General features: G+C 49.6%; 2 protein-coding genes and 1 long non-coding RNA gene across 5 annotated transcripts in view; 2 read left to right on the forward strand and 1 right to left on the reverse strand.

The window, feature by feature from the left end:
- The first annotated feature begins 3,550 nt into the window (after nucleotides 1-3,550).
- On the forward strand, nucleotides 3,551-92,562 carry HDLBP (high density lipoprotein binding protein). 2 transcript variants are annotated; one of them, XM_020988999.2, is made up of 28 exons: nucleotides 3,551-3,674; nucleotides 55,716-55,776; nucleotides 60,071-60,183; nucleotides 60,972-61,129; nucleotides 61,635-61,850; nucleotides 63,491-63,697; nucleotides 67,050-67,265; nucleotides 67,728-67,934; nucleotides 68,024-68,131; nucleotides 69,466-69,570; nucleotides 72,772-72,850; nucleotides 74,347-74,486; nucleotides 75,371-75,475; nucleotides 75,687-75,800; nucleotides 76,713-76,799; nucleotides 76,922-77,053; nucleotides 77,716-77,934; nucleotides 79,123-79,344; nucleotides 79,841-80,059; nucleotides 80,931-81,069; nucleotides 85,324-85,478; nucleotides 85,999-86,103; nucleotides 86,722-86,856; nucleotides 88,052-88,195; nucleotides 89,968-90,153; nucleotides 90,672-90,788; nucleotides 91,471-91,599; nucleotides 92,021-92,562. In XM_020988999.2, the coding sequence occupies exons 3-28, from the start codon at nucleotides 60,108-60,110 to the stop codon at nucleotides 92,105-92,107; spliced, it is 3,807 nt and encodes a 1,268-aa protein (XP_020844658.1). In that variant the 5' UTR covers nucleotides 3,551-3,674; nucleotides 55,716-55,776; nucleotides 60,071-60,107; the 3' UTR covers nucleotides 92,108-92,562. The 2 variants fall into 2 exon arrangements, with proteins under 2 accessions (XP_020844658.1, XP_020844657.1); XM_020988998.2 differs by lacking the exon at nucleotides 3,551-3,674 and adding an exon at nucleotides 50,616-50,777.
- Nucleotides 92,563-96,426: 3,864 nt separating this feature from the next.
- On the reverse strand, nucleotides 96,427-131,772 carry ANO7 (anoctamin 7). The gene is given in 23 exon segments (XM_078147648.1): nucleotides 96,427-96,852; nucleotides 97,723-97,798; nucleotides 98,909-98,990; nucleotides 100,096-100,141; nucleotides 101,293-101,457; nucleotides 101,698-101,785; nucleotides 103,444-103,586; nucleotides 105,163-105,385; nucleotides 106,128-106,281; nucleotides 110,731-110,883; nucleotides 114,032-114,117; nucleotides 115,265-115,377; nucleotides 116,315-116,536; nucleotides 117,186-117,259; nucleotides 118,564-118,795; nucleotides 124,939-125,049; nucleotides 126,014-126,071; nucleotides 126,650-126,707; nucleotides 126,710-126,787; nucleotides 128,471-128,527; nucleotides 128,530-128,686; nucleotides 130,697-130,818; nucleotides 131,748-131,772. Coding segments are annotated over 23 exon segments (2,949 nt in total).
- Nucleotides 131,773-132,589: 817 nt separating this feature from the next.
- The window catches only part of LOC110210166 (uncharacterized), a 23,689-nt gene continuing 15,543 nt past the window's right edge, over nucleotides 132,590-140,735 (forward strand). Inside the window, exons 1-3 of one of the 2 annotated variants that reach the window (XR_013483262.1) lie at nucleotides 132,590-133,331; nucleotides 135,351-135,510; nucleotides 138,015-138,097. This is a non-coding gene — a long non-coding RNA (uncharacterized LOC110210166). The remainder of the gene's footprint in view (nucleotides 133,332-135,350; nucleotides 135,511-138,014; nucleotides 138,098-140,735) is intronic. The other variant, XR_002325042.2, reaches the window with a different exon arrangement.

The following is a 140,735-nucleotide window of genomic DNA, read 5'->3' on the forward strand; positions in this document are numbered from 1 at the left end:
CCCTTAATACGTGTTTCCTGAAGTTAAATCAGTCATTACAGGGCAGCCTGGAGTGATTTTAGTACAGGGGCAAACAGTTTATCACAAGCCAAGAGGAACCGCTCTGTATTGCAGGACAGAACCAGAAAGGTCTTGGAAGGCCCCAAACTTCTGCCTCACAAGGCTGGTGAGAGGCTAGTCCATGCAATGCCCTTTGCAAGCCACACATGCTGTATAAAGGCAAGCTAATTCTAATATTACTAGGAGGGGGAAGGAGTGCCTTCCCCCAAACATTCTCTCCATTTTGGGGCTAGTACATTCATACCCAGGAGAATGAAACTCAAAGTGACTGGGCATCTATACAGCCCCCTTCTGATTTCTCAGATCTGCCTTAAGGTCTGTTGGTCACCCCTTACCCCAACTTGCCATCCCAAAGAGGCCCAGGACACAGAGAACAGTACTGACTTAAATGTTTAGTATTATACGCCATATACCTGACTACTCAGTACTCCACACTTGTATGAAAAACCCAGCCCTTTGACATCTGTCAGTAGAAGCTGTTTCTTCTTCTGTTGTCGACATGATCTGTGACAGGGAAAAAACCCCTACCCACGAGTCAGAAAGATTTGTTTTTTTATGGTTAGAAATAAGCTAAAGCTTTTGATAACTGTTTCAATCCCAGAGCCCCTGAAAATTTTTAAAATCCAAAAATAAAAAAGCTTTGAAGTCTTAATATAAGGAGAAAAGGGGTCTTATACCTTTTAATACAGAGAACTTAAGACAAATTTTAGTAAAACAGAAAAATAAAGATGTGGCACATTTCTTGATCCAGAAAGCTGGTGGCTGTGTTGCCGCGTTCCCTCAGCACTGCGTCCTACTTTGAGGGTCACCCCACCCATTTTTATAACTTCCAATCCTGGTAATTCCTCTCCCACCCCCAAGTTCACTAGCTGGTTCACAGCACTCCTCTTTAAATCACTTTTTGGCCTTATGGGGACTTCAATAGATGTGGTGGTGTCCCTTTGACCCTATGACCTCTGCACAATCACAGATGGTTATAACCTTGATCTGCCCATCACCAATAATTATTTTACCTTCATGTATTTAAAACTCACAAATTCCTGTCCCTTCATCCCTCCTCCACTCCTCAATCAAACGTTCCTACTTACTATGCAATGCATTCCCTTTCCACCTCATTCTGTTCACCAAGAACATTACCCCTACCTCTAGCCTCACTTCCTGCCCCCTCCCCCCAAATCTTAATTCTCTGATTGACCAATCAGATATCCTCAGACCCCCTGCCTCCCTGACCTTTAGGCAGATGTGTCTTTGCCCGATCTGATCCCCGTCATCCTTACACCTGCCCTGAGACTACTCATCGGCTGATGCAGTGCTGGTAGGGCTAAGTTCTGAAACAAAGCAGACTAGGTCCACCACAAACTTACATCATCCAATCTCAAGACTTCATGGTTGCTGGCAATCCTCTTACTGTTCTTTGATTAACTGCCAATCACAATGGGATAATCTCATTTTTTCTCTCTTTCTATCCTACCACTCACTGCCAGATTTAATGATGTCCAACTTATCTTCCCCATCAGCCTGTGAGCTTGGTAAGAGCAGGTACTGTTACAGTAGGTACTTAATAAATGTTCCCTCCTTCATTTGTGAGGCTACCTCCCTAGTTCACCTATTGCCTGGACTCACGTAATAGCTTCTTCACTTATCTTCCTACTTGTTTCTCCCTTCTCCAATCTACCCTCTGCACAGGGTAGCCGTTCCTAAAGCTCAGCTCTAATCATGGATAATCAGGAAGTAATAGAGGGCTCCCTCCTGTCTGAAAGACCAAATACAAACGTCCCTGGTTTGGTGGCTCCAATGCGGCCTAGTGGAGATGCCTAGATCCTTCTTTGGTCTCTGACTATAGAGGCTGCCTCAGCCTCCATGGCTTTCTTCAAAATTCAATTCAAGAGCCGCCTCCTACAAAGGCAAGGCAATCTCATCATCCTGGTTACTAGCTCTTCCTTCGTATTCTCATTAGCTCCCCCGAATTCAATTATGCCCTGGATGCGAATGACCCTCTAGTGTTATCTAGCCAGCACTAACCTCTGCTGAATTCTAGTCTGGCAATACCAACTTCTAACCAGACATCCGTCTGTCTTGCTTCCAGTCTGGCCTTCACCGCCATCTTGTAAGGAGTTAGAGGCTCACAGATTTAAAAGGGCAAGAGTCCTTCAAGGACAAGGAGTCCAATCCCTTCATTTTACAGATAAGGAAACCTCTGAATCACATTTGGGTTAGAAAGGGTAAGCAGGCAGCTACGTCTGCTGATGGTCTTCTTAGGCTCTTTAGATCTTCTACACTAAGAAGACCCAGAAAATTAGTTCTTGCCACCTAGTCCTTGGTTCTGTCAAATGGGTCAACACTAGGCACAGCTGAGTGGTGCAGTGGATAGAGCACTGGGCCTGGCAGGAAGACTCATCTTCCTCAGTTCAAATCCAGCCTCAGACACGTACCAGCTAAGTGACCCTGGGCAAGTCACTTCACCCTGTTTGCCTCAGTTTCCTCATCTATTAAAATGGCTGGAGAAGGAAAGGACAAACCGCTCCCGGATCTCCGCCCAGAAAACCCCCGTGGAGTCACGGAGAGCCGAACACTGACCAGCAGCACCAGGAACACAGAGCCCTTTGTGAAGACGACCACAATGGAGATGTATTCGGGCCGTCCCAAGCCAGCTTTTCTACGTGCCTCCGGCCCGAGCGGCTCATCGGGGAAACCAAGGCCCGGGGGGAGGCGGGGGTCTCCTCCGAGACCTCGTGGGCCCGCAAAGCCCACGCGGGAGAAGAAGAACGAAGAAACATGAGCCCTCGGGGGCCGGCGTCCGCGGGGGCGCTTCCCACCCAGACTCGGGGCCCGCAGGCCCCGCCCCCGCCGCCCCTTCTCTTTTCGGCCCAGACCGGCGGCGGAGAGCGACCCCAGGGACCCCTCCCCACCTACGGAGGGGATCACTCACCCAGGCCTCGATGGGCCAAGAAAGAGAGGGGAGCGGCCGGAAGTCGTTCCCTGCCGCCCCATCCCCCCGCCCCCCTAGGTCCGAGGGCCCCCCTCCTCGCTTCCTGGACTACGGGGCAGGGTCGGGCCGCTCCGGCCGTAGCCCGCGGCCCCTCTGGGGAGGAGGAGGAGCCGGTGCGCAGGGGCCCCCGGCGGCCCGAGGGTCTCCCTTACCGCGCGGGGACGAAGAGAAGGAAGGGCCGAGGGAGCCACACGCAGAGATACCGAGACTCCGATCTGACCCAGCCCAGCTGTGGGCGCGAGCGCGCAGCCTCACGCACGTCCTGCGTACAGACGCACTCACGCGCGCGCAGCCCGTCTTGGTTCAAGCCCCGCCCACAGGTTCCTCCCTTCTCTCTCTCTCTCTCTCCCATCCCCGCCCCATCCCCTTCACCTCCCAGGGTGAGCTAGATGGCCCAGTACGCAGGCGCGGCCCACGCGGTTTGCCTCCGCCTGTCCTCCCCCTCCCCGCTTTGCTTCCCGCCCCCCCCGCGCAGGCGCCGTGTCCCTCCCGAGGTGGCTGGCCATATAGAGGCTTGGGGGTCAAGCGTAGCCTCTTCTCCTTTACCAAGATGGCGGCTCGCTCCTGTTTCGACACAGCCTCCACCGTATGAGCTGGGTCTCCCTGCGCTGAGAGAGCAGAGAAGGTAATGTGAGGGGAGCGGAAGAGAGAGGAAACCGGAGCCTCCGCTCGGGGGTCCCTTAAGACTGCTTTCCGGAGGGGAAGGTGAAGGAGGAGAGGGGACGGCCGGATCGGGGCGCCCCGGTTGGCTGCTGCCTCCTCCAGGGACATGGCGGCGACAGCGAGCCGGCTGAGCGCTCGGGGGGCGGGGGCGCCGAGCGAGGCCGCTCTATCCCCGGCTCCGGCGCGCTCTATGCCCGGCGGCCGGCTGCCATTGGCCGGGACCGGTCACGTGGGGGCGGCGGGGCCGCTCGGGCACCATAGAGTCGGCCTGGGTCTGTCCCAGGGGACGCGGGGGCCGACGAACAAGGCCCGAGGCCCGGCCGGGCCGGGCCTGTTGCCCTCCCCTGCGCTACCCCGCGCGGCCCTGCCCTGTTCTTCCCGGGCCCGCGAGTGCCCGTCCCCTGCTCCGGGAAGGCCTCCGGGCTCCGAACCCTCCGCCCCTCCTGGCCTCAGTTTCCCATCCGTGCATTGAGAGACCGGAGCGCGGCCAAGGCCCCTCGAGCTCCGGATGGGAAAACTGAGGACAAGGTCACGGACTCTTCTGAATGTCTTTGAGCCCGGCTGAGGCCTGAACTTGGACTCGGGAGAGGTCTGGCCCCGTGGGCGGGCACCTCCCCTCTCTTAGCCTCCGTGTCCTCATCCGGAAAATGGGGCGGTGGTTGCGTGGCTCCGAGCAGACGGTGGGCCAGTTAGACCACACCGGTCGTGTGGGGAGGGGGCGGGCCCCCACGACGAGCCGCAGAGAATACCGGGGGGGGGTGTTCAGCGTAGCGGGGGGCGGGGCAGAGGAGAGCTGGGGAGCCCCGGAAGGTGAGGGAGCGGCAGAGGGGCATGGGACAGCCCTTCCTTTACCGTATTCTCTCATTTGATCTTCAAAACAACCCGGAGATGGAGGCGCTGTTCTTATAGAGCCCGTTTTACAGCTGAGGAAACTGAGGCAGGCTAAGCCGCTTTTCCAGCTCACCCGGCTCGGGGCACCCGAGGTTCTGCTACCTGGATGGGGGGTGGAGTAGATGGGAGGGATATGAAGTAGGCTTATGTCCCCGATGTGCTGTCAAGTGCTTTGCCAGCCCTCAGGCTTTGACGGATGTCATTTGCTCTAGCACACTGCAGAGGTGAGAGCACCGCTCTGCTCACTCCTTCATACCACGAAGTGGAGCCATTTAATGAATGTTCAGGTGGTGATCAGCTGCCTGCCTTCCTTTAAATCAAACCTTGTCATTCTCCCCACCCCCCTTTTCTGTTTCCTTATTAAAAATGTTCCACTAACAAGCATTTATTCACTCTCCCAACTACCCCCTTGTGATGAACAAAAGAACAAAGCCCCTGGCCCAGGTTCCTGCATCCACCCCTTCCTGCTTGCCTCAGTCTGTGCCAGGAGTCCCTCACCTTTCTGCCCAGGGGAGGTGGGTACAGCTTTGTCTGCAATTCCTGTGGTCTCTGGAGGTTGCCTTGGCTGTGGTGGTGTTTGAAGTCTTACCAAGGGCATCTTCCTAGGTTTCCACCAGCGAGCTGGCCTTGTCCCGCTGGTGATTGACTTGCTTCTCCCAAGGCAGCTTGTCCCCCACTGGGTTCCCCAGGCCTAGAGAGACAAGCAGGTGGGAGCTACCATGCCTTACTGTGTCTTGTGGGCTGTAAGACTGTGATTAGAACGTTCATTACAGAGTCATCCTTTCTTCACTCTGTGGGCACCCTGTTAGTTTCCAGTTCTTTGTCCTTATAAAAAGAGCTCCTGTAAATATTTTGGTAAGTGTGGGTGTATTTCCTCTTTCTTTGGTCTCTCTGAGGTATTGGCCTAGTACTGGTCAGTTAGCAAGTATTTATTAAGCACTTCTCATGTGCTAGGCACTGTGTTCAACATGGGAATCAGTCCGTAGACGTGTTTAGTGCCTTCACTGTGCTGTGTGCTGGCTGAAGACAGCTCTTACCCTCAAGAAGCGTCCAGTCTGACATGCAGACAAATAGATTCTAAGATAGCTCTATTCAGGATAACTAGGAAATGATGAACAGACAGAGGTTCCAGAATTAGGGAGTGGGAAAGGCTTCCTGTAAAAGGCTTCCTGTAAAAGAGGAGGTCAGTAGGCAGAACAGCCAGGAGGCCCGTGTACCCATGTGGTGGGGAGGAGGATAGTAGGAGAGGGGCCAGATTATGGAGGGCTTTGTATTTGTTCCTGGAACCCCTGGAGTTCACTGAGTAGGTGGTGACAGGATCAGACTTTGGGGGTTGAGTGGAGGATGGACTGGAGTGGGAGGAGACTCCAGGCAGGCCGGCCCCTCCCCCCAGAAGCTATAGCAGTCATCCAGGTGGGAGGTGATGAGGGGATGCACCTAGGGGGTGGCAGTGTTGGGGAGATGCTGCCCAGGTGAAGTCCACAGACCTTGGCAACAACTGGAATGTTGGAGGGGAGATAGTGAGGAGTCTGCGATGACTCCTAGGTAGGGGGCCTGTGCCCTCTATGGTAATAGGGAGGGGGGTGGTGTTTAGAGGGAAAGAGAATGAATTCTGTTTTGGACATACTGTGGGACATCCAGGCCGAGATGTCCAGTAGGCAGTTGGAGATGCAGGTTTGGACGTCAACAGAAAGACTGGGGCAGTATAAGTAGGTTTGAGAGTTATCAGCATAAAGATGATACTTGAATTCAGGGAGCTGATGAGATTACCAAGTGAAGTGGTACAGACAGGGGAGAGAAGAGGGGGCAGGACAGAACCCCAGGGACACCCGAGGTCAGAGGGCATGATCTGGAGCGGTCAGAGAGGGTGGAGGGGAGCCAGGAGAGAGCTCGAGGAGTGTCAGAGAGAAAAGGGTATGAAGGAGCGAATGAACCACAGCAGTAAAAGCTGCGGAGGCCAAGGAGATGGGGACAGAGAAAAGACCTTGGGTTCTGCAGCTAAAGATCACTGATAACTTTGGAGAGGTTTGGGGGGATAACGAGATGCAGTCAGAGGTGGGCATTCCTGGGACCTTCCAGGGAGAAGAGGTTTCAAGAAGGCCCATGATGGCGAGTCGAGAGATGGGAGTGAGGGGAGAAGTGAAGGCCATGTCTGGGTCTGAGGACATGTGCTGGTAGTGATGTGGGTGGCAGAGTAAGACCTCTGATTTTGAATGACTGGGGTCTTGACCTGCCTGAAGCCTGGACCAGCTGCCCTTGTGAGGCGAATTTGATCTCAGGTTATCATTGAAAAGTCCTTCAGCCCCTGCTTTTCTGCCTCTTTATCTGGGTCATGTTAGATTTAGTTTGATCCTGAATTAGACGATTTTTTTCAGCATATACTTTGGAGCGTGGGCCTGTGGTTGCATCATCTAGTATCGGTGTGTGCAGAGGGAAGAGCTCTTGCCATGCTCTGACCTGTTACCTCCTTCACACAGGAAGGAGCCCATTTTACTGAGCTTTCCCATCCCCCTTGTGGCTGGTGCCCTTCCCTTTGTTGGTGTTTGTGTGTTGTTCCCTCCTGGGAAGGTGAGCTCCTCCAGGGCAGGGGCCCCTCACCCTCGCCTCTCTTTGTCTCCCCAGCCCCCAGCATAGAGTCTGGCACGTACCAGGCTCCTATTAAAATGCTGGGTGACCGCCTGGGGTCTGATTGGGCTCGGTCACTTGTGAGGTGAACAGACTCATCCTTCATGCTTCTGATTATTGAATACTTACTCTCCTTTAGCTGATCACTAATTTCTCTTTCATAAAAATACAGTGGAACCCCAGAATGTTATTTTATCGCATGATAACAAATCCAGGAGCCCTGTAAAGGGACCTTTCGGAGGTATTTTCACAAAAGGTAGAGCCCTCCAGGCGCTGCTCCTGGGCACGATTTTCCCTGCTGCCCTTCGCAGAATGTCTGCTGCAGAATCCTGCAGGCAGATTTGCCGTCTTGGATCAGATTCGATTGGTATACCCCGTTTTGAGATAATTTTTTGTTTACGGAGTTTAATAAGACCTTACACATCAAAGCTCTGTCTAATTTCAGACAGGCTGCCAAATTTGTGTGTCCTCTTTCTTCCCCCCTTCCCCATCTCCTCTCAGTGTCACTCTATCTTTATTTCTCTCTCTTTCCCCCCTCTCTCCCTTTCTCCTCCTGTGTCACTCTACCTTTATGTCTCTTTCTTTTCTCTATCACTTTCCTGCCTCTCCTCCCCTCGCTATCCCTCCTCCTTTTTCTCCCCCCACCTGTTTCCCCCTTCCTCTCTCTCCCTCCCTCTGTCACTCTGTCTCTCTTCCCCTCATCACTGTGTCCCCCCCCCCCAGTACCATGTGACTGGTCTCAACAGAAAGGGCCTCTCTGAGGCTATTACCACCCTTAAGATTTTCTCAGCCATGTGACATGGCATCTTCTTTCTGCTCTGACTAAGCCCTTGGGCTTAGTTCTTAGAAGGTTCCCATGAGTGCTTGCTCCTGTTCTGCTCGCAGGATCCAGGGGAGTGCCAGGCTTGGACCACCACCTCCGGATCATCTCCTGGCCAGGACCAGGCTCCCCCTGAGCCCCAGTTTTCCTTTCTTGCCTGCTCTGACCATCCTTCTTGGGGCCTCTGCTATCCCCGGTGCTGAACAGGCCTCCTGATTCTTTAACTTCTGGGAGTCAAGTGATACCTGTGTCAGCCAGGCTGTGGTGTAGCCATTGAGGCAGCCTCGTTGTCTTTGGAATTTCCTAGTGTGGCCAGAGCCTCTCATCCTTCCAGGATCTCTTGCCCTCTACGACCTCTGGCTTCATCTCTTGCCTTTTTTCCAGTGATGCTTATTATTTTAAAAGTGGGTATTAGCACAGGCCCAGGGAGCCTTTTCCTTAATTCATTTTGGACACTGTTGTTTTCTCACATCCACAGAAGGCTGTCCTACAACACCGACCCCATCACAAAGCTGCCCTCCTCCCTCTGGACCTCCTCATACCACCGCTGGGGGCTGGCTTCATCGGAGCGCCAAAGCGCAGCAATCACCTTGTCAGTGGTTCTCCTGGTTCTGTTCATCTCGGTCTTCACATGTAGCTCACCCATGGCCTCCCAAGTGTCTATGCCTAACTCCTTTGTCACTCCTTCTGATTGCCCCGTTCCCTGAACCTAGCCAGGGAATGTCTGTCTTCCTCAACCTGACTTCATATGCATCCATGCCTAATTGTGCATGGGCTGCTGCCAATGACTAACCTAGGGTCTCACCCCACCCCCTTCCCCAATTCCTGCCACCTCCCAGTGCCTCTGGGTTCAGTTTTCATCTCTAGGCCCCCAACATCTCCAACCCTGTGCTCTCTTCTGAGCTGAACATCTTGAACTGGGTGTCCCATAAGCATTTCAGACTCATCATGTCCAAAACAACTTATGATCCTTCTCTCCAAACATTCCTCTCCTGTACTTCCTCCCTGTCAACCAGATCTGTGACCTACATGTTGTCCCAGCCTTCTCGCTCACAGTCAGTCTGTGTGGTCATTTCTACTTGTACCACATCTTTCCTAGACACCCCTTTCCCCCAGCCCTCCATGTCCCCTGGTGCAGGCCTTTGTCACCTCCTGCCTGGACCATTGCCGTACTGCTGAGAGCTCTGCCAGCCTCACTGCAGGCCATTCCACACTTGCCTGCTGAAGTCTGACCATGCCACCCTGCTACCAAGAATTGTCATCGCCTCTAGGAGGTAACTGAGGCCCTGCTGCAAACCCTCCTTGGGGCAAGCAGGGTGAGGCCACTCTTCTGAGATCTGAGAATGCTAGCTCTAGTATTCCCAGAAGCCCCTGGGGGCTTTCTAGTAGCACTAGACTACTGCTGTTCATCTGCTATTATAGGGGTGGGGAGACCAGCAAGGATCCCTTTGGTTTGAAGGCTGCTCTTTTTTAGAGAAGCTAAATAAATTTAGGTTTAATCAGTAACTCCTTTTGGTAGTAGTGATTACTGTGTTTTGTTTGCTTATCTAAAGGCAAGAGCACATTTTAGAGAGATCTCATTGAAAAGATCCTCCTGCCTCTTCTCACCTCACAGTTCTCTGCCAGTGCTGGGCCGGGTCTTCTGTTGGAGGAACAGCTTAGCCAGGTTTAAAGAGGTTTATGTCCTGAGTTTTGGCCCCAGGTGAGGGGTTAATGCTTCTGACCACAGCCACTCAAGACCTTGCCTGCTATGATATTGAGGGGGTTGTCGTCTTCGTTGGTGGAGGGGATGGAGACGCACTAAGGCTTCAGTAACAGACCAAGATCCCTCGTCCACCTGGTGCGTGGCAGAGGCCAGGTTGGGAGCCAAGAACTGCCATGTCTGGGCAGGGCCCTTAATGCAATGCCAGCTAGTTGCTAGGTCAGAGGAGTGTCCCACAGAGACTGGGGTCTCTTGGTCTTGGTTTTTGAGACTGGATCTTGCTGTCTGACCAGGCAGGACCTACAGCTGCTGGTGGGGGCCCATCCCAGTGCTCATGGGCCCAGAAGCTGTAGGCTGCTTTTTCCCAGTCTGGGATGGTGTGTCCTGCTGACTCTTGTTGAGGGGCTTACCATCCTGCTGCTGACCCTAGTGTGAACACCCAGGCCCCTTTGGCTCTGCTGCTGCTCAGAACTCCTGACCTCAAGCAAGCCACCTGCCTTCATTTTCCTCAGTATTGGAGACCCCTGGCCTTGAGACCAGGGTCTGAGGTTTTTTTATGTCCCAGACTTTATCCATGTCTGGTAAAGTCTATGGGATGCCTCAAAAATCATGGTTTTTTTTCTTACATTTAATTTTAATTTTATTTTTGCTCAATTATATATAAAGAGAAATTTTTAGTATTTGTTTCTTAAAAGAGTTCCCACATTCTGGTCTCCCTGTGAGTAACCCTCACTGAGAAGGCAGGTAATTGAATATAAGTTATGTATTTTCAGTCATGCAAAACATATTTCCATATTAGTCATGTTGTAAAAGAAAACACAGACAAAAAAAATAAAGTAGAAAATAGTATGCTCCAATCTGCATTTAGACTCCATCATCTGTCTCTGGAGGTGGATAGCATTTTTCATTGAGAGTCCTTTGGGATTGTCTTGAATCGTTGTGTAGGTGAGAATAGCTAAGTCACTCACACTACATCATCCTACAGTATTGCTGTCACTGTGTACAATGTTCTGATTCTGCTTGTTTCATTTTGCATCGGTTCACGGAGGTTTTTCCAGGTTTTTCTCAGAGCCTTGTGTGTGCCGTTTCTTATAGCACAGTAGTATTCCATCACAACTTGATTCCCTGTGGATGGGCATCTCCTTATTTCCAATTCTTAGCTATCACAGGAAGATGCTCTAAATATTTTTTTACATACAGTTGAACCATGTTTTTAAATATATAGGATTATAATGGAAACAAATTATACTGAAATACAATTATGTGATGCATAAAAAGTTGGAGAGAGATTGTCTGGGTAACTAGTCATTTTGGTAATCATGGTAGCATGTAACTAGTAAAGGGTGTCAGTGACAATGTTAAAGACTCCTCGTGGAACCCACACTATGCTTCTCTGTCCTTGGAAGGGTAGGTCTTCCTGAGGCTGGCCCTTGACTCTGATTGGTTAACAGGTAAGGAGAGAGAATCAATATTATAATGAGAGGTGGACCTATTCTAATGAGGGGCTGGGGAACCTGGCTTGGATCATGTCGTTTACTTCCAAATCACCCCCAACCTTGGGCAATCTAATCCAAGAATGTATCCCCCTCAAACAGGAGTAGAACCCCCCCCAACCTGGGTAGGCTCTGAACAAGATCGAAGAGAAAGTTAATCCTGTCTCACTATCTGCATGCCTTTCAGATGCTGGCACGGCCTCGTAGAAAATAAGGTTTCAGTAGGGGATATTAACAATTGGTTATTTAATAATCATTTCTCTCAGTTATCAAGATAGTAAAAATATAATAACAGCAACTCCCCAAGTTCCTAGACCCCTGGCCTCGGCAGTCTGTCTGGATTTCAGGAAGGTCTGTCCTCGAGGAAAGCTGGTGAGATGGGGTGTGTGGTTTTATGCAACTGCTAGCCAGCGTGTCTGCAGTGCTTTACATAAGTTGTCTCATTCAAGCCTTACCACAGCCCTGTGAGGAGGTGCCAATATTATCTCCACTTTTTGGAGGAGGGGACTGAGGCACAGGCTCACAGAGCTGAGGAGTGGCTGAGGCTGGGTTTGAACTGGGTCTCTCTTGAGTCCAAGCCCAGCGCTCACTCTGCTCGGATGCAGAGTTAAGGGTTTGTTTGTAAGTGGATTCCTAACTTGAGTGACTGGACTGACCCATGGCAGTTATTTTCTGTGTGTTGTCCTGGCAGATGGCAGAGGACAGAGGGAGACCAGTACCTGCCCTGGCCCTCTTTGAGTGGGGTCTCAGGCCTACAAGGCCTTGGCCTCCACACATGGTGAGGGATCGTTCATGGTCTGGGTGACAGCGGAGTGCTGGGCTCCATCCAAGAAGGTCGCATTGAATAATAGATACGGTAGAACAAAGCCCAGCGGACCCTGTCTAGGCCAGTGGAGGAGGCACAGCAGCCAGATACTCACCTGGGTGGAGAGGGGCCTGCAGGCTCCCCCAAGTCAGCACCATTGAGATGGATGCCATCTTAGGCAGACTGCAACAAAAAGTAGCCCAGAGTCTGGCCGGGGTGCCCAGGAGCACGTGGGCTGGGTGGACAGTGGGGCTGGGGTGGGAGGAGCCTTGGTTCAACGCCTGCCTCTGACCTTGCTGCTGCCACCCTGTGACTGGGCGTTGACTCCCTCCTCTGGAAGATCTGGCCCCAGGAGCACCCGCCGGCCCTACACCTGCGGCATGGCTGATGGGGAGGGGCTTCAGGTCAGGACTGGGGCTGGCCCTGAGCCTTGGTTCAACGCCTGCCTCTGACCTTGCTGCTGCCACCCTGTGACTGGGCGTTGACTCCCTCCTCTGGAAGATCTGGCCCCAGGAGCACCCGCCGGCCCTACACCTGCAGCATGGCTGATGGGGAGGGGCTTCAGGTCAGGACTGGGGCTGGCTCTGCGCCAGGGCCGGTCAGTTTGTAGTGTCCCAGTGGCTGGGAGCACTGAGAGGTTACTCAGACCTTACCGTTTATAGAGTGCTGTGGAGCGGCTATGTTTGATCCTCTACAACCCCGAGAGCTGGGGCTGCTGTTATCCCCATTTTACAGCTGAGGAGCCTGAGGCCAGAAGCAGGGAAGTGATTTGCCTAGGATGAGGGTTTGAGCTTAGATTCTTTTTTAAAAATAACATTTTATTTTTTCCAATGTGAGGACAACTTTTAACATTCATTATTCTTGCTGACTCCAGGCCCAGTACTGTGCTGTGTCTCCCTCTCCTAGGCCTGCATTCTTAACTCGATTTTCTCAGAAATTCCCTAAGAAAGGTCTACGCTTAAAGAGGTTGGAGGCCATCTTCATTTACTGTTCACTTCAAGCATTTGTTGAACACCTACCGTGTGCAAGGTACCGGGTTCAGAGCTCAGACACAAAACTGTCCCGTTCCTTTTTTGGGGCGGAGAGGGCTAGCAGTGTGCCCGGCTGCTGTGGTCTCCTCTTGACCCCCTGACCGCCCCTCCTCCTCTTCTCCTTATCCCTGTTCTCAGGAAGGACTGTTTTTAATGCCATTTCTTGTGTGCTCAGTATCTTATGGAAGCCTGCTGTGGGTCTTCTACTGCCTTTGGGATTACTTGTAATTCTTCTAAAAGTGTGGGGTGAGGTGCTCGTCCCCGTGGAGTGTTGGCTTTGGCTGGGCCTTTTTGGGATCACTGACACCATGATGCGGTTTTCCAGACAGCATCTCACCCTATTTTTTTCTGTCCCATGCGAGGCTCCCACCTTGTCCATCGAAGATGTGCGTATTGTTGGTGTCATTCAGCAAGTCTGCCTGTCAGCTGCTGCTCATATTCCAGCTTGGATGTTACTGGAGCTTTTTTTAAAAAATGAATTCTTATTGTTATCTTTTGTACTTAATATACATTTCCCACTGTGTCCCTCCCCATCTCTCCTCCCAGGAAGTTGCCTCTGATAATAAAGAATTAAAAAATGAGAGAGAGGGGCAGCTAGGTGGCACAGTGGATAGAGCACCGGCCCTGGAGTCAGGAGGACCTGAGTTCAAATCCAGCCTCAGACACTTGACACTTACTAGCTGTGTGACCCTGGCAAGTCACTTAACCTCGATTGCCTCACCAAAAAAAAAAAGAGAGAGTGAAAAAGTTAAGTGAAACTCCCCTATCCGAAGAAGTCTGTTGTGTGCAGCATTCTACCCCCGTGGATCCGCACTTCTGCAGAGGAGGGGTCTTTGCCTGTCTGTCCTTTGACTGTTCCTTCTGATTGGCGGCCTTTTGTTGTTTCTGTTCAGGTCGCGGAGTCATCGTGTAGGTCGTCTTCTGGCTTTATTTATCCCGTCGATAGCTTATTGTCATCCTTAGTATTATATCCTTGTCATTATTATCCTTATAGCTTTTTGTCTCCCTGAGGAGTGGTTTTTGGCCTCCTCAGCAGTTAGCCCTGCTCACTGAGTTCAGTTGGGGGTCCCTCGTTAGCCCATCTCTCTGCATAATTCTGTGGCTTTCTGTGAAGGATGGACTGTGAGCAGTCCTCTTTCCCTCTTTTGTCATCCTGGCCCCTTTGCTAGGTGGGCGGTGACTGCTTGCGGTTGATGAGACGCTCTTTTCTTGTTTTGATCTACATCTCTCATAGTTAATAACTGGCCATTGTTCTTCTGAGCACTGCTCGTGAGCGTCCTCTGGCCACTTCTTGGTCACTGGACTGCAGGCCTTGGGTCCACTTGGGTTCAGTAGCATGGACATGGCATTTAGCGAACCTCGCAGTCTGTAAGTAATCTTTGTTTGCAAGTTAGTTCAGCAAGCATTCGTAAAGCACCTACCTGTGTGTGAGGCACTGTGCTGGGTGTGGAGTATACAAAGACAGAAGAAGAAATAGTCCCTGCCTTCAGGGAGCTTCCATTCTATGGGAAGGGTACTGCGGACCAAAGAAAGAAGGCTGAGCTGCCCACCTCTAGGGCATCTTGGTGGGGGGTGGTGATAGCGTCTGTGGCAGTTCACCCTCCAAGCAATGGAGCTTAGCACCAGTTACCAAGAAGAGTTAGGTAGAATAGGAAGCCTTGACATGGTGCTCACTTCTGGGCCCGGAGCCCCAGTGTGCCAGGTGGGGGATGGGGAGGGGAAACACAAGATGTTGCCTGAGGTGCTGGCTGGTGGCTGTCTCTCCTTTGTACCTCTGCTGGTGTCTCCCTTGAATGCGCCAGTGAGCTGTGCAGGCTGCTGTGCAGGGTACAAGCCTGGGCTGATTTTCCTAAGTCAGAATAGTTTGACTGCCCAGCTGAGCTCAGGACCACCACACTGGTCACTAGTCATCTATTGTTTTACCTGTGGCCACTTGTGAAATAGAGCTACCAAAGAGGCCCCCTCTTCTTCCTCCTCCTCCTCCTCCTCTTCCTCCTTCATCAAGAGTTGTGGCAAATGTCAGAGAGCATGCTAAGAATCCACACAGTTCTTAAATACAAAAAAGGGAAAATATATTTGATTGCCATATTTCCTGACGTGGGAAGCTGGGTGGCGCTGTGGAGAAGAGCACCTCAGTTTCCTCTTCTGTAAAATGAGCTGGAGAAGGAAATGGCAAACTGCTGCAGTGTCTTTGCCAAGAAAACCCCAAATGGGGTCATGAAGAGTCGGACATGAATGAAAACAACTAGACTCGTTTTCTGAACCACAGATGGGAATGCGTTGACACCTTGCTAAACGTCATCAAATGGTCTTTCTTTCCTGCAACAGGGGACTACCCACTGAGGATTCAGGAAATGTGGTTACCATAGTGACAAATGCAAATGGCAAACACCCAGGAGAAGGTGGTACAGGCAAAGGGCCACGTCGGAGGTTCTGAGACTGGTGGGTTTCCCAGGGGAGGGGTGCATTAGCTGGTTCTTGGGTAGGGGAGATTTTGATAAGCAGAAATGGAAGGAAAAGCTTCCAGATGTGGAAGAAGATGGGAAGGGGCCTGACGAGTTCAGTACCTACTTAGATGAGCTAGAGCCAGAGCATTGGGCTGAGGCGGAGTGTGGGGGAAGGCCTCAGGATGGGAAGGGCCTGCCACGGTTGGCTGAGGAGGCCTCTCCGCGTCCTGAGGTGCAGCTGGGTGGTGCGGTGGGTGGCGCAGCGGGTAGTGCACGAAGCTCAGAGTCAGGAAGACTGGAATTCAGATCCTAGCTGGATGGCCCTGAGCGGGTCACTGAACCTCAGCCTCAGTTTCCTCATCTGTAAAATGGGGATAACAATGGCACTGGCTTTACACGGTTGTTGTGAGGATTAACTGAAGTGTTATTTATAACAGCACTTTGCAAACCTTGAAGCCCGACATAACTGAAGGAAATGGACAGTTGCATTTTGAGGCTGTGGTTGGGGAGCTGAGGCATCATCAGAGCTGGGCCTTAGGAAGACTACTTGAGGCAGGGCTCCTGCTCGGTGAGCTGTCACAGGGTGTGCTTCCCTCATAACACTGGCCAAGTGTGTCTGCTTGTGACCTGGTGTGGCTTGTTGGTGACTGGTCTAGGGAGAGGGGCCACAGTCCTGCAGTAGAAGAAGGATCTGTCCTTAGGAGCTGGTAATTGGTGGACTGAAGGGTCTGACGATATCAGATGATATCAGTACAGGTCAGAGACAGGCAGGGAGACCAGGGTTCCAGGCCTCCCTCTTTCATGTCCCGGCTCTGTGGTCCTCTGAGAGGAAGGGCTTTGCGTCTGTTCCGGAGTTCCCCAGGCTCATGAAATCCCCACTGGCTGCATTCTCCCAGACTTAGAGGGAAGGACCAGGCAGTCTGATGTGTCATTGGCGAGTTGGTCTTTTCCTTAGGAAAGGCGCTTTGATGGTGTGGTGTTTGTGTGGGACTGAGAACAAGAAGAGACTTTCAGGGTCTGGTCCAGACCTTCCCCCCACCTCCCCAGCTCCACCCACCCTGTTTGTGCCCCAGTCCAGCCTGTACCCTTCCTCTTGTCCTGAAGACAAGCACCAGCGGACATAGTGCATTATAAAGAGAGTCCCTCTGTCATAGGTAATTTTGGGGACTTGGGTCTGTTTCCTCTGCTCCATCAGGGCACTGCCTGCCTTGCAGATTCATGTCTGCTTTCTTCAGTGGGCTCAAATGATGGCTGGGGACAGTCATTGTCTGAAGGATTTTCTTGCCTTGGGAAATCTGGTGATCTCCATCCTGTGAGCACCGGGCTGGCCAGGTGCGCTGCCTCTGCTGACTAATTCTGACTTCACGTCTGGAGCAGGGAGAACCCTTCATGGAGTGTGACATTTAGCAGGCTTCATTTAGTGTGTGCCCATCTCATTGGGTCAGTGTTCTAAGGATGGTGGCTTTCTTTCTTCAGGGGTCCTCACGTTCACAGGAGAGCTGGTGAAGGTTCACATTCAGCTCAGTTAAAGTCTTGGGGTAGCAAGAGGTAGAGGCAGAGATGTGAGCAGCAGACTGGAGCAGGAGCCAGTGATGCCCTTAACTTCTCAGGCCTTGTGAGGCCCATCTTGTGTTTGTAATGCGACTTTAGCCTTAGGAAAAACTGGGGATTTTGAGGAGAAAGGGACCCTGGTGATACATTTTGCCAAGTGCCTACGCATCCTTCTCCTGTTCCTCCTCCTCCTCCTCCTCCTTGGCTTTGTTGTCCCTCCTCAAGCGGAGGCAGTTGAAACTTGTCTGTTTATCCCCTTGGCCTTTACATGGTACATATGTACTACATGGTAACTGAGGAAGGGCCCAGACCAGCTGTCCATCACTGCCCAGATTTTGCCCTCTGCCCCAGCCCATGTTCCTCCTTCCTCCCCCCCCCTTCCCATTTGAAGTGTGAGCTCCTAGGGAGTGGGGGGAGAGGGCAGGGGCTGTACCTGTATCACATAGTAGGTGCTGAATAAATGTTTGTTGACTTGAATGGTTATTTACCAATGAGAAAGCTTTCCCTTCCTTCTCTGGCTGCATGAGCAGCCTGGGCCTTCAGAGTCCTGAGCCTGGGCAGTGGTCTGCAAACCCATTTCAGGGACCAGAGAGTGAATCCTTTGAAGTCCTAATGAAGTGGTAGAAAGCACGAATGAATGACTGCTGCTGCCCAGGAAGGCCTCTCTTGGCTATCTCAGGCATGCTAGTTTGTGTATCACTGGTGTAGAAGCTGACATTTAGGACCTGCCCGTATCCTTTGCCAGTCCAGAATCGGACACTGATGACCTTCTGTCGTAGGAGCGTCCTGACACTGAGGAAGGATCTGCTTGATCCTCGACACTAGATGGAGGTCATTAGGATCTGAGCGGAGAGGGCTAAGGTGCCAGGACATGATGGAACATCCCCAAGCCCAGTTTGGGGAATGAAATGAGTGGCACTGCCTGTGTCCAGCCACTTAGGCCCTGGGGGTGACGTACCAGTGGGCCACTTCCTGCTCTGCAGCTCTCCTTGCCTTCCAAGAACCTGGCACAGAATGAATTGTGTGGTTTTTGAGGTCCCAGGCTTGGGGGTCTGGGAGGGACACCACTGTCTGTTGTCAGAGGCAGCTTTAGAACTGGGGAGTTGGGACAGAGAGGAAGAATTAGGGTTGGGTGGTCCGTTAGGAAAGCAGAACTGCCTGGCCTGGGGTGTACAGCACACAGCCCCCAAATACTGGGAAGAGCTGCCGGGGCTGCAGGGCTGTGCCCACAGCCTGCAGGTTCTTGTCGGGCCCTAGACTGGCATGCCAGCTCGTCTGGGCCTGCTGATGGACTGTATCGGCTTCCTGAGGACCAGCCTAACCAGGGCCAAGCCAGACCCTGGGAAGAAGTCTTTGCTATGGCAGGTCCTAAAACAGAAGACAGAACTACATGGAGAGCCCGAAGCTCGGGTGGAGAGGCGCTGAGGTCACACGTATGGAAGGGAGCTTCTGTCAGCTCGGTGGTGCTGCTGTTCGTTTGTGCTGCCTTTTCCTCTGTGATGCCTCTTTCTATTGTCTCATGGACCCCTGGTGGACACCAGGGGTCTTTCTCTTGGTCTTTTTGATGCTTGGCAGGTTCCGGGCCGCCCAGGGCTCTTCATCATCTCCTTTGCGTCTTCGTTGTGGACTGCCCACCTGGGTCTTGGCATGTGCCGTTTCTTGTGTGTTATTGGTCGTCACTGGGATCCCGTTGCTGAGTTTTTTCCCCATTTGTTGATTGTTCTAAGATTCCACTGGTCTTAGGGCTCACCTCCACCGTTATGTGTTGTCTTTTCCTAAGGGGTGATGCCCTCTAAACCAAGTAGTCTTCAGTATTGGGTCCCTAACATAGCTTGTTTCTATCATCTTCTCTAAGATGAGCTCCCCAAAGCGATCAGCAGACATTTGTTAAGTACCTGGTGTGTGTAAAGCACGGTGCCAAACCTTGGGGCTATAGGGACAGAAGAGAGACACTGACCAGCTTTGGGCATGTCTGTGGCTAGCGGAGCCCGGGTGATGTGATGAAGATGGTTTGTCAGCTCTAACAGGTGAGTGGAGAAGGGGTGGAGGCGGACGACTACACGCAGAGCTAGTGCGCTGGAGGGAGGGGAGAGCGCCTTGGGCCGAAGGGCAGAGCCCGCTTTGTGCTTGAGTCCGAACTTGGCTTGGCACTGCAGTTACTGCTGTGTCGACCAGTGACAGTCATGATAACCACAACTCCACAGTGCTTAAAGCTTTGCAAAGCACATGCTAACTCATCTGATCCTTGACAGTGGTCAAGTCACTTAATTTCTTAGAATCTGTCTTCTTCTCTGTGTGAGACTTTAGATTTTCAAGGAATGGTCATTTTGTCCACATGGACGTTCCCTTGCCTGACAGATTGCAGTCTTGCCACTGGAATTTGGTAGACAGTCTTCAGCAGTTGCTGTGGCTGAGAAATACATTGTCTGGTGGTAGGCAGCCTGGTGGTGCTCTCCAGAGTAGGCAGAATGGCCAGAGGATTCTGATGGTCTGGCTGTAGGCCCCAGTTCCCAGCTCTTCCATTGTGGTAGGGCCTGTTAGAGCCTGGCCTCTGCTGGCTAGGAGGCCTGACGGGAGCAGCATGGCGCTGGTTAAGTGTAGATGTCTGTGCGCCTTGAGAGAAGAGCCCGTGGCCAACTGGACTGCAGTGTTAGGTGTATTATAATAGACTGACACACCATCCCATTCCACAACCAGCCCCGCTGGTATTTAAGGCATGTGGCAAGATGGGGAGGTGGTTAAGAGCCTGCCCTCCAGGAAGCTTCCAGTCTTTCAGAGACTAAGGAAGGGGTTGGTGTGGGCAAATGCCCCTAAGCAAATTGGAAAGTGTTCTGAGAAATGGGGGGAATCTGGGAGGACCTCAGGAAGGAGGTGATATATGGACAATGGCTGTGACTTCAGTAACCACAGCAGAGGCGAGGGGGAAGGGAGAGGACCTGAGAAGGACAAGGGTGGTAAAGTGTAGTCTCTGGACACCTGGAAGGGGGTGTGCCTAAAGGAGAGTGGAAGGAGCACAGCCTGGCAGAGGGGTCAGTGTGATTCGTTTGGCGATGGGAAACCATTGGAAGGATCCTTAGACAAAGGGAGGAGGGGCATATTGAGAACTTTGTGTTGGGGCGATTAGTCTGACTGGAAGATGGAGAAGGTCGTGGGGCTCTGGATTAAAGCGGAGCGTAGCGGGAATGGAAGAGAGAGAGATGATGAAGATGACAGGAGGTGTCGAGCATGGGTGAGGAGGTGGAAGGCATGCCCTTAAAAAGGGGGGCAGGTCAGGAAGAGGAACTCCCGTTGGGAGATGTCGCAACCAAGTTTGCCCAAGCATGGTGGCCGTTTGGGCCTTGGCAGGTGGGGACTTGCCTGGTCGGAGGAGGGAGCTAGACATTCTGTGGTTAGCCGGAGGAATGCCCTAATGTGACCTGGAGAGGGATAGTTGGGAGCCCACGGACTTTGTTCCAAGAGTCTGGCTCTGAAAAACAAGATTCTGGGAATGCTGAGGGTCTCCGGTGTGAGAGGAAGGCAGTGTCACGTGCTGCTGATGGGCCGGACCCTTAGGACATTTGTGGGATCTCTGGTATGAGACCCCAGGCCCTTGGCTGTTCCATCAGGAGCTGATCAAAGTGACGCTTTCTTGGGGCCGTCACCAAGCCCTTAATTGAAGGGTTCTGCTGTGGTTTTCTTTCTTTCTTTTCTTTTTTTTTTAATATTGATTTTTAGTTTTCTACATTCACTTCCATAAGATTTTGAGTTTTAAATTTTCTCCCCTCGTCCTCCCCCCCCAAGATGGCACAAAATCTGATATAGGCTCTATGTATACATTCATATTAAACATATTTTCACATTAGTCATGATGTATAGAAGAATTAAAACTAATGGGAGGAACCACGAGAAAGAAGAAATAAAACAAAACAGCAAAAGAAAAGGAGAGCAAATAGTCTGCTTCCATCTGCATTCAAACTCCATAGCTCTTTCTCTGGATATGGATAGCATTTTCCATCACGAGGCCTCTGCAGATGTCTTAGATCCTTGCATTGCCGAGATGAGCCAAGTCTATCAAAGTCAGTCATCGCACAATGTGGCTGTTGGTGTGTGCAGCGTTCTCCTGGTTCTGCTCACTTCACTCAGCATCAGACCATACAAGTCTTTCCGGGTTTTTCTGAAGTCTGCCTGCCTGTTACTTCTTATAGCAGAACAGTGTTCCGTCACATTCACATACCACAGTTTGTTCAGCCATTCCCCAGTTGGTGGGCATCCCCTCAGTTTCCAGTTCTTTGCCACCTGCTGTGGTTTTCTTAGGCTGTCCAGGGAGCAGTGTGTCATGGCAGAGAGAATGAACTCCTCCCCTCATCCCTCCTTTGGGCGACAGCGAGGGCTCAGGCTGCTTGATTTCAAAGGCCGCCTTCCTCCCTCTTCCATAACTGTACCCAGAGAAGCTGCCTGCTGGGCAGGGCCACCCGAGAGCTGTCCTTTCCCTGCCTGGCATTGACAAAGCTTTGATTAGGTTCAGCAAAGATTTGTGGAGAAGGAAAGGGAAGGTTGAGAGCTGACATGTTGGGCCCTCCACGCCTCGGGAGGGCTTGAATGGAGCTTTCAGAGGAGAGAAGGGGTTCAACAGGCAGCAGTGAGGAGCTCCTTGTGGGTGCCCCTCCCCCATGTCCTCTCTTCCAGGCAAAGCTGCCTTGATACGGCTCAGGCATGGCTATTCCATTTCCTCTCTCCAGGCCTTTGTCCTCACCATGCCTGATGCCTCACCTGTCTGTTGTAAGAAAACCTATTTTCTTCAGAGGTTAGCCAGGGAGCCATGTTCTACAGGAGTCCTTTGCTGCTACCTCCAGTGTTTCCCCTTCCCCCATTACCTTCTATTTACTTGGTTCTCAAGGTGCCCCAAAAGTCTTAGTGCAGTTCCAAGCCTTAGGAGCAGCTTTAAACTGCACTAAGACTTTTGGGACACCCTGTCTGGTTGGTCTTAGCTTAGGTGTTTCTGTGTTGTCTCTGGACACTGATGTCAGGAAGCTGCTTGAAGGTAGAGACTTTACTTTTTTTGTCTAGGCATTGACTGGTAGGCATGGGCTGGGGCCTGCCCGCATGTTACAGGCCTGAGACCCCATTGGTGGAGAGCAGCTTGTAAGGCCCTTCACCTCCTTACTCGGGAGTCAGTGCTTTAGCCTGTGGATGCCTGGAGGCCTAGAAGATTGAGCAGGGGAATGGCCTAGGCTTGTGATTAGGAAGAGACCAGTTAGGAGACCAGCAGAGGGAGTTTGGGAGAGAAAGGAGGAGGCCCCACTGTAGGGGAGTGGCTGGTGGGTGGAGAGCCAGGAGGCCTTGGCGATTGCTTCCTGGGTCATGGAGGATGGTGGTGTGGGACATGGAGGATGGTGGTGGGACATGGAGGAGCAGGAGATTGGGCTGGGGAGAGGATCTGGCTGACACTCCCTGCACAGCTGCTTAAACCGTCTCCCCAGTCCCCGCAAATCTGGGCAGTAAAACGAGGCTGTATGCCTCATTTTCCCCAACTCTTGAGCCTGTCTCGGCTTTATCCAGGGCTAGGAGCAGCTGTGAAGATGGGCTTGGAGCTTTCTGTTCCGAGCTAAGAGCCGTTGGGTGAACAGGTTTGGGCAAACTGTGGAGTTGGGGTCCTGCCTCCCGGGAGACGGAAGGCTGTCTCAGCAGGCCCGCTGGTAGCAACCTCCTCCCTAGCAACCACTTCTGGCCTATGGGAGGGCAGCATCAGCAGCCCCCGAGAGCCCTGCACGGTGTCAGGAAGGTTGCTACAACATGTGGCCTTCAGGGAGCTGGGGAAGAGTTTCTGGCCCAGAAGGAGTCAAAGGCAGACAAAAAGAAGACAAAAGTCCTGAAGGAGACCCCCAGTGGTGAGCCTTTCTCCATGCTGCTGTGGACCCTCTGCGCCCTTGAAGTTGAAAGTCGAGCCCAGTGTTTCTCGTTAGCCTCTTGGTAGGAATGCTGAGAGTGTTTGTGGGCGCCTGAGAGACCTCCGAATCCGGGAGGATTTTATTTTCGTGGAGGACCTTAATTATCTCTCCCCGCCCCCAGCAACAACAGACGTTAGTGAATTGTGCTCATACTTAAATATGTGACTGTCTCCCTTTGACCCGTATAGCAACTAAACCCTGACATGTGTTTTGCAATTAGCATCTCATCTAAATGGCTTTCCTTCCGCCTGTTACACACTGAGTAAAAGCCCACAATGGACCTCACTCACTGCTAATATCTTTGACTGCCCTTCCTTCTCCTTGCGATGGACAGTGCGCGTGACATTGAGCTTGCCACGTCGGCCCCTTCTAAAATCTGAGCTCCCTGAAGGAGCCTCTCTTTTGGGCGGCACTTTGAAATGGCAGCTGGACTTGGCCTTTTTTCTGGTGTTGGGGTGGGGCTCACTGGTGCCTACTGACAGCTTAAGGTTTTTTATTTAAAAAAAATTAAAGAGATCTAGGCAGACTTCTCCCCCATCCTCCATATTTAGAAGTGCATACAAAGTGGTCTCTGCCCAGGAAGGTCTGATCTCTTGTCCTGTCTTCTCCTTGAAGATTTCCAGTCCTGTGAGCTTTGTTCCTCTGGCTGGGATACGTACGTATGGCTACAGTAGGGACAGGTGTCCCACAGTACATTTCATAAAAAGATTGGGGCTGAGGTGGGTGAGCTCTCGGAAATGAACATCACTGCAATTCTGTTGATTTCAGCTTGGAGCTTTTATAGCTAAATGGAATGAAGATTAGTAAGGCGCTGGAGCTCTGGCTTAGCTTTTTGGCAAATGGGAGGCAAAATTGAGCGTTTGAAGAACTAAGTATGTTTCTTGCTTTTGAAACAGGTTTTTTAATTCTCTTAATTGCTCTTGGAAGGGGTAGCCCTAGAGACCAGAGTTCTTTGTTTCCAGAACAGACAGCACTTGGCCAGGGCTGGCAGAGCTGTCTTCTGCTCCCACGAACACCTAGCCCGGGAGGTGAGTGGACCCCTTCTTGTCCTTCATCCTTAGCCTGTCCCTTGTCACTTCGGGGGGCGGGGTGCAGGGGGAAGGGCTAGACTGCTTCAAGGTAGCAGCAGGGGCTTGGTTTCCAAAGAGAGGCACTGGGAGGCTGAGCTTGCCAGACCCTGGAGCTTGGTGGGGACACCAAAGGAGCTCTGTGTGATTTGGATTCTGGGCCCCTTCCACAAGCTGCTCTTGCAGAGATAGACAGAGCTGGTGCTTCTTTGACCCCTCTTCACTTGCTCCAGCAAACAAGGCTGTCAGGTAGTCTCACTTTGGAATAGGTGTGTAAAGAGGTATTCTGGTGGTTAAAAAAAAAGATGCTGGTTAGTTCTGCAGCTTCTTCAGTAATGTGGTATCTGAGGATACTGTTTAATAAACCCACTGTTATTATTACCTTCAGACTAGGGCTGTTGGTCTACTGTGAAAGAAGGCCTTAGAGGGTGGTTAGATCCCTAAGTCGTGATTTCTGGGGCCTCTCCTCTTCCTAAAGCCTCCCATACCAGCACTAGAAAGTTGGCATTGGAGTAATTTGACATTTGGACCATGACTGGTTTTACTGCCTAGAGATGAAGCGAAAGTGCTCATTAATGAGTCATCATAAACGTTCCATTTCATCTTAGCTAGTCCCAAACCAGTTTGGCCGTGGAGCATTTTGGGCTTAGAAGATATCGATTGACAAAAGCTGGTTGGGAGGTGGGGGCTTGGAGTCTGAATGATGGAATTCCCCTGAGACCAAAGGTGGGGAAGTGGGGTTTTGGGGAGCAAAGAAGAAAGGAAACCTATTTTCCGAGTCAAAAACGGTCACTTCTCCTGAGCATTTTGGATATAGAAAGAATACTTTCATGATTACCTTGGAGATCTCCCTACTTTTACAGATGGGGTCACAAATGTAGCACATGGCAGAGTGAGGGGATTTGAACCCACAGCCTCTGACCCCTAGCGCACAGCTGCCTTTCCAGCATCAGCAGTGTCAGCGTTTTTCATAGAATGCTTATTCATGTTGCTTGAAACCCTGAGTTTGGGGAAAGTAGCTTAGCAAGTGCGAACATAGGCCATCTTATGAGACTCTGTGCTCGGCCTTCCTCCCGTCCACAATGGGGACGGGGTAACATGGGGAAGTCCCCAAATCACGATGCCGTTTGAACGTGATTTGGGGACTTCTCCATGTTCCCCCTCCACCATCCATTGGGTTTTTTTTCGAGCACAGATTGTTCCTTCTGACTTCCTGGACTGCAGGTCCATGTGATCCCAGGTCTCCCTTGGCTGAGTGACTCAGCCTCCCTGGGATTCAGTCTCCTCATTTATCAAATGAGAGGCTTGTCCTGGATGACCCCGAGGTTTACTTCTGGTGCCAGCTCTGTGATCCTAGTGTGGCTGGCGGTGCTTTGGTGTTCTTGAGTCAGCGAATCTTATCAGTTAGCCCATGCTAATCTTGTTTTATTTAACATGACTCATCTGGAATATAGAGCGGATTCCTGTCGTGGTACCCCAGGGTGGGTTTGGAGCTGCTGGAGGGTTGGTTTTTCAGGATAGAGTATGGACAGCAATGTTTTCCCAGATCATCAGGTCACCCAGGAGACACCATCTTGTAATGAGCAGATGCCCATCGTCGTGGGTGGAAGTAGCATGGTTTCTAGCAGTCTGTTGCTGTGACCTATCTCTGAGTGGGAGAACTCAGAGTGCTCCCTCCCTCAGAGGACTACAGATTACAGTGGGGACCTCCATTTTCCTGACAGAAGGATTCTAGAGCAGAATGTTTTGTTAGTAGGAGGCAGTTGTCATGGATTGGGGTGTTGCGTCAGCTTAGAGCCCCTGCCTTGCTATTTCCTCACCTGGGGCAAGTTGTTGTGTTTCCCTTCCCCTTACCTGATCTTCAGTTTCCTCATCTGTAAAACGGGCAGTTGTGGAACCTTAGGTTTGGAAGGGACTTCAGAAGTCACCAGTGCCATGCATAATTGGGCAGAAATGTCTTTAGCTGCTGCTTGAAGATCTCTGGGAGACAGCACTCCCAAGGCAGCTAGCTCATTTTCCTTGTAGAAGGATTGCTCCAATTGTTAGAAAACTTCCCCTCTTTTCAAGCTGGAATCTGCTTTTTCCATCAAAGGAGAGAGTATTTGTAAAATGCGAAGCCCGATGCCTAGCCCTAGTAGGCTACAGAAATGTTTACGACTTTCCCTCCTTCTGCAGTTTGCTTGTCTCCATCTGGGGTTCGGCCTTCTGGGGCCGAGGCAAACAACTCTTGTTTTGTCTTTGACATGACAGGCCTCCTGTTTGCTTCTCCTCCAGTCTTTCTTCTCCTTTAGGTTAAGCTATATATATCACCTACGTACTCCGCAGGGCTCTTGGGAGGCTCAGTGGAGATCAGGCTTCAGAACCACAGAGAGTTGTGTTCTCACAGCTTTCATCGCGTTGGAAGTCTTCTGATTGTTTAAACCGCTGCCTTGGAGGTTTTGAAAAAGTAATGGAGGAAACCCAGTGGGGTTAAAGGATCTTAAACTTGGTTGCCAACAGTAATTAGAGGGATCTAAAAGGAGAAAGTGGAAAAGATCTGCAAAGGTGTTTCTTTTTACCATTTTCCAATTTATTATTTATTTATGTTTAGCATTTTTTTTTAATTGTGGAGGCAATGGGGGTTGAGTGACTTGCCCAGGGTCACGTGGCTAGTAGGTGTCTGAGGTTGGATTTGAACTCAGGTCCTCCTGACTCCAGAGCCTGTGCTCTGTCCGCTGTGCCACCTTGCTGCCCCTAGCATTCTTTTCTTTTAAATTTTTGAGTTCCACATTTTCTCCCTCCCTCCCTCACCCACTTAGAAGGCAAGCAACATTACATCAATTATATGTGTGAAATCATGCAAAACATATTTCTATATTAGCCAGTTTTTTTAAAGTAAGAAGACTAAAGAAAGGGAGAAAATTATACTTCAGCTGCTAATCAGAGTTCCTTGGTTTTCTCTCTGGCGGTGGAAGGCATTTTTTCATCATGAATCCTTTGGAATTGTCTTGGATCGTTGTCTTGGTCAGAGTAGCCGAGTCTTTCACAGCTGGTCATCATCACAGCATCAGTATTACTGAGGACAGTGATCTCCCGCTTCTTCTCACTTCATTTGGCATCAGTTCATAGAGGTTTTTGCCATTTTTTTCTGAAACCATGCTTTTGTCACTTTTTATAGCACAATAATATTCTATCATAATCATATATCACAACTTGTTCAGCCATTCCCTAATGGATGGGCATCTTTTATAGTTCTTTGGGTGTAGTTCCCAGTTGTTCTCCACAATGCTCCACTAACAGGGCATTAGTCTCCCTATTTTTCCACATCCCTTCCACTGTGAAAGCTCTTCCTTGGCCACCTCCATTCTATTCCTCCCTTCCCCCACCACCCACTTCTTCCCCCATTCCTTTTTTTTTTTAAAGATTATTCCAGTATAATCTACTCACGTCTGTACCTTTTTATCTATGTCAACTCCTCTTAATCGGCCTTTGTTGGTGGTGTTCAGTCATGCCCAAGTCTTCATGGCCCCATTGGGAGTTTTCTGGGCAAAGATACTGGAGTGATTTGCCATTTCCTTCTCCAGCTCATTTTACAGATGAGGAAACTGAGGCAAATAGGGTGAAGTGACTTATCCAGGGTCACACAGCTAGTAAGTAGGGGGCCAGATTTTAACGCAGGAAGATGAGTCTTCCTGACTATAGGCCCAGTAAGTACTCTATTACCGCTGTACCACCTAGCTGCCCCAGTAATGATAAAGTTCTTAGGAGTTACATGTATCATCTTCCCATATAGGAATGTAAACAGTTTAACTTTATTGTGACCCTTATTATTACTCTTTCATGTTTACTTTTTAATGTGTCTCTTGAGTCTTCGATTTCATTGTCAGATTTTATTCAGCTTTGGTCTTTTCATCAGGAATGCTGAAAGTCCTCCATTTCATTAAATATCCATTTTTATCCCCTAAAGGATTTTGCTGGGTAGATTATTCTTGGTTGTAATCCTAGCTCCTTTGCCTTCCAGAATGTCATGTTTCAAGGCCTTTGGTCCCTTAACATGTAAGTCACTAAATCTTGTGTGGTCCTGACTGTGTGCCTCTACAATGTTTGCATTGTTTCTTTCTGGCTGCTTGAAGGATGTTCTCTTTGACTTGGGAGCTCCAGAATTTGACTACGATATTCCTGGGAGTTTTCATTTTGGGATCTCTTTCAGGGGGTGGTTGGTGGATTCTTTCAGTTTCTATTTTACCCTCTGGATTTAAGATATTAGAGCAGTTTTCCTTGATAATTTCTTGGAATATGATGTTTAGGCTCTTTCTTTGATCATGGCTTTCAGATAATCTAGTAATGATCTCTCCTTGATCTGTTTTCCAGGTCAGTTTTTTCAGTGAGGTATTTCACATTCTCATCTATATTTTCCTATTTTTAAATTTTTTTTATTAATTTATTTTGATTTATCAACAATCACTTCCATAAGCTTTTGAGTTTTAAATTTTTCTCCCCTCCCTCCCCAAAATGGCACTCAATCTGATATAGACTTTACATATACATTCCTGTTAAACATATTTTCACATTAGTCATGTTGTAAGGAAGAATTAGAACCTATAGGAGGAACCACAAGAAAGAAGAAACAAAACAAAACAAGGGGGAAAAAAGAGCAAATAATATGCTTCAATCTGCATTCAAGCTCCATAGTTCTTTCTTTGGATGTGGATAGCATTTTCCATCATGAGACTTTTGGAGATGTCTTAGATCCTTGCATTGCTGAGAAGAGCTGAGTGAGCTAAGTCTATCAAAGTCAGTCGTTACACAATGTGACTGTCAGTATGTAAAACGTTCTCCTGGTTCTGCTCACTTCACTCAGCATCAGTCCATACAAGTCTTTCCAGGTTTTTCTGAAGTCAGCCTGCTCATGATTTCTTATAGCACAATAGTATTCCATTACATTCATATACCACAACTTACTCAGCCATTCCCCAATGGATGGGCATTCCTTCAATTTCCAATTCTTTGCCACCACAAAAAGAGCTGCTATGAATATTTTTGTACATGTGGGTCCTTTTCCCATTTGTATGATCTCTTTGGGATATAGCCCTAGAAGTGCTAGTGCTGGGTCAAAGGGTATGCACATTTTTGTAGCCCTTTGGGCATAGGTCCAAATTGCTCTCTAAAATGGTTGGATCATTTCACAACTCCACCAGCAATGCATTAGTGTTCCAGTTTTCCCACATCTTCTCCAACATTTATTGTTCACCTGTTTTGTCATGTTGGCCAGTCTGATAGGTGTGATGTGGTACCTCACAGTTGTTTTGATTTGCATTTCTCTAATCAATAATGATTTAGAACATTTTTTCATATGACTATAGATGGCTTTAATTTCTTCATCTGAGAACTGCCTATTCATATCCTTTGACCATTGATCAATTGGGGAATGACTTGTATTCTTATAAACTTGACTTTGTCCTCTATGTGTTTTAAAATGAGGCCCTTATCAGAGACACTGGTTGTAAATGTTTTTCCCTATTTTTTTGACCTTGTTTTGTTGTTTCTTGATGTCTTGTGGAGTTATTAGATTCCGCTTCTCCAATTATAATTTTTAAGGAGTTATTTTCTTGGAGCAGCTAGGTGGTATGGTGTATAGAGTACTGGCCCTGGAGTCAGGAGGACCTGAATTCAAATCTGGCCTCAGACACACTAGCTGTGTGACCTTGGGCAAGTTACTTAACCCCAGATTGCCTCACCAAAAAAAAAAGGGGGGAATTATTTTCTTCAGTGAGCTTCTGTACCTCTTTCCATTTGGCCTATTTTATTTTTTAAGGTGTTATTTTCTTCAGTATTTTTTCTTGCCTCTTTTACCAAGCTGATAATTCCCTTTTCATAATTTCTTGCGTCACTCTCATTTCTTTTCCCAATTTTTCCTCCATCACCAGCTCTTTTATTTATTTATTTATTTGTTTGTTTGTTTGGGTTTGTTTGTTTTTTTTTTTTTAATTTTTTTTTCACCAGCTCTTTCTTTAACTCTTCCAAGTTTTTTTGTTGGGCTTGGGTCCATTAGCGTTTTAGTGATCTGGTTTTGTATTGTTGTCTTCTTCTAAATTTAAATCTTGATCTTTACCACCACCCTAGTAGCTTTTTATGGTTAGATTCTGTGTTTGGTGTTTGCTCATTTTTCCAGCCTGTTCCTTCACTTTGAACAGTTTTATGTTAAAATCGGGCTCTGTCCCAAGCTTTAGGCTTTTTCATGCTGCTGTTTTCAGAGCTAGTTCTGGGGGTTGGCAAATTTTTGGTGCTTCCAAAGTGGTGTGAGCCTGGGAGAGGTGTGGTTACTGTTCTCCTGGTCAGTGCTGTGGTCTTTACCCAGAAAGGCCCCTGGTCCTCTTTGCCTTGGAACTGTGACCAGGCCCCTGGTCCCTTTGTAACAGATCCCCAGAACTGTGTGTGGACCATAGAGCTGTCATTCAGAATGAGCTGCATCCAATGCCAGCCAAAGGACCCCTGTAATCTCTTTCTGCCCAGTTGTCCAACCTCCTTATTTGTTTTTGGCGGAGAGCTCCTGAGGCTGCTGTTGGTGCCGCCGTGTGTGGCTTGTGGACAGGCCTCCATGCCGGTATCACAGACTTCACCTGCTGACCTCCTAAGTTCTCTTAGGCCAGAAAAATGTCTCGCCCTGACCTTTTGTTGGCTCTGCCACTCCAAAATTGGATTTGAGGTGTTATTTTAAAGTTGTTGGGAGGGAAATGTACAGAGGGTTCAGCGGGGTGGCGGCCCCAGTTGATCATCTTCCAAAGATATTTCTAACAAATTTTTTCACCATCATCAGCCCGAGTACTTAATGTCACAGCCCCAGATGTGCTTTAGAGGGTATTGGAAGGGCACAGAGGGGAACAAAGATGGCCGACCCAACTGGATTAGAGCAAGTTGACGCAGAAGAGATGAGGTAGATATTGGAGGCCGTGTCATCACAAAGGTGGTCGGGGAACATCGATAAGATTTGTGTGGGAAAGGGATCTATAGAGGGGTGTGTGTGTGTGTGTTGAGAGAGAGAGAGAGAGAGAGAGAGAGAGAGAGAGAGAGAGAGATATGAGGATCATCTATGCAGTCTGCACGTTCTCGATGGGCTTCATAGGGAGCAGTCAGGCTTTCTTTCCCAAGAGATACTGTGTAGTAGTTAGTCAGGAAACATTAATTAAGTGCCTCCTTTGTGCCAGGCACCAAGCTAAGAACTGGGAATACCAAAAAAAAAAAAAAAGGCCAGTGCCTCGGGCCCTGGGGAAGACAACAGCTACATCCACAGGACAGAGTGGAGGTCACCAGAGAGAAAAGGTGCCAGCATTAAGGTGGATTGGGGAAGGCTCCTTGTAGGAGGTGGGATTTTAGCTGGGACTTGAAGGAAGCCAGGAGGTGTAGACAAGGGGAGAGAGCGCTCCAGGCCTGGGGCCCAGCCAGGACGATGCACGATCAGGAGGTGGAGCGGCTGGGAGACCAGCCTTACTGGGTCAAGGTAAAACACATCTTTACTATCACATAATTGACTTAACAATGTGGAAAATGAGCCATCCTGCCCCTGTGCCTGCTGTGTGTTGATTTAATTTGAAAGCAGATCAGAATTTTGCTTTAAAGCATTTAAATGGGTTGTGTCCTCCCATCCTTATGGGAAAAAAAAAAGTTGCAGGTTCCTTTAAAAATGTGCCAGAGGACCTCATTTGGCCTTTCTATCATAATTGTAAGCCGCGTGTCCTAAAGTGGGAATGTATGCTCACTTCCATGATGGAAGAGACTGAGCCTGGAGTCCAGATTGAGGACGGATTGCCCTTGGTGGCTGAGGAAGATCCTCCAGGCCTGGTGTTGGGAGATGTCATTGTGCTCAGGGCATTAAGGCCTGGGGCACTGGCGAATTTGCTAGAAAAGATCCATAAGCCCTCTTCCTTGAGTCTAGTGGCTTCTTTCTGTTAATTATTCCCAGTTACTATTATCCTGTCAGTATTTGTTTGAACATATTCATTTGTTTATGTCTCCCTCCTCGGGTGGGAAGCTCCTTGAGGGCACGCGGGGACTAGCTTTTGCCTTTCTTTGTGTCGGCAGCACTTAGCTCAGTCTGGCACAGAGCGGGTGCCCCATACGTGTTTCTTGACTGACTGGGTGGGTGAGGCATATATGATGGAGGGAGTCGCTGTGAAAACATGCCACTCCCACAGGGCAGCTTGGGATGCCTTGTGTGTAGCACAGTGGGCGTAGAGACTAATTTGGATTTGAATTTGGTTTGCATCCAATAATGAACAACTCTTATCATGGTTTCCTCGATGGACAGGATCTTTCTTCAGTGCTTGGAAGCATTTGTGGAGAGATGCTGGAAAGGGCGTTAGAGATCCCTGCTCATCTCCAGCTGAGCCGCTGGGGTTGTGCCCTGTCAGAGCTCAGGGAGGAGGAGGGTGTAGATTCAGCTCCAAGTTCTCTCTTTCACTGTCTAGCAGATACTCGTCCACAGCGTGATTTTGCTGCTTATGCTTTTCAGCAGTGGCCTAATTGGAGAGTATGGGAGGGCCTGGCTTCTTCTCTGTGCCGTGTCATACTTGATTTAGGTGACTGTTCCCACCCCACCCCACCCCAGTGTGTGACAGAGAGGAAATCCCTGAGGCAGTGGAGGAGGCACAGGTAAGTGGACCTGCTCCCTGAAGTTTGAAGTGATGGGTCCTGACCAGTCTGTGTGGCTGAATGGGGGGAGCTCTAAGGAGTCATCTGGGGACAGGGAAGGATCCATGACTTGCATGCCCAGGCTCACGTAGCTGCTGTGCTGAAGAGACAGAATTGGTGTCCAGGCTTCATCCTCTCGCTGTAAAATGGTGTCTGCCTCCTAAGGACTCCACATGTTCTGTGATCAAAGCAGGGATAAAGATTATTGGCAGGAGGATTGCGGAATCATTGAATTTCATTGGATGGGACCTGAGGGAGCTAGCTAGCCTTAAGTCCCTCATTTTTACAGATGAAAAAACTGGGGGTCCACCGAGCTTTCCTCCATTCCTTCCAGTTCTGAACTACATGGTTTTGCCCCAGGTCTTGTCTTGCTTGGCTCTCCCCGACGGAACGTTCACCCTCCTCACGTCCCTTGATAGTCCCCTCGCTTCCTTCAGTTGGCTAAAATCCCACCTTTTGCAACATACCCTGGTCACCCGTCCCTCCTTATGTATCTTGCCATATTTACATATGGTCTCCCACCTTAGAATGTAAGCTCCTTGGGGCAGGAACTATTGATGGCTTTCTTTGTATCTTAAATACTCAACCCCCTAAACTCTTAACCAATGCTCGTTGGCTGGCTGCCTGCTTGATAAAGATACAGATATGGGACATGTGCAAGATGCTCTGGACTTTGGGGAGGTTTTTGTTTTCTGATCTATGGAAAAGCATAAAATCTCATTTGGATGGGTGGCAGGCGGTAGCCTTAGGATTAGTCTTTCAGATTCTTAAGTATTTCCACCCAGGCTTTAGCCAGCTTTGTATCCATAGCAAAGGTCTTTGCTTGTAAACATGAACTAAGGTAACTTTTGCTTATGGAAAATTTTTCTGCATTAGTTGGAGGCACCCCCCCCCCATATTTCTGTCACTCACAGGGGCTCCTTCCTTTGTTACATGTGGAAATGGTTTGTAATGACTTTCCAGAATTGTGGGTGGATTTTTAATTAGCAAATACAGGTCCAGGAGGGGAGTGCTTTGGGAAGTGCTTCTGGCCTCTTTTCCCCTTCCCATTCTAGTTCTTGGGTTTGCCTCCCCTTGGGTGGAATCTTGGCACTGAAATGGAGACTTGCCTTGTACTTGGGGGCCGTTCTGCCCAGCTGGTTCTTAGCTGTAACTTCAGCTGCCACTTTGCCTGTGCTTTGTTGTCATGTGTCCCCCACACACACACAGACACACACACACAGCCTTTGTATGTGGAGCCAAGATTGATGGGTCCAATGTTATCTCAAAATATCATCAGTTTCTTTAAAATAATTGTTGAAAGGGGCTTGAAGTCTTTGGTTGTGCACTTACTCTGTTCAGATAATGACAGTGCAGGGTCTGTTTCCTTTCTAGGAGGCTGTCCCCTAAAAGGCTCGAATGACTCTGTAGTCCCCCTTAAGCTCACCCCTTCAAATCTGTAGCTTCTGAGCTCCTGGGTTCACGGGATGATAGAGGAGCAGAAATGGGTGTGGTATTTCATCCCCAAAAGGGGGTGGGGGAGGACATGGGAGTGAATGCAGCCTGGTAGCTGATCAGGTGACTCCTTCCTTTGCCACAGCACTCTGGCATTTTCATTAATATTTGATTTACCTTCTTTCTAAGTATAATGATTTGACCACTGACTGGAATTGAACTTCTCATTTCTCAGTCTAAAATATGCGGTTCCCATTTCTTTACAGAGCAAAGGGAGCTGCTGGTTTTTGCCAAGAACATGTTTGCCTAATTTTTAATTCCTTTTGTAAGACTGCTCTTTTAATCTGGGTTCTGGGAACTGTAAGGTTTGCAGTTTCTGAAGGCAAGGAATAATTTGTCTTTCTGAATTCAACCTGGGCTCAGCCTGCTGTTGGTGGCTTTCCCTGGAATTCCAGGACCTGACAGGACCTGGTTCTCTAGGTCTGCGTTTGAATTAGAACAGGAATGATGTTCTGCATATCCTGACTGCTTTAAAGAGTCTATTGCAGGGATAGGAACCCTGTGGCTCTCCAGGTCCTCAAGTGTGGCCCTTTGATGGAATTGGCCACGTTACGTGACCTCAAGGCTGCAGGTTCCCCGCCCTGTTGTATCATGTACCTTCTACAAAGGCCACTCTGCTGTGTGTTTCTGAATTTTCTCCAGGACTTTTCTTTCTGTTGATTTGATAAAGTGTGCATTTGGGCCCTTATACAGAACTCCCTTCCTTCTGGGTTTTTAGAATTTTCTTTGAGTAGCGAGCTTCTCCTGCTATATGCTCCTAAAGCAGATTCCAAATGATTGATCAGGTTTTTCAAAAACCTGCTCACCCGATCTCTAAGAGTCTCCAGTGGCTCGTTGTGTTGTGGAGGTGACCCTGGCTTACAAAGCTCTGGCAGCTAAATGAAGGCCTCGGGTCACCGGCACTCCACCGTGCTGCTCAGATCTGGGAGACTTTATCACTAGGTTGCCTAAAGAGTGATTAGTTGGTGGGGTTTTTTTCACCTTGGCAATTCTTGAAGACAGTCTGCCAAGTAACTCCAGAAAGCTCCGACCCTTATAGCTGCGTGACCCTAGGCAGATTATTTAATCTCTGTGTGCCTTTGTTTCTTGATCTGTAAAATGGAGATGACCATTCTGTGGCACTGAGCTCAGAGTGTTCTGGTGCAGCCCACATGTCAAAGTGCTTTCTAAGTTTGTAGCTCTCTGTAAAAGCCCGCTATGCCATTGTTGTTATCATTGCCGTCTGTGTCAGCGTTCAAGCTGATGGAACCGTAGAGACCTCAAGAAAGTGTACGTGTGTGTGTGTTGCGTGTGTCTGCGTGCAGCAGCTGTAGAAGCGCAGCCACGAGTGTGTGTGCACCTCTGCACGTCTGCGCTGTGGAAGCGTAGAGCTGGGTCGGCCCTAAGCTTGTGAGGTTTTTTTCTCGTCCGTCCATATGCCAGCTCTTGTCTCTATACTCTCACTCAGTGACCCCATCCGTCCCCACGGCACTCCCTCATCTATCTGTCTAGCCTCAGTCTTCCTCTGGAGCTACGTATCGCCCAGATCTCTCCTGTATCACCAGTGACTCATCATGTCTGCAGTCTTCTCTCTTCCTGACTTCCCCAGTTTCTGCCGAGGGCACTGCCATCCCCCTGGTCACTCAGCTCTTCAGCCTCAGTCGTCTTTTCCTTCTCCTTCCCCTGCCCCCCACCCCATTTCCAGTCAGTTGCCACGGCCTGTGAATTTGCTCCCCAAACGTCTCTAGCCGTTCTTTCCCTTTAGGGAGGAAGCGTGGTTCACTGCAAAACAAGAGCTTTGCTCTGGACTCAGAGGCGCTGGGTTCAGACCCCATCTGCGGTGTTAACTGACTCGCGGAGGCTCCATCATCTGTGAAATGGGGGGTTGAGATGTGCTCGCCTCTGAGGCACCCTCCACTGTAAGTCCAGAGCCCAGCCATCCTGGCTCAGCCCAGCCCCCTCTCTTTTCCCCTAGACTGCTCCAGTCGCCTCCTCGTTGGTTCTCCTGTCTGGAGCTCTGCTCAGTCCTTCACATAGCTGCAAAATCAGTGTTACTGTGTCTTCCCTGCTCAGCAGACAAAATGCAGCAGGGTGGGATATGGATTAGGAACGAGGATGAGGGAGGCCAGAGACTGGGAGGCCACGGTGAAGCCACGAACAAAGCCCTGGGCAAGGTGAGCCTCACCTATCTCCTTCCCTCCGCCTCTCTCTGATTACATTCTAACAGAGAGGAATGACTCATTACTGATGTGGAAGTATGATCAGACTGCCAGGTTGTGAAAAGCCAAGATCAAAAATTACTAGAAAGCTAGAAGAATATAAATGGGAAAAAATAGGGATGCAATGAAAACAACTCCTCCTGCCTCCGATAGAAAACAGCCTGTGGCCAGAAGAAAGGTCGTAGGTGACAGAAACTTCACAGCACAGTCTAGGGGGACATAGCCCAGCGGCCGCACCTAAGAAGCACCTCTGCCAGAAGACACTGTTGACTTAGCAAGCCAGGACCAGGCTGGCTTAGAAAGCAGTCTTCTTGGTAAATTCTCACAAAGAAGGAGGTGATCAGTGGCTCAGTGCTGCCTAGGAAACCAGAGATGGTGAAAGGAATTGAAAGCAGGGTTGGTGATAGATTCAAACAACCATCCTGGAGGCATTCAGCAGAGAAGAACTGAGGGACTCGACAGAAAGGAAAAGCGGCCAAGCTTTCCAGAGCAGAGACAGCCAAGCCCCTCCCCTGCTCAACCCGGATCTGCTTGTCAAGGATGAAGAAAAGGCTCCCCAAGAGAACTGATCAAGAGGAGTAGCATGGTTAGAACAATGGACCAAGAGAGATCCTTGGGGGGGGGGCGGACCCAATTGTGGGCTCATTGTGGGATTTATTCACCAGGAATAGGAAGAGAAGATCTCAGAGGTGTGGAAAATGTCTCTGACCTCGTCAGTATCAAAGAAAAGTGAGAACTCAGCAACTAATGACTGCTACGCTACTTCTTGATGATCACAGGATCATGAAGTTAGAATGGTAAGAATTTTGGAGGCCATTGAGACCAACGCACCCATTTTACAGATGGGAACACAGAGACTAGAGAAGTTAGGTGACTTACCCAAAGTCATACAGCTGTCTGAGGCTGGATTTGAACCTTCCACTGTGCCTTGCTGCCTCTCAAAGCAATGACTCCAAGTAGGGATTCTGAGGAACAGCAAGTGCTGTTTCACAGGAGGCACTTCCTCGCCATCTTACAATGGACAGAAAAATTTAGAGACTCCAAAATTCTGTTGCTTGGGTTTATTGCTTGGTTATAAGAATGTGTTTGTTCTGGGAGGATGGAATGCTGCCTCCTTCCTCTTCAGTCGTTTCCTATCCAGGTATCAGAATTATCCGAGATCCCTTGAAAGAGAGAACAGAGGGAGCCTCGATGGGTCTGTAGGCGCTCCAGAGGTATCGGTGGAAGAATTCTGTTGAAGGATGATACCCTGATGCACATCCCACCGTGCCATCTGACTGTTTGGTTTGACCGTCCACAAAGGGAAAACCAAGTGAATGAAAGATGTGGTTAGATGTGCATTCTCCGGAGCCTGTCTTTCTTGGACGAGCTGGGCTAGATGAAAGGAAGTGGCCCGGGTTAATAGCCTCAGAATTCCCTCGGAAACATAGGTCTGTCTTTTTCATACCAGAGCTGTGGGAGTGGCATGTGACCATAGACTGCGTATCGCCCACGGGGCCCTGTTGAATTGCGCGTGGTTGGGGGGAGCGCACAGCTGGAGAACCAGAGTCGGGCATGTCCTCAAAGAAATGTGTCCTTGAGAAAGAAGATAGGCTTCTCCAGGGTCCTGAGCAGGGACCTCAGGTGCAGAATGTGGCTGCGATCTGCTTCCTGGGAGGGACATCCAGGCAGTGGGATCTCACAGCTCTTTGAATATTTATGTTCCCTGCTGTGGAATGTAAGCTCCTTGAGGGCAGGCGTTTACCCAAAGGCATCTAAGTGGTGCATGATGCACAAAGTGCTGGGCCGGGAATCAGAACTGAATGTAAATCCCGCCTCAGAGACTTCCAGCTGTGTGACCCTGGGCAAGTCACTTAGCCGCTACTGCCTCAGTTTCCTCATGGCACCCGCCTCCCAGGGTTGTTGTGAGGACACAGTGAGAGATTTGTGAAGTGCTTAGTGTAGTGTCTAGCACACAGTAGGTGCTTAATAAGTGCTTGTTTCCTTCTTCCTTTCTCTCCCCGATGCCTAGCACGTACTGTAATGAATGTCCTTTTGAATCGAAGCAGACGATTCATGAAGTGGTCTCGTAAGGCCTAGCGGGGTTTCAGTGCACGGGGCCAAGAGAGGCCCGTATGAACATGGTGCATCCTTGAAGACCTGAAATGTGCTGTCATTGATCATCTCCTGTTTGCTTTTTGGTTTGTTTACAATCGAAGTATTGTGGCACGTGTCACTGGTGGCTACCCTCCGAGAGACGGGCCTGGTGTCTTTGCGTTGACCAGAGGTGGTCTGTGGTCTCTGGGGGAGTTGAAGGTCTCTCCTGCTGTCTGTAGAAAGACCGCCTGGATCTGAGCTACGTTCATGGCGGTGGGAAAGTCCCAGCTAAAGAAGGCTGGCAGACCCGTTTCCCATCAGAGCTGGAAGGTGAGCCTAGCCCCGTGCCTGGTTGTTAGGGGGACGTGAGAGTGACGGCTGTCCCGGGAGCGTTCCAGAACCAGTGCTTCTTCATGTGGCGTGCTGGGAGCTTGGCTCGGCTCCTGGCATTCCTTCTCAGGGAACTGGCTGCTCCCGACTCCAGCTGATGTTGGGTGACAGGGGCTCCCAGGGTGCATCCTTCCAGGAGGGTAGCAGAGTGGCAGTGTCTTCCTTGGCTCACTTACTTGTGCCTGGCGTGTCCTGCATAGTTTTGTGTCACGGAATGCTGGATCAGCGGTGTGTTCACTTGGGTGTAGAAGCTGGGTCCTGGGTTTTGGGGCTTATCCCTGTACGCTTAGAGTAGTTGAAGCACAGTGACCATTGTGCCATCTCCTGGTCAAACAGATGTCAGGCTTAGGGCCCCCTCAGGCTAGATGTTGGCCTTCATTTCTTTCTTGCCATTTCCCTCATTTAAAAAAAAGGTTTAATGGGTGGCCTTTTGCTTCTATGCCACTTCCATTTCTTAATATTCCCCCTTTCTCCTCAACCAGCAAGGCTTCCCTTGTAACAAAGATTTAAAAAACAAAAAGCAACACCTGAATAAACCAGCCAGCATCTTGTCTGACAGCATATTCAATGTTCCACACCCGTCAATCCCCACCCCTTAAAGAGATGCTCCGGTATCTTCATCCTGCCGCTCTGTTTGCCCCCAGTACTGCTTAGCCACAAACCATGTTGGCCTTGACCTCCCAGATGGGAGTTCCATCCATCAGTCCTTGTGTTAAGTTTAGTTAGGGGTCAGAGCTCAGTGGGGCATCAGCTGTGAGCAAGGGGGTGTCTCTTGGCTTTCTTGTCAGCCATGTAAGTGTATAGATTTTTAATGAAGGTCTTAGCTCAAGAAGAAATCCATTGTGCTAAGTCTATTAGCCCTCAAGTTGAATCATGGAGCCTAAGTGGCTAGAAGTCAGAAGAGCCCACAGAATGCTAAGGATTTACCCTAAACCTGAGGCATTAAGAAAGATGGCGGGATCTGTGAAGTTGGGGGATGCCTCTCCTCCCCTGGTAGCTGAAGAATCCAAAACCGAGTCCACATCAGCACAATAAACGTTTACCAGATGTCTGCACTGTGAGGGATCAAAGATAGCCAAGACCTGGACCCTCCAGGAGCCAATGATCTAGAAGTAATAGTAACACCTTCCAACGGTGCTGCGAGGAAAGCTTGTTCTGATCCTGTTGGTTTTTTTTTTAAGTAGATTTTTGTTGATGTCTTCTATTTTTTATGTCATCGCCTTATCCCTAGTACTCTTCCTCTTCTCCCTCCCAGAGAGCCATCCTGCATAGCAAAAGAGTATGTTTTAGAGAGAAAACACCATCAGCACCACTCATCGAAGCATTGAAAACCCGGTGCTCTGTGTAACCTGCACAGAGGGTGGGTTGGGGCTTTCTTCTCTTTCTCCATTTGGGTCTTGCGTGGTTTTTGTGATTTAGTCACGTTGGCTCTTGATTCTTTGGTATGGAGCTGTTCTGTCCAGCTCCATTGTTGTAGTCACTGTGTATGTTGTTTTCTTGGCTCTCCTGGCTTGGTTTTGCATTAGTCCGTGGTGATCTTCCCAGACTTCTCTGAGTTCCTCATGTTCAGCATTATGTTCATGTACTATCATTTGTATGGCCATTTCCCACTTGATGGGTATTGACTTTATTTCCTGTTTTTTGCTATCACAGAAAGTTCTGCTCTAAATATTTTGGGGGTACAAGGGACTTTCTTCTGATTGAGCTCTCATCTTCTTTTACAGGTGTATTCATTCGTCGATTTAGGGAGGCTGAGACTTGTCCGGGGTCATAGCTAGTGTCACCAGTGGGGTTTGAACCCAGATCTCTCTGAAGGCCAGTGATCGCTCTTTGCAAAGCATACTGCTGCCTTAGGGAAATAAGACAGATACTTTGCAGACTCTATTAACTTCTGCAAAGTTATATGGAAACTCAGAGGAGGAGGAGGAGGAGATAATCTCTAGGGGCTAGGAGAAGGGGCAGGAATCATGGAGAGCCTCTTGGTGGAGACGGTGTATCTGAGAAGAGTGGTTCAGGAGAGTTACAGGCATTCCTTGGACATATCGAGGGTTTGGTTCCAGACCACCACAGTAAAGCAAATATTACATTAGAAGTGAGTCACTTGAGTTTTTGTTTCCCAATGCATAGAAAAGTTATTTTTACACTCTGCTGTATTCTGTTGTGTCCAATAGTATTATGTCTAAAATATATATACATACTTTAATTTAAAAAATACTTTATTGCTAAAAGATGCCAGCTGTTATCTGAGGCTTTGGTGAGTCCCCACCTTTCTGCTGTTGGGGGGGGGGTCTTGCCTCAGTGCTGGTGGCTGTGGAATTATCAGGATGGTCATTGCTGGAGGCTGGGGTGGTGGTGGCAATTTCCTGCAATAAAATAACAATGAATTTTGCTATGTTGATTCATTCTTCCTTTCACTTGAACACTCAGAGGCCATTGTAGAGTTATTAATTGGCCTAATTTCAGTATTGTTGTGTCTCAGGGAATAGGAAGGCCCACAGAAAGGAAAGGATATGGGGGATGGCTCGGAACAGTCAGAACGCACTTCTCAGGCTCACTGTTTTATATGGGCTCCGTTCCCCACACCCCAAACCATTCCAGTAGCAACATCAAAGATCCCTGATCACAGCTCCCCATAACAGATGTGATAATAATGGAAAAGTTTGCAATAGTGTGAGAATGACCACAATGTGATGCAGAAGGAAAATGGCGCCAAGAGACTGGCCACAAACCTTCAGGTTTTAAGAAACGCGATATCGGCGAAGGTGCAGTAAGATGAGGTCTGCCTGTGTGTCTAAACCACCTGATATGCCCCAGTCTTATTTAATCATGGGATAAAAGAAATTGAATAGACAACGATGAGGGAATGCAGGAACAAAGACATGGATGTCGGCAAGCACAAGATGGGTGCATCCTGTCTGGTTTTTGCTGGAATAGAAGGTTCCCAGTGTCCTCGGTTCTACCCCTTTTTCCCTGTTAATCATTTTCTTGGAGTGTGGCTGAGGGTGGTGTGTGATCTGAGGCTTTTTTCCCCAGACTCCTTATCGATGCAAGCTGTCCTTGATTCCTAAAACTGGGAGGTGGGGTTGACTTTGCCTCTTAATGCCTTGGCTCTCCGGGAGCTGGGCTGTGTCTGGCCTTCACAGATCACTCGTGCTATTGCTTGAACATCTGTCATTTCACTTTGCATCATGTGTCTTATTTCCCCATAGTTTGTGAGCCCACTGCGGACAAATGCTCTCTGTGGGTTTGCTGTGTCCCCTTGGACACAGTTGAGTAGGTGGCTGGGCAGTCTAGTTGGTGAGAGTTCTAGACCTGGATTCATGAAGACTTAAATTTAAATTCCCCCTCAGACACTTGCTAGTTGTGTGAACCCTGGACAAGTAATTTAACCTGCCTTGGTTTCCCTTCTGTAAAATGGGAATAATCATTGCATCCATATTCCAACGTTTCTGAGAACTTTAAATGAGATAACATGTAAAGGGCTACATAAATGCTAGCTAGCTATGATCATTACTATTACTTGCTGATGGATCACGTGCGAGATTGATGGCTTGCTGCATTTGTTTCTGAGCAGTTCACAACTACACAGACTGTAACTTCAAACTGGGAGTGTCTTCAAAGGATCCTCCCCTTTTATTTACTTATTCCCACAGCGGGGTTACTATTACCTTCCTCTGCCCATGGGGAGCCAAACAAGGGCATTTCACCGAAGCCTGTCGCAACCTTGGAGGACAGCTCGAATCTTGTTATGAATCTGGGTGGGAGAAGGGGACCCCAGGCTCCCTTCATTGGAGTAGAAGAACAGGAGTTGGTTTCCTGTGCCAGAGGGAGGAGCACCTAGCTAGAAAGGATTTTAGGACAATCCAGAAGGCGGGGGTTACAAGGGGGAGTGAAGCAAATGGGAGGATGGAGGAGAGCACTAGTTCATTCACCAGGGTAAGTAAGACTCCTGACCGCCACTGATGGCCAGCGTGTGGGTTATCACCAGAGGGAACTTGCAGTTGTCAGCATTGGAGAAGGCATCCCTGCCTTGAATGGGGCTTGGGCCAGGTGAGCCAAGACGATCCACATCGGTTAATTGTCCTGCCAGTGTTGACTTTGATCTGAAGCTTGAGGCCGCTTGGGCTCTGCACCGGCCGGGTGGTGTCTCCGTGGCAGAGAGTAAAAGCTCTTCTTACCCGCTGAAAGGATGGTTGTTCGTTGTCTCTGTGGACTGGAAGAGCGTGCGATGGACTGGTATTCCGCTTTCTCATGCAGCAGGGAATGAGTCACCTGTGTCTCAGTAGGCGTGAGGCTTTGGGCAGTCACTGTACCAAAACAACGGGATGAAAGGTGGAGTTCCTTTCAGTCCTGAAAACTGAGAATGACTGGTTGGTGTGTAGGATTGTTGAGAGAGCTCCCTGCCAGGATGCTCTCTAACAAGCCAGGAGATGTTGCTGGCTTTTTCCATGATGCTTTCTTTTAACCCCATTTTAAACACTGCTTTGGCCATCATTATCATCATTTAGTTAGCGAGTTAATAATGATGATGGTGATGCTGAATACAGCCATGCTTGGTTGTTTTGTCTGTCACCTTAGATTGAGTCATAGCGACTTTGGGCGTGGCTGCTCCCATAAACTCCAAAAGGCTTTGCTCAGACAGCGGTACTTCCCCCATCCTGAACTTTGAGGTTAACCTTTTTTTAACCCAGCTATAGGATTTGACATTTCTTTCCTCTTCTACTTCAGCTTTTACGATTCAGCCCCTCGTTTGGGCCTGCCAGTTTCATTGGCCCTAGAGTCTGCCATGGTGGTTAGCTCTTCCACCCTTGTATTATTGGTGTACCCCCTCTGTCTTCATCCAAGACATTGATAAAATGGGTCCCTGGAAATCTCCCTTCACTCTGACCTTGATCACTTTTTGGAGTCTGGACATTCTTCTCGATGGGATCCACACGCTTGACGTTTCACCCCCTTCCTGCCCCTTGTCTGGGTGGGTATCATGAAAGACACAGGATACTGAACTTCTGCAAGCCCTTGCACAGGGTCTGCAGTATGTTTGTGATTTTCCAACCTAGCAGCCCTGAACAGAAAGGGAAGTGAGTTAAATTGGGTGTGATCTGCCCTCCATTAGCCTCTGCCGAGTCTTAGTGAACATTCTTTCCTGAGTATTTGCAAAGCATTCCTTTAGTGTCCCAATTCATGGAAGGACAGACAGTGGCGCTTGAGGCAAGAAAATGAATTTGAAGAAATCTGGGGTTCACAGGGGTAAGAATGGGGGTGGGGTGACAACTTGGGCAAAGTGTCTGAGAAAGGACTTGAAATGACCAAAGTAACAAGGCGTTCACTTTGGCTGGAGCACACATGTGAAGGAGAAGAATTTTTAATAAGTCTCATAATAAAGTTCACAAGGGTGGGCTCCTTAGGAGTGGCTTGGCATGGTCCCTTGGGTTTGCCTTTTTTTTGCAAGCCCAGGGTTTAACCGATGGCCGGGAACATTAGGTGCTAAATCAATGCTTATAGATTGGACTTGACCAGTGGCAGGTTGTGATGGACAAGGTCAAGGGAGTTTGCATTTCATGCTACAGGCAGTCGGATGCCACTGGAGATTATTGACTGGGGAATGCCATGGTGAGATCTGTGTTTGGGGAAGACTGGTGGAAGTTGTGTGGGAGATGGCATAGAGAGAGTGAAGAATTGAAGATGGGGATCGAGCAGGAAGGCTATGGTTCAGGGAAGATGTAATGAGGCCTGAACGATGCAATATGATAAGTATTAAGTGCCTATGATATGCCAGACACAGAGGACACAAAGAGGAAAAAGACAGTCCTTGCCCTCGGGAAGCTTACAGTCTAGTGGGGGAAGCTGAAAAGGGGGCGCCATGATGTTGGTGGAATTGAAACCAAGCACAGCAGATGGTACCTGGGCATCTGAGCCTTCTATACAGGGAGGCTCTGGGAGGAAGTTTTTGCACTTTCCTCAGGCCCTCCAGGCAGAGGGGCCAAGGTGGCTGAGACCATTGAGGAGGTGTGAGGACCAAAGGTGACCCCATCTCATGATGATGAGCTCATCTGGGGGGGTCGGTCAGGGAGGGAGGTGTCAGTGATGGTGAAGTCAAAACCAAACAGAGCACTGGTGGGATGTGAGAGGAGAGGAGGCCAGTCTGCAAGCTGTGGCGACTGATTGGATTGGGGAGATTCGAGGGGACAGTGACCAGAAGAATGAAGGCAGAAACAGAGGAGCTGGGAAGAGAGGGTGAATGGGGGTGGGGTGAAGAGGAATAATTAATGTCCTCTTTGTTTTCATTGATGATGTTGTTTTGTCTTGTGAAAAAAACCATTATTACTACCTGACCAAGTCTCCTTTAAAATTCCCACCCTGGAAAAAAATTATTTCTATTTATTTGCTTTCTGGTGAGGCAGTTTTGGGGTTAAGTGACTTGCCCAGGGTCACACAACTAGTAAATGTCAAGTGTCTGAGGTCAGATTTGAACTCAGGTCCTCCTGACTCCAAGGCCGGAGCTCTATCCACTGCGCCACCTAGCTGTCCCCAAAAAATTATTTTTAAAAAGCCTTCCCTTGTAGTAAATATAGTTGAGCAGAACAAAGTAAGCCATTGGCAGGGTCTGAAGATGTGTTTCTGCACCTCTAATCCATCTGGAGTCATGATCAGTCGGAATATTGATCAGTGTTCTTGAGTCTTTCAAAAGGTGTTTTTCTTTGTATTGTTGTGGTTATTGTATAAATTGTTCTCTTGATTCTGTGGACGCCTTTTTAAGAAAATAAGTTTTTATCAGTGTGTTTTGTTGTTGTGACATCATCATGATTTTGGCTGGTATTCCTCCCACTGAGCCACCCTGTGTAACCACAGGTCATTTTGTGAAGACAGAAGACAAAGAGGAGCATAATTGGTCAGTACATCTTACAGATATGAACAGCGGGCTCTGCTGAGGGTTAGGGTGGGGGAGGGGTGGGAGGGGCATCTTATTTCTCTTCTTTGGAGTCATACTCGTACTTTGTGATTTTGCAGTATTCTTGCTGGTGGTGGTTTGTCCGTTGACGTTGCTTCGTCCTCGTGTAACTCGTTTTCTTGGCTTTGCTGACTTCCTTCTGCATCAATTCATGGAGATCTATCTGTCCAGGCTTCTCTGTTTTTGTTTTTTTCCGGCATAGTCATATTCTGTTACGTTCACGGATCGCCATTGGTTTAGCCATTGCCCAATCAATGGGCATTGACTTTGTTACCAGTTCTCATTGTTTCCTTGGCTTCCTTGGGTTAGAAATCTGGGAGTGGTGCTCTGGGTCAAAGGCAATAGGCATTCAAGTCACTTTCTTTTCTGAACCTGTTTTCCCTAATGTATTACATTCATTAATTACCGAGCATTTATTAAGTGCTTATCTTGTGCCAGACACTGGGCTAATTACTGGGGACACAAAGAAAAGCCAAAACAGCCCCTGCCTCAAGGAGTCCCCATTCCGATGGGGACATGTGGTCAGTGGAAGGCTGTCTCACACCTTCGGCCAGGGTCAGTGCGGGCAGAGAGCGATGGAAGAATGGAGGCTGGAGTGAGGTGCAGTGAGGAGGGCTGGATAGGAGAGTGTGAGGGGATGGTGCTGGAGAAGGCTGGGAAGAGAGCTGGGGCAGGATTGTCAAGGCCGAGCAGGAGCTTGTGGGGCTGAAGCAGTTGGGAGCCGCAGTGGAGCGAGACATGGTTAGGCAGGTCTGCCCTCGAGGAAAATCGCTTCGGTTGGTTTGGGGAAGATTAATTGTGGATGAATACACTTGGTCAGCGTTCCCCAGTTGATGGGAAGCCCACGTTGCTCTCCATTCTTTGCTGCCACTAGAGGTGGTGCTATAAATAGTTCAGATAGGAAGGAGTCTCTTCCCCTCTGTCTTTGACCTTGTTAGGATGTAGGCCTCTTAGTACTATTGCTGGGTCCAAGGGTGTGCACAGTCTAATGAGTTGTGAAGCAGGGGTATGGTTTCATGTTGCTTTCAAGAATGGTGGGCCTAATCAATAGGAGGCAGCTGGTGGATGGAGTGCTGGAGCTGGAGTCAGGAAGAGAAGACCTGAGCTCAAACCCTGCCTCTTGGAAGCAGCGTCAGTGTGAGCCCTGACCGGGTTACCCAGTCTGCCTGCCTCCAGTTCTTCATCTGTAAAATAGAGAAGATGACAGCACCTCCTTCCCGAGGTTGTTTTGAAGATGAGACGAGCAGGGGCCGCTAGGAGTCAGGAGGACCTGAGTTCAAATGCGGCCTCAGGCACTTGACACCACTAGCTCTGTGACCCTGGGCAAGTCACTTGACCCCCATTGCCTCACCAAAAAGAGGGGAAAAAATGCATTAAAAGATAAGATGAGCTGTTTGCAAGGCATTTTGCAAACCTTCAAGTGCTGTTTGCAGTTCCTTTAGCCGTTCTCCTGCCGCAGTCCTGCTGACGTTGTTATTGGCCTGTTTGGTCCTCTTTGTCCCTCCGCGTGGGAAGAAGGGGTGCTTTTCATTTGACTGCTCATAGCTTGGATTTCTCCCTTGGAGAACCGCCTCTTCCTTTGACCATTTACCTTTTGGGGAATGGCTTTGCCTCAGTGTTATTGGATCTTCATCAGAAATTTGCTGCAATGACTTTTTCCACCGCTGTTTTCCTTCTAACTTTATTGCTTTTGCTTGTGTGAAAAACTTTCAGTTTTATAGAACTCAGATGATCCCCTTTCATCCTCTGTCCCTTGTTTTGTTAGTGACTCCTCCCCTCACCCATTGTTGGGAAAGGTTAGCTCCTTCCCCTCTCTACTTATGGTCCAACATTTTTTTTCTTTTTTTTTTCCTTGTGGCTAGGCAGTGGGGTTAAGTGATCTGCGCGGGGTCACGCAGCTAGTGAGTGTTCTGTGTCTGAGGCCGAATTTGAACTCAGGTCCTTCTGAGTTCAGGGCCGGGGCTCTATCCACTGCAGCACCTAGCTGCCCCTGCGGTCTGTCCATTTGGTGCTTGTTGCGGTATTGCTTAAAACAGGACACTCTGGGAACACCTGTGAGTGTGGGACGGGACTCCAAACCCGACTCTGTCCAGCTGTCCCAGCAGAGCTTGTCCGATAGCGGCCGGAACGTGGCGCACCCATGTCTTCTGCGCCTCATCTGGGCCTTTGACCCCGTTGTTGTTTGCTCTGATTATTGCTGCTTTGCGGCACAGGGCATCTCCAGAGTCTTCATCCGGTTTTGGGCACTGACGGAACCCCCCGTGTGCTTGGAGATCTGGTACTTCTAGGGGCCCACTTCACATCCTGCCTTCATTATTTCCCGTGACCAAAGTTTGTTCTTTTATGTTATTATTTTGTTCAGTTCTGTAAAGTGTTCCTGGCATAGTTTGGCATGGCATTGAATCTCCAAACTAAATACATGGTACTGTCATTGTTATTCTTCCAGTAAGCCTCAACCTCAGGGAAATTGTCTCTGCAATTATTTAAGCCCTCCTTTATTTGAGTGTCTTGTAGTTCATATAATTTCTGTTTGTCTTGGTAAGGGGACTTTCATATATTATTTTGCACATTTTGGAGTTATTTTGAATTGAATTTTTTTCCTATCTTCTCCCTTTGGATTTTGTTGGGAATATTCTAAAAGACATGATTTCCATGGATTTTATATTCTGCTATTTAATTGAGGTTATTAAGTATTTCCATTAATTTTAGTTGTACAGCTGGGGTTCCTTAAGTAAAACGTTGTATCATTGGCAAGGAGAAATAATTGTTACTTTTTTGCAGATGTTTATTCCCTCTATGTTTTTTTCTTATCTTATTCCTCTACCTAACAGTTCTAGGACAACACTGTATCAGATCGTGGTGATAAGGTAGGGTTTTGCCTACCCCATGATTTTATTGGAAAGGCCTTTTTTTTTTTTTGAGATGTTAGATATTGGTTTTAGAAACTACCATATTAAGAAAAGATTCTGGGAGGCACTCAGCAGTGGGAGGAGGGGGTTAAAGGGCAGGGAGCTTCCAGGGTAAGAAGTAGCAGGGGAGAAGGAGGAGGCTGTGGTGCAAGTCCAGGTGAGAGGTGTGAAGGGCCTTGGAAGGCTGTCAGCTGGGTGTGTGCCGGGAGGGGGACAGCTGGTGCGGAGAGAAAACCACCTGATGGCGGAAACGGTCTGGCGCTGTGGAAAACAATGTATCCTCCAGGGATTAGGGAGGTATCTTGCCCGCTGCTGCTGCTGCTGCTGCTGCTGCTGCTGTGTTTCAATTGGCCTGGCATCAATTGATAGAATGCATCAGTTTGCTAGTTCCCTTGGGGATGCTGGTTGCAGCCCCATCCTGCGCATTTTTTAATTCTCCTCACCTCTGGGGTAGGGGGAGGGTGGAAATCTGCCAGAAGGGGGTGTGGCTGGGACCTTCCTCCCAGCATCCCGGCTTTCCACCTGCCCAGCCCATCTTTTTCCTTGGTCATGTCTTGAAGTCAGCTCACAGGCAGCCTGTGCCTCTAACATCCTGGCCCTTAATTGTTGGGGGGGGGAGGGTTATCCTGCATCCCTGGGCCCTAAAGCAACCACAGGCTAATGTTGTGAAAAAGGAGGGCCCTCTGAAGTGGGTGAAGCGCTGTTCCTGGCCCTGCAGACTCTTAAATCACTGAACAGGAACCTGGCAGAGAAGGGGTGTCCACTTGGCCCCCACCCACCTGCCCCGTGAAGGGAACGTGTTTGGGCTTCCATCGCTCCCTCACCTGTGTGCTGCATGGCTAGGAATGCGCAGGCGTTTGGCATGGTGGGAGGACCGGGGAAGGAGCCCTTCTGTGCTCATTGGCAGCTCTCTCTTGCACAGACGTGCACAGCCACAGCGGCCTTGCTACCTGGTGTAGGCCACTCCCTCTTTGGGCCTTAGTCTCATCCGTAAAATGAGGAGATGGCCCGGGGGGGGGGGAATTCTTAAAGCCCCTTTGGGCTGCCCATGCCCAGTGTTTGGTGGCTGAAATCATTCATCCCCTTTTCTTGCTGGAATGTGAATCCCGTTCGTTTCGATGGGATTTAGCTGGTGTGACCCCTGCAGGAGTCCGGGTAACCAGCCACGAATAATACAGAACCATGGAAGGGGCGCTTAATTAAAACAGAATTTATTGTGAAACCACTATATTAGTCTATGTATTAAGAACCAAGTGGGAAAGGGCTTGAGGACTAGGAGGAGAGGCGGAAGAGGAGCATTTATTAAGCACCTGCTGTATACACCATGCTACGCGTTTCACAAATGTTTCAATTAATCCTCACGACCACCTTGCAAGGCAGGTGCTTCATCACAGAAAAGGAAAACAGGCATATTTAGGGGGTGCCCAGTGGGGGGCGCTGTGGGACTCACGCCGGACTCTGTGCTCGGAGCGCGCCTGCGCCTGTCCCTGTCCCTGTCCCTGTCCTTGCGCCTGCAGCCTGGGCTGGGCGTCGTTTCGGGTTTGTACCAGGCTGCCTGTGATTGGACGGTACCTCCGTCTGGCCGCCCGGCCGCCAGGGGGCGCGCGGGGCTCCGGGGGTCGCCGCCACGTGGCCGGCTGCCGGGTAGCCTACTTGGTGAAGTTGCCGGGCGGCGGAGGCGGCCGGAACGAGGCTCCGGGGCGGCCGGTGATTGGTCGGTGGGCCGGGCCGCGGCGCGCGCAGTGCGGAAGACGCGCCTGCGGGGGGCGCTGTGGGACAGCGCGCGCGCGCGGCCTCGGGGAGGCCGGGCCGGGCCGTGCTGGGCCGGGTTGGGCTGGGCTGGGCCGCGGAGGCCGCGGGAGGCCGGGGCCGGGGCCGGGAGGCCGGGCCTCTGACGTGTCCGCCCGCCATTGGCGCCGCCGCCCGTATATACCGATGAGGAAGCGGAGCCGCCGCTTTCCCGAGCGCGTCCAGGCTCTTCCCCGGAGGTGGCGGCGGCAGAGCGCGCAGAGCTGCGGCCAAAGTAAGTGCGGGCCTCGGCGCAGCCGGCGGGCGGGCGCTGCGGGCCTACGGCTCCCCTTGGGCTCCGGGCCTCGGGCGACCGCCCGAAGTTTGGGGCTCGCCCCCCCCCCCGCTCCCGGGGCAGCGCTGCGCTGCCGACGTGGAGGCGGGGGGGGGGAAACTACGTGTCACCAGAGCGCATGAGCGAGGCTGGGGCCGGGGGCCGGCCTGGCCGGGGGAGGGGGTGCCGTGCTGCTGCCGCGTCATCGCTCCCGGCCAAGCTGGGCCTGAGCCAGTACGGGGGACGGGGAACTGGGGGTCTTGGAGCAGTGACACCGACGGTGGGAAGGGGGCCGTAGGCAACGCCGTCGGGGTCCGCCCGCAGAACAGTTCCAGCGGGGCCCGCCCCTGCCGACTGGCCCGGAGCGAGGGCCCCACGGGGGCCTCCCCCCGGGGGTCAGGGCCAGACCCGCGGGGCGGCCGTGGGCAGCCGGGTCACTGGCCCTTTAAGGGCTCTCCCCGCCCCCGGCGCGGGGACGGCCGCTGGTGGAGCCAGTGCTGAGGTGGCACCTCGGAGAGGCCCCGCGGGCACGCGTGGGAGCGAGCGCGGCGGGGGGTGGGGTGGGGGCAGGGTTGGGGGGCACCTGCCGGACCTGGGTCCCGGGGGGCTGCGCCCACCCCTCCCCCTGGCTTCTGCTCCGCTCCCTCCGGGGGGAGGGGAGGAGGCGGCTGGGCCCGGGGGTGCGGCTGGCGGGGCCGGCCCCGAGCACGACCCACCTCGGCGGGGCCCGCTCGGGCCGCGATTGCCCAAGTCGCCCGTCCGCAGGGCCGGCCCCACATGGCTGGGTCTGCGCCGGCCGCGGGCGAGACTGCCACATCCTGCGACCCCCCCTCCCCCCGAACCCACTCCTGCTGCAGACGCGGGGTGACGGGCACGCAGCTCCTCCTCTCCCCTCCCCCCCCCCGACACTAGGAAGGGGTCCTGGTCAAATCAGAAGAGCCGGGCAGCCCGCGGGCCTCAGGGCTGGAGAGAGCCCCGGGGTGCAGGGCCCCCCCCCGGGGGGTGCAGGCGCTTCCGGGGGACCCCGGCTGAACGGGCCCCGAGGGGCCTGAGGAGGCCGGTCTATCCACGGGAGGGCAGAAATGAGGAGGGGCTGTGGAGGGCCCGTCTGAAAGAGCCTTCAGCTGTGACTGCCCGGGAAGCCCTTTGACAGAGGAGGAGGGCAGAGCCAGCAATGGAGGGATAAATGGGGGCAAGGCGCAGAACTCGGCTTAAATTTACCAAAATAAACTGGAAAGCACTGCTCACTACCATTGGGTTCTAGAATGCTCCATGCCATCAAGTTGGTTCTATGTTCTAAGCACATTCCTTGACACATGATAGGCATCTAATAGATGTTAACGACTGACCGGGGACCTCTCCCTATAGAAACATGCCTTCTACAATGTGGCCGCAGTGTGGGGTCTTTCAGTATCTTTTTAATTTTAATATCCTTCCCTTCCTCCCGTCCCCTCTTAGAACTGTGGTATCAGGTTTTGTGTGGTGTGCATGTTCCAGAGGAGAAACAGTGGTTAGGTGACCTGCATTTTGTCGTTTTGTTTACTTTCTACCGCCTCCCACCCCCCCAGTTATTTACCGTCTGACCTTGGGGGCGATCACCTCGATAGGCCAGCTGCATGCACCTTTGGGACACACATGAGAATAGCCGCTTCCTGTACTTTTTGAATGTTGTGCTGAGATGGTGGATTTCAGGGCTGCGGAGACCTTAAAAATGGACGGTTAAGGGCTTGGGAGTCACACTTGGCCTCTTAGGGTCTCCTCCACCTTTTAAAATAAAAAACAACAAGCCTTCAGATGCCCCTGGAACAGGGAGGCCTAGCTGCCTCCTTCCTCAGATGCCCTGAACTGCATTCTGACCTTCTGACTTGGTCCTGGTTTTGCAGGAGTCCAGGATCCTGAAACTCCAGATTCACATTCTACATTTGTAATAAATCAACTGAAGTCATGTCTACAGCCTTTTTCTACTGGAGAATTTTTACTGTTCACAGAATAGCAGCCTTAGTCTGTTGACTAGAACCAGGGAATGAAAAGCCCCCTGAGTGGCTAAAGTAATTGCTCCTCTATTCTTGTCATCGGAAGGTTCCTTATGCCCTAATTCAGGGCCTATTTATTCTTACTTTGCAGACAGTTTGAATATAGCTGTGGCATAATGGAAAGAATTCTGGTTCTGAGTCAGGAGACACCTGGGTTCAGATGTCATCTCTGAAGTCTTAACTGTGTGATCCCTTTTCCAAGCCCTAGTTGCCTGGTGGGAGTTAGTACGTGTAGTATCTCATAGGCAAATCAAGAGGCATTTATTAATTGCCTGCTGTGTGCTTGACACCATGCTTTATCGCTAGAGACACGAAGAAAGGCAGAAGACATCGTCTGTTCTGAATATACAAACAACCATGTATAGACAGGATACATTCAGAATCTCCAGAGACAAGGCACTGGTTTTAAAGGTGATCAAGAAAGGCTTCCCATAGAAGCTGGGTTTTTAGTGGAGACTTGAGAGAAGCCAGAAAGTGGAGATATGGAGGGGAGGAGTTTCAGGCATGAGGAGCAACCTGTAAAATGCCTAGAACCAGGAGTTGTCGTGGGGGGGGGGGTGTCAAGGCGGCCAGTGCCACAGGATCCCATAGTTTGGAGTTAGGGGGAAAGGGGGAGGAGACCAGAAAGATGAAGTCGGGAAGCTTATGGGAATGCCAGATTGGATTTTATATTTGATTCCAGAGGTAAGTAGAGGAGTGACCTGCTCAGACTTGGGCTTTGTTGTTGTAAGGCTCAAATGAAGGGAATGTATGTAGAGCAGTGCTAGAACTGTATGAGCCAGATTGATCGGATGGGTGCTCTTGATTGGGGTGGAAGGGCTCCGAAAGCATAGTAATAATAGCTGGCATTTGTATAGTGTTTGCAGTTTGCAAAACATTTTACAGATGTTAGCTCATTTGCTTTTTCCATGTAGGTATCATTATTATCATCATTTTACAGAGGGAAACCCAGGCTGAGAGGTTGTGACATGCTCAGGGTCACAAAGCTACTGTGCCGTTTGTTTGATTCATTAAAACTCATTGGAATATTTCTATTATCTAATACATAACTTTAGTTATTATATATTGCTCTTTAATGTGAAATGTCTAATGTGATTTTAAGTTTAAAAAGGACTTTGCAAACCTTCAACTACTGTGTAATGTCAGTTATTTTATTACAAGTAGAGTATGATGTAGTTGATAGAATCTAGGACTTGGAATTAAAACCAAGCCCTGAAACTGTTAGTGCCGCCCTGGGCAAGTCAACTCAGTTCAGCCAGCACTTAGCATCTAGCATGTTCCAGGCACTGTTTTAGGGACAGAGACAAAAAATATCTCCACCCTCCAGGAGCTTACATTTTCCTGGGAGATAATTTGTTTTTGAAGTTCGGGGATGAACAAGTGCCTACCATCCCTGGGGCCCAGCCTATGCAAAGGTGTGGAGACAGGAGATGGGATGTGATGTATAGGGAATAGCCATGAGGCCAGTGGGAGTAGAATGTCGGATTCTTGGAGGAGAGCAGTGTTCAATAGGCAGATTGGGAAGGACTTTAAAAGCCAAACAGAGTAGTTTAGTTATGCAGGGTGTTCCAAAATCTTAACGCAGTTCTAATCCATGAAAGCGATTTAAACCTGCACCAAGAGTTTTGGGACACTTTTATGCTAGGGCCAGGAGGAACCCACTGGAATGCATTGAGCAGGGCAGTGACAGTGTCAGCCTTGTGCTTTAGACAAGGGAGAGCCCGCATACAGGGGGACCAGTTAAGAGGCCATTGCCAAAGTAAATGTGAAAGGTGACACGTGGAAGAGGAGGCCGCTGGTTTTGTGGGCTGTGGTGGCATTAGAGGGCCAGGTGGCACCCTCAGCTTCAGTGAGGGAGTTGCCCCAGGCCGTGGACCATTGGTACTCTGAATTGGTGGGATAGGGAGCCCTGACAAAGGAACAGAAGAGGCTTTCACTCCTATGGGTTGTTGTGAGGATGACACTTTGTTGCCTATGGAGTGCTGTGTCTTTAGGAGATATTAGTCTCATCAGCATTCTTACCAAACTTTGGGGTCTTGAAGAGACCAGGTGGGGGCGGGGCAGAGCTGGGCTACATCGGGCCCTTTTTGTGCTGTTAACATAGAGGTCTGTGTCTGCCCAAAGCAGGGTAGATGGCGGTCATTTCGTGTTGAGGCAGCCCCAGGAGGGCAGGGCATTTAGAGCTTCCAAGAAGGCATTCCAGTCCTGAGTTCTCAGCACAGGTGCCTGGGCTCTCTGGGGCTGGCGAGTCTAGCCCGCCTGCCCGGGCACTGTTGGGAAAGAGTTTGAGGTCTTCTGTCACTCCTGAGAACGAGCCCGGCTGAGGTCACAGAAGCAGCAGGTTGGCAGTGCTCACTTTCGGTAACAGTGGCTCCTGAAGTGAAATGGCCCATTAGGATTTAGGATGATTGTAGCCTCCAGTGGTGGGTCCTGGTGTACCCAGGACATCCTAAGCCTTTTGGAATTGCTGAGGTCCTGGGCCTGGGCTTTCTTCTCCATCTGGTCTCCCTTGGGTGGTATATCTCAGATGCCATAGTGTGTTTTCCTGTAGTGCCTGCTGTTCCTTCTTGGAATGTTCCTTCTTGGACCCGTCGAATGACCTCTTTGTGGGGAAGATACGGGGAGGGGGAGGCATGTTCCACTTGAGATTTCCCACGGTGATGGACCATGGGATGCTTTGGGCTGCACTGGCTGCAGGGACTTGGGGTAGCTGAGGCTGTCTGTCCCTTGTGCCTTGGTTTGGACTTGGTCAGGGAATGGGGAAATGCCCTGGAAAGTGGGTGTTGGAAGTTGCAATGTGGAAGGGCATGGGGCTTGTGGATTTTAGCCTTGCTGGTAACTTCTTTTTCTCTCCCTTTCCCCCAAGCTGGCAGGCTGACGGACGGGCGGCAACAGGACGGACTTTCTGGCTACTGACCATTTAGCTGGTGAGTGGATATGTAGTCTTGAAAGACCCTTTACTTTCTTAGTCCTATTCATCCTGAAAAGTTTGTGATGTCAATTGAGGACATTATTGGAAACTTCATTCCCCACCAGAACTCCAGCTGTTTGTTGTCATTTTCTATGTTCATTTGCCATTGAAGTTGGCATTAATTCTCAGTTAGTTCTGCTTTGGGGAGGGGAGTCATCTGACTTTTGGATCAATTTTTATTTTCCTTAGATGTGGATTAGGTACGTTGTGGGCCTGCTGAATTTGGAACTTAGCCATGTAGATTTTGTCCTTAAGAACTTGTTTTTTTTTGGGGGGGGTTGTTTGTTTTTGGGGTTTTTTTGTGAGGCAGTCAGGGGTAAGTGACTTACTTTCCCAGGATCACACAGCTGGTAAGTGTTATGTGTCTAAAGCCAGATTTGAATTCAGGTCCTCCTGACTCCAAGGCCAGTGCTCTATCCACTGTGCCACCGAGCTGCCCCTGTCCTTAGTAACTTGGAAAAATGAGAGCATTGAATTTTCATGGGCTTTGGGACAGTGGGTCCCTTTCTGGCTCTGCTGAGAACAGAAGAGTATAACTGCACCTAATTTCATCTTTGGCCTTTGGAAAAGAGGGTTGGGCCGGCTGGGGGCCGGCTTCCTTGGCTGGTTGGCTGGCCTGTGGCCTGTGGCATCCAAGGATCCATTCAGGCCACTTGTCAAGAGGCCTTTGTCTTCTTGCACAGACAGCTTGAGGTGTACATGGACTAGAGGGAGAAAGGCCCCGAGAGCACTTCTTGGGGAAGTTCTGAGGAGCAGGTGGAGCCGGGAATTCTTGGACATGGTGGAGAAGGGAGCTGGGCAAGCCTGCTGGCGCTTGGAATCCTCCAGGGAGGGTCTGGAGAGGCTGTGGGGGCCGTCCAGTCCCAGCTGTCCATGAGTAATCCCCCTAGACAAGGCCAGCAAACATTGTTCTCTGGGGCAGCCGTGTGCCCTGCTTCTGTGCCCCGCTTCCCGGGCCTCTGGGATGTCCAGCCCTCACCCCAGAGGCCTTTCTTCTCCTAATAGCAATACTAGCCCAGGCTCTTCTGCTCCCATCCTCCCTTCTTTTCTCCCGGTTCTTTCAGATGCTTCTCATGTCACATGGCCTCTGGGCCCTTCACTATCTGGCTTGCTCTTCTCTAGATACTCTGATCAGTGGCCCTAAGCTGTGGCCCCGCAAGCTAAAGGCGTATCTCCCAGTGAGATCTGACCAGGAAAGAGCATAGCAGGACTGTCAGCTCCCTATTCTTGGAAGCTGTGGAATTAGGAGCCAAGAGGGCAAAGTGGCCGCTGCAGACCACTGCCCACCCTTCTCCTCTGGACTACTCTCATTGTTAAGTGCTAAAAGTATTTACAGACTAATGATTATCAGACAAAAAAGTTTCAATATCTAAGCAACAAGGAAAGGACCATAGAAGAAATATTAACTTTTGTTAAAGTCTGTGTTAAATTTAACAGGGTCCTAATGAGTGCCATATTTTGTGTCCCTTTCTATACTTTTTCCTGTGAACTTAAAAATGTTATTGAGTTAATTTTTTCTATCACAGCGGTTAATCAATAAACATTTATTAAGCACTTATCTTGTAAGCGCTAGGCGCTAGGATTGCAGAAAAAGGCAAAAGACAGTGGGTGTCCTCAGAGCTCACAATCTGATGGGGTGACAACATACAAATGTAGACAGAGTAAGGTATAGACATGTTAAGTAGGAAATAATTAACAGAAGGAAAGCCCTAGTTAGAGGGGTGGGGGAGACTTCTTGTAAAAGGTGGAGTTTTAACCAATTGGTACTTAAAGGAAGCCAGGGAGGTCAGTAGTGGGAGTGGAGCAGGGAGAGCGTTCTGAGCATGGAGGACAGGCAGAGACAATGCCTGGACTGGGAGACGGTGGCCAATGTGCCTGGAAGTATGCCCACGTGGTGGGGAGGAGAGTGGTAGGAGAGGGGCTGGTTATGGAGGGCTTTGTATTTGTTCCTGGAGGGAATATGGAGCCCCTGGAGTTCACTGAGTAGGTGGTGACGGGATCAGACTTTGGGGGCTGAGTGGAGGATGGACTGGAGTGGGAGGAGACTCCAGGCAGGCCGGCCCCTCCCCCCAGAAGCTATGGCAGTTATCCAGGTGGGAGGTGATGAGGGGGTGCACCCAGGGCGTGGCAGTGAGGAGTCCACGATGACTTCTAGGTAGGGGGCCTGTGCCCTCTATGGTAATAGGGAGGGGGCCGGTGTTTAGAGAGAAAGAGAATGAATTCTATTTTGGACATACTGTGGGACATCCAGGCTGAGATGTCCAGTAGGCAGTTGGAGATGCAGGTTTGGAGGTCAGCAGAAAGACGCAATATCAGGTGGCTGGCTCGCTGTGCTTGGAGGCCCGTTGGATTCCTGGGTCCTCTTCAGGCAGACTCTCTGGCCATGACTTCCATGTTGTAGGCATCTGAAATGTGACCTCCTTTGGCATCGCCATGTGCTCGCTTGTCAGGATCTCTTGAGATCCCGAGTCTTTGATCCAGTGCTTTCATTACTACGTCTGCAGGTTTGGAAAGGGCACACCGGTGCACTTATTTATGCCCTTGGGAAGCACATCTAAGCAGTAGGGGAGCCCTGTTTCACTGCCGGGGAGACTGCCATCCGTGCTGGCATGGAGCCATTGAGGACTGAAGAATACTCCTTGGGTTTGGCTGTTGAACCAGTTTCTAATGCCATCCAATGGTGCTGGCCCTTAGCATATTCTCCCTACAAGAGTAGGTTGAGAGGCTTTGTCAAAGGTTTTGCTGAATGGTTAAAAAAAATTTCTTTCCTGTATTGTGTATTTGATTCCTGCATTCCTAAAGCTCCTTCAAGCTTATTAGGCATTTTGCTCCTATCGCCCTGTTAAGCTATATTAATAATGATCATAGTGCCGGGCGCTGTGCTAAGAGCTTTACAATTATCGTCTCATTTGATCCTCCCAACGGCCCTGAGAGGTAGGTGCCATTGTTATCATCCCCATTTTCTAGTTGAGGCAGACAAGGGTGACGGTGACTCGCCCAGAGTCACACCGCTACTAAGTGTCTAAGGCTGGATTTGAACTCAGGACAGGCCCGGTGCTTGATGCACCGTGGTGCTCCTGAGTTGACAAGTGTTATTCCCATAAACATATTCAGAAGTTGTGGCCTGACTAGAGTCACCTAGCTGCTAAGTGAGAGTTGGAATTTGATCCCACACCTGCTGATTCCACGCCCTGTGTTCATTACACTCCCTCTTGGTGACTCAGCAAGAGGGATGCAGTAAAGGGACCGGGGATCCGAGAGTGACCTAGAGTGGGATTGGTGTGTGAGGTGAGCTCTCCTTGAGGGGTTTGCTGTGGGCTGGGACAAGGCGGGCAGAGACATGCACCTGCCTTCAGGGAGCTTACAAACCACTGTGTACAGACAAGGATGGACAAGGAAAACAAGAGCCTCATTAGGGATTCAGAGTGAAAACCTGAGAATGAATGGCCTCAGTCACTCTCCAGGCAGGGCTCCACCTCGGAGCTGATGTCTTCACTGGGGTTATTAGGCAGCCCAGGTGAGAAGCTGTTGGACTTTTTTTTCCCACAGTTCCAGAGAAACATGGAGACCTGCTGTTTTGGGGCCTCAAAAAGAGGTTCTTGTGGTTGGAGGAGGGCTGCGCCTCCATTAGAGAAGCAGGGCCTCGGGGCTTCTTGTGGAAGAGGGGAAGAAGAGAAGCCTGCTGGGAGAGGCTTGTGATTGACCCATCAGATGGGACATGCTTTACCAGATGAACTGTTTTCTGCAAGAAATCCTGTGATTCATCTTAAAAGAGCAGAGAAGATGCTCCATGGCTAGCATGTGGGTTATTAGCCTCTTGGGTCCTGCTCGCTTGAGGATGCACATTGCCCTTTTGTTTCCCTGCCTGGGGCTCAGAATGTTGGCAGTACATGAGAACACACAGGATGAGGAGGCTTGCCTGGCTCACGATCGGCCCTGGTGGCAGGCTCAGCCTCATCACTGACATCGCAGATCCATTGGCCTGTTGAGTTCGGTAGAGCTTTTGTTGAACGATCATCTAGGCGTGGGCCATTCGTCTTTGGTCTTTCTTCTGGCTCAGAGGCCAGAGTGGGGGTCATTTTGGCAGCCCTGGGATGATGCCGACAGCAAATCGAGGCACAGGGGCAAGCTGTTAAGTCTGAAGTTTTGAGACTGTGGATCTCAGTGTTGCTACATAATCTGAGAAGTGGAGAGTCTGCTCCATTCAGATAATTGACTGTTCCTTCCTTGCTTCTTCCCTGCTCCTTTAGTGGCATACCCGGATTGTGTGTAGGTGGGATATCGACAATGAGCTCTGTTGCAGTTTTGACCCAGGAGAGCTTTGCAGAGCACCGCAGTGGACTGACCCAGCAGCAGATTAAAGGTAGGGTGCCCTCACCCTGAGATCTCTGACATCTATTGCATGTACAGTTTTCTGGCCTTTGGTGCTATAAAGCCTTATTGCGTGTTCCATTGGGGTAGGGGATAAGGATAGTGCCTTGGGTGCATCTATTCTGAGAGTCACTGTATATCAAGTTGGTGATTTGGCCATGCAGGATCTGCCCTGCATTGAGCTGTCTGTGTGGCCCTTTGAGTGCTAAGCTCATGATCACTGAACTCTAGTTCTTCAAGCATGCCTAGAGTTGGTTTTCCAGTATTTGTGCCAGATGTGTATGGTTTTGGTCCTGTCTTCACTATTTGACAAAGGAGACTCATTTTCAAGCTGACCACATACAGGATTGAGGTACAGTCTCTGTACTTGAAGCAGGCAGAGCCAGCTTGCCCACATAAGTGTCATGTCAGTTCTGGTCCCTGACCTTGACCTCAACGTACAGAAGGGAGGGTCTATACCAGAGTATTGATGCACCTTGAAACGTCCCATAGGTGATGGGCTATGTTTAAGGGCAGAGAAATGCACTTGGGTCTCAGGTCAGACAACATGATTTTAGCTGCCATTTCTTATAAATTGAACTTAGTGTTTGCAGGTATCTTGATATAAAGGGAGGAAAAAAACCCAGACATCCTTCAATGATTTCTTTTTCACCCCAAAGCCAAAATGTGAATGAATGGAAACTGATAGGTTTACTAGTAGTTGTCATTCATTCTCTGCCCTTTCATTCTGGGATTTAAGTTGTCTTGTGAGGTTTTTTCACTCTGTCTTTGTCTTTACAGTCGCTGCTTTAAATTCAGAAGATGAAAGTGACCCTCCAACTTACAAAGATGCCTTCCCTCCACTTCCTGAGAAGTCTGCTTGTTTGGAAGCAGCTCAGGAGCCTGCTGGGGCCTGGGGCAACAAGATCCGACCCATTAAAGCCTCCATCATTACTCAGGTGGGCGATGCAAGAAGTGTCTCAGACTGGATCCGGGGGGAGAATGGCTCTGACCCAAGGGAACGTACCTGGAAACAGGGAGTGCGTTGGAGCTGTAGAAAACATGACGAGAGCTCCAAAGGAAAGGTTGTGTTTGCAGGCTTAGGGAAGTCAGAGAAGGTTCTTTAGATAGCGATCAGGGAGTAGGGACCTTCCCTGTCTTCTGGCCCATTCTGTTTGAGCCCAACAAGTGATCTGCAGTAGTAGGGAGCTCATTTAATTCTGGGATGGCATTAGTAAATGTTTTTTTCTTAAATTTAGCAGAAATATACCTTCCTTACCCCCCCCCCCAGCTGAACCTGATTGATGCTGGGGTTATGCAGATACTTTCTTAGTCTAGTCAGCCAAGGTCCAGAACAGGCGCTCAAGCAGCTTTCCTCAAATTGGGGCCACTTGGGTTCAGCTTGGGACAGTGAGCTGTTGTCTGGTGGGCTTATGACCTTCCCTTATGCCACGGTTTGAGCAGGTGTTCCATGTGCCCCTGGAGGAGAGGAAGTACAAGGACATGAACCAGTTTGGGGAAGGGGAGCAAGCCAAGATCTGCCTCGAGATCATGCAGAGGACCGGTGCTCACCTGGAGTTATCCCTTGCCAAAGACCAAGGCCTCTCCATCATGGTCTCTGGAAAGCTGGAAGCGGTCATGAAGGCTCGGAAGGACATTGTTGCAAGGCTGCAGACACAGGTCAGTCTGAATTCTTTTTGACCTGCCTGGGCCTGGGCGTGTACTGCTTGTTCTGTGTATGCGTGGGACAGAAGGCAGCAAAAGGCAAAATGGCGTTGGAGTGCCAGTGCCCGCAGCAAGATTGGCATGGCGGTGTCTTCTGTCTCAGTCATGAAATGCTGACTTTACCGAGCAGAGGGAGCCAGCAGTGAGCAGGTGGGTGGGAGGGCTCCTTTTGGCTCTTTGGTGTTGTCTTTGCATTAATAAATTCCAGTCAGTGGCTTATGTCAGGTTTAATTCCTTTGGAGAGTGTGTAGCATTTCCTACCTGTAGCCCCATGCTTCCCTGTCAGAAGCAAGAGTGTGTCTCATATCCCCAGGATCCATAACGGTCCAACATTGTATTTTGGTAATGTCCTCTGTCACTGAACTCAGTGGCTGATGCCCAGCTCCAGGTGGTTGGGTCACAGGCATGGAGCAGCTTCCTGATTTGGCTCCTATAATTCCCAGTTGTTTTTCAGTATACTTTGACCATTCCCAGCTGTAGCATGGAGGGTTTAGTTTGACTGTCTTTTTGGATGAAGCCCCTTCAGCGTGGACTGTTTTCATTGTTTGTCATTGCTACCATTTGGCTGCATGTGACATGAAAAGCTCCAGGTTGTTTTGATTTGCATTTCTCTTGTTATCGATTTGGAGCAATCTTCACGTGGTTCATTGGAATGATTTTGAGAACTGTTTATTCAGACATGACCAGTTCTCAAAAGAAGAAATTCAGGCTGTCAGCAACCATGTGAAGGATTGCTGCAAATCATTAATGAAAAGAGAAATGACAGGATTTGCCAGGAGGTCACTGACCAAGTCCCCAAAGCACAAAATACTGACAGTGGACAAGCCATGGATGTCCCTGCACCGTCGGAGGGGATAAGTCTGAAGAACTCGGAGCCCCTTTGGGTGTTGTCTGTGAGTGGATGCCCAGAGGACCGAGTGCTGCCCCCGTGACCAGCCCAGGGGCCCAGAGATGGAGAAGGGTGTAGCACTGAGGGCTGGGCTGGCCTGCTTGTTTGCTGGAGAGTGGCCTCTGGTCACTGGGAACACTCCTGTTGGTGCCAGTTCCTCTAAGGGTCAGGGAAGTTGGTGCAAGTGGTGCAGCTGAGCTTTTGTTTCTGGTAGATGTCTCTCTCTTGTCTGTCAGATCAGCTCTTTAGCTATGCATTACGTCGATCCAAATTGTAGAAGATCTGTCTCTTTCTAGGATGTGGCTTTCCCATTTGAGTTTCTCACCCTTTTGGAGGTTTACTGTGGTCCATGATCCTTTATACCTGGTGGCTTTGCGGTGTTCCCAGCCAGTGTTGTGGAGGCAGGAGCCTGGAGCCCTCCTCCTAAGAGATAGCATTCTTGCGTTGGTCCGGTCTCAGGGCACAGAGGCCAGGTCTGACTCATGGTTACACCAGCATTGTCCTTTGCTACCACGACTGTGAGTTGTAGTCTCTTTCTTGGGCACTGATGTGGTGACTTCAGGGACACCCGTTTTCAGAAGTGATGGCTTCTGCCCTTTGTCTTGGGCACTTACCTGTTGAATGGATTGTCTTGTAGCTGAGCTGCTTGTATGGGCAAGGAGAGCATCCCGAGTTGTCCTTTACACCCTCTTTTCTTGGGCTGCAGGCTTCAGCAACGGTGGCCATTCCCAAAGAACATCATCGCTTTGTCATTGGCAAGAATGGTGAGAAACTACAGGACTTAGAACTCAAAACTGCAACCAAGATCCAGATTCCTCGCCCAGAAGATCCCAGCAACCAGATCAAGATCACTGGCACCAAGGAGGGCATCGAGAAAGCCCGGCATGAAGTCCTGCTGATCTCGGCTGAGCAGGTAAAGGAGGGGAGCCAGTGGTCGCGGTAGCTCTTTCCCTGAAACTTTGTGTGAAGTGAAGTGATTTGCTAGCAGCATGTCCAGAGAGGTTGTGATCCTGCCTGTAATGTCACAAATACTTAACCTGAAATGTTCATCCTTTTCGCCTTCTGCATATCTTTCTGTTAGATTTATCCAAAACTGACAGAGGGATATTGAAGTCTCCTGTCACTGTCATTTACTGTCTGGCTTGTAGCTCAGTGAATGTTTCTTTATGAATTTGGATGCTATGGCATTTGGAGCATCAAAGTTTAATTTCTGATACTGGTTTGTTGTCAGTGGTTCCTTTCACCGTGATGTTTCCTTGTTTCTCCCTTTTTGTTTTTTGAATGTTTGTTTTTATTTTGTCAGATAGCATATCTGTGTATGTATATCCCTGCAGTTTTATTTTGTGTGTATCTTTGTCTTTTCATTGTGTTTCTCATAAGCCACAGGTTGTGACGTTTTGTTTTTCTTACCTACTCTGTCACTTTTTCTTTTTCATTTTGTTTAAACCATTCACAGTTCAAGTGATGAGAGGTTTATATTTTCTTCCATTTGTCTCTAATATTTTTTCTCTCTTCTACTGTGAAGTTTTACGTTTTTTCAGTTACTTTGGTTTAAAATCTTTGGTAAAGTAGCCATATTCCTACTCTCTTCCTCTCATTGCTGATCCTTCCTGTCCTTTCCCTTTACCGTTTTGCTTATTGGTTCTTTTTCCTTTCCTGTTTTTATGTGGTTATTTAATTCTTCCCATCTTTTTTTCCCTCTCAATTAAATAGATTCCACTTTCCTCTTCTCCTTCAGTTGTCCTGTTCTGTCTACCCCAGGCCCTCATCGTCTAGTTTGTGACCTCTGTAATTTTCTGGTGTCTCTGTTTTCTCTGTATAGAATAGAACTTCCAAGGCGTCCGTTCTGGGCTCTCCCCTCTAGGCAGATTCTGCCACTGCTTTGTGGAGCTTGCCCTGAAGATTGCACCTCTCCACTGTGCCTCGCTCCCTGAACGATGCCAGTTCCTTCAGGGTCCCTGTGATAGGCCCTTTGCTTTCCCTCGCCTACCCTGCTTTCACCTCCCTGATCTGTACCCGCCCCTTGTTAGCCCTTTTCTCTGTTTACCTCCTGAATCCTCTTCCTGGATCTGTGCCCTCCTACTCCTGCAGGTGCCGATTGTCCCCAGGAGTTTCAGCTCCACCCCCCACCCCTACCCTCCCACCCCCCGACTCTCCATCCTCAAGGTAGGGAGTGATGGTTTTGGATTTGACGACGCTTGGTCAAGCACCAAATCCCCCATACAACACTCAGCTCAAGGTCCCCATGTCCCTTTACCCATAGGCACATTCGTGAGTGTAGCCCCCTCCCTCTCCATAGCAGGGCCTCCCTCTTCCCATCCTCTCCCACTCTTAGCCTTCTGAGACCGCAGGGGACACTGTCCCCTCATTGCTACCCTTTGATTTGACCCAGGCACATAACACACTCTCCTCTTCCCTGCATGTACCCTCCCATTTGCCTTGATTGACCTGAAGCCAAGGGGTTGCCAGGTTCTGTGCACACTGGACCGGTCCCATCTCCCCACTTTACCTCCACCTGATTTACGCCTTCTCTGCTGTCGTCTTGTGCACATTTCTTGGTCTCTTTTTTCTGTGTCTCTTCCTGGTGCTGCTGCTTGCTGCTTCAGTCCTTCATCCCTCTGGCATTTCTGTTGTCTGGGGTGTTGAAGAAGCAGATAATCTCTTCGGGTCTGATTCTCTTTCTAAGAACGTTTCACGTACCTCTTTCTTTTCATTTACGGTTGAGCTCAGATGTGCAGGATCTCTCCTGGGCTGCGCCCTGCGCTCCAGGCTCTTCAGAACCCCTGATTCCATTCCCCTCTGTGTTTCCTGGTGGTGCAGAACAAGTTTGTGCTCATTGAGTCTCCTTTGTGTTTGAAGGCCTTTTTCTTGACGGCTTGCAGAATTCTGAGTTGAGTTGTCGAATTTTGGGGTTTGTAGCCTTTGGTTGTTTTTCCTAGAGGCCGCCATTCAGCAGTTCTGCAGTTTGCTTCTGTTACTTCTGCATTGTGAATGGTCCCGTCGTGTTCCTCTGGTACCTCAGGTGGTACTAAAGTTGTCTCCATGCGTCTTGAGGGCCAAGAGCATGTTTCTTTTCATAGTCTACTTTTTCTGATGATCCTTCACTTTTGTGTGTTTGCGTTCTTTTGTTTCTTCAGACTTGCTCTTGCAGACTCCCTTTTTTCCTGTTTCGCCCCTTGTTTTTGCTGTGTAGGCCATCGTGATCATTTCTCTTTGAAACCACTCAGGAATCGTGTGTCCCACAGGGTCCTCTGTCTTGAGTGTTGAGTCATTGTCCTTTGTTTTGTGGTATTCACGGTTACCAGGATCTGGAGGCCATGCTTCCTTGGGCTGTGAATGTTTTCCCTTTCGGTTTACCTGCTTATGTTCCAGGTCCCTGAGTATTCTTCTTCCTGGGATCTTTGACCATTTCAGTCTTTTTCCCCTTCCTTTCTGACTCCCCCTCGCAGTCATGATGATTTCCCTTGGAGCTAGATCTCAAAGCATCTCCCCTTTCTTCCACACTGGCAGTTCATGGATCACCCAGGTGTGTGTGCTGCAGGTGGCTTTTTGGGACCAGAGCTGAGTGGAGCTAGATGCGGTGCTGCGGACTCTGGTACAGGGTGCTCTCACACTGGTGTGACAGAGCTGCTCTCTGTAGCTTGGGTCTCTGGGGTCTGTTTGAAGTCCAGACAGGGGGCTTGCCCCCTTACCTCTGTTCCTGCACTGTCCTACAGAGAGCTTTAGCAGCACAGAATGATGCTGCAGTGACCCTGGCAAACTTCAGCATCCGGAGCACGGGAAAGAGGGAGGAAGCCTGGAGGGGGGGGGGGCTGGGGCGGCTTCCCTGCCAGGAACGTCCACCCACGGGGAACCAGGCTGAGTGTGCTCACGGTGGGCATTGGTTCACAGTGCTTGTTTTTGTCTCTTAATCTTGACACGACAGAGAGGTTGTGGGGATGGGGAAAAATGCTGTCTGCCTGCCATTGGGTTCAGCAGTGTTTGGGGCTGTGTGTGTGTGTGTCTGTGTGTATGCATGCTTGTGCTTGTGAGTGTACTCATGTGTACATGGTGGGGGGTGTACATGTACGTGAGTGTAGGTGTGTGTTCTTGTGAGTTTATGTACACGTGTGTACCTTATGTATGTATGAGTGTAAGTGCATGTGTGGGTGTATTGTATGTGTGTGTGCGCGCGTGTGCACATGTGAGTTGTGAGTAGCTTTATGTGTGAGTAGTTTATGTGAATGTGCGTGTGTGGCGTGCCCATGCTGTGGTGTTCCCCACAGGACAAGCGTGCGGTGGAGAGGCTCGACGTGGAGAAGGTGTTCCACCCGTTCATCGCAGGACCCTACAACAAGCTGGTGGGTGAGATCATGCAGGAGACGGGCACACGCATCAACATCCCGCCGCCTAGTGTGAACCGCACTGAGATCGTCTTCACCGGAGAGAAGGAGCAGCTGGCGCAGGCCGTGGCCCGCATCAAGAAGATATACGAGGAGAAGGTGGGTTGGGTGGCACGGACTGACCGGAGTGGGGGGGTGGTCCTGAGCCCCCACGCTGCCTTATGACCTTTTGGCCCCTGGCCCTCGCCCCAAATGCGTCTTTGGGTCTCGGGACCTAGGGAGGGGAAAGGAGCCTTTAGAGAATGCTTCCTTCCATTGGAATGAGCAGCTTCTCTCTGCTTCCTGCCAAGACCCTGGCGTCCAAATCACCTAGAAGGGGTCCCTGCAGCCCCAGAGAGACCTCAGAAGCCACACCGACGGGGGCTCTCCACGGGCTCGGGTCGCCGTTTGTTTTGCTCGTTGCTGCCTCTTTCCGGGACGAGCCCTGCAGCTCTTGGTCCATATTTCTGGGGTCTAAGGCTCATTTCCCGAGCTCTGAGAGCTCTTCGGGAGTCTCTGGACCCCATCCCTCCTGTCCTTTCTGCTCTACTTGGTGACCCCACCAGCTGTGCTTGTCCCCAGAAAAAGAAGACCACCACCATCGCAGTGGAGGTGAAGAAGTCTCAGCACAAGTACGTCATCGGGCCCAAGGGCAACTCCCTACAGGAGATTCTGGAGAGAACCGGAGTGTCCGTTGAGATCCCCCCCCCAGACAGTGGCTCGGAGACGGTGATCCTGCGCGGCGAGCCGGAGCGGCTAGGGCAGGCGCTGACTGAAGTCTACGCCAAGGTGAGCCCAGCACACTAGGGCTTTACACCGCTAGCCTCACGAAGGCTGGCAGTCCACGCCTGACGGGTTGACTCTCTCCTTCTCCCCAGGCCAACAGTTTCACAGTCTCCTCTGTCTCTGCTCCATCTTGGCTTCACCGTTTCATCATAGGCAAGAAAGGGCAGAACCTGGCCAAAATCACTCAGCAGATGCCAAAGGTAGGGATGCGACCTCGTCCATCTCTCCAGTGCTGCCTGCATCTGGCAGGGGGTGGGGGGTGTCCAGGTAGGCCTGGACGTTTGGAGATGCTGGGCCTTCGGTGTGAAGGAAGGCTAGTAGACTACTTGGCAGGGCCAAGTCACAGGCCGTGTTAGTGCCTTTGGACATAGTGCACAGAGTGCCACCACGGTGACTCATCACGCAACGCTTGGGGCGGGCCTCAGCATGCCCCTGCCCCCCCACCCCAGCCTTCCTTCAAGCTGCTCTTGGTGAGTGACGGCTCTTTGTGAATTGGCCAGGGAGTCAGAGATGTTCAGCGGAACAGCTGTGTTACGGCGGATGGGAGCTTGGTGGGGATTCAGGCCCAGAGTTGGCTGAAGTGTCCTCTGAAATCCTGGCTCCATTGGTTAGGTCTCTGTTACCCTGGTGGACGAGCGCTGAGGAGAGCAGCTCCCCTTAGCCCCCACGCAGACTGGGAACATTCACACCGGGGTGCCTTTCAGGGTGTTTTGATCTGGTTTTAGGAATAATTTCAGAAAGTAGAGGTTTCTTTCTGGTCCAGGGGGGTTCCTTCACCTGGGGGTGAATGGGTCTGAGAATCCTTTTAATTTAGAATTTCCCGAGGGACAATGTTTGTTTCTTGCTCAGGCCCCTGGTTTATGTACAGTATTGAGGGGGTATGTGCCTTCGTCAAGCAGTGTTCAGGCAAGCTGAGAGCCACGTGCCCAGCTTTCCCACTGTTTGCTCTGGTCCGCTCTTGGCAGTCTGCGTCCCTACTGTGTCTCCCTGCTGCCCTGGATGTCCTCTGGAGGAGTGACCATCCTAAAGATGCTGAGAAGTGGGCAGTGGCATTGGCTAAGAGGGTCAGTCTTGGAATTGGAAAATCTGAGTGCCAGTGCCCACTCTGCCCCGTACTAGGGTGAACCTGGATGCTTTTCAACTCCACGTGCATTTGTGAAGCACTTGCTCTGTACCAGGCACTGTGCCGAGTTCCAGGAAGACAAGAAAATCACAGTTCCTACCCTCAAGGAGCTTGCAGTCTAATGGAGCACCTGTCCCTTCCCGTCTATGGGGCTCAGTGTCTTTATTGGTCTAGAAGAGGCTCTCCCAGTTCCCTTTCTGCTGTGACACTCTGTAATTCGTGGTTGTTGTCCCGTGTCATGGGAATGCATCTTAGTAGAAGTGAGGAGAGGGTCTGGGGCAGGTGCCCCTGGCACACACCCCAGTGGTTACTTGGGAGCTGCGCTCTTTGGCTGTTGGAGGTTGGTGACAGTGTTGGTTTGAGGTGGGCGCTACAGATTTGGCACTGGCTTTCCTCTTTTGGGGCTTGCAGGTTCATATAGAGTTTACTGAAGGAGAGGATAAGATCACACTGGAAGGACCCACCGAGGATGTGGATGTGGCTCAGGAGCAGATCGAGGCCATGGTCAAGGATCTGGTAAGTCTCCGTGGAGGGTCTGAATGCCAGTGTCTGGGCCCAGAGGGCATCTGGGTGGTGGGAAGAAAGAGAGGAGCCTTTCAGATTGTTAACTGTCCCTGAAACCCAGGGATTAAATAAAAATGTAATGTCCAGCCCCATCCCCGCGGTGCCTTCCCCAGGCTTCCTGCCTTGGGCTCACTCTTGTCTGCTATCTTGCCTTTTCTTTGTTTGGTTTGTTTTGGTTTGGTTTGTTTTTTCAGGCAGTTGGGGTTAAGTGACTTGCCCAGGGTCACACAGCTAGTAAGTGTCAAGTGTTTGGTCTGAGGCCGGATTTGAACTCAGGTCCTCCTGACTTCAGGGCCGGTGCTCTATCCACAGCGCCATCTAGCTGCCCCAGTGCTGTCTTGCCTTTTCTCCTGTTCCTTCTTCCTCCCTCTCTGACTGGGGGCTGTAAGCATCCCTGCTTTTGCGGAGCTGGCAGCAGCGGCATGGCTGCTCTCCCGTGGTGCTCATAGAGTGGCAGGAATGTCTCCTCATACAGCCTTCCCGGCCTTTGTTTGAACCCAACCCTGCCTCCTGCTTTGGGGTGGCTTTCCCTCCTAGAGAGCCAAAACTGTTCTTTTGGCAACTCCTTGTTCTGCCCTGAACGTCCTGCTCTTTCAGGCCACAAAGCTGCCTAGTCTTGTCCTGCCCCGCCCCGTCACCTCTTCAGTCTTGTGAGCTTGGGATGGCCCACCATTGTCCCCTCTCCTTCTCAGGGCGCTTCTCGTCAGGTGCTTTCTGGCCTTGCAGAATACCCTGGTGTTAATACCTTTCTGCTTCAGCTGCTGTTTAGCCACGCTCCCTCCATGTTGGACTAGAGAACCCGGTCATAAGACTTTCCCTCCAGCCCCTCACCTTCATCACAGCAGACGTGGCCCGCTGAGCTCTCTGAACTTCGGTTCTGTCCGTCGGGCGTTGGCTCTTCTCAGCTTTGTGTCGTCTGCGGATACGACAAGGACGCTGGCAGGGCCTTCATCCAGATCACTGCCCACGGTGCTGGCGCAGATGCAAGCGCTGTTGTCATTGGCGGCAGCTCTCCTCGGGGTCGGGCTGCCCAGCTTCTCTGGCGTCTGGCAGGAGAACAACATGGGATCCAAGCTAATTCAATCCACAGACTTCCCTGGGGCCGTTAGACCTTCCTCTAACAAGAGGAACGTAGTACTCTAGAATTTTGCCCCAAAGTCACACTCATTGAGCTGCACTTGAGAGTTGACTTTCTTCCCTTTCTTGAAAATGGAATCCAGCTTGTTGGTTCTTCTTAATGTCGTGCCATGTATGCCTCCCCTTCATCACTGCACAACTCTGCAACCCTTCATTACCATAGGGTGATTTTGTTGGCTGGACTACAATTGTTGGGTGTCCAGATTGTTCTATTTTTTTTTTTCTGTTTTTTGTTTTTGTGTACAGAGAAGTCCCTTTTGAATTTTTTTTTCTTTATCATCATTTCAGGGTAAAGTCTTAGCCATGAAAGTACTGGGTCAGATAAGGTTAATTTTCTGACTTATACTGCATATTAACCATGTAGGTTTTTTTTCTTTTTAAAAAAATTAATATTTTGTTTTTTCCCCAATGATATGTAAAAGCAAGTTTTAACAATTTTAAAAATTGTTGAGTTCTAAATTCTCTCCCTCCCTTTTTCCCCTCCCCGCTTCATTGGCAAGGTATGCAATTTGGTATCCATGTATAGACATGCAAGACGTTTCATGTTAGTCATGTTGTGAAAGAAAACAGACCCAAAAACCGCCGGCAAAAAAGTGCTTTGGTCTGCAGGTGGACTCCATCAGTTCTTTCTCTGGAAATGGATAGCATTTTTCACCTTCAGAATTGTCTAAGTCATTCACAATTGATCATTATACAGTATTGCTGTAACTGTATGCAATGTTCTCCCAGGTCTGCTTGTCCTTTGCATGAATTCATGGAAGTCTTTACAGGCTTTTCTGAGAACATGCTACTTGTCATTTCTAGCACAGTAATCTTCCATCCCAGTCACATACCACAACTTGTTCAGCCACTCCCCAATTGGTGAGCATGCCCTCAGTTTCCAATTCTTGGCCACCACAAAAAGAGCTCTATAAATATTTTTGTCCATGTGGGTCCTTTTTCCATTTTTATGATCTCTTTCGGGTACAGAACCCATAGTGTATTGCTTGGTCACAGGGTGTGCATGGTGGTTTTATAGCTGTTTGGGCACAGTTCCAAATTGCTCTTCAGAGTGCTTGAATCAGGGCGTACCACTTCACCAACAGTACATTAGTATCTCAGTTTTCCTGTATCCCTTCCAACATTTGTTGTTTTCCTTTTCTGTCACGTTAGCCGATCTGGTAGATGTGAGGTGGTGCCTCGGAGTTGTGTTTAATTTTCATTTCTCTCATCAGTATCGACTTAGAGCATTTTTCTCATATGACTATAGATAGCTTTGATTGTTTTGTCGGGAAAATTGCCTGTTCGTATTCTTTGACCATTTATCAATGGAAGGATAGCTCTTATTTCTATAAATTTGACTTTGTTGTCTATATACTTGAGAAATGAGGTCTTTATTAGAGAAACTTGCTGTAAATTTTTTTTCACAATTATGATTGCTGTGTATTGCTCTCCTTCCTGTTTTCCCCTTATATCTTTCACCCTTTCTATCCTCAAAAAGTGATTTGCTTCTGACTTTTACCTCCCCCTGTCTGCCACCCCCCCCATACCCTTCCCCTTCTACTTCCTGTAAGGTAAAGATAGATTTCTCTACCCAACTGAGTTTGAACCACTTCCAGTGAGAATAAAGTTCACATACTCCCCCACCGTATCTTCCTCTCCACTGTAAAAGCTCTTTCTCACCTCTTTTATGTCAGATAATTTACTTCATTTTACCTCTCCCTTTCCCCTTCTTCCAGTGAATTCCTCTCTCTCATTCCTTATTTTTATGTCTTTGGATAATCATCCCATCATATCCATGTAGTTTGTTAAAGCCAACAACTTCACCTCGCATTTAAACTCAGGTAGCGAAGGATGTGTCCTTAGAGGTCGTGAGAGACTATAGCAGGCTAGGGAGTTCTGGGGTATCTGATTCCAACATAACTCAGAGGGCCCAGGATTGAGCAAGAAGAGTTGTGGCTGGGACCTGGATTTGGATCCTGCTTTTGGTGTTCTCAGCTCCTGTGAGTTCTAATTTTGCATGCTTTCCCTCCACAGATTAACCGAATGGATTATGTTGAGATTAATATTGACCACAAGTTTCACAGACATCTGATTGGAAAGAATGGTGCCAACAGTGAGTCTGATGAACTGTTGTTTCTCTATCTCTTGGTTTTCTTTTGAGATGTGGCAAGTATCCCATAGGCTTTCTTGAGGTCTTCCTGAAGTGTGTAGATCATCAGAAATGGCTTTTCTTTAGGATCAGCCATATGGCGGTGTGGAGCAGCCCAGACTTTGGCCTCAGTGGCCAGAAAATGTGTCATTCTTTTTTGTGGCCTTCATGTTGGGCGGCAGGGATCTCTTATTGAATGGGACTTATCTGGGTTCTTGTTGGTTCCGAAGGCCTGGATATTCCACCTGAAGGCAACGGGAAAGTTCAAACTCTCCTTGTCCTGATAGCCAGTTCCTGTAGGCTGCAACCTTTTGTTTCTTATCTGGGCTCCTGACTCCCCTGTAATTTTGACAGCTGTGGCTATAATTGAGGAAATATTGCTTCCCTGTGAGGAAGGAGCCAGCTGTTTTCTAGATCAGGGGTCTTACCTCCTTTTTGTGTCCTGGACAACTTAGCCAGTCATGGGTATACTAATGGACTGCTTCTCAGTAAAAGTTCATAGGATTATCAAGGACACCAGTTATTTCTCAATACAGTTAGTAAAATAGAAGTAAACCGATTTTATGGACACCAAGAACCCCAGCTCTCGAAGGAAGCTCTCCTCTCCCCCATTATCCAGTTTTGAGTGTTGTCAGTAGATAGCAAGTCTGTATCCTGAATGCACAAGTCTTTTTTGTTTTGTGCTTTTGTTTATTAGGCAGTTGGGGTTAAGTGACTTGCCCAGAGCCACACAGATAGTAAGTGTCAGGTGTTTGGTCTGAGGCCGGATTTGAACTCGGGTCCTCCCAACTTCAGGGCTGGTGCTCTATCCATTGCACCACCTAGCTGCCCCTAGGTGTGTGGTCTTAAATCCTGGAGTTGTTTGTTGTGTTCCCTCTCACTGGAGGACCCTCGTTCCATCAGTCCTTGGAAGGTCCAAGGGGCAGCAAAGGAGGGTCCCCAACAAAGCATTTCATCAGTGTCCTCCCAGACAACAGGCACTTGCAGTTCTGATGGCGGTTCTGTGGAAGCCACCTTCTCCTCCGTGTGTTCCCCCGTCCCGGGGTCACTGTGCTGACCATTGGCCGTTGGTAGTTGTGCGTGCTGTGCTACAGCAGGCCACGTCTGGCACCAAAGGGGACGACTCTTCAGAATGTTCTCACGCTCGTCATGCTGCGTGAAGGACCAGAATGACAAACCACCATGCTGTAGAAGGAAGCTTGTTGTCGGAAATAACGTCTTCCGCCGACCTCATGCGCGTGTTTTTGAGAAATAGAATTGTACCTTTTTGCAGCACATATTTAAAGCAGATATTGGCAGTTTGTGTTTGCACTATACATTTATTTGCTCCCAGGAAAGGAGAACAGACGCTTGACTGCATCTCTTTGGGAGTGGAATGCATCTGTCTGTCTGCCCAGTGTTTTACTTCAAGGGTGATGATCTCTTTTAGTGAAGGGGTGGTTTGTTTGTTTGCCCTGCAGTAAACAGAATCAAAGATCAGTACAAGGTCTCTGTGAGAATCCCTCCTGATAATGAAAAGAGCAACTTGATCCGGATTGAGGGGGACCCTCAGGGCGTCCAACAGGCCAAGAAAGAGCTGCTGGAGCTCGCGTCCCGTATGGTGAGCCTTGGACTCGTTAACCCCACCTCTGCATGAGTCCTGGTCCCTCCCTAAAGGAGCCCGGTGTTGGCCATCTCTAGCCTTAACAGATACACTTGAAATTGGACGCTCTATAAGTGTGCGTCTTGAGGGACTGTGGGTAATAATTAAATCCCCCGAATTTTGCACTTAAAGAAAAGCTCCACGTGATGGAGGAGGAGCTTCTGAGAGAAGAATGCTTCTTGCATCCTTCTTGGGGCTGCTCTGCCAGAAGCACAAACTTGGGAATCTTTTGTAAAATCAGTTGAAGATTGTGCTGAAATTAACCTCCTGAAAGAGAGGTGTGGGGCTAGAAGACCAGAACAAGGCCGCCTTTAGGAGATATGGTCAGTGTAGGGGGTTTGCATGCCCATGCCCTAGGAAAGGGGAAGCCTCTGGGAAGGGAGAGGGGCGTTAAAAAGAGAAGACCCTTTTCAAAGCCCAGTCTAAAGCCTGAGGGGCCCAGAGTACTGACCAGATCGAGTCTTTTGAGGAGCACTTTAGGTGACTCCGCTGAGCTGGTGTAGAACCTGGTAAAGTTCTAGACTGGCTGGGGTTGGTATTTTCCCTGCATAGCTCTTGTGGCTTTTTGTTCTGTTCGAGCCTCCCGGGTTTCAGGGGGCAAACCTTCCCTGATCCAGGGTCTCACCGTGGGGGGACTCCTCTCCAGTTTTCTGGTGCTGGCCACCTACCGTCCCCTGGAGCCACAGGGGACTGACCTCACCACATCCTGGGCCTCGTTTCCGGACCTGGACCTGAACGCCTGGGTGTGCTTTTACCCAGCTGATTTTTGTTTATGTGTGTGATTAAAAGACTCTGAAGACCTTCCGTCCCCTGGTGACCTTCAATAACGCTTGTATTTCTAGGAAAACGAACGTACCAAGGACTTAATCATTGAGCAGAGATTTCATCGAACAATCATTGGGCAGAAAGGTGAACGAATCCGTGAAATTCGTGATAAATTCCCAGAGGTGAGATTTCATGGGGGTCTCTAATGCAATGGGGTCTTCTGTGGCTTCGAGAAACTGGGGGTCTGGAGACCCTGCTGACCGGCCCCTAGACAGAGGGGAAGCCTTCTTTATGAATGGCCTTGGCATGGGGAAGGACGCATCAGGCCCTCTGCCCAGCTTTGTGGGACCCATGAGCCTCCACACCAAACTGATTGGTGATTATCTCTTCCAGGTCATCATCAATTTTCCAGACCCAGCCCAAAAGAGTGACATTGTACAACTCAGAGGCCCCAAGAATGAGGTGGAGAAATGTACCAAGTACATGCAGAAGATGGCGGCGGATCTGGTAGGCCGAGGGCTTGGCTGTGCTTCTGTCTTGTCTTACCTGGGGGTGCAGGGCTCTGAGACCAGCAGGGTATCGTGTGACACGTGGAACGAGACGCTGGTGTATTTGACTTCCTTCTTTTTCTTAATCGTGCTTGGCTCAGTTGGGAAATCAAGAACATTCCCACTGATGTCACTTCGCTCTGATGGGAGTGATGTGATAATGCCCCTGCTCCGGTTGCTGAGGTGATGTCTGGTTGTCAGTCACTGGTGTTGGTGATAAGGAAGGAGTTCGACAGTTTGGGACTGGTTTTTTTCCTACTTCCCCACCAGTGGATAGCCTTGTGCAGCCATCTGCTGGGCAGTGGGCTTTCCTTCATCAGTGCTCCATACCTGAGGATAGATCCTTCCCCTCCACATCCATTTCCTTTTATTTTATCTAGCTGTCAAATCTCCTTTTTTTTGTCTGCCTCCCGTTTAAGTAGAGTTAGAGGCAGAGAGAGAGAGTATGGGGCTTTCTTGAGTAGGGGATCAGTCTGGTTGTGCTGACAGGTTTGCTGCTCAGAGCTCTCCAGGCGGGGAAAGGAACACATTTACAGCAGCGCTTGTGGCCCCAAGAGAGGAAATGGCCAACAACTCTTGCCATGTGGCCCTTCCAGACCAGGATAGCTTCTGATCCTGTCTGGGGCTTACATCCGTCTTGTGCTGCTGGGAAGGTCTGGATTCTCAGGGGCCGTCTGGGGGCATTTACCTGAGAGCGCTGCCTTGGCATGAGGGGCCAGGCTTCTGAGAGATGGGCGGTTTGGGTTCACGGTCATCAGTCTCCTCCCTTCCGATCATACAGTCCAAGGAGCAGAAATCAGTCACAGACATTTTAGGGGAAAGGTTCCTCACTCTTGTGGTTACTTACTGATTTGCCTTTTTTTTTTTTTAGGTTGAAAACAGCTATTCCATTTCCGTTCCAATCTTCAAACAGTTCCACAAGAACATCATCGGGAAAGGAGGTGCAAACATCAAAAAGGTGACGAAGTCCCCTGTCTTTGCTCTGCCTTGTGCCAGGGCCCAGCCTTAGAGAGGGGTGTGGAAGCAGGGTGAAAACTCTCCCACCCTGGCAGCCTTTCATGCAGGTCTCTTCCTTTGTAGATCCGTGAAGAAAGCAACACCAAGATTGATCTGCCAGCAGAAAACAGTAACTCGGAGACCATCGTCATCACAGGCAAGCGAGCCAATTGTGAAGTTGCTCGAAGCCGGATCCTTTCCATTCAGAAAGACCTGGTGAGGGCAGGGGGCAGGGTGGGGTGAGTGGGTGGGCAGAGCCTTGCTCCCACTCCTGGAGAGAGCCTGGTTCCTGTGCTGTAAAATTGACAGGACTTGGGAGTAGTTTTGGATTTTTATAGGTCAGATTGGTTTTATAAACAGTATTTTATTGTCTTGCTGTTCAGTTTGTTTTTAATTGGGGATATTTTTCTTGCCATAAATTTTCTCTGGAGTTTTAAAATCAAGATGCTGCAAAGATACATGAAGTATCTAAGGAAAATTGATGTGGGTCAAGCCCACCCCAATCTGGATGTGTGTAGAGAGGCTCCCTAACATGGCCACAGACTGCCTGCACATGAGGGATATGACAGGGGCTCTTACATAGATTCCTACCACCACTTCTTAACCTCCCTCTCCCTCCTATCGACATTCTGTAAACAGCCGCCGTTTGGTCCCCTCAAAGAAAGTTAAGTGAGCTCATCCTCCTCCTCAACAGTTTCATTAGGCAATAAAACAGCTTGAAGATTCTGGGCCCCTTGATCTCATGCCCGTGGGCCATGCCCAGCACTCAGCCTGTTGGGCGTAGCAGTCAAATATTTCAATAGAACCTAGTCTGATTCTCTCCCCGCCCCAGCGCTTTCTTGTCTCACAAGATAACTACCTGCTTTGTTTTGGCTTAGGCTAACATTACAGAAGTGGAGGTGTCCATTCCATCCAAGCTTCATAACTCCCTCATTGGCACCAAAGGCCGCTTAATCCGTTCCATCATGGAAGAGTGTGGTGGGGTGCACATTCATTTTCCCACCGAAGGCTCGGGCATCGACACCGTGGTCATCAGGGGCCCTGCCCCAGACGTGGAGAAAGCCAAAAGACAGTTGTTACACCTGGCAGAAGAAAAGGTGAGTGGGGAAGAGAAAACGTCCCAGGGAAGTGAGGCTTGTTGGGGGAGCAAGGGGGTGGAGGCCCACTTTTATTTCTTCTGTGCCAGCAGATATGACCACCCTTCCCTGCATGTCTGCTTCTCTTTTTCTTGGCTTGCATGGCAGGTCACTGGTCACCTAAGCCTCTGGTGGTGACCTGAGCTGAGGGTCCAGGAGTGCAAGCAGGAGAGGGAATGGGAAAGGCACAGCTCATGGGGGCAGCAGGACAGGCTTCTGGTGGCGTCTTCTCCCCTTGGAGCGTTCGGCTCCTGGGGGCATCGTATGAGTTAAGGCCTCGTGACGCAGGCCTTTGATACTTGTCCAGTATGTACTTGTGGTCTCTGTAGCACCTTCAGTGCCATGTCTTGTTTGTGGGACCTTAGATCTTTCACCTCTTTCAGGCTCCTGGTATCCTGCATAAAATCGGTGTGCAGTTGAGCTCCCAGACCCTATGCTACCCTCCTTGTTTTCTGCACCTCAGGGTGGTGGAGCAGTGCCCAGGGCTGGCAGTAGTGGGGAGGTGGGCATGGGCCTTGGGGCCCTTCTCGTTCGTGACTCACCTACCCTTCTGGGGATATCATCCCAAAAGCCATTTCATTGTCTCTTGAAACTTAATTGTCCTAAGTGAACAGGTTGTCTTTGAAGACTTATTCTGATTGGCTGCCCATGTGACTGCCGAGTAAAGCCAGGGCTTGTTGGGTCTTTGCCTTTAGCCCTGACTGTGGCATCGCCTGGTTCTAAAGCACGGAAGCAGAGGAGGCACTGGGGCCTGGTAGACGATCGGTGCGGGACATGGGAGAGAAGGGAGGTGGGCAGAGGGTGAGCAGAGAGTTGAGGACCGAACCGGGTGTGATCAGTGCTGGCCCTGCCCCCCCTGGACTTCAGCAAGGCCCCGCCTATCTGCTCACACCCCTGCCTCCCCCTCACAACTTTGCATTTCTGCTAAGGCGGGGGTTGGGGAAGTGGGGCTTTTGTCATTAGAAATTAGCAGGACAAATGAAAAAGGCAAACAGACTCATTATCCCGGTGAAGGCCGAAGCTGCCGGGCCTCCTTGGCCTCTGGACAGGTTGGAGGTGGGCGGCTGAGCCATGGCCCTCGTTCCGGAGTGTCTTGTCTGCAGGGGTATGTGCACGTCTAACGGGTTAAATGGAAATTGTGTTTGGCAGCAAACCAAGAGTTACACGGTGGATCTCCGCGCCAAACCAGAGTATCACAAATTCCTGATTGGCAAAGGGGGCGGGAACATCCGTAAGGTTCGTGACAACACGGGAGCCCGGATAATCTTCCCCACACCTGAAGATAAGGATCAGGAGCTGATAACGATCATTGGGACGGAGGAGGCTGTCAGAGAGGCTCAGAAGGAACTGGAGATTCTCATTAAAAACCTGGTAAGACTCTTGGTTTCTCCTTTGGGTCTCTCAGCGCCACCTAGCTGCTGCTCCTTTGTGGTGACCACACGACAAGCACCTTCACTGATGGTTGATCTGAAATATGCGGTCATCCTGGAAGGGCTGTCATCGTCCTGGCTTGGCCCGTGATGTTGCCTGCTCGGGGTGGGCCTCTGGGACGGCTCGTGCCCCTATTTCCTCTGTCTTCTTTTTTTTCTTTTTTTGCTTATCTCTCTGTGAGTGATCACTTCTTTTGATCTTTAACACCTGATCTTTCCTTTCTTCGTTAGCACAGTAACTCGTATAGCCCTTAAAAGTCTGCTGACCACTTTACATACGCTTTACATTTGAGATGGCGTCATAGGACCTGATAGACCTTGACTCGTTTGATGTGGACTTGAAAGGAAATGGGATTTGGAAGCAGTGCCCCATGAGGGTTTTCAGCCTGAGAATTCATTATCCAGCCTTCCTTTCCCTGACTTCCTCTTTTCTGTAGGATAACGTGGTAGAAGACTGCATGCTGGTGGACCCTCGGCATCACCGCCATTTTGTCATCCGAAGAGGCCAGGTCTTACGGGAGATTGCTGAGGAGTACGGTGGTGTGATGGTTAGCTTCCCCCGTTCTGGTACCCAGAGCGATAAAGTGACACTCAAAGGAGCCAAAGATTGTGTGGAGGCAGCCAAGAAACGCATCCAGGAGATCATCGAGGACTTGGTGTGTAGTCTGGGGGAGGGGCGAGGGGCTTATGTTCTAACTTGTCAGGTCACACGCCTTAGGCAGGTGCTAGCCAGACCTTGTTGAGAACTCCAAGGGCCCAGAGAAGGGTGAGGAGCATCAGATGGGGGCCTGGGACTGGGCAGAGGTAGCCAGTGAAGGGACAGTTAATCTAGGCAGTCTAAGACTCAGTCACAGGGCTGATGAGGAGAGCCTTTGAAAGTAGACCATTGCCCTCTTTAGAGAAGCAGGAGTGTTTGATTATTTCTTGAGCAAGGACCTGACCTGTGCCGTGGCAGATGCCAAGGTGCCAAGCTGGCTGTGCTCTAGTGGCATGGCTGGATTGTGTGGGGTTGAAGCTGTAGCTGCCTAGTGAAGGAGGTTTGCCCTCTATTTAACCAACAGTTGACCACAGTGGGGAGGGGAGGATCGGTGCTTTGGAAGGTGGCAGGAGGATACCAAAGCTGGCCTTTCTCTGCTGCCTTGGCCTCATACTAAATCTAGTACATTGCAGAGATGATCAGAAAGGATTGACGTTTCAGATAATCTGCTTGGCTCTGATCTCTAATAATTGATTCTCTGTTTCCATGAAAAGTGTTTGGTACTTGGCAGGCAGAACAGAGCACTGTGATCCCCATCTCCCAGCGATGAGGGAACGAAGCTTCGACCCAGGCATTTGTGGGATCCTTCCGAGGACCTCCTGTGGCAGCTACCATGCCTCACTTATTTACTTAAAGGAAGATGTCATGGCAGGCGTAGCCCAGTACAGATGTCTCTTTCTTTTTGTTTTTTGGCCGACATGCAATGTGACCATCCCTACAGCATTTAACCACTTGTTTTTGATGTTTTCTGTTCCACCATGACCATGAAGGAGGCCCAAGTGACAATGGAGTGCGCCATCCCCCAGAAGTATCATCGCTCCATCATGGGCCCCAAAGGGTCCCGAATCCAGCAGATCACTCGCGACTACGGTGTCCAGATTAAGTTTCCTGACAGGGAGGAGAACCCAGGTGTGAGGCAGGGGGAGGGCATTTTCATTTCCATGTTGGTTCTGCATAGAACACTGTTTTAAATGTAGATATTATGGTACCGGCTGGTTACAGCGTGTTTTATGTGCATGAGCTGGTTCAGAACACTCAAGTGACTTTGGTCCCCCAGCTGCAGTGCGGGAGAGGGGACAGGCTGTGTAGCAGTTGTGCCTATTTTTCTAGCACTTTACAGTTTACCAAGCGTCTTTACCACAGCCAGTCCTCAACACCTTGTGTGAGTGTCGTCGTCCTTCTGTTTCACAACAGATACATGTTAGAGCTTGGATTCCAGCTCACAACTGCGCTCTTTCAGCCCAGTGTTGTTGGGGTGTTTCCTCTTCCAGAGAGGGGTGGGCAGAGGTGGGCTTGGCCTGCAGCTGTGCTGCTGTCTACATCCTATACTTCTCGGCCTCTTGAGAAAGCTTTTTGCCTGGATGATCCATCCAGCTCGTCTTCTTTTCTCCTGGGAAAGGGGCTCCAAGGGGAGATGGTGTGAAAGGTAAGGAAGTAGATTTGACCCCACAGTGGGGGAGTAGCGCTGGCCCTGCCATGAGTTCTCCATGTTGTCTTGGAGGGCTTGGCAGGCCCCGGCTGTCAGATGTTAGCCATCCGAACCCCTGTTCGGGCTCTCGTGTGAGCTTAACTGGAGCATGAGGCGCTTTTCTCCCACTGCCTGGGCTGAAATGATCCTAATACTCAATCCAGTTTATGTTGACTTCCTCTCCAGACGATTTCTTGGGAGTTTGGGTGGATTGACCCAGAGTGATTTTTTTGTGTGTGTGATTCTACAAGTGTGTGTCCTTGGTGAATATTCCTGCCTGGCAGCTGCATTGGAGCACAGAGTAACACCACCTGCTCACAAATGGGAAAAATAGTGGGGTGAAGTCAACACCCCTCAGGCGATGGATTGGGACACATTCATAGGATTCAGGTTCCATTTTGCATTTCAGATTACAGCACTTCTCTGGTGCTTTGAAAGGGAGGTGCTCATAGTTAGTCATGGCCAGCTGGGATTCCCTAAAACTGGGGGTGCTCTTCTCTTGGAGATGGGCCTTGCTGAATCGGATCGAGTGCTGAGGACCAGTGACAGTATGCTGGCTCCCCAGCTCCCAGGTCAGAGTGCCAGGAGTGCGTCAAGGAAGTCAGTGTTCATATAGTTGGGTTGCTTTGGGTTTTCTTTTTTTGTTTGTTTGTTTTGCTTGGTTGGGATCCTTGCTCTTGACTCTCCCTTCTTTCTTGCGCTTTGCATCCCTCTCTCTCCCCGCTGCTTCCTTCTCCTGCCCCATGGACTCCTTTTGAAGGCTTCTTTACATCTTCCTAGCCAGACCCTGGTGCCTCATCCTTGCCATGCCTGGCCTGCTCCCACCACTCAGTGACCTTTGAGAGACCCAAGCTGAGCCTTGGTTCTGTATCCCCCTTGACAAGCCCAGATTTCTGTCTCTCGCCTTGCCCTCTCTTCCAGTCTCTAGACCTGTGTCTCAAGCTGCCTCTGTTCGGGTTGTGGCCACCTTAAACGGAATGTGGTGACAGCCAAGGGCTTTCTCTGGTCCTCCTCAGCATGGGACTCTTTGTTTCAGGGGTGACAAGGATTCATCTAGTTGCCCAGGTTTAAAATGCCAGCTATACCTTGAACTCTGCCTCCCCTTCTCCCTCCTCTGACCCAAACCCTGTGGCTCCTGGTATTGCAGCATCTCTCCCGTGTAGTCTTTGCCTCACACTTTATTCCCATTGTGTGCAGGACCCAGGACTATTACCGCTGGCCTCTCTGGGGGGTGGAACTTTTTTCCTCTTCCACTCATCATGTGCATCTTCATGATGAAATAAAACTTCTCCTTCCTCTTCTGTTGCGTCATTTGACTTGAGTGCAGCCTGCCTCTGTTCTACAAGCTGTGTTTGGCTGAGTCCAGGTCTGACTGCATGGCCTGGGTTCTTCCCAGTGACTCAGCTTACCCATTCTCAGCTCATGTTGTTTCTTGTCACGTGGGGACCTACAACCAAGTCCTTGGTCCCCCAGATATATCTACTCGTTTGTGTCCTTTTTTGTCTGTTAAATTTCTGCCTCCCCTATGAAGCCTTCCTTGCTTTATGTCTTTATAATTGGCTTGGGTTTTGGGTTACACGTGTGTGTGTTTTGTCTGTCTCTGTCTGTCCCCTTCTCCCAATAAGATGGCACATTGCTTTGGTGAAGCTGGTTATCTCTTCCAGCACCAAGCTGAGCATTAACTCGGCTGTGATATTTCAAGTTTTACCTCCATAGCGGTCTTGGAACTCTCCTTAGGTTGGGTGGCTTTATAATAATTCATTCTTATCATTTGACCTCAGTAGAATAATCTATGTCCACCTCCCACATCTGCTGCTGAGGGCGTGTTGAGCTCACCCGCCTTGGCCTCTCTGTGGGAGGATGCTGTTAGCAGTGAGTGTGTTTCACGGCATCAGACATTTTTACGTAGAGAGGCCTTGAGGTCTAGTCTGGTAACATTCTCTTGCTTCAAATACCAGAGGATTTTCTGTCTGATCCTGGAGGTGAGAGGAGCTGCAGAAGCCTTAGAGAGCGTGACACAGACGTGCTGAAGGAGCCCGTCAGTCAGTGTCGCACGGGAGCTCTCCCCCTTCTTGGCTGCCGCACTCTGGGCATGGCGTGGCGCTTTCTACATCGGTCCATTTGTAATGGCTCTGCCCAGATCTGCAGAATAGGAATTGGAATATTAAATGACCCCGTTTTAGGAAAAGAAGTTGAACCAAGCCGTAAATGAGCTCGAAGGAAAAAAAACAGCCCTGTCTTTCCCGACAGAATAAACCCTCGACTGGGCGGGTTCTTAAGCAAATTCTCTTGTTGCTGTTGTCCAGTCGTTTCAGTTGTGTCCAACTCTTCGTGATGCCATGGGAGGTTTTCTGGGCAAAGACACTGAAGTGGTTCCAGCTCATTTTACAGATGAGGAGACTGAGGCAAGTGACATGCCCAAGGTCACATAACTAGTAAGTGTCTGAGATCAGATTTGAGCCCGGGAAGATGACTCTTTCTGACTCGAAGGCCAGCACTCTTAATCTCCTGTGTCAGCTGGCTGCCCCTAAGCAAATTCTCTCCGGCATTTAAAGGACAAGTTGAGTACCACATAAACTTGCCAAATTCCTTAAGATTCCTTTTTGTTATTCTTATCGGATGGCGTCACAACGCAGATGTGATCTTGAGACTCCAGCTGGGGAGAGTCAAAACTGAGAACTTTTTAAACAGATTTCCCTGATTAGTATTGATGAGAAAATTTGAAAGAAAATGTTACCACGGAGACTGTATCAGTATATCACAAAGGTCATATATGACCCAGGCTGGATTTTTACCAGGAATGCAGGGCTTCTTCAGTGTTAGGAAAACTTGGAACATAGTTACCTATACTAGTAACAAACCAACATACACCAGTATTTCATTAGATGCAGAAAAAGCTTTTGACAAATTCAGCACCCATTCCTGTTAAGAAAAAAAAACAACCCCACACAAGAAAGTGTAGGAATGATGGAACTTTCTTGATAAATAGTATCTATGTAAAACCAGATGCAAGCGTTATCTGTAATGGAGAGAGTCTCTAGAAGCTTTTGGAGTGAGATCAGGGGTGAAGCAAGGACATCCATGGTCGCTGTTGCCATCCATTATTGTGCAAGCTTTAGCAGTCGTGCTAACTATAGTAATAGGACAAGAAAGTGAAATTGAAAGAATGTAGTTGGAGAAGAAACAAAACTCCTTGTTTCCTTAGAGAACCCTAAGGAGTTAGTTTTTTAGCTACTTCCTTAGGGTTCTCTAAGGAAACAGATTGAAAGAGCTTCAGCATAATTGTAGGATATACAGTAACCCACCTTAACCCTCCACATTTGTCTATGTTGGCAACAAAATTCAGCAAGAAGATAAAGAGAAATTCCATTTAAAATAACCACAGACAGTGTGGAGAGTCTCCCTGCCAAGACTCAGGAGCTGTGTGAACACCATGCCCCGTCCTGGCTCTGTTTGCCTCGGGCAGGTCACTCCACCTCTGTCTGCCTCAGTTTTCTTCATCTGTAAAATGAAGAGAATAACGGCACCTCCTTCCTCGTGCGGTTGTGCGGATCGAAGGCGGTGACCCTAGGGTGGTGCTCTTTGCAGACCTCCTGGGTGCTCCTGTCAGTGCCCAGAGGCCCGACCGTCAGCCTGGAGGCGTCAGTGCCGCCCACTTGTCCTTAGCGACACTGACCTCTCTGTCTCTATTTTAGCCCCCGTTGCTGAGCCCTCTGTTCAAGAAAATGGGGAAGACATTGGGGAGGGGAAGTACCTCAGAGAGGCTGACCCCAGCTCTCCAAGAAAGTGTGACATCATCATAATTTCAGGCCGAAAAGAGAAGTGTGAGGCTGCCAAGGAGGCTCTTGAGGTTGGTTGAGTTTTTCTTGGGGGTTGGGGCTCGTTCTTGCCCAGGTGCTTTGGGTACAGATCAGCCCAGTCTGGTGGGTGGTTTACTTAGAACCAGATCAGATCTTTTCCCCCTCTAAAGCCTGTGTTTTGTGTATGGGAGACACCTCATCTAAGCTTTCCACTCCTCCTCCGTGGGGTTTGGTCACATTTGGCATTGGGTTGGGATATTTTTCTAATTCAAATGAACTAAAATTAATCTTACCTGGAAGTTAGTTCCCCTTCCTTCCCTCCTTCCCTAGATGTAAAGCTTATTTCCAAGAAAGTGGTAGCTGCCTTTTTGTAGGGCTCAGCCCCCTCTGGTTTGCCTGACGAGTGAAGCATTGGGAACGTTTTGGAAGACTCCGGGAAACCTTCTGGGGAGTCTTTTTGCCCAGGCTCTGCTCCTGCCCGTGTTGCTGCGTGGGCTTCCCCCAGGAGGTGGCAGGTGCTTCTCCCAAGCCCCCGTTCCTACAGTTTCTCTGCCTTTGTGGTTCTGTTAGGCACTGGTTCCTGTCACCATCATGGTGGAGGTGCCCTTTGATCTCCATCGCTACATAATTGGGCAGAAAGGAAGCGGGATCCGCAAGATGATGGATGAGTTTGAGGTCAGTTGACCTTCTCAGCTGCTGTCCCAATGCAGCCCCGGAAGCCCTCCCTTCTGGCACCCTGCTAATAGTCGGCCAGTGGAGTCCTCCACAGAGCTGTGGGCGCATTGGCCCGGACCCCTTTCTAGCAAGCTGGCCGTGTCCGCTGGTGGCACGCTGCTGCGGTGAGCCTCGAGCTAAGCCTGGCATCGTAGGGTCTCCGAAGAATGCTGCTGGCTGTCTGCACTTAGCAACATTCTGTGGGGCTGGGGTCCCCTCAGGGTCGTCATTGGACAGACTGGATGCCTGGGACTCTTCATGATTCCATGCAAATCAGAGGAAAATATTTCAGGACCCATATTGTTGCCTCTTGAACACCTGGGTTCACAGCCGGTGATTTCGTTCACTCCCCCTTGGGTGGCCCTGGCTAGATCCAGTGGTGGCCCTGCCTGGGCTTGCCCACTTGGTATGGGCTCAGTGCCCGTGAGCACCAAGTCTCCTCTTGGGTCGTTGCTCTTGGGGGCTGCCCTGTGGCTGGCACACCGTCAAATGGCCTGGTAGGAGGTTGGGGAGCAAGGAGGTGATGAGCCAGCAGGGCTGTCTGTGCATCTGCGATTCAGTCAGGTACTTGTCATTTAGGTGAACATCCAAGTCCCGGCACCTGAACTGCAGTCTGACATCATCGCCATCACTGGCCTCGTTGCCAACCTGGACCGGGCGAAGGCTGGCCTCCTGGAGCGGGTGAGGGAGCTGCAAGCCGAGCAGGAGGACCGGGTAAGCGTGTGTGGCCAGCCAGGGGTGGGCAAGGCCCAGGACATTTGTTCTCACAGCTCCATCTTCCTTCTCAGACTGTATCTCTGGCAGCGGGATGCTTCTGGAAGCAGAAACGTCATTTTTAATAGTGACCCTTCATTTGGGAAGGCATCTTTTATGTTCTTGGAGCTTTGAAGGATGATGATTTGGTTCCAGTTGGGCCTGGTAGGACCAGGAACAGGGATTCTTAAACTTGTATTTCTTCAAGATGGAAATTCATTTGTTTATTTTTTTTTCCATTTCATATCTTAATTGGGAAACTACTATTGGCTGAATTAAGTGATCATTAAGTATTTGCCCCTTAATGGAGTGTAGGAGCTGGCAGGTCTTTCACGAGTATGGGGTCAGTGTGGCCAATTTAGGTAAAACCCTGAAGTTGACTTTGAGGCAGTGAAGGCTGGATGCCAGGCAACAGCTAGGAGGTTGAGATTGGGGTCTACTGCCTGCCCCTCAGGGCCAGCCAGGTGATCCCTTCTGGCTCCCAGATGGCATGCCGTCAGCATGGCATGGTGCAAAGGCTACTCCTGTGGCATAGCTCATCCAAATAACGCCAATTCCTGTGCTCCCTCCTGGTGTGCGTGCGTGCATGTGTGTGTGTGTGTGTGTGTGTGAGAGAGAGACACACACACACACACACACACACACACACACACACACACACACAGACACAAGTGTTCACATTAGCAGGTTCGGGTGACGGCCAGCTCTCCCATCCTATGATGGGATCACTATAGCAGACATTTCTTTGGATTTGAGCTCATTTAAAGGTGCCTTAGGCTTCCCACACAGGGCGTGGTTTGCTGTCATTTATTTTAAGAACTTAAGGACTGCTGTTGAGCACTAGTTGTACTTACAAGGGTACTCCTGAGACACCCTCTGCCTCCCAGGCCTCCAAAACCAGTGAGGCTTTGGTCTGGGGCTCCCGTGGCAGAGAATTTCAGTTCACATATCTGTGAGTTTTAAGGAGCTGGTGTGAAATGGGCTGCCATTCGGGCTGTGAGACCCTCCCTCACCAGCACCCTTGGGTGTTCACTTTGAAGATTCTGAAAAGATCATCCTTACTCTGATAGATGAAGAAAGGACAAAGAAAAACAGGCTTCCTTCTTACAGGTCTGCACTTGGTACTCATCCATCTCCTTGGTTGTCTCTCTTGTAGGCTTTGAGAAGCTTTAAGCTGAATGTCACTGTAGATCCCAAATACCACCCAAAAATTATTGGGAGAAAGGGGGCAGTGATCACCCAGATCCGTATGGAACATGAAGTGAACATCCAGTTTCCTGACAAGGATGATGAAAACCAGGTGAGAAGGGCAGCTCTGCAGACCTTCAGACATTGTTGGCCATGGTGCTGTTATTGGTGGGTCAGGGCAGCGTTGCTGCTGTGCTAGGAGGGGAGAGGGAAGGAGGGTCGGACAGGCAGCCTTCCCTGCTCGTTGGGTGGGTGGGGCTGTGGGCGTGGTTGCTGCCAACACCAGGAAGGCAGTCGAGATGCCATTTGGTCATGTAGCCCTGGGGTTGGTGGCACATTGCAGCTGGTATGTCTTCCTGGGGCCTGTGGAATGGTGCCTTTTCTGGGGACGGAGAGTTAGAGCCCCCTGCCTTGGGCAGTGGCCTTCTAGCTGGTCTCCCTGCCTCCAGTCTCCAGGCCAGGGCATCAGATGGAGCTTTGCTAAAGAAAGCCCTCCCCTCCCACACTCCACAGAGCCAAGTCGGTGCTCTGTGTTACCTTCTGCACTGACTGTGTCCTTGCTAATGTGGTGGCCTCCTGGCTGTTCCGAGTACAGGACATTCCCCCTCAGTTCTGTGTGTTTTCACTGGCAGTCCCTCGTCCTGAAACTCTCCTCACCGCGATCTCCTGCCTTCTTTCACATCTCGGTTATAGTGCCACCTTGTCCAGAAGCCTTTCCCCAGTACCTTCCCTCTGAGCCACCTTCTCTTTCCTCTCTTATGTAGTTTGCACGGCTGTGGCTCGTAGCATAGTGCCTGGCACACAGTAGGTGCTTAATCAGTGCTCATTGACTTGTTCTCTTCACTCCCCAAGAGCTGCTTCCTTGGAGCCACTGAGGCACCTTGGCACGGTCCCCTTTCGGGGAGGCCATTTGGGCAGCCGCCGCCTTGGCTGCCTTAGATCTGCCAACGTCAGCATTGCGCCTCTGACCGGCAGCCTGGTCCCAGGCCTGCCTGCGACTCCTGTCCCCTTGCCACTCCCTGAGCCTGGGGTCTCGTCATCCTCCTCGTCCTCTCACTGGATCCCTGGTCCTCTTGCACTCGATGTTGCTGACCTGGTCCTCATCCTCTGACTGCTTGTTTGCTCTTTGCCCCGGGGCTCTTCCTCCCATTTCCTGACATGAGGGTTGAGCTACGTCACTGTCCAGGTTGTGGCCTCCTGAAATAGGCTTAGTCCTTCCTTGTTCCAGCTCCCGGCAGTCTTTTGGAACTGTTCACCTGTGTCCCTCTTCCCTGGTGGCTCTGCTCCCCATGGCTGTCTCTGCCCGAGGGCTCTCAGCAGGGCCTCTCTCTGTTTCCCCACAACTGCCTTCTGGCTGGTTTCTCTGCTTGAACCCCCTCCTATGCCCCCAACTCTGCATCCATCTGTCAGAACCATCTTCTTGAAGCCACATTGCTTCACGTCACTTCCGTGCTCAGGACTTGGGCTCCTGCCTCCCTGCTGCCTGTGTCTGGGGAGTCCTGGCTCCTGTATTGGATTTCTGTGGCCCTCCATCGCTTTGGTTCCCCAAGACTCCCTGACGGACCTGGCCCGCTTCAGGCGCTCTGCCGGTCTCCTTGCTCATTCTGCCACCTGCGTTATGTGTCCCTGCTAATCTGAGCCCTTCCGTCCACCCCAGTCCCCCACACTGACTGCTCCCTTCTCAGAACGTTCCTTTCTTTCCCTGATCAGTGTAATCCCTTGGGATGCTGGGCCTTGTTTTGTTAAACTGATCTCGGCTTTACCCAGCATGTGGTGGACATCGAGCAAACATGCATGCATCAGTTTATTGGGAGGTGAAGTCTCTCTTCTCTGGAGACCCCCAAGACAGCCCTTTTCATCTTGGTGCCTCTGTCCTCCTTCAAGGCACAGGACCAAATCACTATCACAGGGTACGCAAAGAACACGGAAGCTGCTCGGGAGGCCATCATGAAGATCGTCGGGGAGCTGGAGCAGATGGTTTCGGAGGACGTCTCGCTGGACCACCGCGTCCACGCCCGCATCATCGGGGCCCGGGGCAAGGCCATCCGCAAAATCATGGACGAGTTCAAAGTGAGTTCGGCTTGGGGGGGGCTCGCTCCCTGCCCATCGCTCGTCTCCAGGTGCTCTGCCGTGCACTGCGTGGCAGCCCCCTGCCTGCCTTCCAGGCCTGCTGCTTCTCCCTTCTCCTAGCAAGCCTTTCCCCCACGCCATTAGGCCAGACCTGTTTGTAGTTGCCAGTGGACATCCCTGGCTCCATATGTCTTTTATATTTAAAGTTATGGTTACTGGGACCAAGGGGGCCAAGGTGGAAGCGTGACCCAGAAGAGAGGGCTGTGTTGTGTGGCGTAGCCCAGCTGGATTGCCCTTTAGTGCACTAGGAGGACTGGCTGCCTGAAGTAGGAAACAGCTGGCCTTTCCCTGAGCAGTAATTGACTTACCCAGGTGATTGAGCTTTCATTGGAATCACTGTGGAAACTTTCCTCCAGATACCAGCCAAGGTCAAAGCTGGACCGTGAGGGGACCAGGAATTAGCGGTGTCCAGGCAAAGTGAGGTAGGTGCTTTGGGCTTAGCCGCGTCTCTCTTGCAGGTAGACATCCGTTTCCCACAGAGTGGAGCCCCTGACCCGAACTGTGTGACTGTGACCGGACTTCCTGATAACGTAGAGGAAGCCATTGATCACATCCTCAACCTGGAGGAGGAATACGTGAGTGTCTGCGGCGGGAAGGGTCGTGGCCGGAGGGCGAGGGCTTTGGACTGGGAATCTGGTGTGGCCTGGGTGCCAGTTCTGTCTTGACACCTTCTTCCTTTCTTACTCGGGCAGGACCCCACTTTTGTCAAAACCCAAGGGTTAGCCCTAAACAGTCATCACATTCTCTGTCCTACACCCCTGCTCTTTGCTTGGCCCATTCTCAGTTGACTCCATGGTTTTTCACTTAGTCCTTCTGACTTGTGCCCCAGTTTCCATATCTGTAAACTGGGCGTGTTGGTGCCTTATACCACTTTTCTCAAAGCGCATTGTGAGGAGACAGTGAGATGAAGGGCTGGCCCAGTGTTAGCCCTGAGGACCAAGATGGAATGCCCGGGATCCAGAGCTGCTCCGGGTGGTCCCACCGACAGATGCCAAACACCAGCCAGACCCTGGTCCTCTTGAGGACACGGTCATAGTCATGAGAAGATGTGTGTTGTGTCCATCACAGCAAGGGTGGGAGGTTTCACGGTGTCATGGGCATCCGTTAGCTAGCGGAAGCTGCAGACCCGGAAGATGTGGAAGGGAGGACAGTCCAGAGACCACGTGGGCAGAATTCTGCCCATGGGAACAGGAGCGGCCTGGGTGGCTCCCACATGCATCTTTTGACCCGGAATTTCCTTTTATTCTGACCTGGCAGCTGGCTGATGTGGTGGACTCGGAGGCTCTGCAGGCATACATGAAGCCCCCTGCCCATGAGGAGGCCAAGGCGCCATCTAAGGGCTTTGTGGTGAGGGATGCCCCCTGGGCCGCGGGCAGCAGCGAGAAGGTAACCATCTCTGCACTTTTCTGTCCGGCTCCCATTGTTCTCAGTACTGGGCCTGGCTGGGTACCTTCTGTGCATCCAGATGACAGCCGGGCAGCAGCCCTTGAGCCGCAAGGGGCCTGATCTAACTGGCCAGGGTGTGCCCCGCGAAGTGCTCAGGATCCCCTTTCTGTGTGGGGCTCATGGCAGTGCCAAAGTTGGGCTCTGAGTGGGGCGTTGGGGGTTGGGGGTGGGCATCACTTCACTTCTCTCTGAAAGGCGAGGGGGCTGTCATTGGACTCCCCCTTTACAGGGCTCTGTCATTCCTTTGGGTGCAAGTGGGTCATTTTCTTTCTCTGGGGATAGCAACATTTGGAGATCCTGCTGTGCAAGGAGTGGATGTGAACTCTCAGTGATTAAGTTTGTCACATTGTTTTTTCCATAGGCTCCTGACATGAGCAGCTCTGAAGATTTTCCAAGCTTTGGGGCTCAGGTAGCCCCTAAGACTCTCCCTTGGGGCCCCAAACGATAATGATCAGAACGGAGAAACCTCTCCAGCTGCCAACCTGAAACTGCCCCACCACAAATACTGTGTCTTAATCTGACCCAGCGGCTGGATCCTATGTAAATTGTGTGTCCCTTTCCCGCCCCCACCCACCCCGAAAAGGTCTCCTAGTGAAGCCTGGAGTGCTAGGTCCTGCGTGCTGGCCTCGATGGTTCATGACCTTATTTAGCATCCAGTTTGCACTCAGGATCTGTTCCTTGACATCTCCACTCTGGGACAGGCTTTCCACTGTTTTAAACACTAAAAACACAAGTGAAATGCTTCATAATAAAGTAATTGAGACTTTCTAAGCTTCATGGTCCACTCAGCATGTCATTAAGCACTCTAACCTTCATTATGAGATCTCCCAACTGTGGCGAGGAGTCTACTTCCTGTGTCATGACCTCAGGAAATAAATTTCCTTGACTTTATGAAAGCCAAAATGTTTGCCCTCTTCCTTTCCCCAGCCCTTCCACTTCTGGGTGTGTTTTTGGTGATTGTTTTATCCCAGGCCTTCCTTTTCATAGAGCGCAGTCTGTCCAAAAGGCCACTTAGTGCAGGACGTAGAGCGGGGAGAGAGTCAGATGTGGACGAGGAGGATCCAGAATGACTGGCGGGAGTGGCAGAGGGGCCCAGAGAGGCCCCAGGGATGGAGGTCTGCACAGTTAGCCGGCCCAGGGCTGGTGCGAGACCACCCAGGCTCCACAGACGCAGCACCCAAGCAGCGGCCGCCCCGCATGAGACAAACCAATTCATGGTCCCTTTCCCTATGTTGTTCCCTTTGAAAGGCAGCCCATCTTGAGGACAGTATTACCAGGGTAGACCTTGCTTTGCGGACAGTGTGTATGCCTTAGGGCACAGCATGGGGGGTGGGGGGGTTGAGTGTGAACAGCCCGGATGAAGAACGGCTCCATCCTTTTTCTTTGTTTCTTGCTTCTTCACCTCCTCAATCCTGCCCCCCACCCCCCAAACAGAACCAACACTATTTACAGTTGCCTTCTTTCTACCTCAGAAGCCAGTGTGGTAGTGGTCTCCTGCACCTGGTCTCTTGATTTAAACTCTTAAGTTTGTCATTCTTTTTGTTGCCCTGGCATTCAAGGCTGAATGCTGTGCTCCCCACAGTAGGAGGTGAACAGGCCCTTCCCTCTGCCCCATGAGCAGTTGTGGCTTCTCTCGAGGGGCCCTTTTGGTGGCCTGCGAGAGGCAGCTTGTCCTATTGGCCTGTGTCTGGGGCCGTTCTCGGATCCCTGGCCGTGCTGGGTGACTGGGGGCAGAAGTAGCTCTCAGAACCATTTCAGGTTGGGGGGTGGGAGGCTGAAGCCATTCATCGGCTCGCCTTGGACCAGAGAGGTGAGACAAAATGGTGACCGTGAGGAATGGGTGCTGAGAGAGGATCTTTCCATCTTCAAAGGCTCCGTTGTCCAGCTCTCTGGGTGTCTGTCTGGTGGCTAGGCCTGCGCTCCATATGTGGACCGGCATGCTGTGGCAGGGGGAGTGGCTCTCCTGGAGCCCTTGTTCCAGGCCTTCCCCTTAGTGGGTCTGCTCGAGCAGTGTCGTTTGTGGTCTTGGTGCCGGAGGGGAGGGGCCTGGGGGGCTCCATCCATCCCCTGCCTCTGACCTCTGGGAGGCCTGGAAGAGCTGCTTTGCCCCCGTGACAGGCTCCTCTTCCCCAGGACCTTCCCCGCTTCTTGTGAAGTGTCGGCAGAAACTTGCTTAGGCATCCCTTCCCGTAGATGCCAAGAGTTTCATGATAGCCCTTAGCCTGGGTTGCTCTGGCAAAGTTCCCTTGGTTAGAAGCCGGCTTGGGGGTTGTGCTTATTGGTAAGCATGATGACCGGGGGAGGAGTGAGATATGGGGGTCCCCGCCGTATGGTAGAGCTTATTGTAAGGGGCGGCCAGACTTGGATCTCACAGAAAATGGTGCCCCAGGTCTCTAAGGTACCCTGGGGAGGAGGGGGGTGGTCTGTTACCCCGTTGTTTCCCCCCCCTTTCTTCTAGCTGCAAGTGTTTCAGAACCTTTCCTGTTGATGCCCTTCCCTCAGTCCTCTTTGCACCCTGTCCCCCCTGATTCTTGTCATGGTCTGTCGTCCACAACCATCACCCCTTCCCCAAGTCAGTGAAATGCCCTTGCAAACCTTTTGCACATCTCCATTAACTGCTAAATGTCTTAGATGCAAGTTTGATCCCTAGCAGCATATTTGTAAGCCCCTTCCAAATTCTTGGGACTTGCCCCCACCCCATCCTTTTAAAAATAAAGGTCATGAAATGATTGTACCTAGTATTTTGTCTCCTCACTGTCCCCCACGTGTAGTAACCGCGTCCTGGGCAGGGGGAGGGGTTGTCTGTCCCATTCCTCGTTTTTAATGTCTTCCATATCCTGTGTTTCCATGGCAACGATCCCTTGGCCTTAACTTTGGAGTTTGGAGATTATATGCAAACGTGTAAAAAGGCTCATGAATATGGATGACACTGGAATTTTATAAATTCTAAAATAAAACCTGAAAGAGTTTTTAGTGTGCTTGAGATTTTTGTTTAATCCGCTTAGAGTGGGGCAGGGGAGAGAAAGGTCTTGGACCTATTTCTTGATCCTTAATGAGAAAACACATTTAAAGTGCAATGTAAATATTAATTGTGATACCTACTGTGACTGACTCAAGGGATTGTGGAGAAGGGGTAGCTGGAATCAAGAAGACCCAAGTTTAAATCCAGCCAAGTCATTTCGACTGTTTGCCTCAGTTTTCTCTTCTGTTAAATACGGGTAACACCAGCACCTCCTTCCTAGGTCATTGTGAGGACCAGCTGATAACTGTAAAGCACTTAGCACAGTGCGTGGCACAAAGTGAACACTATATTAATGTTAAGTGTTAACAGCAAACCTGGGTCTATGAATGAGTTTTTTTAATTGACAATTTCTGTATAATTGATTTTCTTTGTAATCCTATTCATTTTTACACATTTGAAAATATGATTCTGAGAAAGGGTTCATCAGTTTCCTGAGACTGTGTGTAGGGTCCGTGATGCAGCAGTGGGTAATGACCCTTGGCAAAGACTTGAGTAAAAGTAGAAGCCTGTCCTTACCTCAGGACAAATGTTTGGAAAAGGAGGTTTGAGTGCTTCCTTCTAGGCCCCTCGCTTTAGGGAGTCGGGAGGACATGATTATTTATTTGGGGATGGCTGGGGTCTGGACCTGAGATTGTCTTTGTGGGCGTAGCCCCCAAGGATTCTCCTCCTCCTCCTCCTCCTCCTATTTCTGCTAACTCAGAGCCAGGACATGAGAGGTCACATGGCCATTACGGGTGAGGGTGAGACTTCACACGCCTGACTCTTGTGCCCTCCTGGCTCACTTTTCAGTTGAAAATTTGGATATCTGAAATTTGGACCTAAGTGTGCTCAGTGTAGAACATGGCGAGAGAAGGCCAGATGTGGAGTCTGAAGAGAGCTGACTCTGAATTCAGGCTGGCCATGTGGCCCTCGGGCAAATCAGGAATCTCGTTTTCCTCATCTGAAATGACATGATCCCTTGATCAAGGCTTTCTGGAAGGAAGGAAGGAAGGAAGGAGAATGTCCGCTGTTACTAAGAAGCTTTAATTCCACATTTGCGGAAAGGCCTGGGTCTTCTTGAATGAGTGCCACTGCACCGTTGGTTAGAAATGTGTTTGAGCCAGGCCCCACCGTGTCCTGGCTGTGCTTCCTCTAACCCCGGGTTAGGTGCTGGTCCTGGGCAGAGGCCCCCAGGACTTCTCCAGGTCCCAGCACTCCGAGGGCCACAGGAACCCGAGACTATTGGTTGGTGATCTTTAGTCACTTATTTGAAATTTAAGTCTGCACAAAATATGTTTAAAAACAACCCCCTTACCTTGCTTAGAAAACCCTAGAAGCCTGTTTTTGTTTTTCCCTAGAATTGGAGAGGGAAAAAAAGGCAGGAGCCAGGGCTTCAGATCATCTTTCTGAGTCACAGTGACTGAGCATCCCTCGTTGGACACGGTTTGACCTTCCTCCAAGGAAGGTCAGGCTCTGCTCTCTGTGACCCACTTGCTACTGGCATTTTCTAACCCAGTGGCCCATATAGACTGCTGTCCAACAGAAACCAGGGGACTTCAACTCTGGCCCAAGCAGTGACCTTGGCAGGTTATCTGAGATCTCTTGGTAACAGAGTCGTACGAGTGAGTGGGCTTCCATACACTGCACTGTTGCTGTTTCTTCCCATGCTGCTCAGGATGCCTGAGTGGGATGGGGCAGGAGTCTTGCCACAGTGCAGTGAGTGTTGTTTGCATGTCAGGATGGAATTGTGGTATGGCTCCTTTGGTTCAGAGCCCGGCAGGTGTGTCCCTCTTGGGGGGCACTCTGCTCCTCTGGATGGCCATCAGGACCTTTGGAGAGGAGAGAGGACTGGGCATGAGTAGAGTGTGCACTTGGTGCAGGGGGGGGTTGAATGCCTGACTTTGGGAGAAGTCAGCACAAGCGAAGGCAGCCTCTGAGGGTTGGAGCTCACAGTGCTGTGTCATACCTTCTTGGCTGGCCGTTTCCTGATCGGTGACCTTGGTCCTTGAAATCGAGTCAGGAACAGTAGCCTGGAGACCTTGTTTTGTTCCCAGATCAAGCTCCTCTCCTGAGTGCTTTGCCACGGGCGAAGCTCGCTGCCATTTCTGCTTATTAAATGGGTGCTGGCTCCCCTGATTTTCAGATTCCAATTTAATTTCTTGATCTTTGGCCTGGTTTGTCTCAAAAAGAATCTGTCTCAAGGAAGAGGTCAAAAGAGAAAGGAGAAAACTTACTTAGCCATATTGACTTACTGAAATACTAACAATGAAACATTGCTCGTTCATTTTTTTTTGGGGGGGGACTTTTCAACATACTTTTCTTTTTGTCCCCAGCCACCTTTACTGGAAGAAGTGTGATCACAGTCAGCCAAATGTTTGTGCTGCCAGCTTGGGTACAATTTGGGTTTGATTGCTTGGATCCTATTGGGTGACATCAGCATCTTCCCCCAGGGAGGAGAAGAAGAAATATGAATGTTTAATCTGTGTGGTATGGGCCGGAGGGGAGCTAACCATAGCTCAGTCCCCTCACTTTACAGGTAAAGAAACTGAGGCTTATGGTTAAAGGATTTGTAGCTCGCGTTAGGGAAGGGATTTGACTCCACTGCTCTTTGCCTTGATGGCCAGAGGGAGGAGGCAATATGTAGAAGTGCTTATAGTCTGAGCCTCAGTTTCCTTATCTTTCTCCTTCTAGCCTGGAGAGTTTTGGACTAGGAAAGGTCAGAACCTGAATTTGGGAGAAATTGTGGAAATGGTAAAAGCCCTGTCATCTCCAGGCCCAGCTCTTGTGTGGGCATGGGCTCTAATTCTCACTTCTGTGAAGGAAAGTTGAAGGGGAGGGGCAGGATCAAGGAATGAGAAAAAGAAAGTAGTAGATTAGGTAATTAAGGAATAATTGGAGAATTAAGCAAATTGATAGAGTGAATGGGGGGCAGCTGGTGAAACAGGTAGGTTGGTGCACAGTGGAGGGGGGAGGTTGTGTGAGTGACTAAGAATTTTAAGTCGATTCTTTTTAAAAAAATCTCAGCTGGCACGGAGGGTAAGTGTGATTGTGCAGTGACTTGCTTCAGCTGCATGCTGCTTGTGTTTCTCGCACAGCTGAGTGACTTGTCCATGTTCCAGGTATAGGCTGAGCTCCCTCCTGGAGAAGGATGAAGGGTAAGAGTGTGGAGCTGACTCCACATTCCAGGGGATCGGGGACAGCTGGATCTTCCCAACAGGAACAGAAGTGAGACCAAAACAAGAGAGAACAGGGGACCTAGGGCTGAGGAGCGAGGAGAGGGGAAGAAGGTTTACAAGAGGAGAAGGGAATGTGGCTCTTTCTGAAAAGGAAGGATGCCCCAAGAGTGATACCGTAGACCCTGGGCAGCTCTCAGATGACAGGTCATCTAGTAAGGGAACGAGCAAGACGTTAGGAGTAATTAATGTAGATGATTCCCTGAAGAGGGCTGTGGAGGCAGCTGTTGACAACTTCCTCATCAAGGTCTGTTCTGTTCGTGGGGCACGTATGAAGACCTAACAGAACCTCCTCGAATGTACCAGAAGGGATGATGGCTTCCCACTTCTGGTGCCTGGCTCACGGGCCCAAATGATGCTGCCAAGAACCTGAAAATTATTGCTAAAGTCAGTGAAGTCTTGGACGTGAAGCTGCAGATCAGGGAGATGTGGGCTGTGTTTTCAAATGAGATATTTGTAAAGCATTTAACAACATAGTAGGTGCTTAATAAATGCCTATTTCTTCTCTCCCCTCACCCCTCTTTTTCCTGTCATTCATTGAAAACAAGGGATGATGAAGATGATGAACAGCTAAGCTAAGAAGGTAATGATGTCGGAAGATGGGATTTGAACTTTGGGACCACAGGCTGAAATCCAGGGATGGCAGATTCCTGGCCAGGGATGGAGTTCCCTTAACTGGTAATAAGGCTGGTAATAAGTCCTACCCTTCCTAAGCCCTGTTCTAATCATGGGCTTCACCCCACCCAGTCTCAGCTGATAATCTTGCAAATGGAATGAAAAGCTCTTTAAACTGGTGCACATTCCCCAAGTTAAATACCATGAGGGACAGTGACATGAAGTGAGGGTGGCAGTCGAGACACCTGGATATTCACAGGAGATAAAACCCCTGGCCTGGAAGTCTGCGAAAATGCCCCAAGTTTAGGCAGCGAACTCGGAGTGACATTTGAGCTCAGGGCTCTCGAGAAGACTTGGTGGGATGAACGAAGGACTGGAACTCGGTTTTGGATGGGCGTACCTCATTGAAAAGAAGTAGGACAGGTGAAGGAAGGGCTGAGTGTGGGAAGTCAGCTTTGTATCTTGAGGTACTCCTGTGGAATCTGATGGGGAAAGCTTGCATAAGGTCAGTAAAGGGAGGAGCAAGCGGTTTTGCAATTGGCGGATGGTATAGATCACTTGGACGGAGAGAGGAAATAGATGAGTTTGGGAGGCAGATTGTAAGCCTAGCAAGGAGGCATGATGTAGCAGGGATGAGGGCCTTCAGTCATCCAGACATGCTGTAGTAGCATGGCGGTGGGGCGGGGTTCAGTCATCCAGATATCTGCTGGTGGGCACTCTCTGCCAAAAACAGAGTGGTTAATAGCTTCCTGATCCTTAATTATAATCACCTTCAAAAAAGTGAAGGAACCCATGGGGGTCACTTATTCTGGGTCTGATTCTCAGTCAATGGAGGGAGTTGACTCCTGGTGAAGAAATGATGGGAAGTGTCTTGGAGAGTGCCATTTCTTCTTAGAATTTGTAATAGAGGAAATTCAGTTACATGTGGTCTAACCTGCACCCTGGATTTTAGATTTCAAAAGGCTCAGAGGAAAGGATAGGTAGCATCCACCCCATGGACTAAAATTCTGCAGGGGAATAGGCCCAGGAAAGGTGGGAGGAGCTCAAGAATTAGATTCTGAAGAGAAAGAAAAATAAGAGTGTTTTCTTTGTGCTATCAGAGAAGGGGATGATTTGCTTGGGATGGGTTGGGCCATTCCAAGGGAGTGAAGGCAGGACAGCTTGATTTTCTTTCCCTTTTCTCTGCCAATGCAGAGAAATGTCTGTCCCATTGGAAATGACAAGACTGTCTAGCAGGGAATGGGTAACCAAGATAAGGAAGGAGATGTGAAGACATCGCCGTGTGGCCCTGCTGGCTTCATGTCACCTCAGCTCCATGACCACCATGTCAGGGGACTGAAATGACAGTAGCAAACATTTCTGGAGTGCTTTAAGGCTTGCAAAGCACTTTATAAATATGAGGTCGTTTGATCCTCGTGAAAACCCTGGGAGGTGGGTGCTATTAACGTCCTCATCTTACAGATGAGGAAGCTAAGGCAGGCAGGTTATGTGGTTTACCTGGGGTCACAAAGCTAGTAAGTGTTTGAGGTTGGATTTGCATTTGGGTCTTCCCAACTGCCAAGGTCAACATTCTATGAGCAACATTACCCAGCTGCCTCTGATTGCTGAGACGCTGTCGCCGGTGGTTGAAAAACTGCGGAAAACATAAGAGCTGCCGCAAGATTGGAAAAGGACAGATGTCCCAATTAAAAATCAAAAGGGCCCAGGGAAGAAAACAGAACCTACAAGCTATAAGCCAGTTGAAAAGAAATCCTCGGTGTCTTGGAATGTTCTGGGGTTTCCTTCCTCTCCTGTGCCAAGTTTTAATGTGTCACTCGGTGGTGGTCTAGATCCTAGCTCTGATACATAGAAAAGTCATGGGATCACCCATTGAGGCCTAGAACGCCTCAGGCCATCGAGACCAACTCCCTCACTGTATGGGGGAGGGGAAACTGAGATTCAGAAAAGTGGGGGGACTTGCTCAAGGTCACACAGCTAGTGAGCAGCCAAGGTAGTCTTGGAACCCGGGTCCTGTGATGGACACTCACTAGGACTTGGAGCAGTCCCTGACTTTTCTTCTGTGTGTGAAATGGGAATAAAATGATCACCAGACTCTTCCCTCCCCCAAAGCCCGGTGGACACAAGAGGTGAGATGCCCGCTCCTCTGGATGTCCCTGGGTGCTGATAGAGGCACAGGTGAAAGCTGAGCCTTTGTCTGTCTCCCTTTGAGTTTGGGGAGGTTCAGACTCTAAGTTCTCAATGTGGACAGGACTCTTTATCCTCAAAAGTCATGAAAAGCCCTACCGAAATGAATGCTTTTCTCGTGTCAAGGATCAGGTCAGAGAATGTAAGGAAGGAAGTTCCACAAAACTCACAGCATTGAGTCTGTCAGCCAGTCTGAAGAAGAGAGTGGCCTCAGCTAGAAGGTGCCCTCGGGGTGGGGAAGGGAGCTGGCCTGAGTAGGCCTGAGTGCCCTGTGCCCTGGCAGGTGAGGGGAGGAGGAGGATCACAGAGGGAGATCTGGAAGGGACCTTACCGTCCAGCACCGTCAACCCCCTTGTTTTGCAGATGAAACCCCAGCTAAGATGAGGTGAAACCTAGGCTCACACAGCTAGGAGGAGCCTGAGGTGGGATTCAAACCCAGGGCTCTCCAACACCCTCTGTATGAGGGGTTTAGCTGCCACCTTCCTCCCTGGGGAGGGGAGGGTCATCAGGGAAAGCACGGCTCTGGAGGATGGCCCAGGAGAGTTAAAGACCCTCCTCCTTTCTGGGCACCCACTGCCATGTCTAGGCCAGGAGAGCTACAGGACTGAGGGTGCTGCCGGGGAAGGGCTCGGTCCCATGAGTCACCTTGTGGTCAGCCAGGGCTTGCTTGGCTAGGTAGTATTCCGGCTTCACTTTGACTTCCACTGATGCTGGGCTGTCGGGCGCCATGGCATTGATCAGTCAGGCCATGGAGAAGATGACGTGCTACTGGGCAAAAAACAGGTTGGAAGTGAGGAGGCCAGGCTGAGGAGGATCAAAAGATGGGGTGGAGAAAAGGGCTCCTTCTGCCCAGATTCTGCATGGCAGGGGTAGGAGGAAGGCTATGCTCCATGAGCTGTAGGGGCAGCAGGGCTCGGTCTGAGAGGCTGCAGCCCGATGCCCAGCGAGGGCCCGGGGCAGGAAAGACCTCAGTGGCCAAGGCTAATGGCAGGTAACAGGTGGTACTTCAGACACAATGATGAAGGCCAGACAGATGGCCAGAAGGTTCCAGAAGGTAAAAGAATGCTGACCATCTCCTCTGAAAGCTTGAGACCTCAAAAGCAAATGGCAGTGACAAGTTATGTTAGCGCAGCCCTAGGAGGCTCACGAAGCTCTTCCCATTCCTCATCTTGTTTGATATAAAGAAGCAAAGAAAGGGGACAGTGAGGACGAGGAAGCCAAACTTGGCATCTTCCTTGGTTCTGGCCAGGATTAGCGGCCCATGGGGCAGGTGTGTCACAGACTCTGTGGGTTCACAGAGACATTCCTACAGGATGTCACGCTTCTTTGGGCCTCAGCGTCCTCATCTGCAAGGTGAGGAGTTTAGACTAGATGGTATCTGAAGCCATTTTATTTTGGGAGCTAAGATCCTAATTTGGGCAGGGCAGAATAGGCTAGGTCTGCCTCCACTGCTCCAGAGGGGCTTTGTGTTAGGCCAATCACTAGTTTTCTAGAAGAGCTCCTGATGTGTGAGAAAGCCCTAAGGGCCAGGTTTTGTTTGATTTTAAATGGCTCCTGGGTACACTATGGCTCAGTCCCCACCACAAGACCTGTCATCCAGCTTTCACATTAAGACCTCCATTGAGTGGGGACCCAACCACTCCCATTCTCCTCTAATCACTGATGGCTCTAATGGTGGGGAGGGTTTCCCAACACCCTCATTGCAGCTTCTAGTTCAGTCCCGTGAAACAGAGCGAGTCCAAAATCTCATCCCTGACGGCTTTTTGTACATGGTGGTTTGCAGGGTGTCTCCCTGTTAGAATGTGAGCCCCTTGAGAGCAGGGATCCTGTCATGTCTGACTCTTTGTGACTCCATTGGGGTTTTTTTTGGCAAAGATCCTTGTCATTTCCTTCTCCAGCTCATTTGACAGATGAGGAAACTGAGGCAAACAGGGTTAAGTGACTTGCCCAGGGTCACACAGCTAGGAAGTGTCTGACCCTAGGTTTGAACTCAGGAAGATGAGTCATCTTGACTTTAGATCCAGCATCCCTTATTTTACAGGTGAGAAATATGAGGATGGGAATGGCTAAGTGAGTTTCCCCTTCCATGACACATACCTAGTATATGTCTGAGGCAAGATTTGAATTCAGGCCTTTCTGATTTGACCTGCCACTGTAACATCCCAGCCTCAACCAATTCTTCACATGGGAGGGTATCCAGGCCCTTCACCTTTCTGGTCATGTGCCTCTGGGTTCTCTTTATCCCCACACTGAACACAGCATTCCAGCTGGGGCCAGATGGGCAGAATGCAGTTTGGTGGTCACTGAGACACTGCTGCCTATGCCGTGTCTGTCTCCTCACACTTTGATCTTGTAACAAAATCTCTAGAGGAATCCAATCCACTCCCAATTTATTATGTCTTTGCTAAGTGCCAGCCATTGTGCTAAGTGCTGGAGAGATTCTTTTAAAGCAAAAGGAATTTACCTTCTAACAAAAGAGAAGAGACAATATAGACAAATCAGTACATCCAAGAGAAAAATGGAGGAGGTGGAAGTCAGCTGTAGAGGGGAGCCTCCTTTCCAAGTCAAAGGAGTGACTTCTGGAATCACAGAGGAGGAAGGAGTAATTAGAGGTTGTCCACTCTCCCCTCTCTGTGTTTGGCCGGAGTCCTCCCCTCCTTTCTGTGTTACATCTAGTCTGCTTCTTCACAAGTGAACAGGAGCCAGTGCTACCCCAGTGAAGACGCTAAGCGTGCCCCAAGCCTGCCTCACCTGCATGTGTCCTTGTATTTGGAGACAGCCGCCTTGGGGGCCCATGTCAGGGTAAAGCTGATGTGGCCTCGGAGGTCGTTAGACTGGATGTGCTGCTCATAGGTCCTTTGCAGGAAGTCAGAGGTGAAGGGGATAAGGAGGGCCTGGAAGGGAGGCAGCAGCATCTCAGCCACAGGCACTGAGGCTTCTCACCTGCTTTCAGGCGTAGGGCAAAGGCAGCAGGCCCTTTCCATCATGGCAGCTTCTTCTCCACACGTTGGCCTCGCCAGTGCTGGTGCTGTCACACTTCTGTTCTGTGAGCTCAGCCATGGGTGGAGTTGCCCGTCTGAGGCTGATTGCTCTACTCTGACTGCACTAGGTCACAGGGATCCCTTTTCACTTTTTTCCCCTGGGGTTTTATTTACAATCCACCTCAGACTGTTCAAGGCAGCAGAATCCTGAGTGTCTTATCAAACTCAAGGGCCAGCACCTGTATGATGTGGCACGATGGGAAGGGCGAGTTAGAGGATCTGGGTTCTCCTCCCAATCCTGCTTCTCCCCTCCCTCAGGGATCTTGGATGATTCAGTTCAGAAAGCATTTATTTGGTGCCCACTCTTGGACAGGCCCTGTGCCAGGTGCTGGGGATATAGAGACAGAAAGGTTTCATGTAGAGGGCGGCATTTGCTTGAGCTAAGTTTTGAAGGAAGCCGAGGGTGCTAAGAGGTGGAGATAAAAAGTCCTGTTGGCCAGCATGACAGGATCGTAGACCCTGTGGAGGGGGCTAAAGGGTAAGAAGATGGAAGAGGCAGGAAGGGGGCAAGTGGGGAAGCGCTTTCAGTACCAAGCCGAGGATGGTATTTATCCTGGAGGCTTGGACATTGGCTGCTGAATTTTTATTGTGCCAGTGAGGATTGTGGTCAGGTTTAGCTTTAGAAAAAGCACTCTGGCAGCTGAGTGGAGGCTGGAATTGAGTGGGGGGAGACCAGAGGCCAGGAGGCACCCCCGCCCCAGACACGGCCGTCTGTCAAAGCTAGACCCAGAGAGTGAGGAGAGGCGGGTGGCAGATGCCAGTGAGCTGCAACACACTCCTGCCGGGTTCACAAGGTGGTTCACGGTTATTGTTCTGGAAGAGGAGGGGGACTTGAGTCTAGAGGCACCACGGGGAGACTTCCAGCACGTGGAGGGGCAGCTCCCAGGCCACGGGTGCAAGGGCATCTCTGCTGACGGGGTGAGATCTTTGCTTCCTGGAGGGCACAGACCTTCTCTTGTTCTCTCCGGTTCCCCAGCCCTTGGCACAGTCAGTGCAGTGCCTGGCTTTTAGAAAGTGCTTAATGAATACTTTTGCATTCACGTGGGCCCAGTTCACCAGAAATGTTGCTCCTAATTTAGCTCTGCAAAGAGTCAGTCAGGAGCATGGAGGGTTAGCTCAGGATCAGGACTCGAGACCGAAGGAGCTCCCTCTGGGATGTAAAGGCCAGAAGATCCTCAAAAACACCCTGAGGCTACTCACGGCCCCTTTGTGAACCTGCAGCCCAGTGAGCAGTCCTTGGTTGCCCGGGGGAATGAGTTAATTGTCCCGTTCACCAGAGGAGTCACCCTCATGCCTTTCCTGCCCTCCACCGCTTCTAAGAGATCATTCCCTGGCCTGTCACAGCTAATCACAAGGGTTGGTCTGGAGCCCCTTTCCCCTCATCCCCCGACTCTATCCTCTATCCCCCTCAGACCCCAGAGCTACTCACCTTACTGAAAACAGCCACATGGGTCATGACCTGCAGGAGACAAAACCAGATGCCAACGCTGTGGGCTTTTTGTGCCACGGGGCACCGGTACCGCTGGACGAACTTGTGGGCATGAAGATGCATCTCGAGCCGATTGTTGAGGAGGGCAAACAGCGGCGCAAGCGGGCAGGCAGCCACAAAAATGGTGATGAATCCAAACTCTATCAAAGCATTGGCAAGGGAAGTCATGGGGCAGAGAGGTCAGGCACCTCACCTGAGGCTGCGGGGCCGCTTCTCAAGTCCTGATCCTCTGACCCAAAGCCAGTCTGCCTTCCAGTACCCCCACCATCTATCCAGGCAAGCAGAAGTCATCAGTGATGAGTATCTCCTGTCCCTGTCACCCTCTTCTGTTGTGTCACAGAAGGTGGAGGTGCCTTTGGGCTCTGGAAGGCCATACCAGTGGGTACAGTATGCCAGGTCTGACACATCTTTAGTTGTGAGGTCCCAGGTGAGTCCGTCTTCTCTGTGCCTCAGTTTTCTCATCTGTCAAATGGGGAGACTAATACCAGTAGCACCACCACACAGGAGTGTTATGAGAATCAGATGAGACGAGGTATGGAAAACACTTTGTGAAGTAAATCTTCAGTATTCTGGACAAGTCCCGTTAGAGTAGTGAGGTCCAGATGATGGGTTCTCTGGATGAGCCCCTAGCACTGGTGAGGCGAGAGCAGGATGTCCGTAGTGCTGGAGTTAAGGGACAATGCGGGCCATCCTTTGCTTTCTAGGCCTAAATCAGGCCTGTTGCTCAGAATTACAGAATGTTGGAGATAATTTACTCCAGCTCTTTCATTTCATAGACAAGGAAACCGAAATGGCAAATGACCCGACTGAGGTCACATGGCAGCAAATGCTGGAGGGGAGATTTGAACATGAGTCTTCCTGACTCCAAGCCTGACGCTCCAGCTGTCATTCTAGGCGCTGCTCACGGGAGGAGAATTTCCAACAGCTTGCACAAGATCTGTTTCCCCGTCGTGATGACCAGCATTTCCTGGGCAAGTTCGGCAAGACAGCCACCATGAATGCACCATGTGGGAGAGAATGGGCAGGTTAGCATGAGGGATGGAAGCAAGCAGGAGGAGGCTGTCAGTGCGTCTGCTCATTCTCCCACTTTGGCCCCTGCCTGGGGCCTCCCTGCCTCCCTCATTGCCCTGGAAGCCCTTTCCGTGAGCACCTAAGTCCTGGTACCCTGTCTACAACGTGACATGCCAGATCTCATCTTCACCTTCATCATTAAAAAGGTTTGTAAAGTAGTACCAAAGGAACCCAAGTCGTTTGATATTAAGGAAAGCCCCTTCCCTCCAAACTACCAGTGCCTGGAAAACCAGGGCCACAAAGGGATTTTACAGGCTCTATTCCAGAGCAACGGCATATAGTGCACCCTGAATCATCTCTGTGAATGTAGGACTGAAGATGTGTGGGAAATGGACAAAAAGGATAATCAAAGGTTTACAATTAGCTTTGCAATGTACTTAGCCAGAAATAGACACACGGACCTTTTTGGACTTCTACCCCCAGCCCCTTTCTTGGCCAGGCTCCTGATTAGGAAAGCAGGACTCGATGAAGAAGCAGGGACCATAGTCATTTACAGGTAGGCCTTGTTTTAAGTAATCTTACTGTGAAAAACTATAAACTAGGATGTGAATGAAGAATCTTTATTTTCATCTTCTTCTTCTCCTCCTCCTCCTCCTCCAAACTGAAGGAATTCTCAGACCAGAATATCTCATGTGTCAGATGAAACACACACTGGTAAAGTTTTAAATTATAGCCCAGCTCTATTGGACATTAAGCATGTATTTTTAAAAGAAAGAAGGAGGGATTTAAGGTGTAGGAGTTGAATTCTGAGACACAGAAATTCCTCTAATTTAGGGAAAGAGGTGTTAGACAATTTGTAATGACAATATCTAATGCGTTATATGGTATTTTCTGCTTGCAAAATGTGTACATGTATGCATTCTTTCATTTCATTCTCCCAACAAGCCTTTAGATAGTCAAGGCAGATGGCATTAGGTCCATTTTACATATGGGAAAACAGAGGCCCTTGGAGGTGAAGTGGTTTGCCTAAGGTCCCCTAGCTAGTAAATAACAGGGCCAGGATTCAAACCCAGTTTTTAGGATTTTAAATCCATTGCAGTGGCCCCTCACTCAGCCAATGCCCAGGAGGAGATCTTAGAGCCAGGAAGGGGTACAAAGTACTGACTCCCAGGATATTGTGGGCCTCATCAGCATCTCACTTCTTCAGGAGCACTTTCCTCACCAAAAGTTTTGGGTTTTGTTTTGTTTTTTTACTTACCCCATTTGAGAGGAGCCTGGCCTGAATTTTAGAATCAAAACTGATGATGTGGAGATGACAGGGGGCTCAGAAGCCGTGGTGACCTGGGCCATCTTACAGGTTGCTACAGATAAGAAAAGGAACCTTGAACGTACATGGAGGCTCCTCTGCTTTTGAGAAGTCATTTCAAGGCACTCAGAGATAAGATCATCATAATAATAATGATAACTAGCATTTATAGAGTACCTACTGTGTGTTGGGCACTCTGCTAAGCCCTCTATGAATATTATTTCATTTGATCCTCACAGCAACCCTGGGAGGTAGATGCTATTATTATACCCATTTTACAGATGGAGAAACTGAGGTGAGATGAGAAGGGGAAACAAAAGAGTCTCCCAGGGCCTTGTTGGCTTCAAAGCTGTGATCATATGCTCTGCCTCCACCCCCACCCCCATTTAATATTTCCTGGCATATATGCACATTTTCATTTTGAATTCCGAAGGAGGTACGCTAGTTTCCTGGGTAACCTAAAAATCTGAAGAACATCGATGATTATTCAACTACTAAGTGGTCAGTCTCCATTCTTGGAGCAACAGAGCAAAGGGAGAAGGCTCACTTTCGGTATGCCTCTCCCTCCCTCCCTCTTCTGAATTTTCTGCCTGTCCTCATCACTCCCTCCCTGGAGGGAACTCCTGGAGGTCTGAGCTGCTCAGAGGAACCAGCCAGCCTTCTGCCTCATGAAGGAAAGCAATGTTTCCAAGCCTGGGACTGTGTTTTTCCTCCTCCCAGGGGTGTTGGCATCTAGCCAGGAAAAAGGGACTTCTTCGCTCGCATAAACAGCTCTCTCTCTGTTGGAATGTCTGGCGCTGTGGAAGGTGAATGGCAGAGAGATTTAGGAGAACCCAGGCTAGTATGTAGGCAGCTGCCTTCTTTGCCTATGCCTAAGACTGACTGTGTTCAGATACCCTTCCAGGACCATCTGAGGATCCCCGGGGGCTCCCTGTGAGCATCCTTTGAAGAACTGAATAGCACTATTTATTCCGTGGGGCCTCTTCAGGAGAGGGCAGAGGTCTTCCCAAACTGCAAACTTCCCAGGATTTCTGGAGGTGGTTGCTGTGTGTCCATGTCCTCATTTGTTCGAGATGCCTAAGGGGCTGATTGTTCTGACCCAGCTGCCCATCCCACTTTCCTGAGGGACTTCTCAGGCTGCTTTCACTGAGAGATGGGTGCTGAAGCATGGCACGCAGAGCTCCCACCACTGAGACTTCCCAGACATCTGCTGGGCAGGATTATTACTCACTGTCTCTTGAAGGTCCCCCAGTCCCCAAGGCGGTCTGGGGTTGGCAGGTCTAGGAGTCCCTAATTCAGGAATTGGGTGCAATTCTTGTGATAGATATTATGAAACAGGTATGGACTTCACTGGTAATTTGGTCCAGATTTACCAAGAGGCTCCTGGTGATTCCCAGACACTGGCTGGCCATTGCAGTCCTGGGTTCTCTCCAATTCTGTCTCATTAGTAAAATTACATACCTGATCAAGTTGATCTTCTCTGCTAATGATGCTGGGAAAACATCCTCCCTCCTTCATACAGGCTGGTGAGGCAGTTAAAAGACTTGGATTCGGGAAGACGTAAGTTCACATTCCCTTCACTAGCAAGTATCGGAGACTCTGGGCAAGTCACTTAAATTCTGAGCCTCAGTTTCCTCATCTGAAAATAGGAATAACAGTCCCTCTAGCACCCCTCTTTAATGGACCCCCAGTGGCGAATTTATAGCAGGATGTGGGCAGGAGCTGCCCAGGGTGGGTAGTCATGGATGGATGGAAGAGGTGAGTACCACCAGCCTTCCAGGGGTGCTGTGAGATTCCAATGAGATCCTTAGGCCATGGGATCCTGGCTCTGCAGCTACAGGGGACCCCTGTGGCCAGCCAGCCCAATCTCCTCATTTCAAAGGTCCAGAGAGTAAAATGACTTTCCCTAGGTCACACATAACGAACATAAAGGGCTTTGCAAATTTCAGAATGCTATGGAAATGACCCATTCTTGGAATTATTAAATAATGCCATGCCAACTGAGGGGCAGCTTGGTGTACTGGATAGAGAGTTGGATTTGCAGCAGGAGACCTGAGTTCGAGTCCTGTCTCTGGCACATACCAGTGGTTGGGTGATGTTGGGCACCCATCCCCTCTCAGCCTCAGTTTCTTCATCTTTAAAGTGAAGGTGTTGAATATCAGGAAATGGCAGTGCCCTAATCAGCTGAAATGGTCTCACCATCTGCTTTGGCTGTGCCCTAAGGAATATGGGATCTTCTCATCTGACTTGCAGCTAAAACCTTCCATAATGGTGGAAACCTTTCTCCTGGAGAAGGAGGACTGGCTTACCAAACTTTCCATTTGTATTTCCAAGGCTTAGCACAGTGCTTGGTCCACAAGTACTTAATAAATATTTCATTCATTCTAAGGTCTCATCCAGTTGTAAATCTAATCTAGGAATTTAAGGACAAACATTTAATAGTCACCTCCTAAGGACCAGGCCTTGTCCTTGGTGCTGAGGATTCACACAAAAATGAAAGCACCCTCAAGGAACTTAGAATCTACTGGGGGAGTCACCTGGGTCAAAACATTAACTATATGAACTGAATAATGATGGCTCCCATTTATATAGTGTTTTATGATTCACAAGCACAGAATCTCATCTTAACCTCAAAACAACCTTATGATAGAGAAAGAGGTCACAGAGAAGGAAACTGAGACTGAAGTGAGGGGTGGGACTTAGTGCTCAGTAGGCTGCCTGGCACATAATAGGTGTTTAATGTTCCAAGCCCAATGTGGTGTCCTCCTACTGTGTGCGGCTTCCAGAGCATTTTGCTATAGTCTGGAAGGAAAGAAACTTGGTAATTGCTAAATCATTCAAATTCTCTACTATTCCAATGGATCTGTGATCTCATCAGTGTGAACCATGGGATCATTGATTTCCAGATGGGAGGGACCACAGGGGCCTCATTTTCACAGATAAGATACCTGAGGCCCAGAGGGATGGGTGCTTTACAAGAAGAGTAAGCCAGAGGTGGGGTCTGGACCCAGGTCCTTTGATTCCACGGAAAGCTGCCCATCCTGGGGGCCTCTTGTCTGTCCTAGTCTGTAAGTCCACCACACAGAGGGTACTCCCAGCATGCTGGGGGCCTTGCTGACTCTTGATAGTGTGGGGGTACCAGTGAAGGAGACAGCTGGTCCCTGGGCTCCCTCCTCATCATCCCACCTGACTTAGGAATGAGAAAAGCAGAATGAAGTGTGTCTGAGCTGACCTCCCCTTGAAGAAGGCGATGCAGATCAGAAAGGAGTGGATACTGACAAACTGGAAAATACAAAAATTCAAAACAAAAGCATCTTCGTACTTGGACTGGATTTTGTGCATTTCTGAGGCAAAGGAAAACACAAACACAATGTCACTGAAATCTGGGCTCTCCCCCAAATACTTTTTCGCTGTCCCTCCCCCCACCCAATCACTATGCATAGAACGCTGAATTTGGGAAACCGGCTAGGCCAACCTGCTTATTCTAGAGGTGGGGAAACTGAGGCACAGAGAGGGGAGGGCCATACAGCAAGGTTATAGTTAGAAGTAGGACCTTGGTTAAAAGGGCAGATGTTACCAACTTCTAGTAATGCCTGAGCTAGCAGGTCTGCCACCTCCCTGAAAGAACTCGCTTTTCAGAGATCAAGCAGCAGAGGCCATATGGTGTAGTGGAGAGAGGGCCTGCATTAGGGCCAGAAGAACTGAGCTCCAGTCTTGCCTCGACCCACTTGAGTTGTGTGGCCCGGAGCCCCTCAGTCTCTCTGGCTTGGAGAACGTCTGAATGCCCCAGACAAACTCTAAAATCCTTCAGGCACAGGAGACGTGCTGCTCTGCATCAGCTGAAGGGGTTTCCATAGTGGGGACACCTTACATGGGTGAGACCCCGAGGCCAATCTTCCCCCTCCCCTGCCCCCAGCAAAGTGAGCAGGTTTTTTTTTTTAAATTGTGGATCTTAAATTTGTTTGAAAAAGACCCCGTGAACACAGGTCAGGAGCTCTGGCTCTGGGGAGTCATCTACACTAGCAGATTTGGGGCACTGGGTAATCTGGCTGACCCTGGTTTTTCTCCCTTTTCATTCTTTGTTCCAGAGCTAGCTCTCTGGGGAAGGGCATGAAGAGGGTTGTACTGGGAAGTAAAAGGGATGCAAAAACAAAGAGAGTCATGATCTTTTAGATAAAAAGAAGCTGTTAGATAAAAAGAAGCTGTTAAAGCATTCTCCTTCGTCATGACATTAAGAGCAGTCCTCCGTGCATCTCAGGTCACGTCTGTACAAACACTTGTCCAAGGCCAGATTTGAACTCGGGTCCTCCTGACTCCAAGGCCAGAGCTATATCTGCTTTGCCACCTAGCTGCCCCACCAACTTCCTTCTTAAACCACAGCACCCAGAACTGAACTCGACTCTCCAGATGAGGTTGGACTAGGGCAGACTACAACAGGATGGAAGCCATGGCCTTCTTCCTGTGGCCCAAGGTTGTATTAGCTGCTCTTGCTTAGCATCGCATGGCTGACTCACACGGAGTTGGAGGTCCACTAGAACCCCCAGAGCTTTTTCAGAACAACTGCTGTCTAACCATGCCCCTCTCCACCCCATATTTCTGAAGTTGATTTTTGTGACCTCTGCATGTCCCAGGCACTGTGCGAGGCACCCAGAGACACAAGAGAGAAACAAAAGCAGTCCTTTCCATCAAAGGGCGTGGACATAGACAAATATACAGTAAATAAATAGAAAGTAAATGTAATGTGTGTGTGTGTGAGAAAGAGAGAGAGAGAAAAAAAAACGCTAACAACTAGGGACATCAGGAAGGAGATGGCTTTTGAGTTGACCTTTCAATCAACCAATCAATCACTTTGTGAGATGGAATAATGCCTGAGCCTACAGTCAGAAAGACCTGAGTTCAAATCCTGACTGAGACACTTCCTAGCCATGTGACCCTGAGCAAGTCACTTAACCTCTGTCTGCCTTGGTTTCCTCATCTGTAAAATGGGGATCATACTAGCACCTCCCAGGATTGTTGGGGAGATCAAATGATATAAAGCACTTAGCACAATGCCTGGAATATAGAAGGTGCTTAAAAATATTGCTGCCTTCCTTGAGTCAGGTAGACCTGAGATCAAGTCCAACCTTAGACACTTATTAGCTGTGTGACTCTGGATAAGTCACTTAACCACCATCTACCTCAGTTTTGTCAGCTGTAAAACGGAGGTTATGATAATAACACCTCCCTCCCAGGGTTGTTGTGAGGCCAAATAAGATAATATTTGTAAAGTGCTTAGCACAGGGCCCTGCACATAGTAGGTGCAATATAAATGCTAGCTGCCACTACTACTGCTGCTGCTGCCACTACAACTCTTCCTCCTCCTCCTCCTCCTCCTACTACATGCCAGAGGCCAAGATGGGTGCTGGGAATACAAAACCAAAACCCCAACAGTTCAGAATCGTACATCCCAACTCTAAGCTGTGTGACCTTGGGCAGTCCCTGCGCCTCTCTGAGCCTCAGTTTCCTCATCTGTAAAATGAAGGGGCTGAGAGGCCTAAATCTGGGGGCTTAGGTCTGGGATGCCGTCCTAACCCAGCAGCTGAGCACAGAAGAATTTATCAAACAAATACAAGATTGGAAGCAGCTGGAGGGCAGAGACTGAGCCATTTTTGGACTCTGTACCCCAGGACTGAGTACAGCGGTGGCTCCACAGATGTCTTCTGTGTGATCGGACGTTTTCATCAAAGACCCGGAAACGGCATCGATGGTTTGCCCATCAGACTGGCAGAGAACCCAGAGCCAGCAGCGACTTCACCAGGCTAGAGCCATGAGCTGAACCTACTCAGACTGATAGAGATAAATGCAAAGGCTTGAGCTTGGGTACGAAAAACCAACTTTAGGAATATGGGGTGGAGAGGGGCATGGTTAGACAGCATTGTTCTGAAAAAGCTCTGGGGGTTCTAGTGGACCTCCAACTCCGTGTGAGTCAGCCATGCGATGCTAAGCAAGAGCAGCTAATACAACCTTGGGCCACAGGAAGAAGGCCATGGCTTCCATCCTGTTGTAGTCTGCCCTAGTCCAACCTCATCTGGAGAGTCGAGTTCAGTTCTGGGTGCTGTGGTTTAAGAAGGAAGTTGGTGGGGAGCTAAGTGGCGCAGTAGATATAACTCTGGCCTTGGAGTCAGGAGGACCTGAGTTCAAATCTGGCCTCTGACACTTGAAACTTGCTAGCTATATGACCCTGGGCAAGTCACTTAACCCTGACTGCCTCACAAAAAAAAAAGAAAAGAATAAAAAAAAAGGAAGTTGGTGAGCTGGGGAGAGAACCTTGAATCTATGATAGATGGGAAAGGATAGAAAGGCAGGCAGGAAGGAAACAAGCATTTATTAAGCACTTACTATGTGCCAGGCATTAGATGCTTCCCTGGAATTAGCAGCACAGCACCTCCTCCTCCCTGCTTCCCATGGGACTCCTGCTCTTCCCACTCCTTGGAAGCTACCACTTATCCTAACTGGTCAGAGCATACGCCATTGGGATGTAGATTTTGTCAAGAAGGATGAGGAAGGAAAGATTCATGATGGAGTTAGTGCAGAGGGCACTCCGAGATGCCCAAAGGGAAGAAAAAGGCTGGTGAGTCACAGCCATGCCCAAAGTGGCTTCATTCATTCATTCATTCATTCATTCATTCAGCCCCTCCTGTGCAGAGTGTTGGGGAGAACATAACATTTAGGTAAGCTGGGTGTCTCTGCCCTCATACAGCGCACGGGTTAGCAGGAGAAGACACAAAGGTGTGTAACTGTTTATACCAATCTATGGAATCATAGATTCAGAGCTAGAAGGAACTTTAAAAGACCATTGAGTCCAATCTCCTCATTTTACAGATGAGGAAACTGAGGTCCAGGGAGCAGAAAGAACTTGACCAAGATCCTTCAGCTACTAAATGGCACATCCAGATTCGCACCCGGGTCCTCTGACTCACAGCCTTCTAGCTGATTTCCTGTCCCTCTGTACAGCTGCCAAAGTGATTCTCCTTACTCATAGATCTGACCAAAGTCCAGCTTGAGCACCGCCTCCTACAGAGGCCTTTCTGAATCCTCGTACCCCAAATCACCTGGAATTTGTTTTCTGTGAATTTATCATGGGAGAGCCTGGGGGAGTGCCAGGGTCCAAGCCAACCTCTGCCATGCACTGGCTGCTTGACCCTGGCCAAGTCCCTCCACCCCTCAGTGTCCAGCTGTAGAAAGCGGGCTGGTCTACACTGGTTGAGAGAATTTCCTCACCAGATGCTCCCTACTCCAATGCGTTCATAGGTCTCATTAAGAAACAAAAAAAACAAACTCTCTAATTTGTAAATGCTAATAGAATTTAAGTTCCTGGAGGACAAAAATGATATTTCTTTGAACTTCTAGTCCCTAGCACAAAGCCTGGTATGAAGTCAGTGCTTAATACTTAGCCAATTCTGGTGATGAATTATCCAAGGTCACACGAGGGCTCATCAGTGGCAAAGAGGAAATCAGAAGCCAGATCTCCTGGTGACATGATGGCTTCCCAGAAACCCCCCACTTCTCTGAATTGAACCACATGGAATGCTGATTCTTGGCCTCTTCTCTGCTGAGGATGGTCCCTGGTTATGGAGCACCCAAATGCCAGCAGAAGAGTCTAAACTGGTCTTGGCTGCCAGGACAGAGCTCCTGCAGATTTTTGAGCAGAGGATCTTAAGGAGCACAGAAATGTCTCATTATAACCAGAAGAGACTCACCCATTTCAGGAGGAAGATATTTGTGGCTTTGGACACCAAGATGGAGACCACTGTCTGGTACAGGATGATGGCTGTCAGGAGCCATGTTATGAAGGCAACCTGCAGAAGGAATCAGGATGGGGTGAGTGCCACCCACACACATGTAGTGGACAGGGCCTGCTTTGGGGGTGCCAGGGAGCCCCAAAGGCGGGATCCTAAGACTATTAGGGCTGCAAGAGATCTGAGAGATCATTTAGTTCAACATCATGTCCTTATAGATGAAGAGACTGAATCCTCAGTGAAACTCAACGTCTCCTGTGAAATCTAGGTCACAGAGTGTGCAGGTAGAAATGGATTAATGGTACTGACTTGCCCATAAAATAGTCCCACAAAAGATGTGGTCCAGCAAGGGACCCTGGAGATCCTCCATTCCAACCCTGTCATTTTAGAGATGAGAAAACTGAAGCCTGGCGAGGTGAGGTCCCTCTCCCAACCCGTAAATGGGAGAGTCAGGACTCGGGTCTGGTGGCCAGGTTTCCCAGGCTGGATGAGAGGCAGTATGGCTCAATGATAGAGCGCTGGCCTTGGACTTAGAAAGTCATGAGTCCAAACTTGCTAAGTGGACTTTATCTCTTCCTGCCAGTTTCCTCATCTGTAAAATGGCCATAATCATAGCCACTCTGTGCCCTGCCCCAGGGTTGTTAGGGAGCTAAAGTGAAGGTCATAGATATATGGGGCTTTGCCAACTTTTAAAGGCCAGTACAAATATTGTTGTTATATTAGAGAATTCCGAGAGGGCTAGGAGACCACATCTACTACTATCTGCTAGAATAGTCTCTAAGAGACCTAGGTTGAGAACCCCTCTTGTAGCCAGGTCTAGGGGGAACCAGGGTCCTGGGGCCCTGTTACCATGGCAACGATGATGGAGGATGACATGAAGACGCACTGGGAATAATTCTTTTGGGGAAAGTATGGCTCTTCTAGGTTGATTGGGTTCCGAGTTACCAGAGGCGCCATGGCTTCAAGGCCGTTCCTGAAACAGAGCCCCACAGCCCACGGTGGGCACATTCAGCCCCGGGTATGGGGGAGGGGGCAGCCGCGGCTTTGGGCCAGGCCAGGCAGCAAGGGTCTCTCTCATCTCCTTGTAGTCAGAGTAGTCCCAGCGATAGACCAGCCTGGCGCTCCTATGTTTCCAGTACTCCAGGAATGTCACCGCCCACAGAGACATGATGAACACACTGAGGAAAATGGTCCCACTATTGTCAAAGAGACGGCCGGTCTGTGTTGGGAACCAGAAGGGGAGAGGTGAGCGATGGGGCCAGGGAGGAGAGCAGCCCGGGCTCACGGGGGCTGACCCGGCGGAGCAGGAGCAGAACCAGGGCACCTGCACAGACGTGTTAAAGATTTGGATGCTGGGATCGGGGGGGATGCAAAAAGCCAGAAGACAGGAAGCCAGCCCTCCACGGGCTGGGAAAGCATGACAAACCCATGTCTGAGAGGGCATGCTTCTGCTCCTTCTGCTTAAGCCTCGAAACAAACTTGGCTAAGTACCTGTAGTGTTCATTAAGTGAAAGGCAATGTGGACCAGTAGAGAGAGAGCTAGATCTGACCCTACTTATTGGCTGTGGGACCCTGGGCCAGTCCCCTAACTTCTTAGTTCACTAGGCAACTCTCAAAGACCTGGGGGCAAAGCAGGGCTGGCCTGCACTGGTGCAGGGAGTTTCCATACCAGGAGGTCACTAGCCCAAAAGGAATCCCAGGTCTGGCTCATGATTAGGTAAATGTTCACTGTCAGGTAGATAAGGAATGAGTGAGTGGAGTTTTAGAAAGAAAGGGATCAGCTTGGGCTCGAGGTTGTAATGCAAGTGGGGGGCGGTGGGAGAGGGCTGCTTCCCCAGAACAGCACACCCTGTGCCTCCCCCCCCCACCAGAGGCCCAACCAGAAACTCTCCAAAGATGGAGCCGATCTGGAGGTCTCTTCTGGTAGTGGGGGGTGTCAACCCTGCCGAAACAGAACACTCTGGTCTGCGCTTTCATGCCAGTGGGACCCCAACCACCAGTCAGGCTGGGGTTTGCCAGACAAAGGCAAATGGGGCAGGAGAGAGTGCTAAATTTGGAGTCAGAGGTGTCTGGGGCTTCCTCACTGTATTGCTCTGGACAAGCCGAGGTTTGCTCATCTATAAAGGTGGCTGGTCTGTGTGGTCCCCTCCAGCTGTTGGACTGGGACCCTCTGATGTAGGCAGAATGAATGAGGCTTGGCCAACCTCAATTCAGAGAGGCTGACCACAGGGGAAGGATTGGGGGAGGGGACCTTGGGGAAGGTATGAAACCTTCTTTTTTAAAAATTTTATTTGTTTTTAGTTTTCAACATTCACTTCTATAAGATTTTGAGTTCTAAATTTTCTCCCCCTCCCTCTGCTCCCTCCTCCCTGAGATGGTGTGCAATCTAATATAGGCTATATGTACAGTCATATTAAATATATTTCCACATTAGTCATGTTGTAAAGAAGAATTAGAACTAAAGGGAGAAACCACGAGAAAGAAGAAACAAACAACAAAAAAAAGAGCAATAGTGCGGTTTCAGAAAAAACTGAAACTGATGCAAAGTGAGGAAAGCAGAACCAGGAGAACATTGTACATAGTAACAACAACATTGTACAATGATCAACTGTGAATGACTTAGCTGCTCCGATTAAGGCTATGATACAAGACAATTCCAAAGGACCCATGATGAAAAATGCCTTCCACCTCCAGAAAGAGCTGATGAATTCTGACTAGAGACTGAAAGAGACTTAAATTTTATTTATTTTATTTTTCTTGTTTGTGTTTGTGTGTTTTCTTTTGCAAGATGGCTAATGTTTTTCATGACTACACATGTATAATCGATATCATATTACTTGCCTTCTAGGTGGGTGGGGAAGGGGAGGGAGGGAGAGAATTTGGAATGCAAAATTTTCAAATAAAAGATTGTTAACTTAAAAAAATGTAATGAGGAAATATTTGAAAAAATAAAAATATTTAAAAAAAGAAAGAAAAGCAATGGAGGAACCTTGAAGGCTATCTAGTCCAACCCTATAATTTTGCCAATAGGGGAACTGAGGCCCAGAGAAGTTAGGTGACGTGTCAGAGGGAGGATTTAGAACCAGTGTTATCTCCACTTTATCATGCTATGCAGAAGCTGGTGGACTATCTTGGGCTTTCCTTTGGGGTATGAGTTGTTCTAGGAAGCCACTGAAGTCCCTTCCAACTTACAAATGCTTTGATTCTGTGGTTCTCTGACTCACCTCTCAACCCTAGGGTCCTAGGAAGGAGTGGCATGAAGATTTATATCACCATGGAGAGAGACAGAGATGTGCAAGGAGTTGGACTCACCCAGCCAGGCAAAGTAGAGGGTTATCTTCTCTCCAAAGTGCCTTCGGACATGATCCAGGGACTGGTATTTCATCCATTTGCTCTACTTGGCCCAGTTATGGTAGAGGATTTGATGTTGATTCATTTCCTTAGGGGCCAGTCCCCGTAGAGGGATTTGGAAGGGGCCCTGGAGAAGACAGAGAAATCTCAATCTCTAGGAGCTCTGAAAAATCTGACATTGACCTGAGGCCAGCATAGCCCATTATGATTGGAAGGCTAGATATTAGGAATTTGAAGAATGTTCTCTAATGTGGAGCAGCACTTGTCTTTCTACACAGCTGAGTGAAATTTCTCTAGCCAGTGAGTGATGTGAGACTGGGGAGGAAGATCAGAAGAGGAGAAAAATGGGTGAGTGACCTTTAAAGATGCTAATAAAGGCAGAAAGAGTTGAGTCGTGCACCGGGTGACTCCAGGAATGAATGTTAATGTGTAATGTGACATGGGATGCCAGCCAGGCTAAGGTGGCTCTGATGAATGCCTAGGAACAAAGGTTCCACGATCAATTCAACTCAGTACAACTGCATTTATTAAGCTCTTACTACATAGGAGGCACCTTGGGAGATAGAGGATAAATAAGACACTGCACCTCCCAGCAAGCCACCCACAGAGGAGGTAAGACATGTATACAGGTTACCACTATCTGACAAACAAAATAGAATGTGACCCCTGGGTCCTAGAAGAGATCCAGGGAGTTATTACTGATGGTTGGCAAACCTGGGAAATCAATCAATCAGCATTTATTAATTTCTTACTTTGTGTCAGGTACCGTGCTAGGTGTTGGGGACACAAAAATAATTACAACAAAATGAAACAATTCCTGCTTTCCAGGAGTTTACATTCTATAGGGTGGCATGTGATTATATAAATAGAGTGTGAATAAACACAAAATAAGTGCAAGTTAGGGAAAGAGAGCACTGATGACAATAGCAAGCAATGACTATAGGAATATAGTATTTTATGGTGCTGGAGGAGGGGAAAATTTTTAACAGTAGAGATGGGTGGGTGGGACAGGACATTTCCAGGCATGAGCCAATGCTCAGAGATGGGAAGGGGTAGGAGGACTTATAGGGGTGGTGAGTTATCCACTTTGGCAGTAACATAGCGTATGTGAATGGGTATAGTAGGAGAGAAGACTGGACCCAGGCAAACATCCTGATTTTCCCAAAAGGGAAGAGGATATAGTCTGCAGATGAGAGAATAATTTTAGCGGAGTGCAAACTCGATGTGAGTCAACGGCTAGGCTGACTCTATTAAGATGAGGCGCAGTGTGCAGGGCTAGGGAGGTGACCATCCCACTGTCCTCTGTCCTGGCAGCCCACATCTGAAGTCTTGTGTTCAGTTGTGGGCACCACGTTTGAGATAGGCCATCGGTCAGCTGGGAGGCATCCCAGGGAGAGTGAGCAGGAAGATGAAAGCCTGGAGATGATACCCATACTCTGCTTCTCCATAGCACTCACAGGACTGGCAGGCTCACTACACATGTGGATTATCTCGCGACAAGCCTGAGTTGTGATCCAGGTCTCTTGATTCCAAGTGTGGGCTCTCTTTACAATACTGGCATGGGGTGGGGGGGGATCTTCAACCCACTTTCCAGTCCAGAATGAAATCACAGAAAATGAAGTAGGATTGTAAAGACATTGTCAGACTGATTGAACCCTTAACGAACTGTGAACAAGTTTCTCCTTCAAATAAGAGCTAATTCCCAACTGATAAGTGGCCAAAGAATATGAATTGGCAGCTTTCAGAGAAAGACATCCAAGCTACCGAGAGCCACATGAAAAGCTGCTCTGAATCACTAGTAATTAGAGAAATGCACATTCAGACAACTCTGAGGTACCATCTTGAACCTTCCAGATTGGCTAAGATGACAGAAAGGCAAAATAATGAATGTTGGGAGAGCTGTGGGAAAACAGGTGCCTTAATGAATGCATTGCTGGTAAAGCTGTGAAGCCGGTCTAACCGTTCTGGAAAGCAATTTGGAACTATGCCCAAAAAGCTATTGCATCTGCAAACCCTTTGACCCGGTGATGTTGCTACTAGGTCTATAACACACAGAGATGAAAGAAAGAGGAAAAAGACCCACACGTGCAAAGAAGTTTAGAGCGGCTCTTTTTGACGTGACAAAGACTTGGAAGCTGAAGGGAAGTCCATCAAGCGGGTGATGGCTGAACAAGTGACAGTGTATGAACATGATGGAAGATTGCTGTGCGGTACGAAACAGTAAAGGGGATGGCTTCATAAAAGCCCAGGACGACCAGTGTGAACGGATGCAAAGTGAAGTGAGCAGAACCAGGAGAGCAACGTACACAGTAACAGTAACATCATAAGGAAAATCAACTTCGTCAACGCAGCGACCCACTGTGATTCCACAGGACTCGTGATGAGATATGCTACCCACCTTCAGACAGAGAAGGGATGGACTCAGAGTGCAGATGGAGGCACATTTTTTCTGTTTCTTTCCTCTTTTTGCTTTTCTCCCCTCCCCCAACCCTGTGTGCCATGTGGCCATACATATTTGTAAGGGATTCTGTTTTTCTTGCTTTCTCAATGGATGAGCGAGGGAAAGGGAAGGAAAACAATTTGGAACTGAAAGTAAAATAAAATTGAATTTAAAGTGTTTCTGCTTGATTGAATTAGAAAGGGTGTCTGGCAATTGGTTAGATAAAAGACTGACCAAATTCCCAGGTAATCTTTAAAAGACAGTTTGAGAGCTGGTCAGTTCGAATGAACCTAGGCTTAGAGCAACAACATTGTGGAGTGTGTACTCCTGAGGGCAGTGGCGGTAGAGGAGGGAGTGGGGAATTTCCTTCTTCACCGTGCCCATCTACCAAGACATCTAGCAGCATAGCGGCTTGGTCAGTAGGAGATATCCCAAAGGAGAGAATTAATTCATGAGAGTTTTAGACCCAGTTGTGGGACAAGAGACACAAATTCTTCTATCAGACATACTTTCTCCATACAGAGAGAAGTAGCCTCTACAAGGAATGGGCCTCCTGGCCGCAGGGGAGAATGCTAACTATGGATTCAAAGGAGAGCTGGTCTTGGCAATCGAGAGTCGAGCTGTAGAAAGAACTCCATGGAGAAAGGACATAGAGGCCCTACAGGTACAGAAGGGTGAATTGCCTTAGTCATGTGTATTCCCTATATCTAGGTCCCACTATAATTATACTCAAAATTTGTGTTCACTCTTTCTGTGGATACTGTATGTACTTGAGGGAAAGGGAATGCAGGAATATGGGGATGGGGAATGTTTTATAGCTAATGTTCTTACCTATATTATCTTATGCCCTCGTTACAAGGTAAGCTCCTTGATGGAAGGAACTGTCTTTTGCCTCTTTTTGTATCCCTAGTGCTTAGCATAGTGCCTGGCACATAGTAGGTCCTTAATATGTTTATCGATTGATTGATCTTAGTAAAATACTTTTCTTTGAGCTAATTCTGTCTACGGGCTGACTCTTGAGGGGAAGCTCACTGGTGGGGGCTCATAAGCTACAGTTTTAAGACTAGGTACTCAGAAGGCCTTCCTTGGGCCTCAAAGTAGAAGCTGCCCTCTGGTGAGCAGCCCAGAGGGCATGCTACAGTAAATTGCCTCTTTAGTTGCCTAGAGTGTAATAGAGGATGGGATGTATGCACAATAACTATGGTCAAAGGGTGAAGGAGAGGGCTAGCCAAAGTGCTAAGAGAGATCAGAAGGGGGATGAAGTGGGGGCAGCAACCACTGTGACCTACGGGTATAAGGGAAGATACAGGATTCCAGGTCTAGAGCTGGTGGAGACCTCAGCCATTTCTTCCAGCCCCCTCATTTTATAGATGAGGAAATTGAAGGCCAAGAGAGTTTAGGTGACTCACCCAGGGTCACACAGCTAGCTAGTAACCCTCAGAGATGGAATTCAAACCTGTGTCCTTCTTGACTGCAAGGCCAAAGCTCAGTGCACTACCTCTAATGATGAGGTGGAGATCACTTCACTGCCTGTGCTCCATGCACAAGGGCAGGCTGGACTCTGTCATTTCTTTCTCCATATCCTGCCCCTCCCATGGCCAGCCCCTGCCTATCTACTTCAGCCACCAATAAAGCTGACTTCTCTGTAGGGCTTTCAACGTGCAAAGTGCTCCACTTACATGATTTTATTGACATCTTTCTGTGAATCTTCACTTTAAAGACCTGTTCACTGTCCTTTTTTACCCAGTTTTACTTATAAAAATTTATTTATTTAATGTTCTGGGATTAAGGTTTACTCTTCTGTGGAATTAAGCACAGAATGTGACTTGCCCAGGCCTCTTGCCCTGAAGAATGGCCCTGGTGATGAGCTAGAATTCCTGAGTAGAACAAAATTGCATCACTTCACAGACAACTGGACATGGCCTGGCCCTACCTCCAGTCTGGTCTCAGTGAGATAGCTCTTCCTTGGGTCCCCAGTGATCTCTCTGTTCCCAGGGATTTCTTACCCTGGGGCCTGGAATGGGAAGGCTGCGTCTCTGTGCCTCTGTTTCCTTATTTGTAAAATGAAAGGGTGGCTCAGACAATCTTTGAGCTCCCTTCCACCTTTTCCATCTCGGCTTCTGTGACTATTCCTTAAGACTGTCTATAAGGGGACCAAGAGAGCACGGGATCTTCTGTGGGGCCCCAAATCTGTCAGTCAACAAGCATTTATTTAGCACTTACTGTGTTCCAGGCATTGTGCTATCTGCTGAGGATGCCAAGAAGGGGAAAAACATGGTGCCCACTTTCAAGGAACAGCACATCAATCAATGAACATTTATTAAGCAGCTACTGTGTGCCAGGCACTGTGCTAAGCTAACACATGTGTAGGAGAACTTTAGCTTCAGAAATGCAAGGACATACACAAGCACAATTTATAAGGAAACTGAGGCAGATGGGTTAAGTGATCAGGGTCATACAGTTAGTAGGTGTCTGAGTCTGAATTTGAACTCAGGTCTTCCCAATTTTAAATACAGCTCTCTAGACACTGTGGGTTCCCCGCTAGCTGCGTATTCACCTTAATAACCTTATTTTAATAATGACTCTACCCAGCTGAAACCCCTGAGTTCTTAGCTTTTTCATAAGAAACACTATAGGAAGCTCTGGGTGATTTTATCTCCCTTTTTTCCTTCCCTTTTATCTTTGTATACCTGGAGCCTAGATAATGCCTCACTGAAGGTATTTAACAAATATTTATTCAGTTGAGATTACGTTGTTTGGCTGAGCCCAGAGACACGCAGTCAAGATGGGCCCAACAGGGCTGTCAGGCCGCCCTCCTGCCCCTTCGTAGATAATGCTACAGATGTTCTCTGCCATAGAACACATTTTCATGGCCCCAGGTAATGACGTTAGGCACTCATGTCCCTCGGGAGCTGTCATTTTTTCTCCAGTGATTTGGGAGCCAATAATAATAGTAATGAGGATGACAAGAAGCAGTATTGTAGCAGATTTAGAAGCTCTGGGTTCAAGTCCCACCCCTAACACAGCTCTGTTCCGGAAGCTCTGGAAGATTCTGTTTGAGTCCAATCCAATAGTGGCATGGCTTCCAAAAAAGGCATGCCAGCCAACTGTCCTCCGGCTCCATTCGGTGGCCCCAGGATATCCCAAAGCACCCCGCCCTGGCCACCTCTTACCATCAGTGTTGTCTTCCATCATTAGAATGTAAGCGCCCTGAGAGCAGGCACTGTCAGCCAGTCAAGCAGAGTGAGCATTTATAAGTGCTTACTGTGTGTCGTAAGCATTTAGTAAGCACTGATGACATGGCAGCACTGTGCTTGGTGCTGGGGATACAAAGAAAGAGAGGCGCAAACACGTCTCGTCGGGAAACAGCGCATTGGTGACGGGCAGCAGATGAAGGGCGGGAAAGAGGGTGGCATCCCTTTTGTCTCTGCTGTCTCTGGTGCCTTGCACAGAGAAGTGCCTACTGCTGCTTTTTCACTCCTTCCTTCACTCCCTGCCCCTGGCATTCTACCGCCAACATTCCCTTTCCATGTGCTGCCTTCCTCTATTAGAATGGAAGCTGCTTGTGGGCAGGGCCTGTCTCTTTTTTGTCCTTGTATTCCCTAGTGCTTGGAATATAAGAAATCCTTACTAAATTCTTTCTCAGCCATCTACCCACCAGTCACTTCACTCGTTTATTCATTCACTCATTCACTCATTCATTCATTCATTCATCCATCCATTCGTCCATCCATCCATCCATCCATCCATCCATTCATTCATTCATTCATTCATTTATCTGTTCATTCACTGGCAGCCAGGCAGCTGGGGCTAGGAAGGGTGTGACTCACATCATGTAGAGGAAACACAGTGTTGAAGACGTTCTCAGACCACAGCTGCTGTATCCCAAACAGCCTTCTCCTTTCATGGCCAAATGTTGTCTTCTCAAGGATCTCGTAGAGCTAGGGAGTGGAGGGAGGGGGAGAGAAGCATTGGGCGGCCTGCTGGGGTGGGCAGGTGCACCCCAATTGCCCCATTGGGCCCTATCCTGCCCCCCATTTCTGGGCAGACATGCTGGACAGAAACACCTTCAAGAGAATTTGGCCCAGACCTCCCTGGGAGGCTCATGTCTCCCAAAGATACAACCCCAACTAGGCATGACTCTCTTGATAGCTGGCACAGGAGGCGGAGACTTCCACTGCCCTGTGGCAGAGAGGGCGTGGGAAATGCATGACGGACAATCTATTCAGATGTTGGGACTTTGCTGTTCCAAAAAGACTGACCCAAAGGAAGGCGGAGCAGAATGGTGGAGAGAGCACCAAATTGGAAGTCAGAGATCTGGGTTCAAATTCAGACACTAGCTGTGTGACCTTGGCCAAACCATTCTACCTCTCTGGGCCTCAGTTTCCTCCTCTGGAAAATGGGGGGGCTGGATGAGATGGCCCCGGAGGGCCCTTCTAGCTGCGAATTTACCATCCTGTAGGCTGCCAGTCTCCGTTCAGTCTGCCAAGTCTTTCCTGGAGTGTATGACATGTGGGGCAGCTGGCATGCAAATACACAAGTGAGGCGGTCCCTGTCCTCAGGAAGCTTCCAGTCTATGAAAGGTGTGGCTGCGTTTATTCTACAACCCAGACCAATGACGGTGGCTGGCAGTGACAGCACTTTGGGGGTTAGAGAACACTTCAGTCCTCACCACGTCCATGAGGGGTGTTATGACTCTCGTTAGGAGGAGGGCGCAGACTTGATCACCCAGCTGGTGAATCTCAAACGGAGGATCTGAACCCCAGGCTGTCCTGACTTCAAGCCCTGTGCTCATTCCTCTGCCAACCTTCACACCCTGAGCAAGGATTCCCAAGCCAGACCCAGACACCCAAGGCCCTTTTTGGTCTCAATCCTGGGGAACAAGAGGCTGAGTTATTCACTTACAATCTGGTGCCCTTTGGTGCTGGCAGAGAAGGTCTTTGGATTGTCACTGCCCAGGAACCTGCAACCATCAGACTCACAGTGAGTCAGCAGGTGACTTGATGACTGGGAAAGCCCTAGAGATCTTGGACTGCAGGCAGAGTCAGGCGTGGACCTGGGGACCATATTTTAGAAAAGAACTGGATAAGCTGGAGGAAGTGAAGAGGAGGGCGACCGGGATGCTGATGGGCCTGCAGATAACGCCATCCCATGGGGGATGGTTAGCCAGGAGCAGACACGAGAGCTCTCTCCAAGCACCCGAAGGATGGTCATGTGAGGGAGACATTAGCCTTGGAGGAGAGAACCAGGAGCAGCTGTGGGAGTTACAGAGATGTCAGTCTAGATCTGATGACAGGAAGAAAGAGGAGGGCTATCCCAGAGTGCCTCAGGAGCTAGTGGAGGAGGGAACCTGGTGTGGCTCAGGCTCCGTGGCCACTGAGGTTCTCCCCTCTCTGAACTGGAGTGATCGTGGGACAGGACGTACTTGGGACAGTGCTAGGAAAGTCTGGAGGGGGGGACTGAGGTTTCAGATGCTTTGTGCTTGGGACAGTGGTGGGTGAGTCCAGGGCCCCTGGAGTGCAAGAAGCCCCCGCATCTGACCTGCACGGCTTGTTCATCTTGAACAGGCCGGTGTAGCAGTCGTGAGGCACGTGGGGCACTCCTCCTACTGCGGGTTCCACAGGCCCAGTTTTCCCATCAGTTTAGCAGACCAGTTAGAGGGCTGGCCAGGCAGAGAACCTACCCTCATCAACCCTCCTCAGACCCCCTGGGGCCAGGCACTGTGGATTTATAGGGAGGTTTTGGACCTGCCATTCCACTCCTTCTTCCTACAGATCCTCCCTTGCTCTGCAGATTAGTCTTGGGGAGCTCCTTGGGGCAGTTCACCAAGCCAGTACTAGGCAGAGAGAGGACCTGATTCCAAGGTCAGCGGTGTTTATACTTAAATAATATATTTAATGTATTTTTATTTCATACAATCATATCTCTAGAATCAGCTAATCCAATGCTCTCATATTATGGTAGGGGAAGTTGAGGCTCAGTGACATCCCCCAGGTCGTATAAGTAGTAAGGGATTTGAACCCAGGTTGTTAACTCTAGTGTCTTTGTTTGATGGGTTGTTGTGGCCCAAGAGTCCTCACCAAATGGCTGGGATGAGCCGCTCCACCCTCCAAGAGGTTAGCCCAAATGTAGGCCCAGAAATTATCTGATTTGATTGGGTCATAGAGGGTTGGAGCAGGAAGGCACCATCCACCTGGCCCAGGGTCTGTGGATAGATCTTGGAAAGGAAAAAAGTGACATCTTTATTTTCACAAACCTCTAAGTGAAATTCAGCGTCTCCTGCAGTTATGAATGGGAGAACACTTCTTGAACAATCCTGTTCAAGGCTTCACAAGCCTTCCAGAAGGTCCACGACACACAAAAAGGTAAGAACCTCTGAGTTAATTTAATTCCCTCATTTTATAGGTGAGTAAACAAAAGCCCAGAAAAGAGAAATGACTCTCCCAAAGTCACACTGCCAGGAAGTAGCAGAGCTGGATTTGAACCATGGAACCCTAATTCTAAACCCAATACTCCATTGCGCCACACTCTTACTAGACAAGGTTCCTTAAAGCAGAGACATGTCTTAATTATCTTTGAAACTTTCATGGAGCCTAGCACAGTACTTTGCATATAGCAAACACTCAATAAATGGCTGTTGAATGAATGGATGGAGGCCCACCTGTCTGCTTGCCTGGATAGATGTATGGATGCAGGGATGAATGGGTGGATGGATAGATGACTGGCTGGCTGGAGGCCTGCTTACCTGGATAGGTGGTTGGATAGACAGATGGATGCCTACTTGCTTGCCTGGATAGATAGATGAATGGGTGGATGGATGGATGGATGGATGGATAGACGGATGGCTGCCTACCTGCCTGTTTGCCTGGATGGATAAATAGAAAGATAGATAGATAGATAGATAGATAGATAGATAGATAGATAGATAGATAGATAGATAGATAGATAGGTAGATAGATAGATAGATAGATAGATAGATAGATAGATAGATAGATAGATAGATAGATAGATAGATAGATAGATAGATAGATGGTTGGGGGAATAGATGGGCTGCCTGCTTGCCTGGATAGCTGGATGGAGGGATAGATAGATGGCTGCCTACCTGCCTGCTTGCCTGGATAAATAGATATATATATAGAGAGAAAGATAGATGGATGGATGGATGGGTGGATGGATGAAAGTACACAGGAATGTATCAGGGGTGCTTTTCTCCCCATTGTAACTTTACCACCTGCCCTGATAATCCATGCAGATTTTTTCCTGACTCCCAATAACAATGATAGAATGGTGGGCTTTCCAAGAATGACAGAGGCTGTGCTTCTTTCTGGGAGATGGAGGATGGTCCTTCTGCCCCTGCTGGACACCTTTCCTGCAGGGGCATCTTCCTCCTGAGAGCCTCAGCATAGTGACAGAGGACATCCATGGGGCACTGGGCAAGGCATAGTGTAAGGATCTCTTTCCACTCTGAACTGCTGGAAGAAGAATGACCAGAAAGCATATTAGCCCCTGAAAAAGAGCCCCTATACTGTGCATAGAGTGCTTGCCATAGGGATAGTCCTTGAATGTTGAGGGCCAGTTCTGACGAGTCAGAGGATTCAGGCCAATCCAGGATTTCCCTGTTGTTTTCCTCTGTCTGATGGCTGCCTAAGTCAGGATCTCTGACCCCCTTTGCTCTCTCTCTCTCTCTCTCTCTCGAGAACAGAAGGACCTTGAAGATAACAGGGAGGTGAGGAAACAGTTCAGGGGGGGCTCCCCCGGATACTGTTCCCATGAGAAAAATAATTGTTGATACTTTGCCTTTGCTACTTTGGGTGATGTTCCCATGCATTAGAGTTATAAAAACCCGAACCCTCAGATTAATAAATGGAGTCTGTTCTTTATACCTCCCACCTGGCCCGTGTGTCTTTCTCTCTTCATACCCAACCGGAATTTAATCACGACCCAGGCAGATGCAGGTGCTCATGACACTTGAAGAATTTTTAGGCATTTGGAGGGCCCACTTTACCCAATTCTGAGGGCCAAGAAAAGGCCCTCATGTCATCTGCTGGCTCAGAGATGCTTTAACTTGATTTTCCAGGAGACCGAGCCTTTCATTCTACAATAGATGGAAGGTTACCTGTTGTGAGAAGCAAGGTCCTCATACTAAAGTGTGAATGACTATTCAGAGCTCCTCTGTGAGAAGGGGGAGGGAATAGAGGGCACTGGGTAACTGAAGCTTGGGGGAGCCTCAGGACTATGGAGGAAGGACATAGGGGAGGCAGGGGCACAGATTTCTGTCTAATGAATAATGGTGCCTCAGGTTGGCTCTACCAGAACTTAAAGCCCCAGACTTTTGATCGGTCAAAGAGAGTTGCTTCCACTATCTTGGATCTTAAATTTGAAGGGGTGAGTTTGTTAAAGTGATTTCTCACTTTGGAACATAGTGGTGTTTGGAGGTCATTCCCGGCGGAGGTTCCCAAACTGGCTCGGAATCAACTTTGCAGCTTTCTTGTTGACTATCAGTATGCTGTGTAATAGCACACATGACCCCCCATATCCCACCTCTGCACGTTTGCCCGGGCTGCCCCCAAGCCAGGAATGACCTGCCTCATCACTTCCGCCCCTCAGAGTCTCCAGAATCTCGTCAAGGTCCGCCCAGAGGCCACCTCCACCATGAGGCCTTCACTGCTTCTCTCAGCTGCCAGGATCCTGCCCACAAAATCTTGTGGTATTTACCTTGCATTTCTTTTGTACAAACTTGCATGGGTATGTACCTGACACATGTCATTTCTCCTGATGGAGTGAAGGTGAACTGAAGGCAGGGAGGCTTTTTAGTCTTTGTAGCCCAGGTCTAGCACAGTTCCTGGTACATAGTAGGTACGTAATAAATGCTCGTTGGTTCACTGGTACATAGGTGCTTAATAAATGCTTACTGGTGGACTGTCCAGCACTGCATAGCTGAACCAGGGTCTTCTAATCTCTGCTCAGTTTACCGTGGAGGATGGGTAGAAGGGAGGAAGCCAGGGGGCTCGGGCACCAGGCACGTAGTTCCTTAGCAATGGGGTGTTGTAAATGGGTGACTTAGGATTAAGGACAGCAGGCGTCCTGATTTTATGGAGCTGTTTGTTGGGTTGATGTGACTTCTTTGGCCACTGGCCAAGGGAAACCTTAAGCAGAGTGTGCCTCTGTGTGTGTGTATGTGCATGCATGTGTGTGTGAACGTGGGCACGCGTGCTCGGACACACGTGGGCATGCCCTAGCACCCTCTAAGACGGTCACTTTTCGAGGGTGTTGCTTGTGTCTTCTTCCAGGATGTCTCTCCTCTGGCTTGGCGTGGCATCTTGTCCCCTTCAGGAACAATTCTGTGCTCAAGGATGAGGGGACAAATAATCCAATTGAGCCAGGACTGGTTAACCCCATCCCTTGTGCCAAGCACACGTCCTTAGCGACCTTACATTCTACCAGGGTGGCGTATCATTTGTATACAGAGAAGTGAGTCAGGGTATGGACTCAAATACCCCAAAATAGTTGGAGAGGGGAATCCTACCAACTGCAGGGAGGAGCGAGGGCCTCTTCTGGGAGATGGCGCTGAGCTAAGCTGAACCTTACAAGGTTGCTGGGGATGCTGGCTGTGAGGCCAAGGCGAGAAGGCCCATGAGCAAATTTGTACAGAGGCCAGGAGCTGGGTCGTGGAGCACTGTGTTCAGGGCACAGGGAGCCGGCCAGTCGAGCTGGAATTTGTGTGAGGGGCAGGCCTGTGAAGAGAGATTGAGCTAGGCTTGGAGAATTTTAAATGCTAATGAGCACTTTGTACGGTATCTGGTTTCTACAATAACACCTTGAAGACGAACAGCTCTGAAAGACCACAGGACTCTATCGATGCAAAGGCCTCTGACCAGCTGCCAGGGGCCCATGAGGAACCACCCTGCCCACTGCCTGGCGGAGGCAGATGCCTTCTGGACCCAGTCAATGCACTAATTAGTTTTGCTTGACTGCATATTTATTACAAGGGCTTTTTTCCCCCAAAATGGTGGGGAGATGTGGGAGAGAGAGAAAACTGACTTTTGTTCATTAAAAAAATCAAATTTTACAAGAAAGAAAAACATTTTAAAGTTGGTATATTATCCTGCGGGGCAACTGGCAGCCCCTGAAACTTGTTGAGCAGGTGAGTGACTTGGAGATATCTATGTTAGGAATTTTACTTTAGCAAGTGTAGGAAGGCTGGACTGTGGAGTGGAGAGGCTGGAGGCAAGGAGATCCATTAGGAGCTGGCCCAGTGGTACAGGGAAGGGAGGAGGGCGTGCCTAGGATAGAGCCCCGGATGGCCCCTGTTTGGTAAGTGCTCTTTAACGCTCCAGCCCGTCAGTCTAGGTGAGGGGAGGAGCCCGTCTGAGCACAAGTTAGAGGTGAGTGGGCGTGGCAGGTGGGAGCTGGGCGGGGCCGCATACCTGTTCCACCTGTAGCTCAAGAAATCCCGCCTCCCTCCAGAGTGGTGCTTATATTCTTTCTTTTCATGCTTATCATTTCTGGTCCTGGCCTTATGTCGCTTTTTTGGAGGTCCATCTTCCCACACCAGGATGTCGTCTGGTGCTAAAAGATAAAAATAGGGATCTGGCCTTCGGGAGACTCCGCCCCCCGACGTAGATGGCCCCGGGCATACCTGCCTTTTCTGTTCTGGTCACCATGGGTCCCACCAAGGGGATGTCAGACACAAGAGTTGCCTTTGGCCCTTTGGGTGGTTTCCTCCTCCCCCTGGAAGCCAGACTCTCTGCTAGAGATGGTGCTGGACATCCCTTGCCCCAGGGAGGTGATGGGAAATCACCAATATGGTACGGCTTTGCCAGAATGCAGCTAAGCCCAAACAGCCTGTAGTAAACAACACACCTCCAGAGAGCTGGTCCTATAGAGAAGAAATGTGGAGCACAGCATATACTGTCCAGCCTTTTGTGATGCATCTGTTAGTTTTACTGAACTATTTCCTCTCCTCTTTTCCCTTTCTTTGGCTCTCTGGGAAGGGGAGTGGGGAGAGATACATTTATTATTTATTGACTGACTGACATTGGCAGATGTAGGTGACAAACAGAAAATCTCAATAAAAATGTTTTTAAAAAGAATAGGGGGAGAGATTTTGTCCAAAAAGGCCGAGCTGGCCCTTGGGCCCTCCTTATCAGCAGTGTTCCCCTTGGCACCAACAGGAGGCCAACCAGGCTGGAAAAAACCAAGAAATGAACAACCTGGGAAATCCTTATAATCCTGTTAAGTCAAAAACCTCAGGAATTGAGGGCTTTGACTGGCTGTCTTCTTCAACATGGCAGAGCAGCCAGAGTTCTGCATTAGGACTTGAAAAGACCTGGGTTCAGATCCTGCTTCAGACACTAGCTGCCCCTAACCTCCCTAAAATGCTGATAATACTAATTGCTGTACTTAGCTCTCCCTACTGTGAGTGTGGCATGAGATAGTCTGTGTAAAGCATGTTGCAAACCTTAAACCACCATCAAAATGTTAGCTATTATTAGAATGTGTGAACCTCTTCTTTTTTTAGACGTAGTCTTCCTTTGCTTAACCTGCACCTGTGTCTTCATCTGTTTAGAAACTCCCTTCACCAACACAGGTGGTAACTCCTGTGTTGCTCAGACAGGTGCCAGGGCACTGAGAGTTTAAAGATTTTCCCGGAGGTGTCAGAGGCTGGCCTTGAACAAAGTCCTCCCAACCCCAAGGCTGGCCCTCAGGAGAGTCAGATTTTGGGTGGAAGAGACCCCAGAGGCCATCTGGTCCAACCCCCACATCTGATAGATAGGAAGCAAGGCCCAGAGAGCTTAAGACCCAACACCACCTGGATAGTGAGTGGCAGAGTCAGTGGGAGGATCTGAACCCAGACCCTCTGACTCCAAATTTAGTATTAAGATATGAAGGCTTCCGGATTAGAAAAAAGAATGGAGCCCACAGGGCCACTGTTTAAAGGGCTGTGGGGCAGGAGCACTGCTGCAGAATCATCCTGGAGATAAGTGGCCTGTTACCTGGGAAGGGAAGGAAGTTAACCTCTCCCCACCCCCACCCTCCCCACTCCTCCAGCCACCAAGGTACGTGTCAGCTGGCCCGGAGGATTCCGTCAGGCTTGCATTTCCCTCCAGTGGCCAAAGAGGAAACCACAGCAAGTGTCCCTCAGAACCAGGCAGTCCTCGCTGCGCTTGGCTCTCTCACAGATCTCATCCTTGAGCAAGAGGAGGGCGTCTCCTGGGAACAGGTTTGCCAGCTGGGGCAGAGGTGTGTGGGTGCTCCGGGGTGTCCACGGACTCACAGTGAGGGACAGAAAACTTTCTTTAGAATGTAATCATCCGCCCATCCATCTGTCCCCCCATTCCGTGAACAGCATAGATTCTCAGGTAGGACAGGTAAGAAAGGATTAGGAGCCAGACGTCCACAACAGAACGAGGGGATCCTGAGAAGGACTTCCAAGATCTTGTGGATAGGCTCTCAGCCGATCAGAAAGTGCCCCACATGCTGCCAGGCCCCGCTCTCTTCCTGCCTCTGCACCTTTGCAGGCTTGTCCATGAAAGGAATTTGGGCTCCACAGGCAGCCTGCATAGCTGTAAGGCAGAGTCTCAACATTTTCACGGTCCTTTCTAAAACATGGTCCCAGGTGTAGCCTCCAGGGCACTTTCTTAAGGAACTAGGGGTTCCAGGGTATTTGGGGCACTGGCATTTCCTGCCCCCTCCAACACGAACATGCCGGTGCTCGCCATCCACTGAGTGCTTTGGAGGTCCATCACCTCCACTGGGCTGTGGGCATATCTACCCCCCAAACTCCTTCACTTCCGTGGATACAAGCACCAGGCTTCCAGTTATGCGGGCTCCCAGCTTGGGAATCGCCTTCCATTCTCCCTGCTCTCCCAAATCCAATCTGAGGCAAATCCTGCTGCTTTTGTCTCCCACAAGTCTCCATTCCCTAGCCACTCTTCTGCTAATCCCACTGTAACCACCCTAGCTTCTCATCTCTTCTACCCCAGGCTATTGTCAGAACATCCCAATTTGCTTCCCTGCCTCTAGCCTCTGGCCCTGCCTTTCACCACCCAAGTAATCTCCTGACACCGAGCTCTGATTGAGCATGTCTTAACACTTTCTGCTGACTCCCTAGTTCCTGTGGTATAAAGTCTGAATTCCCAGTTCTGTCATTAAAGGACTTCTCCAACCTGCTCCTGCTTTTCCAGTCTTCTCTCCCCCTCCCATCATCTGCATTCCCAACAGCATGGACAGGTTCCCCCCCCACACCCCCTTCTCCTCCTGCCCTCTCTCAGCTGTGCGGCAAAAGCGTTAAACACTTGGGGTGGAACCAAGAGGAAACAGGTGCAAGTTTCAGAGCGGAAGAATTAGGTTCAAGATTCAAAAAACTTCCTGATACCTGGAGCCGTCCCCTCCTGGATAGATTGCCTGGGGAGGTGGCGGGCTCCCCCTCATGGGAGGTGGATCTGGTTATGTTCTAGGGTGCACTTGAGGTCTCCGAGGTCCCTCCCAATGCTGAGATTCTGGGATTCCCTCGCCCAGGTCATGATTTCTCACTCCATCTCATCTTCTGCCATTTTTATCCACACTTTAACTCTAAATTCTTAACTGATCTGCCCAGTCCTAGGAGGACAAAAAAAGGACCTTCCTTTTTCCACCTGTTTCCCCATATACAGATGCTTGGGTCCATTTCTTTTGCATTGCTGTGAATTTCCATTAGGGGATTTTTGCATCTTTCCAAGGCTCAACAGAACTAATAAAGTACCATCTATGAACAGAAGCACTGGATTAACCTTCCATCAATGAGAACTCTGTGGGGGACAGAAGGTCATAGATTTAGAGCTTGAAGAAACCTTAGGAGCCACCTAGTTTAACTCCCCCACTTTACAGATAGATAAATTGAGGCCCACAGAAGCCAAATGATTTGCCCAAGGTCAAGGGAGTGGTTGAGCCAGGATTTGAACCCAGGTACTCTGATTTCAACCCTGGGTTCTTTCTGTGATCATTGCAAACTCCTTTGGCAAGCACGTTTCTTACTGATTGACACTTTACTGGATTTGGAACAAAGCTAATTCCAGTTAGTCTGCAGTTGGGTTACAATAAGGTATCATGAGCTGTACCTGGGAGGAAGCTTGTTGGAAGCCTCAAGGCTGCTCCAAATCAAACCCTGTCTCAAAATCAATGTGTAATAAGCGCAGCTGGATTTTATATTCTCTCTATCCCTCAGTCACTCATGTGTCTGTAAACATGTTGTTCTCTATAGAACCAATCTGTGAAAGTCAGCCTGTGCCCATCTCAAGTTTTTATCAAGGCTGCCATGAATGTGTGAACAGACCATTTCTATAAAAGTCAGCCATTGTACCATGACCAATGTTCCCTGCTGTTCTGAACAACTCCCAAAGACGACACCAAGACTTCTGGAGGTAAGAGAGAAATGGAAGGAGAACTTTGTTGTTGTTTTTTTTATCAAGAGTTGTTAAACATTTTGTTAAACATATCAAAGACATTTTTTTGTTTATCAAGAGGCTTTTTTTTTTTATCAAGAGTTGTTAAACACATCAAAGAAATGAACAGCTCCCTGGGAAAGGTAGGAGCAGGGGATGAGGAATGTGGTGAATCAAAAAACCAGGTGCTTCAATTGCAATGTAAACATTCTATGATTCTATTACTTAGAGTCTATGGTAAAAAGAAATAGTAATAACTTTCCTGTGGAAGTCTGAAGTTGTGACAGCAAATTAGATTCATTGGAAATTTGGAGTAATGTTTTCACTGCAAGTTAGTGTTTTGAATTCAAGCTAAGACATTAAAGGTTCATAGAAGGTTAGAGTTGCCAGGGGCATCGGAGTTCAAGAAGCCAACGAGTTATTCGTATGTCATCTCCCCTATTTGAATGTAGATCCTCGAGGCCAGAGACTGTTTCTTGCCTGTCTTTATCCCCTGAACTTAGTTCAGAGTCTGGTATATAGTAAGCACATAATAAATGCTTATCTATCAATTTACTGATATAGTAGAGTCCTTCTCTCCCTTATTCAGATCAGCAGGAGGAAAATTCCATAACTTTTTGAAACATGGAGAATTTTGGAATTAGACAAACACAGTGGTTGGGACTGGATCTGAATTGACAATTATGTGAAAACAAAGAAAAAAATCATGAAGCATGAAATATTTGAGAAAGATGCTTACAGAGAAAGACTCTCAACTCGGTCCAGTTCTTCTAATGTCCCATCGTCAGGAGGGATGGCATGAGTTAGGGCAGACTCAAATGGTTGTTAAGGACAGACATGTAAAATGCATTCAAATCTGTGGATGGCCACTGGGAACCAAATACTCCTGGGAATGAAGAAATGCAACATCTGATGTAAAATCAGGAAAAGGTCTTGATGGGGATTTGCTTAAAAAGGAAAGGTCTCCTCTTCTGCTCTATACCAATTAAATAACCATGACACAAATTTTCCTCTACTCTTCAGCTTTATTAAATTTAATATGGATTTATTATGTGTCTACTAATTGCCCAGCACTGTGCATACCAGGCAGCAGTAGGGCGTGAGAATCCATCTTTACTTCTGGCCACAGACTCCTACTCCAATCATGCTGGCTGGTTGACCATCTCTCCCATAGGACTCACTTCGTCACATCTCTAGGCTCTGAGCTGGCCCTGCCCTGAGGACCCTGGTAGTGGATCTTGTTCTAGCAGAAAGTGATTAAGAAACTTCTGACTGTGGGAAGAGCTGCTTTGATTCAAGGCTCTCATTCCGGTGTTACATGACTGCCGTTCTGATGCCCTGCTTGGTCTTCTGCTTGTTGTCTTGTCCTGGCCCCTGGCTTCTGTGTACTGTCTAAGCTTTGCCTGCTTGCTCCATTTGGGATCTTTTTATTGTTTGTCCTCACATTTATTTAGGGAGGCCCTGATTCTTATTTGCCTGCCTGCATTTAGACTCCTTTTTCCATCTTTAGCTCTCTAACCCTTGAGTTGTGGCCTGCCCTGGGACCTGCTTTTCCATCTAGATCCCTGGCCTCCATGGACCTCTTGGTTCTGAGCTATTCCCTTGAGCAATGGCAGACACTGATACCAGGGTCCTTGTGCTGGGTATAAGAGCCCTGGCTTTGAGGATCCACTTCTCTTCATGGTTTAGTGTGGAGAGGAAGTGGAAAAGGAGGAAGAAATTAATCCCCTGCCCTTGGGGAGCTCACAACCGAGTTGGAAAGACAACATGTCCCCAGTTGAAACAATAAGAGTTTAAAGAAGATCTGTGAAGAGCATACAGTGAGAGCTCTGGAACCTTTGGGGGAGGAAGTGTGGTCCAGGGATACAAGCACAGGCTTTGCAGTGTGAGAACCTGAGAATACTGCCTCAGATGCCTTCTCCCGGTGTGACCTTACCCTGTGGGGGCCATCCAAGATCCCTCCCAAGGTTCTGTCTACACCTGTGATCCTTCGATACTACATTTAGAGACAAGGGAGATTAAGGGGTTGTAAATCTCTGGAGGGACCCCAAGGGTGTCTGTCCTTCCTGACAGGGAACTCTCCCTTCATCATCTGACTTGAGCTGACATTTCTAGGCTTGTTATACATACCAGCTACGATCCTGCTAGCCTGCCTGGCTCCCTTGCTGTTCCCCAGACTCAGCTTCTCCTGTCTTTGAGACTTTGTACAGGCTGTGGCTGTAAGCCTGGAACACACTCTCTGCTCTTCTCCACTTCTTAGGAGCCTTAGGCTCCCTTAAGCCTCAGTTCAGATTCCACCTCCTATAGGAAGCCTTCCCTGGTCTCCTTAATGGCCTCTTCCACCTTCAGTTGTCCTCTATAGATGTAGATGTATTCCCTTGCCCTAAAGGAAGGTGCCCTAAAGGCCACTTAGTCCAAGGATCTTAGGTTTAAAGCTGGGAAAGGCCTCAAAGACCATCTACTCCTATCCCATCATTTTACAGATGAAGAAACTGAGGCTCAGGAAGATGGTGATGTACCCAAGGTCACTTCGCTCACGAGTGGAAGAACTGGTATTTGAACTCAGGTACTCTCACTCTGAATCCAATGCTCTTTCTGCTGTGCCAATCACATAACTATTCCATGGAGCCTTTACCTCCCTTCCTGCCTGACTCTAGATGTTCCTGTCCAGCTTCTACTTTCTCTTCTTCCGGTTCTCTCCAGAAGGGAGAGATCTTAGTCATGTGAATTGAAACCAGTCTGTTATTCCTCCTAGGGGTATTTGAGGTCTTATCTCTCCAAACAAAATAGTAATAATGACTAGCACTTATATATTACTTTAAGGTTTGCAAAGGACTTTGCATGTGTCGTATGATGCTTTTGATGCTCACTATAACCCTGTAAGGTAAAGGTTTTATCATCCCCATTTTCCAGATGAGGAAACTGAGGCTGAGATAAAGTGACTTGTCCAGGTCACTCACACAGTAAGTGACTGAGGCAGGATTTGAATTCAGGTCTTCTTGATTCCAAGCTCTATACTGTGCCGCTGAGCTGACCCCATTAAAAAGATTCAGGGTAGTAGTGGAGGCAAAATTTGGTGAGAAACTGGGGATCTTCCCTTGGGAACCCCAAACCACACCCAGTCGTGGAAGCCTGCCCAATCCTGTAAGCCACAGCTCTGGGAAAAGCCAGAGGTAGGGGAGGGGGAAGGGGTTGGAAAAGGCTGGAAGAAAAGGGCCTTTCTTTCTCTCCCTCTCTGAAGAGCAGTCAGCCTCACCTCTGAGCCAATGGCAGCGCTGCCGATGGGTGCTTCAACCTCAACGTACACTCCCCTTCCCCCTCCCCCAGACCTCAGCTCCAAGGAGACAAGCTGTCTTTCTCTGGAATTTTGGCCAAACCCACAAGATTGTGTGATGACATGAGCATTGGCCTGGGAGCCAGGATGCCTGGGTTGTAGGCACATCACCATCTTCCTGAGCCTCAGTTTCTTCATCTGTAAAATGATGGGGTAGGAGTAGATGGTCTTTGAGGCCCTTCCCAGCTTTAAACCTAAGATGGTTGGACTAAGCGGCCTTTAGGGCACCTTCCTCTTGGTTTGGAAGGAAATCTGAGGCATCTTCACAGTCCATCTTCCTACTCATCATAGAAGCTCCTGTGTCCAATCCTCTCACCAGCCTGCAAACTCCTTCAGGGTCATAAGGCTGGATTGTCTTGGCCAAATCCATCAACGATAATTTTTAAACAATAACTAAATGTCTTTTGTGTGGGAAACTCTGGGCTGAGATTCAAGGTTTGGAAAAGACACAATGCCTGCTCTCATGGAGCTTACAGTCTGCTAAAGGGATGAGAGATGTGAATTTGAAAAGCATGAAGGTGCTATACACATGCAACATATTGTCATTGCTATTCTTTATCATATTAACTGCTGCTAGGTAGCACAGTAGATAGGACGTTGGATGACTTGGACTCATGCAGACCTGACTTCAAATCCTGACTCAGAAACTTACTAGTTGCACTTACTTCGTGACATCCAGCGAGTCACTTAATGTTTCTCAGTCTCAGTTTTATCATCTGCGAAGTGAGTATAATTGTAGTACCTACCTCCCAGAGTTGTTGTGAGGATGCCATGAGATCACCCTTACCGTAAAGAGCTCAATGGACAGTAGCTATTATCATCTGCCCATTGGGAACGGTCTTGGGGGAGGCAGGCAGAGTCCTGACATTATCCAGACTAAGTCCTCAGGAGATCAGTGTCACCGGAGGAAACAGGCTTTTGACAAGTGGTCATTTTCTCAAATGAATCTGGCTTGAGTCCTGGTTCCTGTGCTCACAGAGACCTTTAGGGATTGACATAGATACTCTGGAAAGTCTGGAGGAAAGTGAGGAGCCACAGGAGGAGGGTATAAAGAAGCTGAGGGGCTAAGTCAGGAGAAGGGAAGACTCAGGGACCCCATATCAGCTGTCTTCAAGTGTTTGAAGGGACAGCAATGGTGAAAGAAATGAGACTGAAGGCAGAACTAGGAGAAGCCACATACAGATGTTCAAAGAGGTCAGTTTAGGCTCAAGGTCATCATGAACTTCCTAACAATTAGCGCTATTCCTGAGTGGAAAGCAGTGGGCTCCTCCCCAACACATCGAGCACTGGCTACTTGCCAGGCATGTCTTTGAGGGTGTTCTTTCTCAGGTATGGATTGGACATCTCTGAGGCCTCTTCCAACTTTGAAATGCTGTGATTCTGATGCGAGGTCTTAATCAGAGGAGTTCCTAGCTAGCTAGCTGGTTAGATAGGTGGATGGATAAATGGATGGATGGATAGATGGATGGATAGATAGATGGATGGATAGAAAGATGGGTGGATGGGTGGACAGATGAGTGGAAGGATAGATAGATGAACGGATGGGTAGATAGCTAGATAGCTAGAGGGATGGATGAATGAATAGGTGGATAGATGGATGGATGGATGGATAGATAATTTATTAGGTACTTACTATATACCAGGCACTATGCTAAGCACTGGGGATAGAAATACAAATACAATTACCCTCAAGGGTCTCAGAAAGCATCATCTAAAGGGGAGGTGGAAGGAGTCTGAGTGTGTCAGAGTGAGACTTGCCTAATCATGCGGATGAACTTACAAGGGGAAGTCTCACTTTGGAAACTCTAACTGCAGATGCCTCTCCCCAGAGGGGTGGGCACACTCATTGGCACCATGCTAGGAGGACAAA

This window comes from Phascolarctos cinereus, unplaced genomic scaffold (assembly GCF_003287225.1).
Source record: "Phascolarctos cinereus isolate Bilbo 61053 unplaced genomic scaffold, phaCin_HiC Scaffold_7;HRSCAF=346, whole genome shotgun sequence".
In the NCBI taxonomy this organism is placed as follows: Eukaryota; Metazoa; Chordata; class Mammalia; order Diprotodontia; family Phascolarctidae; genus Phascolarctos; species Phascolarctos cinereus.

Excerpts from the sequence above, each read along its gene's own strand:
- HDLBP (XM_020988999.2), top strand. The coding sequence starts at position 60,108 with ATGAGCTCTGTTGCAGTTTTGACCCAGGAGAGCTTTGCAGAGCACCGC. Across the intron at positions 63,698-67,049 it reads TGCTGATCTCGGCTGAGCAG|GACAAGCGTGCGGTGGAGAG; the intron begins GTAAAGGAGGGG and ends TGTTCCCCACAG. Across the intron at positions 67,266-67,727 it reads AGAAGATATACGAGGAGAAG|AAAAAGAAGACCACCACCAT; the intron begins GTGGGTTGGGTG and ends GCTTGTCCCCAG.